We start from the raw sequence: 144,179 nt of genomic DNA, 5'->3' as shown, positions 1-144,179 counted from the left end.
CTCATCCTCATCCTCATCCTCATCGAGACAACTCCTACAGAAGTCTTTGGCACATTGTCCGGTTATGACCCCTGTCAAAGTACTCATCGGCCTATTATCGAACGCCAGCAATTCCCTTGTGGGGGTCATAACCGGAGCCTTTGGCACAGTGTCCGGTTATGACCCCTGTCACAGTACTCATCGACCTCTTATCGAACGCCAGCAATTCCCTTGTGCTCCTCCTCCTCCGGTCGATGGCAGGCCGTAGCACCCTCGCAGTCCGGCAACCATCTACCTTGTCCCACCTCGCTACCGACACCGCCCCGACCATCCCCTCTACTGTGTTCAGTAGCTCGACAAATGGCACGTAGGCAAGAGCGATGACTGGTCCGCCCGGCGCAGACGAACCCCTTCTGGCGCACTCGTCCGCCCTCTGGAATTCCTGGAATCCCCACATGCCCAGGAACCCATGTCAGAGTCACATCGTGGGCCCGGAGCCTATTCAGGAATTCCAAACAATCCGCTAGACATCTCGACCTCACCATCCTCGACCCTAAGACCTTGAGCGCCGCCATACTGTCCACATAAATTCTGAGTTTCAAGGGCGTTAAGCCCCTTACCAGAATTTCTCTTGCGTTCATTGCAATGGCACAGACCTCTGTCTGAAAGATCGTACCCTCGTCCGGCAGTCTCAGAGACATATTGAGAGATATTGAGGGCATCAGAGTAGACCCTCAGTCCAGTCCCTAACTTTATCTTGGAGCCATCTGTGTAGATCGAGGTCTTATCCTTCTCAAGTACACCATCCGCCCTCCATTTGTCCCTTGGAAACGAATCGCAAGTGTCCTCACCCCAATCGGCACAGGTGCCAGGTAGTTGCAGAACCTCTGCAACCATCCTCCTTTGCCATGCCGAGCACTCTCAGCCTAAGCGCAACCCTGGCGGCGCAGTTCCAAATATAGGCCCTAATGGGCTGCATAGCCAGCATCGCCTCTAAGCCTGCCTGCGGTGCGGATCTTAGCGCCCTTGTGATGATGACGCAGACCAGTCTCTAGACCTTCTCGAACTCCTTCGCACACGTCCTCTTCCCTACGGCGTCCCACCATACCAGTGCTCTGGACCTTCTCGAGCTCCTTCGCACGCATGCTCTTCCCAACGGCGTCCCACCATACCAGTGCTCCCTAGGCCAGTACTGGTCTCACGATGGTCTCCGTATATATCCAAAAAATCATCTTGGGTGTCACCGCCACTTCCTACCGAACATCCTCCTGCAGGAGTAAAAATCGCTCCGTGCCTTATGGCTTCTTTCCTTGGTGTTCCTCTTCCAGGACAGTTTTGAATCGAGTACAATGCCTAGGTACTTCGCCTCCTTTGACAGCCGCCGGGTGACCCCGTCCAAGGACGGGAGTCTAAACTCCGGCATCTTATATCTAGGCGTAAGAGCACCAGGGTATATTTCTGTGTCCTGGTTGTCACTACAGAACTCACGGTTCGTAACTTCCCTATTGAATCATTTTATGGTAAGGCTGTGAAGGCTACCTTAGCGCAGAGGTTAGAAGGTCCATCAATGAAGCCGAACACCCGGGTTTGAATCCTGGCAAGAACATCAGAAAATATTTTTTTAACGGTGGTTATCCCCTCCCAATGCTGGCGAAATTTGTGAGGTACTTTGCCATGTAAAAATCTCTCCCCAAAGAGCTGTTGCTCTGTGGCACGCCGTTCGGACTAGGCCATTAAAAAAGAGGCCCCTTATCATTGAGCTTGAATCTGAATCGGACAGCACTCATTGCCTCTGTCCCTTAATGGGCAAATTCGCATTTCTACGTCTGTATGCTCCCTTCTATGGCAATGCCGAAAATATTTTACCTTAGCCTGATGATCTGAACGGCTTTTTATTGCTTCTCCCAACCCTATACACGTGATGACAAAACTTTTGATAAGCCACATCTTTTTCCGGTATCTCTAATACTTTCCAATTTGGCTAGACGATTTAATTCTCTTCATACCCACCAACAATGATTTGTAAAATTCAATAAAAAAGTGTATTTTTAGTTTCAAAATCACTCCCCCCCCAAAAAGCTATGCAACGACATTACAGATATCAAACGTTAAAGCCGCAAAAAAAAAGACACACAAAAAATTAAGAAGAAGAAGAAATGATTAAGAAAAAATAAATACCTACCTTTTTTTCCTATACTTTTACACTCAGAGCAGATTCACCAAACCTATGATGCGGCTGATGATGATGATGGTGATAAAGATGATGATTTCGAGATAAACAACATCATGCGGAGACAGACAGCAAGCGGCAGCTGTTTTATTGGTAGTAGACAATTGGAGGCGAACAAACAGACGAAATTTATAAACAAACAAATGAATGAAATCCAATTAAATTTTATGGTGGGCCGGTCGGGGTACCCCCCCCTAAAAATTCGATAAAGTAAAACACAAACACACACGAAAGGCAAACAAAACAACGAAATTTGTTGTTAATGTTGATGTACTCGTAGTATTACTAGTTGTTGTTGGTGTTGTTGTTGTTGTTATTGCTGTTGCTGCTTATATTGTTCTTGTTGTAGCCGAATATGTATGGCAAACAACAGCTAAGGCGTTTGCGCAGAACCAGCCTCCTCCTTTTATAGATGTGGCACCACTACCACCACCTAAACCTCCAGCTGACAGCTGCCTGCTTTGATGAATGAAACTTGAACTTCGGTATCGTGAGTACTGGCGCAACTTTAAAAGTTCCTCGGAGCAAAGAAGAACCCCAAAGAAAATCGATGCAATTCAACCAGAAGAGCGAGAAGCGATGCCAACTCACAGATGTTAAAGTTGCTTTTCTTAGATATGCCACGAATTGTTGTTGTTTTATATTTGAAATTTTAAAATTTTCTCACGACTTCACACACACTACTGCAAAGCACCTCATCAGCCCAGCACAGCACACACTGAGCTGAAGAAGACACTTTCTGTTTTGGAAATTATTTTTTTTTTTCGTTAATCTAGCTTTAAGCTTAACAAACTTCTTCGAGAAGTTTTTTTTTATATTTTGTTGACTTGTTTTACTAAACAAATTTTTTTTTTATTCACTTTAATTTTTCGTATTTTATTTGCACAATTGCTCTCCGTTTTGCTTGTGGTTTGATTCAATGCTATGTCTCGCAATTATCTGAAAGAAAAATGAGATAATAAAACAAAAAATTAGATAATCATTGAAATGTTTGTTGCCTTTAGTATTTTAGGAGGGGTGGTTCAATAAATGGGGAAAGGCGATAAAGATGACTTCTCCAATATATTGGCTTGCCCAAAAAGTAATTGCGGATTTTTTATATAGTCGGCGTTGACAAATTTTTTCACAGTTTGTGACTCTGTAATTGCATTCTTTCTTCTGTCAGTTATCAGCTGTTACTTTTAGCTTGCTTTAGAAAAAAAGTGTAAAAAAAGTATATTTGATTAAAGTTCATTCTAAGTTTTATTAAAAATGCATTTGCTTTCTTTTAAAAAATCCGCAATTACTTTTTGGGCAAGCCAATACAAGAAAAAAAAACAATCGAAAATTATTTCAAATTTGGAAATTTTCCAAATTTTATATTTGATCAAAAATTTCGACATTTTTATAAGACACTAGCTGGACAGGGCCCACTCCGCTGTGCTTTTTTCACTCTCTTAATTTATCTGAGCCCTATACGGTCACGTCAGGAAAAAGTCCTGTTTGGGGTGCTGGTACGGTCCCCCCGAAACTTAAGAACGAAATTTGTATACCAAATTCGTACTCTACTCTTAAATAACTCTCATTTAATACCCATATTGTCCCAATCGATGCACATGTCCGTTCGCGTGGGTTTTGGGATAGGGCGTCCCCCCAGATTATTTGACCCAAAAATTTTTTACTAATTTCGTGTTTTTAGGGTACCGTAAGTGTAATACAAATTGTTGCTTAAATCGGTGCACGCAGATCTGTCGTTTTTGAAAATTGGGGTATGGGGAAAGGTCCGCCCCCCCCCCCCCCCTTCGGATATCAAAAAATTTAGTACCCTATTTTCACCGGGGACCCAAACTCAATTATCTATGAAAATTTCATGAAAATCGGTTCAGCCGTTTTTGAGTCTATACGGAACAGACAAACAAACAAAGCGCAACTGAGAAGGCTCATAGATGTTGGGCACTATGTAGATGGGCCGTGGGCTCGAAATGGGGCCTGAATCCTAGGATAGGTCACTGGCTCTACAGGAGCGTGTTTAGACCAATACTTATTTACGCCTCAGTAGTTTGGTGGACTGCTATGGAGAAAAAAAGTGCAACATAAGGACCATACAACAGGTTTAAAGAACATGTTGTCTTGGCATAGGCGAAGCGATGAGGACCAAGCCCACCAGGGGCACTGGAGACTATTCTAGATATCCGACCCATTGACATACAGATGAAGTGTGAGGCAACCACTGCGGCTATGAGACTTTAGGCGATGGGAGCAGCTAATACCATCGCGGTATCATCGAGGCGACGATAGGAAACCTGGAAGGAAGGGAAGAGGTTTCAGATAGGATACCTAAGATGAACCTTGAATCGGCACAGTCTTGGATTGATGGAACCCTAGCATTGCCATCTGGAGGATCATGTTACACGGATGGATCAAAGCTAGAGGACAGAGCGGGCCTAGGATCGTACATTGAAAACCCAGGGACTGAAATCTGTTTTAGACTGCCTGACCATAATAAGGTCCTGCAAGCGTAGATCCGGGCGATCAAGGAATGCGTGAAATGGTGTAAACACATTTGATGTGGTGTGGCGACGTCGAGTGTGAGGACCACAGTAAAATGGTCATTAGGGCAATAACAACCAGGACGGTAAGAGCACGAACAATCTTGTAGTGTTGTAAGGAGATTAACGGCTTCTCTGTGTAGTAAGGAGCTTAACGCCTTCTCTGGGGATGGCAACATCCCCATCGTTTGGGTGCCGGGCCATAACAGAGTAAGGGGGAATGAAAGGGCAGACGATTTGGAGGTGATGGCTAGAGGACTGCCATCAATAAACTTGGTTAACCCGAAAACTTTCGGGTCCACGCTGTGGGTCAAACGGTCGGTTGGACGGCGAAAATCCTATCGGGGGGATCTAGATCGTGAGAAGACGAGGCTTTTACGGAAAGAAAGTAAGAAGGAGGTCAATATAGCTCACTTATGTAAAATCGGTGCGGCTAGTGACAGTGTGTGTAGGGCATGCAGGGAAGATAATAAGACGTTGGAGCATTTCTTTTGTTATTGCCCGGCTTTCGCGTCTTACAGATACCGGCACTTAGGTAGGGACTCTATACCAGACATGAACCAACTTAGGCGAGTGGCATGGAAAACAATTAGCGATTTTGTAAGTAAAACTGAGTATTCTGTTAAATTTTGTGGGCGAAATGCTGTCAAACTCCATACAAAAACCAGTAAGGAATGCCAAACGTTGGCTATATTATACCCTACACCACCGATAATACGTACCACTTTCAATACATGGAACCCATATTGACAGACAGACGGACAAAGCTTAATCGAATCATGATTCTAAGCCGATCGTTATACTTATCGATGGGTCCAGCTCTTCTCCTTCTTAGCGTTGCAAATAAATGCACAGAGCTTTAATACCCTGTAGCACAGTGGAGGTGTAGGGTATAAAAACGTTGGCGAAACGCTGGAGGACAAAAAGCGAAAAAGTGGTTCTCTGTTTATAGTGAGGAAAATGGCAAGAAGAAATTTTGCCATTATATAACACTTTTGAGTTTTAAAAAAATATGTTAGATTGAGTAGGCATTGGCTTGTCATTTTCTTTTCTTTTCATTGTACAGAAAAATTTGATTGATTCCTGACACGTCACTGTCAGGAAGCAAAAATAAAAATATTCATAAATTTGTTAATTGTTTGCGTTTTATATCGTTTTGCACCTTAACCACGTCAATTGGTGACCCCGACTACACGTTAAAGTACATAAGACAATGTTTCATTCGCCAACCGGAAACGCCAGCAGAGCCCTAGATAATCATTTTGAAGAAATCATTCCTGGAATGAATTCACCATTGGCTCATGGTAATATTTCGTCAAACTCTATAATGGATGACCCGCTATCAACAGGCCCAGTGGAGGTTTCAAGAGTTTCAGTGAAAATTCCACCATTCTGGCGCAACAATCCAGCATTATGGTTCAAACAGGTCGAAAGCCAATTTATAACATCTGGCATAACATCCGATTCAACCAAATTCCATACAATTGTTGGATCCATAGACGCAAGCGTTCTTTCGGAGGTAAGCGACCTTATTCTCAATCCACCAGAAACAAATATGTATGAAACGCTAAAGAAGAGTCTTCAAGAGCGTTTCATGGATTCGGAAGAGAAGCGGTTGAAGCGTTTCAACAATACTCCGTGAGATGATCTGTTTAGCCTCTGGTGAGGTTTCGGATGAACTTTTAAAATCTCTCTGGATGCAACGACTTCCGAAGCAAACTCAAGCAATTTTATCCGTAAGCAGTGAATCTTTAAGCAATTTGGCGGCTATGGCCGATAAGATTTCTGATACCGTGGAATCATGGGATGTTAGTGCTATATCCTCAAGAAACCCGACAGAGTCGACACAAATTCGGCATTTAACAGCCAAAATTGAAGTAATAAACAAGAAGATCGAGGCACTCGCAAATCAATCAAGAAGCCGTTCAAAATCAAGAGGCAGGTCACAGAGTAAGTCACGTGATAAACCTTTTTGTTGGTATCATTATAAGTTTGGTGATCGTGCTACCAAATGTGTGCAGCCCTGCTAATTTGTGCCAAATTGTTCTCCGGAAAACTAAAAGGCTCCTCATCATCGGTGACGGATGAGGACTGCCAACAGATATGTCGTCTTTTTGTTGGTGATACAAACCTAAAATATGAATTTCTCATCGATACTGGTGCTGATGTATCTGTGTTCCCGGCTACCTCAACTGAAAAACGCTAAACCCATCAAGTCTTGAATTAATAGCAGCTAATGAGTCCCCTATTAAAACATTTGGTATAAAAACTCTTACCTTAAGCCTTGGCCTCAACCGAAAGTTTACCTGGAATTTTATCGTTGCCAGTGTTAACAGACCAATAATTAGCGCTGATTTTCTTAGCCATTTTGGGTTAATGGTTGATGTTAAGAACAATCGTCTGATAGATAATAGGTTCAGGTCAGAAAGTAAAGCAACGTTATTTTCTGGATCTTTAAATTCTGTAAAATCAATTTCAAAAAACTCGAAGTTTTTTATAAGCTTTTTCTACAATTTCCTGAACTGACGCAAAGTGACAATCGTATTTCACCAGTAAAGCATTCTGTGAAGCATGTTATCCACACAGAAGGTCCACCGGTTCATGCAAAAGCACGAAGATTGTCCCCTGAGAAGCTCAACATTGTAAAGCGTGAGTTTGATTTGATGTCGTCCTTCGAAAAGTTCATGGGCAAGTCCGTTGCATTTAGTCCCAAAGTCAAATGGAGAGTGGCGTCCATGTGGCGACTACCGTCGTTTAAATGCTGTTACCACTCCCGACCGCTATCCTGTTCCTCACACACGATTTTCGACACATCTTGAGCGGTAAGCAAATATTTAGTAAAGCGGACCATGTTAAAGCATATCATCAAATACCAGTTGAAGAATCTGACATTCCTAAGACTGCAAATATAACTCCATTTGGGTTATTTGAGTTTCCTCGAATAAGCTTTGGACTTTGTAATGCAGCTCAGTCTTTTCAGCGTTTCATACACGAGGTCATACAAGGTTTGGATTTCTGTTACACCTATATAGATGATATCCTCATTGCGTCAAACAACAAAGAGGAGCACTTGGAACATCTCAGGAAATTATTTTCAAGATTTCGAGAGTTTGGTGTTACTATTAATTATTCCAATTCGGTGCTCGGATTTGCAGAAGTCGAATTTTTAGGATATGTAATCAATTCAGATGGTATCAAACCTCTGCCATCCCGTGTAGAAGCAATTAAAGGCTACAAGTTGCCAGAAACTGAAAAAGAGCTGCGAAGGTTTTTAGGAATGATAAATTTTTATAGACGATTTATTCCTAATGCAGCACATCAACAGTCAAAACTTCATGCAATCTGTTCTGGAAATAAAAAGGGAACGAACGCAAAGATCTTATGGAAGCTTTCAAGGAATGCAAGAACTCATTAGCTGATGCAACTCTACTTGTTCATCCAAAACTCAAGGCTCCGACATCTTTGTGGATTGATGCATCGGATACAGGAATGGGTGGAGTTTTACAACAATTTATTAGTGGTGAGTGGAAACCCATAGCATCTTTCTCCAAGAAATTGAGCTTGTCTCAAATGAAATATAGTGCATATGACAGAGAACTTCTCGCAGCATACTCAGCACTCAATTGATCTCAAGAAGTCAAGATCCAAGATCGGTTTATATGACAGCTATACCAGATTATAAACCAATTTGAATCATACCTAACAAAGGTGTTGGAAGTGATACCCAAACACCACTTGCAAAATTTCAAAGATTTGCGACCTATAGAAGCTCAAGAAGTCAAGGCCCAAGATCGGTTTATATGGCAGCTATAACAAAAAACGAACCGATTTGAACCATACTTATTGTTCTTATCCGGATTTATGTTGTAGAAGTAGCTCGATAACTTGGTGACCGATGTCTTACGAAAACTTTTTTCTACAAAAACTTGTACCAGTTTCAAAAGGTGGTATACGTTATGATAGATCCCTTTCTTCTGTAGTGATTTGGAGTAATAACTTGTTCTCCGGAATCAATCTGCACAATATTCAATTCTTTCCTCCAACAAAAACCTGGTTAAAATTCGTTGCACCGCTTTGGGTTTACAGTACCTACAACATTTTAAACTCTAACCAATCTTATCTCGCGGCTACTGTTGTTGTAAAACAATGTCGATTCAATGGAAATCACATAAAAACATCGTTTTGCGTGGTATTTCACCTAAACAATGTGGCATGGTTGTTGCTTTTGTTATTGTATTTTCGATTCTTACACGCACGCGACATTAAAACGTGAATCCTGTTCGTTGTAGGTTTGTGCGTGTATGTAAACGCCATGACGCGAGAGAGTTGTCAATAATAAATGAGAGATAAACAGGGTTGCCATTAGAAAACTAAACCGAAACTGGTTCGCAAGCCAAAAAGGAATATAAAGCAAGACTAAAAAACATAACACAGGTAAAAGCATTTAAAGTTGTGTTGGTGATCAAACATTTTAATGATACAACAGAGAAAAAAGCCCATTATAAACTCTTTTAAACCCCATGCTCTCTCTATACCTATTTGTCAGAAAATTTTGGAGGTCCCAATATAACTGCTGGTGGCCACACTGCTCACAGCGTTCATTGTAAACACATTTGATCATACACACAAATTATTTATCAGAACATGATTCCAAAATAGCTCTTCTCAAAAAACATTGTGCCGACTGAGAAGACAATAACAAAATCCACATGATTACCCCCCCGTCACTATGAACAACGTAATATTCGGTTTTATTTTTTTTTTATAAAAAGCGAAAAAACACAAACGCCGCATAAATCATCACTCACACAAGCATTCATACCAATCTGTCTAAACATTGACTATTCACTTGTTTTATACCCTCGAATCCGTGCAGCATACAAAGAAACTTATCAAGACCGTCATATCCTTCAAATCCATCCATCGCCAGTCATCCATCTCGCCCTGCATCCGTACTCATCACCACATCTTTGCCATGAAATGGTCGTAACCGTCGAACAACCGTACAACCAGTACCATGCAATTTCAAACCATACATACAACAACAAGAATGTGTTCCTTTTTGTTTTAGTTCTTGGCCGTTGCTGTTCTTCGACAACAAAAACAATGTCAAGTGATGTAGGATAACCGTCATCTCTTTCAGGGTTTGTTGTTGTTGCTAGGGGGGCGCTGAGAGGTGTAAAGAGAGCCAAAAGGCAAAATAAATCTGGGAATATGGTAGACTTCGATTGCTACACGAGTACTCGGCACTTATAGGGGGGTTCAACTGGGCGAGAGGACGGGGAGGCAAGAAGGGAGAGCAACTGAACACAATGTATAACACAGTTGCAGGCACTAAAGAGCTAAAGAGCGTATTGAAGAAAGAAAAGGGCGCGACACAATGAAGTGATGATACAAGTGCAGGAAATGATACTCCTCTTATATATATTCTCCTCTGTGTATGTGTGTGAAGTGGAATTGAAATCAAACTTAAAGCAAACGAATGAGAATGGCAACAAACAGAAAGCAACAACAATTTGAATTAATGAAGGCTAAATAACCGCAAAATAATCTTGAAGAAGGAATTGCATGAAACCAGCGAGGAGTGAGTAACATTCTATGGGTTTGAGCATAACATAAAATTAGAAGAAGGGAATTTTGTGCCATTTATGTATCCATTGGTAAATATTTTAAATTGTTTAATTTATTACGCCAGCAGGCGTACAAATTTAATCAATTTTGAAAACAGAAGCAATGATGTCTAACTAAGGCATGTGAATATTAACTTCTGTTTTTATACCCACCACCATAGGATGAGGGTATACTTATCTAGTCATTCCGGGTGTAAAACCTTGAAATATTCGTCTAAGACCCCATAAGGTATATATATATTCTTGATCGTCTCGACATTCTGAGTCGATCTGGCCATGTCCGTCCGTCCTTCTGTCGAAATCCCGATAGCGTTCGAACGCGTAAAGCTAGCCACTTGAAAGTTTTCACAGATACTTGCTATTGATGTAGGTCGTTTGGGATTGCAAATGGGCCATATAGGTTCAGATTTAGATATTGCTCCCATATAAACCGATCTCCCGATTTGACTTCTTGAGCCCCTACAAGCCGCAATTTTTGTCCGATTTGGCTGAAATTTTGCATGCGGTGTTCTTTTGGGCCTAAGGCCCAAAATCGGAGGATTGGTCTATATGGCATCTATAACCAAATCTAGACCGATCTGCGCCAAATTAACGAAGGACGTCGAAGGGCCTCAAACAACACTTTTTGCCAAATCGGATGATAAATGTGGCTTTTATGAGCCTAAAACACTAAATCGGCAGATCGGTCTATATGGCAGCTATATCCAAATCTGGACCGATCTGAGCCAAATTGACGAAGCATGTCGAAGGGCCTAACACAACCCACTGACCCAAATTTCAGCAAAATCGGATAATAAATGTGGCTTTTATGGGACTAAGACCCTAAATCGGCGGATCGGTCTATATGGGGGCTATATCAAGATATGGTCCGATATAGCCCATCTTCGAACTTAACCTGCTTATGGACAAAAAAAGAATCTGTGCAAAATTTCAGCTCAATATCTCTATTTTTAAGGACTATAGCGTGATTTCAACAGACAGACGGACAGACGGATGGACATGTCTAGATCGTCTTAGATTTTTACGCTGATCAAGAATATATATACTTTATAGAGTCGGAAATGGATATTTCGATGTGTTGCAAACGGAATGACAAAATGAATATACCCCCATCCTTCGGTGGTGGGTATAAAAATCAATTTGTGTTTGTTTGTTTGTGTGTTCCCTATAGACTCAAAAACGGCTAAACCGATTTTCTTGAAATTTTCACAGATGGTGCACCCGTGGTGAAAATAGGGTACTAAATTTTTTGATATCTGAAGGGGGGGCGGACCCTCCCCCTTACCCTAATTTTCAAAAACGCCAGATCTCGGAGATGGGTGGTGCGATTTAGGCGAAATTTTGTGTGCTCTCATATAGTAACCTATAAAAAAATTTGGTATCCAAATTTCGGATGGGCTATCTAGGGGGGCCGCCCCACCCTAAAACTTACCAAACATATATTTAGACCAATCACCACAATATGGGACTCAAATGAAAGGTATTTAGGATAAGAAAACGTATCTGATATCCAATTATCGGACCAAGTGTTAGGGGGACCACCGCAACCCCCAAAACACCCCAAAATCGGACATTTTTACCGACCATGGCAATATGGGACTCAAATGAAAGGTATTAGCAAGTAGAGGGAATATGGGGCTTAAATAAAAGGTATTTGAGTGTAGAATTAGAATCTGATATCCAAATATGAGACCAAGTGTTTGGGGGGCCACCTCTCCCCAAAAACCTCCCCCAAAGGGGACAAATTTACGACCATAGCAACATGGGGCTCAAATGAAAGGTCTTTGGGAGTAAAACACAAATCTGATATCAATATTCGGGAAAAGTGTCTATGGGGCCACCCCAACCCCAAAACACCACCCCACCCCCAAAACACCACCCAACCCCCAAAACACCCCTAAATCGGACATATTTACCGTTCATAGCAATATGGGACTCAAATGAAAGGTATTTGCGAGTAGAATACGAATCTGATATCCAAATGTGGGACCACGTTTCTGTGGGGGTGGACCCCTTTCCCAAAACACCCCCCATAAAGGACATATTTAATGACCATGGGAATATGGGGCTAAAATGAAAGGTATTTGAGTGTAGAATTAGAATCTGATATCCAAATATGGGACCAAGTGTTTGGGGGGCCGTCTCTCCCCAAAAACATCCCCCAAAAGGGACAAATTTACGACCATAGCCATATGGGACTCAAATGAAAGGTCTTTGGGAGTAAAGCACGAATCTGATATCAATTTTCGGGAAAAGTGTCTATGGGGCCACCCCACTCCCACAACACCTAAATCTGACATATTTACCGATCATGGCAATATGAGACTCAAATGAAAGGTATTTGCGAGTAGAATACGAATCTGATATCCAAATGTGGGACCACGTTTCGGGGGGGTGGACCCCTTCCCCAAAACACCCCATGGGAATATGGGACTTAAATATAAGGTATTTAAGTGTAGAATTAGAATCTGATATCCAAGTATAGGACCAAGTGTTTGGGGGCCGCCTCTCCCCAAAAACATCCCCCAAAGGGGACAAATTTACGACCAATGCGATATGGGGCTCAAATGAAAGGTCTTTGGGAGTAAAGCACGAATCTGATATCAATATTTGGGAAAAGTGTCTATGGGGCCACCCCAAATAGTAAGTATTGGGGTGGCCACCCAAATAGTAAGTATTTGCTGACTATTGCAATATGAGGCTCAAATAAGAGGGTTTTTAGAGTAGAACACGAATCCGATATATATATTTTCAAGGCCATCTCACTGAGGGGCCGCCCATCTCCCAAAACACCTCCCAAGCCAGTCATGTTTGCCGACTATGGAAATATGGGGCTCAAATTAAAGGTATTCGGGAGTAGACCACGTATCTGATATCAACATTAGGGACTAACTGACTAGGGGACGTACCACCACCATAACAACCCCCAAATAGGACGTATTGCTCACCATGACAATTTGGGTCTTAAAGAGAGTGGAGCTAAATATTCATAGCTTTAGGGCCAATATATCGCAAACCGGACATATTTGCTGATTTTTGCAATAAGGAGTTTAAATGAGATTTGAAAACGATACCCAATTTTGAGGCCAATAGCAATATGGGGTTCAAATAAATGATATAGAGATATAAAGGGTGATTTTTTTGAGGTTAGGATTTTCATGCATTAGTATTTGACAGATCACGTGGGATTTCAGACATGGTGTCAAAGAGAAAGATGCTCAGTATGCTTTGACATTTCATCATGAATAGACTTACTAACGAGCAACGCTTGCAAATCATTGAATTTTATTACCAAAATCAGTGTTCGGTTCGAAATTTTGACAAATTTTGTTCAGCGATGAGGCTCATTTCTGGTTGAATGGCTACGTAAATAAGCAAAATTGCCGCATTTGGAGTGAAGAGCAACCAGAAGCCGTTCAAGAACTGCCCATGCATCCCGAAAAATGCACTGTTTGGTGTGGTTTGTACGCTGGTGGAATCATTGGACCGTATTTTTTCAAAGATGCTGTTGGACGCAACGTTACGGTGAATGAACACATTTCGAACCGAACACTGATTTTGGTAATAAAATTCAATGATTTGCAAGCGATGCTCGTTAGTAAGTCTATTCATGATGAAATGTCAAAGCATACTGAGCATCTTTCTCTTTGACACCATGTCTGAAATCCCACGTGATCTGTCAAATACTAATGCATGAAAATCCTAACCTCAAAAAAATCACCCTTTATGAGAATAGAGCACGTTGCTAATACATTTTCCGGGCTTAGTATTTGGGCGACCACCCTAATCCCCAAAACACCCCTAAATCGGCCATAAATACCGACCATGTCAATGTGGAGCTTCAATGAAAGATATTTGGGGATAGAGCAGGAATTGATACCCACTTTCGGGACCAATTTTCTGGGGGTCTACTCCTTTTCCAAAATACCCCACAAACAGCAATTTTTTAGCGACCATCGCAATATGGGGCTAAAATAAAGGAATTTGGGAATAGCTTACGAATTTAATATCCAAATGTAGGACCATGTATTAAGGGCATCACCCCTTTCCCAAAACACCCCCAAAGGTAAAAATGTTTTGATCATGCCATTTTGGGGCCATGTGTTTGGGGGACGCCTCATCCTGTAAACTCTTCTTTAGCCAATGGCAATATGGGGTTTAAATAAATGGCATTTGAGATAAGAGCACGATGCTGATATTTTTTCAGGGCCAAGTATCTGGGGGACCACCTCTCCCCCGAAAACACCACTCAATCAGAAATCATGAGAATATCGGGCTGAAATTAAGTATTTTAAGAATGGAGTACACCTTACATACAAACTTGAATTCGTAGACCAATAAAGATCATATGGGATTCAGATAGAGGCACTTGTATTGTTAAACTTTTAGACAAATTCACTGGTATTTCACTAAGAGATCTTTAATTGTCGAAAATAAATATTCCAAGGAAACTTTTGTTCCACATAAAGTAAAAGAAGGCGCAGCGGAGCGGGCCCGCGTCAACTAGTTTACCAGAAAATACACTTTATTATTGTCGTTAACCCTCTGTGGCCTTCAAACCTGGGCTTCATGATGGTTATTATGAAATTGACTTCCCTTACTACTACCTTGGCTACTACAAACAGAGTATCGAAGCTATTGAAATCGCTGGAAAAAGTTTACCGAGCTAATAGGGCATTATGTTAAGATATATAGAAAATGTTGCCGAAGTTTGTTATGGTTTTAGGTCGGTTCCTTTTGGCATCGTCCTTGAGGAGGTTGATAATGGCAATGAGAAGGTATGAAAGAAGTGTCCGTTTAAGCTTTTTCAATCTTAGGCAGGGTGGTCATCAGAAAATGTGAAGGGGGCCTATTCGTTTCTTTCGCCAGTTAATTCCTATTTTTTAAATATTTTTATAAATTCGGAGTCGTGGACGACCCAAGGTCTATTATAGACTTCCAATCATTCATTTCTTTCATAGATTTTAATTCAGAACTTATGAATAATAAACTGTCACATTATCATTATTTATATCACAAGTTATAATCGTAGATTTTTCTTTGTAACATTTTATGGCTGCGGTAACAAACAATAAAATATTATTTATGACAATATTATAAGGTTATTATCAGCATACGACTTATGCATACTTCTATGCTATTTTTAGAAAAGTTTGATAGCAATAGTAAATATGTATATGCCGAGAAATGTGTATTTGCAAGCTGCACCATACATTTAAACAATATTTCCAAATTGTCAAAGTGTCTGCTTTTTATACAAAAATTTCAAAAAAAAAATTTTCCAAAATTTATGTATTACTAATAAAAAAAAAAATATGTTTGACGTCAGTAATAAGTTTCCACGGCCGTAAAAATTGTGAAAATGTCATATATAATAATGTTGGTATATTAAGAGTGGAACCAAATTGTTAATAAACGTAAAAGAAAAAAATCTGAATTAATAGTAGCCATTGATGGCCATGTCGAATTGGATTGTTCTATATATCACTGGACGGTGGAAATGTGAAAAAGTCTTTGAAAATAAAGGCGAACATAAATAATCACTGGAAAGAACTGTTAAAGCACAAAAAAATCGGTTCAGATTTGGATAAAGCTCCCATATAAATATATATATATTGATTGCCCAAAAAGTAATTGCGGATTTTTTAAAAGAAAGTAAATGCATTTTTAATAAAACTTACAATGAACTTTAATCAAATATATAATTGCCATTTTGTTCGATAACCTTTTGCCATCTTCCTGGCAAATTTAGTATTCCACGCTCATAGAACTTCTGGCCTTTATCTGCAAAAAATTGAACCAAGTGCGATTTTATAGCCTCATCATTGCCGAAAGTTTTACCATTTAAGGAGTTCTGCAAAGATCGAAATAAATGGTAGCCTGATGGTGCAAGGTCAGGGCTATATGGTGGATGCATCAAAAGTTCCCAGGCAAACTCACTCAGTTTTTTGGCGAGTGACCAAAGATGTGTGCGGTCTAGCGTTATCCTGGTGGAATATGACACCTTTACGATTGCCCAATTCTGGTCGCTTCTCCTTGATGGCTGTATTCAATTTGTCCAATTGTTGACAGTAAACATCCGAATTAATCGTTTGGTTCCTTCGAAGCAGCTCAAATTATACCACACCCTTCCAATCCCACCAAGCAGACAGCATAACCTTCTTTTGGTGGATATCAGCCTTTGAAGTGGTTTGAGCTGGTTCACCATGCTTGGACCATGATCGTTTTCGACTAACGTTGTTGTAAGCAATCCATTTTTCATCTCCAGTTATGATTCGTTTTAAAAACGGATCGAATTCATTGCGTTTAAGGTGCATATCACAAGCGTTGATTCGGTTTGTTAAATGAATTTCTTTCAATACGTGTGGTACCCAAATATCAAGCTCTTTCACCATCCAAGACTTTTTATGTGATAATGAACGGTTGATTTTGGTATATTTAACTTCTCTCCTATCTCACGCTCAGTTACATGACGATCCAATTTGATTAATGCTTTGATTTGGTCATCATCAACTTCATTTGGCCGACCTGAACGTGGCTCATCTTTAAGTGAAAAATCTCCAGAACGGAATTTGCGAAACCAATTTGGACACTGTCTTCCTTTTAAGGCTTTATCACCACACACATCTCGTAACTTTTTAGCAACCTGCTCCGCGTTTTTTCCTTTACGGAAATAATAAAGTAAAATATGACGAAAATGCTCCTTTGTGGGCTTCATATTAAAATTGACGCCAAACAAACAAATGTAAACAAAATTTCGCGCACTTTTTTTCTAAAGCAAACTAAAAGTAACAGCTGATAACTGACAGAAGAAAGAATGCAATTACAGAGTCACAAGCCGTTGAAAAAATTTGTCAACGCCGACTATATGAAAAATCCGCAATTACTTTTTGGGCAACCCTATATTCGTCCGATTTGCAGTAATAATGCAAGAAAATGGTCATTTGCTAGCGGATTCTCTTGAAATTTAGTAGGAAGGATTTTCTTATGACTCTTCACATTACTGGTGAATTTCATAGAAATCGGTTCAGATTTAGATATAGCAGCCATATATATATATCGCCCGATTTTCACTCAAACCAATATTGCCAAAACTTTGTACAATGCTCTCCTCGGTGCCTACCATAATATCTGAGAAGTTTACTCGAAATCGGTTCAGATTTGGATATAGCTCCCGTATATATATTCGTCCGATTTTGAGAAATATTGCAATAAATTCCTCAATTGTTAACCGATTCTCTAGTAATTTGGCTGGAGGTATTATCTTATGCCTCTCCACATTACTGGTGAATTTCATAGAAATCGGTTCAGATTTAGATATAGCTGCCATATATGTATATCGCCCGATTTTTACTTCTAAAGTCACTGCAAGCGTATTTATTGACCAATCTTGCCAAAACTTTGTACAATGCTTTCCTCGGTGCCTACCACAATATCTGAGAAGTTTACTCGAAATCGGTTCAGATTTGGATATAGCTACCGTATATATATTCTTCCGATTTTGAGAAATATTGCAATAAATTCCTCATTTGTTAACCGATTCTCTAGTAATTTGGCTGGAGGTATTATCTTATGACTCTCCACATTAGTGGTGAATTTCATAGATATCGGTTCAGATTTAGATATAGCTGCCATATATATATATCGCCCGATTTTCACTCCAAGAGCCACTGGAAGCGCATTTATAGACCAATATTGCCAAAACTTTGTGCAATGCTTTCCTCGATGCCTACCAGAATATCTGGGAAGTTTGCTCCAAATCGGTTCAGATTTGGATATAGCTCCCATATATAAATTCGTCCGATTTTGAGAAATATTGCAATAAATTCCTCATTTGTTAACCGATTCTCTAGTAATTTGGCTGGAGGTATTATCTTATGACTCTCCACATTAGTGGTGAATTTCATAGATATCGGTTCAGATTTAGATATAGCTGCCATATATGTATATCGCCCGATTTGCACTTCAAGAGCCACTGCAAGCGTATTTATTGACCAATCTTGCCAAAACTTTGTACAATGCTATCCTCGACGACTAACATAGTATCTGAGAAATTTGCTCGAAATCGGATCAGATTTGGATATAGCTCCCGTATATATGTTCGTCCGATTTTTGAGAAATATTGCAATAAAACTCTCATTTGTTTTCCGATTCTCTAGTAATTTAGCTGGAGGTATTATCTTATGACTCTCCACATTACTGGTGAATTTCATAGAAATCGGTTCAGATTTAGATATATCTGGCATATATGTATATCGCCCGATTTTCACTTCTAAAGTCACTGCAAGCGTATTTATTGACCAATCTTGCCAAAACTTTGAACAACGCTTTCCTCGACGACTAACATAGTATCTGAGAAATTTGCTCGAAATCGGATCAGATTTGGATATAGCTCCCGTATATATGTTCGTCCGATTTTGAGAAATATTGCAATAAATTCCTCAATTGCTAACCAATTCTCTAGTAATTTCGACTCTACACATTACTGGTGAATTTCATAGAAATCGGTTCAGATATAGATATAGCTGTCATGTATGTATATCGCCCGATTTTCACTGCAAGAGCCACTGCAAGCGCATTTATTGACCAATCTTGGCAAAACTTTGAACAACGCTTTCCTCGATGCCTACCAAAATATCTGAGAAGTTTGCTCGAAATCGGTTCAGATTTGGATATATCTCCCACATATATGTTCGTCATATTTAGGGTAATTTGCAATAATGTTGTCATATGTCAACGGTATTTATTACAGTTTGAACATATTTGCTCGAAATTTGATAGAGATTGTTTAAAACCCATCTGAAAACATCTGCCGTAGTATATCACCATTGGTTCAGAATTGGATATAGCTCCCACATTGTACTTATAGGGTAGGTGTAGGGTATTGTACAGTCGGCACGGCCCCACTATTGCCTATTCCTACTAGTTTTCAACTATAGTTATTCATAGACACAAAAATTCGCTTTCATTTATGCCTAAATCGTTTAACTGAAAGTTAATTTCATTTATCCGAACTACGCTTAACCGAAAACTACGGATAAGTGAAACCAAATTTATGAATTTTTAGTCTTTCACTTATCGGGTTTCGACTGTAGATCATTTTTTTATCTCTACACTAACAAATCTAAATTCAAAGTAAGAAATATTGCCCTGGTTAGGTCATTAAATGAATTCATTTGTATTCGGGAGTTCTGTAATGTCAATCCAATTGTTAATTAGGTGTGAATAAATATAATATTACGTCACTTAATTTGACTATGCACTTTAAAGCAATTAACCAAGATCATAACTCATTGTCACAATAAAAGTGATTCATTGAGATAACATCTTGCCAAAAATTCAGTAAATTACATTTTTATAGCATGGGTTAATACTGAACAAATGTTAAACGAGCAATTGCAATTCAAAAATGTCCAAATTTCCAAGAAAAGAGGAGAGATTCCTGTCCTTTTTCAAAGTGCTAACGATTAAAGTTTTTCGCTCTGCTATATTAACCCACGAAGACTGTCGCTTGTTAATATGGCTTAATATCAGCAAGAATAGGTCCCAACTGTTAATCTGGCTGAATACCTTACAAATTTGACCTGCATTAGAGAGAGGTTAGATTAAAGTGGCAGGCTGCCATCAGACTCACTTAAACTTTTTCGTCCTTTGTGATACCACAGGAACAGAAGAAGGAAGATGCCTTCTAGTTCCTACCGTTGAACTATGCAGATCGTTTTTAATAGCCCAATAACTTGCGAATGTTCACATCCGCTAACTCAGACAAGTTCTCAAAGAAATGAGAACCTAAAGGGGAACTCCTTCTGACTGCCAGTATGGGACACACGTACAGCAGATGCTCCATAGTCTCTTCTTCCTCGTCCTTCTCAAAGCTTCTGCAAAAGTCGTATTATACGCAACCTTCAGTCTGTCAGGTAGTTTTTCTATCAGACAGTGACCTGCCATGACGGACACTATGAGTAAGAAGTCTGTTCCAGTCAAGCGACAGCAAAGCGGTAGACCTCTTCAAGTCTAGTTTAAGTTAGGTTAGGTTTAAGTGGCAGTGTGCCATAAGACCCACTCAGACGTTTTCATCTATTGTGATGCCACAGGAACAGAAGAAGGAAGATGCCATCCAGATCGCTTTAAAAAGCCCAAAACCCTTGCGAATGTTCACATCCACTATATCAGACATGTTCTCAAAGAAATGAGAAAATAAAATGGAACCCTTCAAACGGTCAGTGCGGGACACACACACCTACAGCTTCTGCAAAAGTGGTTGCTGGCAATCTTCATTTCATCAGCATGTTTTTCGTTCAGACAGTGACCTGTCATAACGGACACAATGCCTGAGACGTCTGTTTTAGCCAATGGCAGCAAAGCAGTAGACCTCTTCAGTAGTTTTGGAATGCTCACAGCCTCCCCTTTGTGACCATATATCATTCGTTGTCTTTCAGGCCTGGTCCTGAAAACTTAGATTACATGTCGCTAGAGGCATACTCACAGATTCCAGTACCCTGGAATGTGTAAGGCAATTCCTAGTCTCTCAAGCTCATCCGCTTTACAATTCCCTGGGATATCTCTGTGGCCCGGCACCCAGACTAGGTGATTTTTGAACTGTTCAACCATCTCGTTGAGAGATCTGCGACAGTCGAGGGCGGTTTTTGTGTTCATAACTACGTTCTCCAGGGATTTAATGGCTGCCTCGCTATCTGAGAAGATATTTATGCCAAACGTCGTTATGACATTATATCTTAGCCATTCCAGTACTTCCTTAATTGCAAGGATCTCTGCTTGATACACACTGCAGTGGTTGATTAACCTTTTCGATATGACCAGTTCTAGATTTTTAGAGTCGAGCCCACCTGGTCGTTTAGTTTGGAACCATCCGTATAGAAGTATATAAAACTTCTGTTACCAGGGATATCGTAGTTCCAGTCGGTTCTATCAGGAATAGTGGTACAGTAATTTTTATCAAAAAGCGGCTCAGGTAGGGTGTATAGAAATCTATGTAACTTCTATTACCAGGGATATCGTAGTTCCAATCGGTTCTATCAGGAATAGTGTACAGTACTTTTTGTCAAAAAGCGGCTCAAACAACGGAAAGCCCTCGAACAACGGATATTATATCAACGGTTCAAACAGTGGCCTTCTATTACCAGGGATATCGTAGTTCTAATCGGTTCTATCAGGAATAGTGGTACAGTACTTTTTGACAAAAAGCGGCTCAGGTACTATGTAATCCACACTGCCTCGAACATTGGATATTATACCAACGGTTCAAACAGTGTTCGTAGCCGCCACATGACCAATGAGAAAGCTCCCTTAACCTCACGCTAGTGGTCGCTGCAATTTAGGTAGCCACAATGTCCAGAGGTATTAGATGTAAATTTCATTCATTCAGTGCATCAGGTGGTGTCGTCCTCAGTGCGGCTGTGATGCACAAACAAGCCATCCTTTGAATCCGGTTAAGTATTGAGCAGTTGGTGGACTTTTGAATCGCCGTCCACCAGACCACAACACTATATAGCATCAATCCCATTGCAGCCGGTTGTACGCACCGGATTGACCCGATGGAGTTCTTCATCGGCAAGGGCTGTCACCTCAGTGTATAACACACTGCTACAACAACAACAAAAACAACAACCATATAGCATTATAGATCTGCCAACTGCAGTCTATACCCAATGCATGACACGCGGTCTAAACCCCCAACTTTTGCCAATGGCTCTCTTGCAGGTGTATAGGGCAAGAGTTGACTTTCTTACCCATTCCAAAATGTTGAATTTGAAGTTCAATTTCCTGTCCAGCAAAACACCCAGGTATTTTGCGCTTTCTGTAAATGGAACATTCTCTCCATCCAAGGAGGCAGGTTCCATTGTAGGCAACTTGTATCTCCTGCTGAAAAGAACTATTGGGTTGCCCAAAAAGTAATTGCGGATTTTTTAAAAGAAAGTAAATGCATTTTTAATAAAACTTAGAACGAACTTCAATCAAATATACTTTTTTTAAACTTTTTTTCTAAAGCAAGCTAAAAGTAACAGCTGATAACTGACAGAAGAAAGAATGCAATTACAGAGTCACAAGCTGTGAAAAAATTTGTTAACGCCGACTATATGAAAAATCCGTAATTACTTTTTGGGCAACCCAATATTTCTGTCTTGCACGGATTTACACCCAGACCACTTTCGGTAGCCCACTTTGCTGTTGCACGTAGAGCTTCCTGAAGATATATCTCTTAGAGTGCTGGAAACTTCCCCCTAACCGCAATTGCCACGTCATCAGCATACGCGACCACTTTTACATATTTTTCTTCCAGAGACAATAATGTATTGTTAATGGCTATATTCCAAGGTAGAGGAGACACTACACCTCCTTGAGGTGTTCCTCTGCTGACCCATCTTTTTAGATCCACAGATCCCAAGCCTGCCGTAATGCATTTATTAGTAAGTAAGTGATAAATAAACTTTCTTATGATAGAGTTGATGCCTAGAAACTCCAACTCCTTCATGATTGACGTCGGTTTTACGTTATTGAAAGTACCTTCAATGTCAAGAAGGTGCTACCATTATATATTCCTTGACAGCGAGAGCGCCCTCTATGTAGCCGACTAGGTCGTGAAGGGCTGTTTCAGTGGATTTGCCTTTACTATTGGGTTGCCCAAAAAGTAATTGCGGATTTTTCATATAGTCGGCGTTGACAAATTTTTTCACAGCTTGTGACTCTGTAATTGCATTCTTTCTTCTGTCAGTTATCAGCTGTTACTTTTAGCTTGCTTTAGAAAAAAAGTTTAAAAAAAGTATATTTGATTGAAGTTCGTTCTAAGTTTTATTAAAAATGCATTTACTTTCTTTTAAAAAATCCGCAATTACTTTTTGGGCATCCCAATATATGCATGCTGCTGCCGCGACAGGCGATCTCCCGCGATCTTTGCACTAAGATATGTTTCTGTCAACCTCTCAAGTGTCTTCAGCATAAAGGATGACAGACTAATAGGATGAAAATCGTTCGCCTTCATGTGGTAAGGTTTTCCTGCTCTCGAACTGAAAATTACCTTCGTGTCCCTCTATCCCACAGGTATATATGATATTTTGATATAAGCAGAGACACAGCTAGTAATTCAGCCGGTGATACATCATCAGGGCCTGGCGACTTAAAGGAGTCAACACTTCTTATCGCCCAAAGGATTTTCGGCTCAGGCGCATTTTCCCTATTGACCTCCGACGAATGCATACCAGTGACAACCTCTTCTGGCGCCACGTTTTCCCTTGGAGAATTTCCCGGAAAATGTGTATCAATGAATAGTTCTAGTGTTTCCTCACTAGACATGGTCCCTACACTCTCTGACTTCTGAATATACCCCACCGTAATAGGACTCGAGCACAGAATCTTCCTTAGCCTAGAGGCCTCAGATGTATCCTCCACGGAGCTGCAGAATTCTACCCAGCATTTGTTCTGAGCCTTTCTCAGCTAGCCCTTATATTTTCTTAGCCCTTATATTCTCTAGCCTTATAGATGTCCCAATTTTATGTTGCTCTTGTGGCTATTGCTCTGTTGAAGGGTTTTCTGCAGTCATACCAACCAGTTCTGACAATTTTTTCTAACTAGGCACCTATGAGGGCAGAAAACCAGGCTCAAAATAATGCAAACAATTCGAAGACGTTTGCTTTAAATTATCTCAGTAATGCTAACATTTTCTGCCAATACAAATAACCATTTAGAATTATAAAAGCAAAAAAAAGGTTCGTTTTCTAATCATGTCTGATTGTAGACAAGAGGAAATTTCTGTTTCACTACTTCCTTATCATAAATGCTTTCGAATAAGAAGAAGAAGAAGGAAGCACCAGATGTTGCAAACACAGACGTCATTTGCTAAACAAATGTACAAATGTATGTAGGTACCCAAGCAAATCAACGAAAGACTTTGAGAGGGAAGCAAAAGGAATCCAACAACAATTTCGTTGTGCTTTTTTGCCAAAAAAAAAAAAACAAAAACAAAAAAAAACATACGAGAACAACATGAATTCACAAAGTAAATGAGGAAACAGCAAAACAAGGGATTAGAAGAAAACTGCCAAAAAGGGAGCTGAAAAATCATATGAAAACAGAGAACAAACACAGCCAAGGAAACAGACAGGCAGAGAAACAACACACACACACATAAACACAACAGCAGAACAGACATTTTTAGTTTCAGGAGAACACAAAAAAACACAACTCCCGAAAAAACTCGTCTTCGGTAGACAGAACAATGTTCTACTCGTAGTGGGTTAAGGCTTTCAAAACAAATTCCCCATAACTAATTTTTGCAAACAGTACAGAAAGAGTTTCGAGTTTCGCCAAAAATTCAACCATGTCACGTTTTTGTAGAATATCCATAAAACATTTTTACATAACACTAGGCGGGCAGTGTACAAACATAAAAGGTTGCTTGGGTGGTAGGTAGGTGGTATTCACTCATTCATTCCATGGGGCGGCTATTTTAAGAGGTGCCAAGACGCAAAAACACAAACTTTAGTTGAGACAATGAAATGAAAGGGCGAAAATAAAGCGCAAGGAAGCAAAAAAAAAAACACACACAGACACACAGACAATCACAATTTTCTATAGCGGCACTAAGCGAATGATTATCTAATAGTGGCTTTTAAATTGTTTCATTGTTGTTGGTTTTCATTATCCTACAATTCCACAAAAATTCTTATTAAACTTCTCAAAAACAAGTCGCTTTCATTACAAAATTAACCATAAACCATTTTTGGAGAGACTAGAAGAGAGAAGAGCCTGGACTCTCTGGCCAGCTAGTAGATGACAGTTGTCATTGTAAGGACTTGTCAATGGTTTAACTGCCATACACACTGTGTTTCACTGTTATTTTGCCATTAAAATTTTAAGGCCTTTGTTGCATTGACACTTATTCGCGGTTTGTTTTGTGTTCTCCCCTTTGTTGTTGTAGATTTGTTACGCAAATATTGATTTTAAGCCATTCAAACACAAGAACATTTGTTTTCTTTTTTTTTTTTTTTTTTGCTTTGCCACTATCTTTGTGGTCTTCCTTGTTTTAATTCACACACTGTCATCATCATCATCTTTGAATTCTTTTCTTCTTTGGCACTTGGCACTTCGTTGTCGTGCTTGCTTGCTTTTATTTACGATGGCCGTTTTGTTGCTAGTGCTGCTAATGGTGGGTAATTTGTTTCACATTTCCACAAATTGTTGCACTCACACTCTGTTTTTTCCAATTGTCTTTAACACACTATGCATTTATACACACACACACACACACACACGCGTTATGGCTAACACTTGCAGCCTTAGACAGGGGCAAAATTATTTCTTTTTTTCCTATTTTTTTACTTCTAACTTTTCAGCCCATCATCAACTAATTAAAACACTCTTAACCATCTTAAACACAACTCCATAAGAGTAGGCGTAGCTAAAACATGACTTAAACATTAAACATGGCCATAGAAATTTTCACCAACTATTCTAGATTTTCATTTCGTTAAATGTAAGTCGTAGACCGTTTTACTTTTTTCATTACCATTTGTTATAATATTTGTTGTTGTTGTTGCTGCTGATGTTAGTTTTATGTAAATGTTTGTTGTATTTGTTGTGAAAACAGTAGTAAGTAATTTTCAATAGTTTTTTGTTTTTTCTTCCCAACCGTTCGCTTTGAATTCTCATCGAGGACTGGAATACCATTCGCTCAATCCCATCGTTTAGTCTAATAAGACACTCGCTCTTCTTCTTCTTCTTCGTTGCCGTCGCTCGTTGTGGCTTGGTTTTGCTTCGTGGTCTTGTTGGTTGCTCTTTGCATTGCCGTACTAAAAGTATCTCAAACACTTGTACATATGACCACATACAATGTATGTGCGTTTGAGTGAGTGTGTGTCTGTCTGGCATAGTGTTGTGTTTTCGTGCTCATGCTCATTTTGTCAACATTAAACGCAACAATTCAATTAATACTGCATTTTCTGGCTCAGCTCTCTGATGCTCTCACTCTCACTTTTCTACAAAAAGGTTTTGTTTACATTCATTTCTCTCCATAAGAACAGAGTTTGATTTAACTAAAGAAACTTAGAATTGAAAGAGGTGTAGGCGACTTTTGGGATTATTACCGAAATCAACAAGTAAAGGCGGGTACTGTATTTCGCGATGTTTTTCGCCTTTTATTTTTATTAGATAATGGATTTTAAAGCAAATAAACTTGCTGTTTTCATTCAGAAGAACATTCCCTCATTACTTAAGGTAAAATTTTAATAATTTTTTTTTGTAATATTTATTTGTGTAGTGTTTCGTGAAAAAATGGGTGAAAACGGTGAAAAACGAACATGGTACCAGACATAAGGAAAAAGTCGAACGGTGCCGTCTGTATAATACCAGACACCAACCCTATAAGTGAAAATAGGGATCCATATCTAATTCTCATGCTAATTTTATGGACTTCAGTGGAGGCTTTCAGATGGGTTTCGATATGGTTGCCTTTTAGATTTCGGGAACAAATATTTATCAACGAAAATCGCTTTATTGTTTTCAAAAATTTCCCCATTAATATATATACAATGTTTGATGGGTTCGAATCAATTGTCGAAGCACTTTTGTCACTCTGATTGAGGTATCTCCAAAACATGCATTCTGACATTCCAATGTCGACGAAATTTGGTATAGTGAGTTAAGTTAAGCCCCTTGATATATTTCTGCAATTTGGCCTAGAGCGATCAAGATTTGGATATAGCTGCCATATAGACCGATCTCTCGATTTATGGTTTTGGACCCATAAAAAGCGTATTTATTGTCCGATGTAGCCGAAATTTGGGACAGTGAGTTGTGTTAGGCCTTTTAACATCAGACTTCAATTCGAACCAATGTCGACGAAATTTGGTATAGTGAGTTAAGTTAACCCCCTTGATATATTTCTGCAATTTGGCCTAGAGCGATCAAGATTTGGATATAGCTGCCTTTTATGGACCCAAAACCATAAATCGAGTGATCGGTCTATATCGCAGCTATATGCAAATCTTGATCGATCTAGACCAAATTGCAGAAATATGTCAAGGAGCTTAACTTAACTCACTGTCCCAAATTTCGTCGACATCGGACAATAAATGCGTCTTTTATGGTCCCAAAACCTTAAAGCTATATCCAAATCTAGACCGATCTGGCCCAAATTTCAGAAAGATGTCGAGTGGTTTAACACAAGTCACTGTCCCAAATTTCATCAAAATCGGATAATAAATATGGCTTTTATGGGCCTAATATCCTAAATCGGCGGATCGGTCTATATGGCGGCTATATGAAGATATAGTCCCGACTTCGGTTGAATTCACCATACCATCCATAAACATTGGTCCTTGTCGAAAGTTGTAAAAAATAATAGCAAGAAAATGTTCACGATTTAATTCCATTTTTTGAGCGAGATGAATCTTTTAAGTTACTGTAAACAACACAAATAGCGCTCGTATGTCAAAACGTTCTGAGTACGTATAACCTCAAAAATGGCAAGCTAAACGATAGAGCTGTCAGTTGGCAGATTGGCAAAAAGACAAACTTAAGATCTTTGCTATGCTATTCTTTCAATAGAAAGCATTTAGTATGAGCTAGAATATGTTCGACAAATCTTGAAAAGTAAATTTGTATATATTTATCAAAGTCGACGACACATCATCCTTTTATAAGTCTCTTTGGCTTGCAATGCATTTGCTATTCAAACAAGCAGTTTATGAGCATTTATATCTAAAAGATACGCAACACATTATAATAGAGAATTAGAGAGAGAGAGCAGTAAGCATGTATTAGAGACCAAAAACAAAACTCACAACAAACTCTCCAAAAAAAGAGACAACCTGGAATTCTCCCTTTACCTTAACTCATTTTAGTACATTTGTGCTAGGTTTGTGTCTATGATAAGCATGAATTATTTATTAGTTATATACCAAGCTACTAAAGCCACAAATAGAATACGACGAGAGCATAAAATACAAATACGAATGAATGAAATAAAATGTTCAAGCCAACATACATACATATGAGAAGAGTGACGAAGCTTAGATATACCCCGCCCCACCAACAATGCGTTGATGGTGTTAACAGAAAAGTATGTGTATAACAAGCAATCATATTATTTGGAAATTAAAGTCGCTATTACACGGCATGTAGTTGTCTAATGACATGCCACTTTTTGTATTCACATGTAATTTAAAATGTTTGTCAAGGAAAGGACAGCAAATCTGATTTATTTATAAGTAAAAATTATTAAAGTTATGAGAAAGGAGGCTAAATCATAAATTTGTGAAAACAGTTTAATTTTTGATTGTTTTCATTCGACTGACAACAGAAACAGCTGATGTCTTGATGTTTTTGTCAGAAGGAATAGAGCACTCTCTAAACCAAAAAAATTACATGTGCTATTTTGAAAAGTGATTTTCATTTGTATGAAACGACATGCACAACTCTATATGTACTAAATTTGACATGTCATAAGACATCTACATACCGTGTAATAGAACCTTAAAAAAATAGCTACAACGTTTTAAAAAAAAAATCTCTTTATTGATAATTTTCAATATATACTCACCACTATACGATAAGGGTTATACTAATCTAGTCAATCCGTTTGCAACAACTCGATATATTCGTCTGCTACCCGTTTGAGGGCGTTGGCGTTTTTGAGGGCTGGCGTGACCCCCTATACTTCGATCTGATTTTGTATGCCATATTCGACATCTACTCCTGAATACCTTTCATTTGAGGCCCATATTGAAATGAATTCCCGATGGATCACATTTTAATACCATATTCGTGTTCTACTCTCCAATACCTTTCATTTGATACCTATATTGTCCCGATCGCTCCACTTTCATTTTGGGTTGTGTTTTTGGCATAAGGGAGAGGGTCCGTCCCACTTCCGATACCGAAAAATTATTTAGCCTATGTTTCTTTCCAGACCAACCAACACAATAAGCGAAAATTTCGAGAAAATCGGTTCTGCCGTTTTACAGTCTATACTGAACAAACAAACCGAGGCCCATATAACCATGATTGGCTAATGTACCCCTTTTGGGAGTTTTTGTGGGGGTGGGGTGACCACCTATACTTCGACATTAATTTGTACGCCAGATTCTTTTAGAGACTCCTGGTCGCAGAATAGCTTCCATTGGGCATACCGGACATACTAATACTAAATTTCCGGTGAACATCCCACTAAGGAATAGGGGATACTTCTCTCATATCAATGAGTGCAATCCGAAAGTTTAAGCTCAATGATAATGGGCCTCCATTTTTATGCCAAACCCAAACGGCGTGCGGCATAGCGACACTACTTAGTAGACAAGTTTTAAGTTTTATTTGCAAATAACTTTTTTTCATGTGGCATGGACCTACCAAAACATACAATTTCATTACTAAATGTAAGAAAAAATTCTCCTATGCCTATTATGTCACCCTGTTAGGCAAGGAAAATTTCATTTGAGCTGCGTACCTGAAAGGAAATTTGCGGTAACGGTATCGGTAACAAAAATTTCGCTTAGAATGTCTATGCATTTCCTATGGTAACGAACATTTCGCCAGAGATGCATATTGCCCTTTACCATGAAAACTCATAAAGACTAGTCCCTCTTTTCACCCCCCGACTCATGATTTTCCATTCACCAACGTTATGCATTGCATGTATATCCAATGAGTGTTGGTTATCTATTAAAAAAAGTCCATTAGTTTACCAATTGAATGCAACGGAATTTCACACAACGAAAACAGTCTCAAAATGAGTACAGTCTCTTCATTATACAGTACACTTTGTACTGTATCAATAAGTTTCTTATTTGGATGTCTCTAAAGCCTATTAAATGTCTGCAGATACAACACAGTTGTATTCAACAGATACATTAATAGCTGTATAAAAGCAAAGCGCCAATGGCAAAAACAACAAAACATGATAAATGTCGTGAGCACAACAAAATAAACAATAGCCACTGCCACCACCTGTCTAAACAGGCACTTGAAACTGTCAAACGTAACAAAATTTAGAAAAACAGAGAGCCAAACCAAGAGAGAGAGAGAGAGAGAACCCCCAAAGTGAGCACATGAAACTGAACATTGGCAAATCAACAAAGCTCCAACGCCAAGCAAAGGCAGACAATGAAAACAGTCTATCGGAAACTGAATTTGGGATTGGGGGATGATTTTGCGAAACTTTGGTAGGCATCTACAAAAAAAAAACGACAACAACGGTCGTCATACTCTGCAGACGTCAAATAAACAGCAAACTCGAATGACACCAGAACGCGGTGGTGTTAAACACGGGCGAATGGGGCTATTGAAGTAACTGTAAATAAACCCCAATAGCAGTAAGCAGCAACAACAAAAATAACTCAAAGTTACCAACCATACCAAAGCAGAGAGATACCACAACGCCAATCACAACAACAAAAGTTTTGTTCTGTTTTGAAGAGGTTTGCTTTGGGGGGTCGGTTAGGCGGAAAATACAAAACACACATTTATTTGCCAGCCAGCCAGGGTGGGGACGACGGACAGCAGCTGACTGCTGGCAAGCGGCGACTTACGAAGATAAAATTTAACCAACAACAAATACACACCAATATGCAGAGCTAACTCGGGAGTATGAAAGAGCCGACCAACCAACAGAGAAAATTTTCAATTCGAAAATAACTGCTGCAAGTTACAACAATTATCAACAGCAGCAGCGGCAGAGGAAATTTTCCTCCATCACTACCGCCTTCGAAGTAGAGAAAATAGAACGCATGAATGTGCATGTAACGAACGACACGACCACGATACGGATGGTCAAACGGAATACGGAAAACGCATTGGGGAAAATTGTTATGAAATTTTCATTAAACAAAATTGCAAAAGAGAGTCAATAAGAAAAAAGTTTTCCAATAAGTGAAGTGTTGCCTGGCAAAAGAAATCAATTAAAAAAAGTTGTGAATAAAGCAGATAATTGCTTCAAGGAAAATTAATTAAAGAAAAATCTATGGAAACAGTGAAATGTGGTGATTAAAAAAAGTTTCCATAAAATAAAAATATTTTTTTAAATTATTTGTACCAACCCACAACTCATTTTCATTACTGCTGCACACAACCAACCAATCATGTCAACCGAAAGCAATAACACGCCAGTGGATCCACGCGTTCAAGTAAGTGACAACACCTTTGGCCCTTTTTCTGATTTTTTTTTTCGGGGTTTTTTGTCTCTATGGTTCTGCTCAATTCGTTTCCCTGAATTTTCACATTCGCAAAAAACAAGAAATTATGTCAAAGAAAAACAAAAAATCAGTGCCAAGCCCACACGTATTTATCACAAGATTTAAGGAAAAATCATTAATATCTCAAATGTGTGTATATTTAGTATACATTTGTATATGTATGCACATAGATACCATTGTTTATTAGGTTGTAACGGCAAAAATAGCAATGTTTTGGGGTGAATATATGGTCGGACACCGGAAGTAGTAATTGCAGCCTTAATAGAATCCAAAGAGAGTTAGTGAAAATGGGTCTGGCAGTAAATTGAGATAAAACGAAATGGATAGTATCAACTCCCAAAACGCCCTGTACAATGGGTCAATAAAGAAAATGGAGAAAGTTTGGAACCACAACTTTGAGATAGTCAGCAACTTCATGTACCTCGGCACCGCCGTAACCGAAACGAATAACACCGTGTTGTTACATGGTTCTGAGGCATGCGTACTTGTGAAAGCAGACGAAGCAGTGCTTGGAGTGTTTGGGAGAAAGAAAGTATTGGGAGACATCTCGAAACTTAGTGTCAGAGATTATAAAATGAGCGCAGAAGATCGAGGCGCTAGGAACGCTTTCCTACGTTCGGCTAGTGGCACAAATGTTCAATCATAGCCAAATTGCAAATTTTGCCCTTGAACATTCCACTAGGGAACAGGGGCAAACTTCTCACATATCAATGAGTGCAGTCCGATTGAAGTTTAAGCTCAATGATAAGGGGCCTCCTTTTTATAGCCGAGTCCGAACGGCGTGCCGCAGTGCGACACCTCTTTGGAGAGAAGTTTTACATGGCATAGCACCTCACAAATGTTGCCAGCATTAGGAGGGGAAAACCACCGCTAAAAATTTTTTCTGATGGTCTTGCCAGGATTCGAACCCAGGCGTTCAGCGTCATAGGCGGACATGCTAACCTCTGCGCTACGGTAGCCTCCAATCAATCATAGCCAATTAATGTAATATGGGAGACATTGTGGTAAAATCAAAATTTTTAATAAAACTAAAAAAATATATAACAAGTAAAAGGGTGTTAAGTTCAGCCGGGCCGAATCTTGAGAACCCACCACCAATTTTTTTTTACATACCAAACTTCTGTCAAAGCAGCAAAAATTATAGCTTCTAGGAACGGAACAAGGATAATCGAGATACTGGTTTATATGGCTGCTATATCAGATTATAGACCGATTTGGACCGTACTAGGCAAGTTATTGGAAGTCATAACAGAACACTAGATGCCAAATTTTAGCCATATAGGGCAAAAATTGCGATTTGTAAGGACTCAAGTAGTTAATTCGGGAGATCGGTTTATATGGGAGCTATATCAGATTATAGACCGATTTGCACCGTACTAGGCACAGTTGTTGGCAGTCACAACATAACACTACATGTAAAATTTCAGCCAAATGGGACAAAAATTGCGACTTCCAGGGGCTCAAGAAATCAAATCAAGAGATCGGTTCATATGGGAGCTATATCAGGTTATAGACCGATTCGGGTCAAACTTGGCACAGTTGTTGCAAATCCAGCCAAATCGGACAAAAATGGCTGCTTGTAAGGGCTCAAGAAATCAAATCGGGAGATCGGTTTATATGGGAGCTATATCAGGTTATAGATCGATTTGGACCGTACGAAGCACAGTTGTTGGCAGTCACAATATAACACTACATGCAAAATTTCAACCAAATCGGATAAAAATTGCGGCTTCCAGGGGCTTAAGAAGTCAAATCGGGAGATCGATTTATATGGGAGCTATATCAGATTATAGACCGATTTGCACCGTACTAGGCACAGTTGTTGAAAGTCAAAACATAACACTACATGCAAAATTTCAGCCAAATCGGACAAAAATTGCGGCTTCCAGGGGCTTAAGAAGTCAAATCGGGAGATCGGTTTATATGGGTCTTTAGCTTTACTTAAATCTTTACCTGACCACTGCAGTGGGTATCAAGCGGAGATTGTTGCAATTAAGGAAGCTAAGATATAATGTCGTTTCGACGATTGGCATAATTATCTTCTCAGACAGGAGAACGTATTTCTGTAAACAAAAACCGCCCTCCACTGTCGCAGATCTCTCAACGAGATGGCTGAACTGTTCAAAATTCACCTGTTCTGGGTGCCGGGCCACAGAGATATCCCAGGGTACTGTAAAGCGGACGAGCTTGCGAGACTAGGAACTACCCTACACATTCCAGGGATACTGGAATCTGAGGGTATGCCTCTAGCAACATGTAAGCCAAGTTTTCAGGATGATAGATGGTCACAAAGAGAGGGCTGTGAGTATTCCAAAACTAGGTGGCCTAATTTAGACTTGAAGAGGTCTACTGCTATTCTGTCATTGGCTAGAACAGACGTCTCATTCATTGTATCCTTCATGACAGGTCACTGTCTAATCGGAAAACATGCTGACTAACTGTAGATTGCCGACATCGAAGAAGAAGAGACTATAAAACACCTTCTGTGTGTGTGTCCCGCACTAGCAGTCAGAAGGAGTTCCATTTTAGGTTCTCATTTCTTTGTGAATATTTCTGATTTAGCGGATATGAACATTCGCAAGTTATTGGGCTTTTTAAAGCAATCTGGCTGGTTCAACGGCAGGAACTGGAAGGCATCTTCCTTCTTCTGTTCCTGTGGTATCACAATGGACGAAAACGGCTAAGTGAGTATGATGGCAGACTGCCACTTAAACCTAACTTAACCTTTATCTAAATCTGAACCGATATAAACCAATCTGAACCGATATATAGTCTGATGGCAGACTGCCTCTTAAACTTAACCTTTATCTAAATCTGAATCGATATAACCCAAATCCCCAATGACCTACATTTATTTTAAGTATCTGTGCAAAAATCAAGCGGATAGCTTTATGCGTTCGACCGCTATCGTGATTTCGACAGACGGACGGACATAGCTAGATCGACTCAGAATGTCGAGACCATAAAGAATACATATACTTATGGGGTCTTAGACGAATATTTCGAGGTGTTACAAACGGAATGACTAGATTAACATACCCCCATCCTATGGTGGTGAGTATAAAAACCGTAAAATATGCCTGGGCATAATTTCGGCTGGGATGAGGATAAAAATAGAATTCGACTGTTGTTAGCCTCTCGCTATGGACATTTTCATTCCAAAAACAAGTAAAAGAGTGCTAACTTTGGCCAGGCAGAATCTTATATATCCCCAACCATGAATCGCATTTGTAAAATTGTTTGAATGACTTTTTCAAATACACCTATATGAGCTATATAAAGTTATCGATAGATATAGACCATAGTTTTCATGTCATAGAAAAATTCTACTTCCAAAATTTCAGACAAAATGAGTAATAATTGAGCCCTTCAGAGGATCAGAAGGTGAAATTGGAAGATGGGTTTATATGAGAGCTATATCAGGTTATTAACCGATTTAGACCGTACATGGCACAGTTGTTGGAAGTCATACCAAAATTATATACGCAGAATTTTAGTCAAATTTGATAAGAATTCCGCCCTCTAGACGCTCAAGAAGTCAAATCGGGAGATCGGTTTATATGGCAGCTATATCAGGTTATGAATCTATTTGAATCATACTTAATGCAAATCTCGGAAGTCATACCGAATTTGAAAACATTGCTCACTCTATAAGCTCAAGAAGTCTAATCAGGAGATCGGTTTATAGGGCAGCTATATCTAAACATGGACCATTATTGTCCATTTACAATCCCAACCGACCGACACTTATAGGAAGCATTTATGCAAATTTCAAGCTCCAAGTCTTACTCCTTCGAAAGTCAGCGTGCTTTCGACAAATAGACGGACGGAGGGACAAGATCGACTTAACAAGGCTATATCGACTTAAAATGTCATGATGATCAAGAATCGTGCAAATTTTCAACCAAATCGAATAAGAATTACGCTTTTCAACGGCTTAATAAGTATAATCTGGAGATCACCTTAAATGGGACCGCTTTGACCCATTTACACTCCCAACCGATCTATACTAATCCTTTGAAAGTTAGAGTGCTTTTGACAGACGGACGAACATGGCTAGATCGATTTAAAATTTCATGACGATCAGGAATAGAAGTACACACAAAAAAATAATTCTTTTGCCATAAACGAACTTTTCAACAAGTAAACTTTTTTTACGAAAAACGTTGGGACTTTGTTTAAGATAAAATTGCATGAGTTTGTCTGTGAAGAATACAAAGGATGTGGATGTTTATTTGTTATGTTGTTAAATTGGCTATGGCAGAACATTTGTCCCATTAGCCGAATGTAGAATAGGTAGTATCAGTGTCTGGTACAGTGTAATTTTCGTCTGTCGAGAGGTGGCTTTGCTCCTCAGCTACTTACTCAAACCAAAGTAGCATCTGTTTGTCTGCATTATTCTTCGCTTTATCTCAAAACTGGTATCATTGGTTTCCGTTACGGCGGTGCCGAGGTAGATATAGTTACTGACTATCTCAAAGTTGTGGTTCCCAACTGAAACCAACCATTTCGTCTTAGTCCGATCCATTTTCACTGACTCTCTTTCAATTCTTTCCAAGGTTATTACTTCCGGTAACCGACCTATGATGTCGATTTCGATGGCATGGGCGAGTAGCATGTGTTCTCTTGTGATTAGTGTGCCATTTCTAATCACATCTGCATCTCGTATAATCTTCTCCAGCAGGATATTAAAGAGATTACACGATCCGTCCGTCTGTCCTTCCTTCCGTCTGTCCTTCCTTCCGTCTGTCTGTCGAAAGCACGCTAACTTTCGAAGGAGTAAAGCTAGCCGCTTGAAATTTTGCATAAGTACTTCTTATTAGTGTAGGTCGGTTGGGATTGTAAATGGGCCAAATCGGTTCATGTTTTGATATAGCTGCCATATAAACCGATCTTGGGTCTTGACTTTTTGAGCCTCTAGATGGCGCAATTCTCATCCGATTTGACTGAAATTTTGCAGGTGGTGTTTTGGTATCACTTCCAATAACTCCATGGTGGAGGGTATATAAGATTCGGCCCGGCCGAACTTAGCACGCTCTTACTTGTTACTATTATTTTGTTTCTCATAGTAGTTCTCATAGTCCCAAAGCCCCAACTGCATGGGTTTTGTGGGATTGCACATGTATCCCTCGTTGTGGCGAGCCGCTTGCTGCAAGATCCGTCGCTTGCCTCCAGCCGCCCCTAACCTGGGAGCAGACGCTGATGTTGGCCATTGGTTATTTGAAGGCGCCAGTAACTCGCCTTGTCATCTCGAGTATCATTGGCACCCAGTGTTTAATTAAGAGCCAGTGCCACCTGACTCCTCACTGAGACTCTTCTCTTGAAAATTGCTGACTGCCCACTGCTGCATTTGCAGCTACTCAGCATAAAAACAGAGCTTTCCATCTTCCGCATCCTGTGGACGCGCCCGGTAGCTTTCAGCTAAGCTTCCCGTGGTAACGATGGACACCCCACAAGTCCGAGCTAAGTTCTAGCCTGTGTGGTGCTATAGTCCCGTGTCTGCGGGGATCTTATCTAAGACACTCTTCTCGAAAATCGCTGACTGCCCGCTGCTGCATTTGCAGCTATTCCGCATAAAAACGGAGCTTTCCACCTTCCGCATCCTGTGGGCGCGCCCGGTAGCTATCAGCTAAGCTTCTTGTGGCCGGAGCTCTAAGTTTCAGCCTGTGTGGTGCTCATAGTTATCCCGTGTCTGCTGGGATCTCATCAAATATACATTATTTTCTCTTACGTGATTTTTTCGGGTTGTTAGGGTCAATATGTTTCAAAATGCAAATAAAACAAGTTTATTTCATACTTTTCTCGACGCTTCGTCGGCTTTTTTCCGACTTTTTCAAGAGTTTATTTAGTGAAATCTATTAACAAGAGATGCATTTCAAATATTTTGTTCTGTTTTTATGGTTTTCACTATACATTATTTGATTTTTCGTTACACCCTAATATCTCACTATAGCGGATATCAAAAATCTGAACATTTGTACAGTTCTCTTGTAGCATCATTTATCAAAATGATTCGTTTCACTTGTTTTTAGTCAACAATGACTCTTGTTGTGTCAACTATTCCCTCTGATATGCGATGGGATGAGCATGGAAAGAAAGTATATTCCCGTTACAATCAATGAATTAATCGCAAAATCGGATCTGTACGATCGTCAGCGACGTCATAGTAAGACAAACAATTCCCACCATGGCTACACTGGCAACGAATGTGTTATGAAGAGTGATGGTGGCGCCCATGCTGAATGATGATTGGTATGCCTTCGTTCAAGGCTATTCTATTTCCATGGAATAACAAACACAATTTTCAATGATAAAGAAAAACTAAATGTAATAAAAAAAATAAGCTTTGCTTTTTAATATCGCCTTGGCCTTTTATCTGTGCAGAGAAACATAATTAAAAATGAAATAAATAGGCAATGCCATAAATTTCAATTTAAGAATTCAAACGAAAAGCTTATAAAATTTTAATTTACAAATAATGGATAACTAGATTATTTTAAATTAGAATGAAAGTTTTATAGACTAGAGGTTTCACAGAGTCAAATCTGAATCTGCAGTTTGATTTAATGGAGTTGTGTAGTGAAAATGCTTTAGAGAACACAAAAGTTGCGCTGCGAAAAGTCGAAAGCACTTTACTCTCAATACTGCATTTATACAGGGTGACTGGCAAAGTTTGAAAGAAAAGAAAACACCATTTTCAAAATTTCAGCCAAACCGAATGACAACTGAGGCTTTCAGGGGCTCAAGAAGTCAAATCAGGAGATCGGTTTATATGGGAGCTATATCAGGTTCTTGGCCTATGTAGCCCGTACTTAGCAGAATTGGTGAAAGTAGTAACAGAACACTATGTGCAAAATTTCAGCCAAATCGGACAAAAGTTTTGGTTTCCAAGGGCTCAAGAAGTCAAATCGGGAGATAGGTTTATATGGGAGCTATATCCAAATCTGAACCGGTATGGCCCATTTCCATTCTTCAATGACCAACATCATTATAAAGTATCCCTGCGAAATTTCATGCAGTTAGCCTTACGCGTTCGACCGCTAACGTAATTTCGACGGACGGACATTGCCAGATCGACCGACTGTCGAGATGGTCAAGAATATATATACTTTATGGGACCCTCAATCAATATTTTGAGATGTTACAAACGGAATGACTAGGTTAGTATACCCCATCCTATAGTGGTGGGTATAATAATTTAGAATTTAAAAAAGTTTGAAGCTTCGAAAAAACTGTTCTTATTTAGACAGTAATTTCAACCACTGTCCCTCGAATTCATGTTATATGTCCGTGAAGATAAAGTTAACTTTAACTAAACCAAAATATTGGTATTTTGGTAGCTATATCTAAATATAGACCGATCTGAACCATAAACGACACGAATGTCGAAAAGACTAACATAAGTCAATGTGTCAAATTTCAGCGCCTTCTATGGAGCCAACACTTTAAATCGAGAAATCGGTCTATCTGACAGCTATATCCAAATCTGAATCGATCTAGGCCAAATCGAAGAGGAATGTCGAACGGCTTAACGTAACTCACTGTCCCAAATTTTGGAAAAATCGGATAATAAATGCGCTTTTTATGCGCCCAAAACCTTAAATCGATAGATCGGTCTATATGGCGTATATATAAAAATCTGGACCGATCTGAGCCAAATTGAAGAAGAATGTCGAAGGCCCTAACGCAACTTACTGTCCCAAATTTCGGCGAAATCGGACAATAAATGCGCCTTTTTTGGGCCCAAGACCTTAAATCGAGAGATCAGTCTATACGGCAGCTATATCCAAATCTGAACCGATCTGGGCCAAATTGAAAAAGGATGTCGAAGGCCCTAACGCAACTCACTATCCCAAATTTCGACGAAATCGTACAATAAATGCGCCTTTTATGCGCCCAAAACCTTAAATCAATAGATCGGTCTATATGGTGTATATATTAAAATCTGGACCGATCTGAGCCAACTTGAAGAAGGATGTCGAAGGCCCTAATGCAACTCACTGTACCAAATTTTGGCAAAATCAGACAATAAATGCGCCTTTTATGGGCCCAAAATTTTAAATCTAGAGATCGGTCTATCTGACAGCTATATCCAAATCAGAACCAATCTGTGCCAAATTGAAGAAGGATATCGAAGGCCCTAACGCAACTCATTGTCCCAAATTTTTGCGAAATCGGACAATAAATGCGCCTTTTATGGGCCCAAAACCTTAAATCTAGAGATCGGTTAATATGGCGTATATATTAAAATCTGGACCGATCTGAGCCAAATTGAAGACGGATGTCGAAGGCCCTAATGCAACTCACTGTACCAAATTTTGGGGAAATCGGACAACAAATGCGCCATTTATGGGCCCAAAACTTTAAATCTAGAGATCGGTATATCTGACAGCTATATCCAAATCTGAACCGATCTGGGCCAAATTGAAGAAGGATATCGAAGGCCTTAACGCAACTCATTGTCCCAAATTTTGGCGAAATCGGACAATAAATGAGCCTTTTATGGACCCAAAACCTTAAATCGAGGGATCGGTCTATCTGACAGCTATATCCAAATCTGAACCGATCTGGGCCAAATTGAAGAAGGATATTGACTGGCCCAACACAACTCACTGTCCCAGATTTCGACGAAATCGTACAATAAATGCGCCTTTTATGGGTCCAAAACCTTAAATCGAGAGATCGGTCTATCTGACAGCTATATCCAAATCTGAACCGATCGGGTTCAAATTAAAGAAGGATATTGACTGGCCCAACGCAACTCCCTGTCCCAAATTTCGGCGAAATCGGACAATAAATGCGCCTTTTATGGGTCCAAAACCTTAAATCGAGAGATCGGTCTATATGGCAGCTTTATCCAAATCTGGACCGATCTGAGCCAAATTGCAGAAAGATGTCGAATGGCTTTACGCAACTCACTGTCCCAAATTTCAGCAAAATCGGTAATAAATGTGGTTTTATGCGCCTAAGACCCCAAATCGGCGGTTCGGTCTATATGGAGGCTATATCAAGATATTGTCCGATATAGCCCATCTTCGAACTAATCCTGCTTATGGGCAAAAAAGAATCTGTGCAAAGTTTCAGCTCAATATCTCTATTTTAAAAGACTGTACCGTGATTTCAACAGACAGACGGACGGACATGGCTAGATCGTCTTAGATTTTTACGCTGATCAAGAATATCGGTGGTGGGTGTAACAAGCAAATCGGTGGTGGGTATAACAAGTAAAAGTTCGGACTGCTGAATCTTATATACCCTCTACCATGGATCGAATGAGTCAATTTTTTTGCACGATACCTCATTATAGGTAAACAAAGCATAATGGATAAGAATTGCAATGCTGTTGGAGCGATATTAGGTTATGAACCGATTCTGTGCATACTTGGTTTGAATGGTGGAGACCACAGGAAATGCTATTGTCCAAAATTTCAGCCAAATCGCCCCCCTGCAGGTTCAAGAAAGTAAAATAGGCAGATCGGTTTATATGGAAGCTATATCGAGTTATGGACAGATTAAGACCATATTTGCCACGTATGTTGAAGGTCCTAGTAGAAGTTGTTGTGCAAAACTTCATCCAAATCAGGCAAGAACTGCGCCCTCTAGGGGCTCAATAAGTGATTTCGTGAGATCGACTTAAATGGCAACTATATCGGGTTTTGGTCAGATTCAGAGCATTCTTAGCATGTATGTTGAAGGTCAATGAAAAACTTGTTGTGAAAACTTTCAGAAAAATCGGATAAAAATTGCACCCTCTAGAGGCTCAAGAAGTATAATCGGGAGGTCGGTTCATATGGGAGCTGTATCAGGTTTTGGTCTGATTCGGATCATACTTAGCACATTTGTTAAAGACCATAGAGGACAACCTATTAAAAAATTTCAGACAAACCGGATAACAATTACGTCCTCTTGAGCCTCAAGAAGTATAATCGGTAAACCGGTTTATATGGGAGCTATATCCGATGTTAGGCCGATTCTGACCATACTTAGCACGTAGGTTGGAGGTCGTAGAAGAAGTCATTGCGCAAAGTTTCAGCCAAGTTAGGGAAGAATTGAAATCCCTTGAGAATCAAGAAGTCTAATCGGGAGATCGGTTTATATGGCAGCTATATGTTGTTGGGAGTCATAACAAAACACTATCTGAACAAATTTCAGCTAAATCGAATTAGATCTGCGCCCTCTAGAGCCTAAAGAAGCCAAGATCCGAAATCGGTTTATATGGCAAAACATGGTCCGATTTAGCCCATTTAGCGTGCTTTCAGCAGACAGATAGATGGACGGACATGGCTAAATCGCCTTAGAAACTCAATTTGACTTTTTATTCTACAGAAGTGGAAACGATTTTGAAAGAGTCAGTTGAGAGTACATTGAAATATGGTCCAGAGACCAACGAACCTTTAATATAGCCAGATTACAACCCTGCTTAAGATTTATGAGCTCTTATCATGATGATGAAAATAAAAAGATTCTGATCTACCGTACTTAACACACTTTTGAGATAATTTACTTAAAAATAATCTTGGGAAGCCACCACCATGAATTCTGCTAAAATATGGGAGCTATATCTGGTTATAGACCGATTTGGACCGTACCTGCCACAGTTGTTAAGACGCATAATATAACATTTCAGTCAAATCGGATAAAAATCGCGGCTTGTAGGGCTCAAGAAGTCAAATCAGGAGATCGGTTTATATGGAAGCTATATCAGGTTCTTGACCGATTTGAACGGTACTTGGCACAGCTGTTGGAAGTCATAACGGAACACTATATGAAAAATTACAGCTAAATCGGATGAAAAATGAGGCTTCCAGGTACTCAAGAAACAAATCGGGAGATCGGTGTATATGGGAGCTATATCAGGTGCTTGACCGATTTAAACGGTACTTGGCACAGTTCTTGGGAGTCATTACAAAACACAATGTGTAAAACTTTAGCTAATTTGGATGAAAATTGAGGCTTTCAGGAGCTAAAGAAGTCAAATCGGGAGATCGGTTTATATGGGAGCTATATCAGGTTATACACCGATTCTGACCATACTTAGCACAGTGGTTAGGAGTCATAACAGAACACTTTGTGCAAAATTTCAGCCAAATCATATGAAAAATGAGGCTTCCAAGAGCTAAAGAAATCAAATCGAGAGATCGGTTTATATGGGAGCTATATCAGGTTATAGACCGATTCGAACCGTACTTATCACAGTTGTTGGGAGTCATAACAGAACACTATGTGTAAAATGTCAACCAATTCGAATGAATATTGAGGCTTCCAGGAGCTAAAGAAGTCAAATCTAAAGATCGGTTTATATGGGAGCTATATCAGGCTATACATCGATTTAGACTTCACTTATCACAGTTGTTGGGAGTAATACTAGATCACTTTGTGCAAAATTTCAGCGAAATCGTATGAAAAATGAGGCTTCCAGGAGCTAAAGAAGTCAAATCGGGAGATCGGTATATATGGGAGCTATATCCAAATCTGAACAGATATGATCCATTTACAATCCCCATCGACCAACAACGATATTAAGTATCTGTGCAAAATTTCAAGCGGCTAGCTTAACGCCTTCGACTGCTATCTTGATTTCGACAGACGGACGGACGTGGCTAGTTCGACTCAGAATGTCGAGACCATCAAGAATTTATATACTTTATGGGGTCCTAGATGAATATTTCGATGAGTTATACACGGAATGACCAGATTAGTATACCCCCATCCTATGGTGGTGGGTATAAAAAACTTTCTTTCCAAGTGCCTAAAGTTTAACAGATTGCTTTAAAGCCTTTGGTACAAAGTGACTTTAAAACTTTGAAGCAGTTGCTGGGTATTATTGGGTTGCCCAAAAAGTAATTGCGGATTTTTCATATAGTCGGCGTTGACAAATTTTTTCACAGCTTGTGACTCTGTAATTGCATTCTTTCTTCTGTCAGTTATCAGCTGTTACTTTTAGCTTGCTTTAGAAAAAAGTGTAAAAAAGTATATTTGATTAAAGTTCATTCTAAGTTTTATTAAAAATGCATTTATTTTCTTTTAAAAAATCCGCAATTACTTTTTGGGCAACCCAATACATACACAAATGGTTTTATCCCCATGATTCTCTCCACTGCAATGTAACGACAATATTTGTCCAATTCAGTTGTAATGTTTGCCATTTGCAAAAAAAAAACAAGATTCCAATTAAACAGCTGTTGACGAACATTTATTTATCCTTTCGAGATTGGACCTTAGCTGTTGGCTTTTCTCACCAAATGCCTGCATACACACATTTACATATGGCTGTAGGGGCAACCTACGCAGAAAGCAAAGAAAACATTATTGAATATTTAACAACATCGCATCGCATCGCATCGCATTGATATAATAATGCCAATATTTTGGCTTAACCATGACATAAGCACTATTAATACAACACCACTATGACTATGACTACTCCAACTACAGCAACAAGAAAGACAAGTAATATTTAGTATAACTTGGCCAAAACAAACAAAAAAAAAACACACACACACACCAAGCAAGAATATTGTCGTCCATCGCTGTTGCTTTTGTTATTACAACAATAGCTTTCTATGCTGCCGTCCGACTACTCTGCCTACCCAGCAGAAGATGGTGATAGTGATGTTGATGATGCCTTTTTTTTTGTTTTGTACCTTGGCCAAAACCCAAATTCAAGTGTGCGTTGCCCTAATTTGGCAGAATGGCCAAATAATTTAATGTGTTGGCCAACCAAGAAAAAACCGTAAAGCAGAGGAGAAACACTTGTCTCTGTATTTCAAACTTTCGTTTTCTTTTTTAGTTCTCGTTATTTGTTTCTTCTTCGAAATTCTTGGTAATGATTGTTTTTGCTTTGCGTCGTTAATATTGCCCCAAATGACTAGATTAGTTAAGTAAAGTACGATAATGGGACGGAACCAAACTCAGCATATAGTAATAATTGGACTAATTTTGAATAAATATTTCGTCATTTTGATTTGGCCAAACAGTGACCCAATTAGCAGACATTGCAATACAGGTTTTGGTATTATAATTGGATTGTTGTATCATTTTAAGCTTAACCCATTATGGAACAACGATGTACTCATATGCATATTGAGATTTTTGGGTTTTAGCCAAAATTTATTGGGTTGCCCAAAAAGTAATTGCGGATTTTTTAAAAGAAAGTAAAAACATTTTTAATAAAACTTAGAATGAACTTTAATCAAATATACTTTTTTTTTACACTTTCTTTCTAAAGCAAGCTAAAAGTAACAGCTGATAACTGACAGAAGAAAGAATGCAATTACAGAGTCACAAGCTGTGAAAAAATTTGTCAACGCCGACTATATGAAAAATCCGCAATTACTTTTTGGGCAACCCAATATTAACGGAAAATTGCATAATTGAAGTGTCAAGCCAAATGATTCCACTTAATTCAACAACGTTGGGCCCATAGGTTTGTAGAAGAAGACACCATCAACTCCCAATTAAAAACAAGTAAGAGCGTGCGTCCTCCACCATGGATCGCACTAGTCGAGTTCTATACGCGGTATCTCTTTTTAGGCAAACAAAGAATATTAAATAAGAACTGTTATGCTATTGGAGATATATCAAATTATAGTCCGATTCGGACCATCAATGAATGCTGAACATTGTAGAAGTCATTGTGTAATATTTCAGTTCATTCGGATAAGAAATGCGCCTTGTAGGGGCTCAAGAAGCAAAATCGGGAGATCGGTTTATATGGGAGCCGAATCAAGTTATTGATCGATTCAGATCATATTAGACACGTGTGTTGAAGGTCATGAGAGAAGCCGTTGTTCAAAATTTCTTCCAAATCGGATGAGAATTGCGCCCTCTAGAGGCTCAAGAAATCGAGATCCCAGATCGGTTTATATGGCAGCGATATCAGGTTATTTACCGATTTGCGCCATACTTATCACAGTTATTGAAAGTCATAAGAAAACACCTAATGCAAAATTTCAGCCAAATCGGATGAGAATTGCACGTTCTATTGGGTCAAGAAGTCAAGATCCAAAATCGGTTTATATGACAGCTATACCAGATTATGAGCCGATTTGAATTGTGATACCAAAACACTACGGGCAAAATTTCAGTCAAATCGGAGGAGAATTGCGTCCTCTAGAATCTCAAGAAGTCAAGATCCAATATCGGTTTATATGGCAGCTATGTCAAAACATGGACCGATTTGGCACATTTACAATCCCAAATGACCTACACTAGAAAAAAATATGTTTGCAAAATTTCAAGCGCCTAGCTTTACTCGTTCGAATGTTAACGCGCTTTCGACGGACCGACGGATGGACAGACGGACATGGCTAGATCGACTTAATATATCTTTACGATCAAGAATATATACTTTTTGAGGTCTTAGACGAATATTTCGAGGTGTTACAAACAAAATATTGAAATTAGTATACCCCCACCCTTTGATGGAGGGTATAAAAATAAAGACATACCTCTAAACATACTGAAGTATGGAAAATAATAATTTTTGCTATATATTTTTCTTATCATTGGATTTCTATGGAGATGTTGTCTTTGTTTTGTCTGCCAGTATGCATATAGAATTCACTAGTTTAGTTTATCATCTATATATTGGGTTGCCCAAAAAGTAATTGCGGATTTTTCATATAGTCGGCGTTGACAAATTTTTTCACAGCTTGTGACTCTGTAATTGCATTCTTTCTTCTGTCAGTTATCAGCTGTTACTTTTAGCTTGCTTTAGAAAAAAAGTGTAAAAAAAGTATATTTGATTAAAGTTCATTCTAAGTTTTATTAAAAATGAATTTATTTTCTTTTAAAAAATCCGCAATTACTTTTTGGGCAACCCAATACTTGGAATACCTTAAGGTCAAGCACATATTGAGACAAATTGTTATACCTTACACCACTACTGGGGAACAGAATATTATAACTTAGTGCATTTGTTTGTAACACCCGAAAGGAAGAGAGATAGATAGCTATGTCCTTCTCTCTGTCCGTTTGTCCATGTTGATTTGTGTACAAAGTACAGGTCGCAGTTTTCATCCGATCGTCTTAAAATTTGATACATCATCATGTTTTTCGGCCTAGAGACGAAGCCTATTGAAATTGGAAAAAAATCGGTTCCGATTTGGATATAGCTCCCATATATATGTTCGTCCAATTTGAAGTAATAATGCAATGAAATTTGGCGGGAAGGATTTTCTTATGACTCTCGACATTATTTCATAGAAATGGGTTCAGTTTAAGATATAAATAGCTCTCATATTTATATATCACCGGATGCTAACTTCTGGAGTCACAGCAAGCGCATTTATTGACCAATAATGGCAAAATTTTGCACAACGCTTTCCTCGACGACTGCCACAATATTGCAAATTGTTCAGATTTAGGTATTTCTCAAAATCGGACGAACATATATATAAAGAGCTATATATATATGTTCGTCCGATTTTGAGAAATATTGCAATAAAGCACTCATTTGTTAACCGATTCTCTCGAAATTTTGCAAAAAAGATTTTCTTATGATTCTCTGAATTTCATAGAAATCGGTCCAGATTTAGATATAGCTGTCATATAACCCGATTTTCACTTCTAGGATCACTTCAAGCGTATTATTGACCAATATTGCCAAAATTGTGCACAACTCTTTCCTCAATGCCTACCACAATATCTAAGAAGTTTGGTCAAAATCAGTTCAGAAAAAGATATAGCTCCCATATTTTTGGTTGTCAGATTTTGGCTAATTTGCTATAACAATGTTGTCACTTATCATCCGTATTTATACAGCTTAAACATATTTGATCGAAATTTGATACGGATTGTTTAATAACCCATCTGAAAACATCCGGCGGGGTCCATCAAAATTGGTTCAGAATTAGATATAGCTCGCTATAGCGTAGGTTCCTTTGCCTTTCCTTACTGGTTTTTACATAAATTCAAAGAAAACCAAGTAGAAAGGCGTTAAGTTCGGCCGGCCCGAACTTTGGATACCCACCACCTCGGGTATATATGTAAACCCCATTTCATCTAAATCCTGTGAAAAAAGGCATAATTAATGCCCCCATAGCAGCTATATCGAAATATGGTCCGATTTGGACCCAATTCCGCACCGACTTTGAATAAGTACAAGTCATTCTTTAATTTTGTAGAACAAAATATTGTTCTTTTTGGTAGCCATATCCAAATATAGACCGATCTGAACTATATACGTCACGAATGTCGAAAAGCCCAACGGATTATAAATGTTAAAAGGCACAGGCACAGGGGCCAAGGCTTTAAATCGAACGATCGGTCTATATGGCAGCTATATCCAAATCTGAACCGATCTTGGTCAAATTGAAGTCTGATGTCGAATGGCCTTACATAACTCACTATTCGGCAAAATCGGACAATAAATGGGTCTTTTATGGGCCCAAAACCTTAAATTGAGAGATCGGTTTATATGACAGCTATATCCAAATCTTTGCCTATCTAAACCAAATTGCAGAAATATGTCGAGAGGCCTAACACAACTCACTGTCCCAAACTTCAGCGAAATCGGACAATAAATGTGCCTTTTATGGGCCCAAAACCATAAATCGAGAGTTTGGTCTATATGGCAGCCATATCCAAATCTGAACCGATCGAGGCTAAATTATAGAAGGATGTTAAGGGGCCTAACACAACTCACGGACCCGATTTGGACCGAACAGAGCACCACATGCAAGTCATACTAGAACACCATGTGCAAAATTTCAGCCAAATCGGAATAAAATTGCACCTTTTAAGGGCTCAAGAAGTCAAATCGGGAGATAGGTTTATATGGGAGCTATATCAGGCTATAGACCGATTTGAACCGTACTTGGCACAGTTATTGGATGTCATTAAAGAACACTACGTGTAAAATTGTGTCTTTCAATGGCTTAAGAAGTCAAATCGGGAGATCGGTTTATATGGGAACTATTCAAGGTTATAGACCGACTTAGACCGTACCTGCCAAGTTTGTTAGAAGTCATAACAGAACATTACATGTAAAATTTCAGCCGAATCGGACACAAATTGCGTCTTCCAGGAGCTCAAGAAATCAAATCGGAAGATCGGTTTATATCAGAGCTATATCCAAATCTGAACCGATATGGCCCATTTGCAATCCCCATCGTGATTTCGACAGACATACGGACGGACATGGCTATATCGAATCAGAATGTCGAGACGATCCAGAATATACACACTTTATGGGATCTCAGATCTCTATTTCGGTGTTACAAACGGAGTGACTATTTTAGTATACCCCTATCCTATGATGGAACGGAATGACTAGATAAGTATAATATTGCCCATGAATGTTCATGGGCACTAAGGAACGGAGAGAAACTTCTCACATATCAATGAGTGCAGTCCGATTCAAGTTTAAGCTCAATGTTAAGGGGCCACCTTTTTATAGCAGAGTCCGAACGGCGTGCCGCAAACTTCTCTCTTTGGAGAGAAGTTTTACATGGCATAGTACCTCGCAAATGTCGCCAGCATAAGGTGGGGAAAACCACCGCTGAAAATTTTTATACCCTCCACCATAAGATGGGGGGTATACTAATTTCGTCATTCTGATTGTAACTACTCGAAATATTCGTCTGAGACCCCATAAAGTATATATATTCTTGATCGTCGTGAAATTTTATGTCGATCTAGCCATGTCCGTCCGTCTGTCCGTCCGTCCGTCTGTCTGTCGAAAGCACGCTAACTTCCGAAGGAGTTAAGCTAGCCGCTTGAAATTTTGCACAAATACTTCTTATTAGTGTAGGTCGGTTGGTATTGTAAATGGGCCATATCGGTCCATGTTTTGATATAGCTGGCATATAAACCGATCTTGGGTCTTGACTTCTTGAGCCTCTAGAGTGCGCAATTCTTATCCGATTGGAATGAAATTTTGTACGACGTTTCTTTTTATAATATCCAACAACTGTGCGAAGTATGGTTCAAATCGGTCCATAACCTGATATAGCTGCCATATAAACCGATCTTGGGTCTTGACTTCTTGAGCCTCTAGAGGGCGCAATTCTTATCCGATTGGAATGAAATTTTGTACGACGTTTTTTTTATAATATCCAACAACTGTGCGAAGTATGGTTCAAATCGGTCCATAACCTGATATAGCTGCCATATACACCGATCTGGGGTTTTGACTTCTTGAGCCTCTAGAGTGCGCAATTCTTATCCGATTGGAATGAATTTTGGCACGTAGTATTTTGTTATGATATCCAACAACTGTGCCAAATATGGTTTAAATCGGTTCATAACCTGATATAGCTGCCATATAAACAGATCTGGGATCTTGACTTCTTGAGCCTCTAGAGGTCGCAATTATTATCCGATTTGCCTGAAATTTTGTACGACGGATTCTCTCATGACCATTAACATACGTGTTTATTATGGTCTAAATCGGTCTATAGCCTGATACAGCTCAAGTATAAATCGATCTCTCTATTTTACTTCTAGAGCTCCCAAAGTTCGCAATTCTTATTCGAATTGGCTGACATTTTACACAGGTCTCCAACATATAATTTAATTGTGGTCCAAACCGGACCATATCTTGATATCGCTCTAATAGCAGAGGAAATCTTTTCTCATATCCTTTTTTTGCCTAAGAAGAGATGCCGGGAAAAGAACTCGACAAATGCGATCCATGGTGGAGGGTATATAAGATTCGGCCCGGCCGAACTTAGCACGCTTTTACTTGTTTTCTGATGGTCTCACCAGGATTCGAACTCAGGCGTTCAGCGTCATAGGTGGACACGCTAACCTCTGCGCTAAAGTGGCCTCATATGGTGGTGTGTATAAAAATGTTCAGCCTGATAAAATAAAGACACATATATTCGTATTTATTTGTAGGGAAAACTCGCTTAAACCATATTCGTATCTCATGGCATTCAAGAAGCGAAATTATTAAATCAAAATGCAATTTTCTATTAAAAAAACTCTTGTCTATTTTCAATGTCTTCCTCATTTTGTTCACATTTTCTTGTCTTTTCATCTGCTGACATTTAGATTGAACTGGAGAAACTCAATACTGCAACGGACAATATCAACAAGTACGAAGTGGAACTTGATGTAAGTACAACAGACATCCGGCGATGGCAATACTGTGTCTATGCCACATAGAAATTCAATTTAAAAGCTTCAAGAAAAAAGAGCGTTAAAAAAAAATGGAAGCAGAAAAAAACGACAAAAATGATGATAATGAAATTACATTTCTTTGCATGACTTTCTCGACAAATGCAGGAAGCAAAATGTGAATTTAAACGAATTTTGGCTGAAAGTGTGGTGAGGATAAAACAGTCTGCGCACAAATTGGGTAATTCCATAGAAGCGGCAAAGCCTTACTATGAGTCTCGCATATATGCCGCACAGGTGAGTGATGAGTAGGAGGCATGGTGGAGATGGAGGTTTTTTAAGGTATATACACTCAGCAACAGCTCGAAATACAGTGAGGGTAAAAAAAAAGTTTATATAATTTAACATCATGTATTGATGTTTATAGGAAAATTATTCTTAAATTTATTTAAAAAATCAATGCCAAATGTTTTTTCATAGATTTTCTATTTTTCCCATAATTTTCTAATTATATTGGGTTGCCCAAAAAGTAATTGCGGATTTTTCAGCTTGTGACTCTGTAATTGCATTCTTTCTTCTGTCAGTTATCAGCTGCTACTTTTAGCTTGCTTTAGAAAAAAAGTGTAAAAAAAGTATATTTGAGTGAAGTTCATTCTAAGTTCTATTAAAAATGCATTTACTTTCTTTTTAAAAATCCGCAATTAATTTTTGGGCAACCCAATGTTTACTTTTTTTTTTGACACTCACTGTATATACTCTACACTCCCACTCAATACCTCGGTATAATAGAGTTTACCACCTCCACCAGCTGTGCTAATTTTAAATTGTGGCTTTCCATTAAAAAAAACAACATCAACTTTTTCTCCTCTTTCCCGCTCCCCACCCCTCCCCCCCACTCAACCGTTGGTGCGACAATTATTCATACTCCTGTGGCTTTACAGCTAGCCAAAGAAACCCAAACGGCAGCCTCAAATTACGAAAAGGCCAAATCCATACATGCTGCGGCCAAAGAGATGGTCTACCTTGCAGAGCAGGGTCTAGGCGAGAAGTCAACATTGGATACAGCCTGCCAGGAGATGTTAAGTCATGCTGCCAGTGAGTATATTTTTTTATCATCATCACCAGCAACAATATGCTGCCCACATTTATTGATGATGGTAAATTTTCTCATGTCCCACTGCCTGCCCTGCTCCCCGTACGTGTACGTGCGTCTCCATGTCACTTTAAATTGTGTGCTGCCACATTATGACATTCCTTGGGATATAGGCAAAGTTAATCAATCGCAACTGGAGGTTACCGATGCTCGTAATTCATTGAAAATGTGTCAATTGAAGCTGGAAGTGGCTAATAATCGTGTTGGTAAATTACAAGGACAATTACGACAGGCCATAAAGGCATCCAGGTGAGTGTTAACGAGCTACTGCAATTCTAATAATCATAAAAAATAATCATAGGAATTCAATAAGCATTGCCTCAATTAGTCGAGTCGAGTGATTGATCTACTTCGCAGCAGAAGAAGGACAAGTAATTTTAATACCCACCACCATAGTATGGGGGTATACTAATCTAGTCATTCCGTTTGTAACATCTCGAAAAATTCGTCGAAGACCCCATAATATACCCCATATATATATGCTTGATCGGCTCGTCATTTTGAATGAATCTAGCCATGTCGGTCCGTCCGTCTGTTGATAACGGTCGAATGCGTATAGCTAGCCACTGGAAAATTTTCACAGATACTTAATAATGGTGAAGGTCGTTGGCGATTGCAAATGGGCCATATCAATTCAGATTTGGATATAGGTCCCATATAAACCGATCTCCCTTGAGCCCATGGAAGTCACAATTTTTGTCCGATTCGGCTAAAATTTTGCACGCAGTGTTCTGTTATAACTTCTAACAACCGCGCCAAGTACAGTCTAAATAGGTCTATCACCCATATGAACCGATTCCCGATTTGAATTCTTGAGCCCCTGGAAGCTCCGATTTAAGTGAAATTTATATGTGGTGTTCCGTTATGACTTCCAACAACTGTACCAAGTACGGTCCAAATCGGTGTTTAACCTGATATAGCTCCCACATAAATCGATCTCCCGATTTGACTTCTTGAGATCCTGGAAACCTCAAATTTCATCAGATTTGGCTGAAATTTTGCATATAGTGTTCTGTTATGGCTCTTAACAACTGTGTCAAGTACGGTCCGAATCGGTTTATAACCTGATATAGCTCCCATACAAACCGATCTCCCCATTTGACTTCTTGAGTCCCTGGAAGCCTCAACTTTCATCCGAATTGGCTGAAATTTTGCACAAGGTGTTCTGCTATGGCTTACACCGACTGTGTTAAATACGGTCCAAATCGATCTATAAGCTAATATAGCTCCCATATAAACCGATCTCTAGATTTGACTTCTTGAGTCCCTGGAACCCTCACCTTTTATCCGATTTGGCTAAAATTTTGCACATGGTGTTCTGCTATCATTTCCAACAACTGTACCATGTACCTTCCAAATCGGTCAAGAACCTGATTTAGCTCCCATGTAAACCGATCTCCTAAATTGACTTTTTGAGCTCCTGGAAGCCGCAATTATCATCCTTTATGGCTGAAATTTTCTATAACCAGATCTTCACTACATTATGTTTAGAATAGCACAGTCTGCGCCGAATCCGATAAGCTTCCGGAGTAAGTTGCAACCAAATGGACAAAATTCGGAAGACTATTCAGAAGAAGACTTGGGCAAGATAATTTAGATTGTCCAAGCATAGAAGACATTGAAGAAAATGTCAACAGAATTACGACTGCACTGGTGGGGTTTTTCGAAGATAGTTGTCCTCTTCGAGAAAGGAAATCAGCCTAAGAAAAACTCTGGATGACCGGGAAGATTCGCAATATTGGGAAAGAGATCCGCAGACATTTTAACAGAGCGCGTCGTAAAAAAGCGGAAGTTAATGGGATGTATATTTCACACGGCTCAAGGAATACAATAAGATTACCAGAGCGGTAAAACGTGCCTTCTGGAAGCTTTTCTGCGAACAAGTCGAGAGCGTTAAAAACGCCGCCATGATAAAAAATGTTCTCTTAAAAACCCATGTCCAAACTGAAACATTAGTAGACGACATGGGAGTGAGAGCAAAAACATCATAGGTCATATTGAGGCATTAGAAGAAAACCCATTTTCCACAGAATGCCATGGGACACAAGGAGAAACCGGAATCTTGGAATAATGATGTTGATCGAAGGTTTATAATTACGGAATTTATGGTAAAGGAATCCTTGAGAAACTTCAAAGTTTTGTAAGTCAGCTATAAAGTTTTAAGTCACCCGGGCCTGATGGAATATTTCCGGCGTTACCACAAAAGGAGGCAGTCTATGTGGATCCCCAACTGGTCAATATTTTCATAGCGTGCCTATGACTTGCATAGGCACGTAGTCCCCGTAGCGCAGAGGTTAGCATGTTCGCCTATGACGCTGAATGCCTGGATTCGAGAGTTTTCCCCTCCTAATTCTGGCAACATTTGTGAGGTACTATGCCATGTAAAACTTCTCCCCAAAGAGGTGTCGCACTGCGGCACGCCGCTTGGACTCGGCTATAAAAAGGAGGCCCCTAATCATTGAGCTAAAACTTGAATCGGACTGCACTCGTTTAAACACTGGCGGTATGCATTGACCTTGAGGGGACTATTAACAAACCCACTGATCCAATCCTTAGACCAGTATCGGGTGGACCCAGTCCTTAGAGACTGTATAAATCATATGCCAAGAAACAGGTGGATTAATTGCTGGCCCCATGACATAAATATAAAGGAAAAAGTGGCACAAGGCACGCCACAGGGGGGCATTTTATCGCCACTCCTATGGATGACCACCTTAAGTGACCTATTTCGGATGCTGACTGAGGAGGGATTTGAACCTTTACAGACGATGTTATAATACTTCCTAGAGGTACGGATCCGAACCAGCTATGCAGGGAGGCCGAGGGTTTTGCATATGGCATATAACTGGGCCAGACTCTGAAGTCTCAATGTTAACCCAGAAATGACCGAAATATGCCTGGTCACGAGGAAGACGAAGATGGGTCAATTTAACGCACCACGTTTCCTCAACGAAACAATTTCGATATCTGACAAGGTTAAATACTTAGGTGTGATCTTGGACAGGAAACTGAATTGGAAGTGTCACATTCACACAGATGTCGGGCACTATGTAGACATGCCGTTGGCTTGAAATGGGGCCTGAATCTGAGAATAAACCACTGGCTCTACAGGAGCGTGATTAGACCAATACTTACTTACGCCTCAGTAGTTTGGTGGACTGCTATGGAGAAAAAGTGCAACATAGGGAGCATACAAAAGGTTTAGAGAACATGTTGTCTTGGCATAGAAGGAGGGATGAGGACCAATCCCACTAGGGTACTGGAGACTATTCTAGATATCCGACCTATTGACATACAGATTAAGTGTGAGGCAGCCACTACGGCTATCAGGCTTAAGGCGATGGGAGAATGGATTGAGGATGAGAGCAGCTCATACCATCACGGTATAATCGAGGCGACGATAGGAAACCTGGAAGGAAGAGAAAAGGTTTCATGAGATTAACCTTGAGGTGCGAGGCACTGCTGCCATCGGCTCAGTCTTGGATTGACGGAACCCTAGTATTGCCATCTGGAAGATCATGTTACATGAATGGATCAAAGCTGGGGGAAAGAGTGGGCCTGAGGGTCCACATTGAGAACCCAGGAAGTGAGATCTGTTTTAGACTGCCTGACCATAATATGGTCCTGCATGCGGAGATCCGGGCAATCATGGAAGAAAGCTCATACCATCGGGGTATAATCGAGGCGACTATAGGAAACCTGGATGAAAGGGAAGAGGTTTCCAATCGGATACCTGAGATGAATCTTGAGATCGAGTGCGAGGCACTGCTGCCAGCAGTTATACGGATGGATCAAAGCTAGAAAACGGAATGGGCCATGGAGTCTACATTGAGAACCCAGGGACTGAGATCTGTTTTAGACTGCCTGACCATAATACCGTCCTGCAGGCGGGGATCCGGGTGATCAAGGAATGCTTGAAGTGGTGTGATGCTAAAGTGTGGACATCGAGTGTGAACATCTTTACGGACAGTAAAATTGCCCTTAGGACTATAACAACCAGGACGGTAATGTCATGAACAGTCTCGCAGTGTAAGAAGGAGATTATCGCCTTCTCTATGGATGGCAAAATCCGCATCGTTTGGTTACCGGGCCATAACGTCCCTGGGTTCTCAATGTAGACTCCCTGGCCCATTCCGTCCTCTAGCTTTGATCCATCCGTGTAACATGATCTTCCAGATGGCACTACTAGGGTTCCTTCAATCCAAGACTGTGCCGGTGGCAGCAGTACCGCGCACTTTCATGGTCTTAAGACCCTAAATCGGCAGATCGAAATATGGTCCGATCTGGACTATGTTCAGTTGGGATATTGGGTGACCTAGTGCAGGTTAGATTAGATTAGGTTGAGTGCCTCGCTCCTTCTAGGTTTCCTATCGCTGCGTCGATTATACCGCGAAGCCCTTACGAACCGAAATTTTTTCCGATTTGGCGGAAATTTTGCACATAGTGTTCTATTATTTTGGGTTGCCCAAAAAGTAATTGCGGGGTTTTTTAAAAGAAAGTAAATGCATTTTTAATAAAACTTAGAATGAACTTTAATCAAATATACTTTTTTTATACTTTTTTTCTAAAGCAAGCTAAAAGTAACAGCTGATAACTGACAGAAGAAAGAATGCAATTACAGAGTCACAAGCTGTGAAAAAATTTGTCAACGCCGACTGTATGAAAAATCCGCAATTACTTTTTGGGCAACCCAATAACTTTCACTGTGCCAAGTACGGTCCAAATCGGTCAAGAAACTTATATAGCTGCCATATAAACCGATCTCCCGATTTGACTTCTTAAGCCCATACCAGCCGCGTTTTTTAACCGATTTGGCTGAAATTTTGCACATAGTGTTCTGTTATGACTTTCAACAACTATGCCTAGTACGGTCCAAATCGGTCTATAACCAGATAAAGCTTCCATATTTAAGCAGAGTCCATGGTGGTGGGTTCCCCAGATTCGGCCCGGCCGAATTTACCATGAATTTATTTGTGCCAATTTAATATTTTTATTAAATAAATTTTGTGTTCTCATATTTATATTAACATTCTCTTATTTTTTTTGTGTTATACTATTGAATTTGTTTAATTTTTTTTTGTTTTTCCTATTTTAGTTTTAATATTAGAAGAAATTTACTTTTAATTAATTTATTGGCTTGCCAACATGATTTCAATAATTTGTAAGTAAAACAATTATTGTGCCACTTTTCATGTATTTTTATTTAGGAAAAATCCTTAAAATTAACATTCTAAACTGTTTTTCCCCCACAGACCCTACTACGAAACCCGAGCCAACTACAATGGTATACTCAAGGCGCAAAAGGAGAAAATCAACAGTTTGGAAAATAAAGTATCCGAGGCGAAAATGACCTACAATGAGGCACTGAAGAATCTGGAACAAATATCCGAGGAAATACATCGTCAGCGGCAACAGCAGCAACAGAATTTGCTGAACTACGAGTCAATGATCAAGCAGGTGGAAGATACTGCCTCCAATTATACATCGTCCTCGGGCGATATGGGCACTTTCCAGCATTTCTCTTGTGACATCGACACCAACGATGAATACCTGGAGATGCCCGATAAGCTGAGCACCAACTCCAGTCCCATACGCCAAAGACATCAGGATGAACATGAATGCCCGCATCTGCTGCAAGACTTTGAGTCTGTTCTAACGTTTCCCCAGAAAATTGCCGGTGGCATGCACAAATCTGCGAGTACGAGTAACACCAGCGATAACCTTTTTGCCCAAGCTCAATTGCATGGTCCGTACGAGGTGAAATATTGCTCCTCCATTGGCAGTGGACAGAATCTGAATACGGACAACAGCTCCAGCACGGGCAGAGGAGGTGGTGGCAGCAGTAGTGGTGGGGGCGGAGGTGTTGGCGGTCATGGCCTGTCAGCTGAGAATGATGACAATGACATTGAACAATGGACAGAGATACGTCTGTCGCATTCCGAGAGCACAAGTTCCAGTTATTCCAATCAAAGTCTGCTACATGATCATGCAGATGGCGCTGCCGATGATGCTCAATCCCACCACTCATCATCCTCCTCATCGGATGAGCCCAAGCGCAAGGTTACCTGCACTACCATATTCCAGGAGGAGCAGCTAAATCGCAAGCAATCCCTCACCCAATGGCTATCACGTTCCAATAGCCTAAAAGTGGGAGGGCGTCGCCAATCATTGGATCTTCTCATCGATGCCAGCGACAAGGTGAAGGATGTTTTCTCCTTTGGCTTTCAAAGGGTGGGTCGTTCGCTGGAGCGGCGCAACAGTGAGTCTGAGATGAACAGCGAAAGTGGGCCCAATGGCAGCAACAGCACAGCCAGTGGTGGCGGCGGCGGCGGCGGCGGCCCCTCCTTGGGTGGGGGAAGCCATACATCCTCCACATCCAATACCACCACCTCGGCCGGTGACTTCTTTCTCTTCTCCAGGTCAGTAGAAGAAGACCCATCAGCAACCGAGCATGATTTAAGTCGTAACTGCACTCTCACAAATACTAGCATTGGTTCCACAACCACTACTACAACTACTACTACTACTACTAATACAAATAATCATACTAATAACAATTGCAATTATCAAAAACTCAGTAACCATAGAGCTTTGCACAAAAAGACTGGACTATTTGGCGCTTTACAAAATCACTTCACCCGACTCAAATAGTCATACAAAAATTTTTAATTAACAATGAAAACCGAACAGCCAGCACCACTTCTTTTGCCATGCCTTACAAAATTATCCTACTTTTTCTCTCTATTTATTATATACAATATATACAAGAAAATATGACAACAACCAAAAAGAACATCATACAACAACAATTCGAACACTCTCAGATCAACAACTCGATTTCATACCACCACTTTTAGAAATTTTAAACTTTTTTCCAAACAAAAATTTTCAATTCCCAACAGTCAGACAGATTCAAATTCGATTCAAATAATTTTTTCCCGCTCTGAATGTACTTCTTATTTTTTCCAGAGGCAAGTACTACTGATTGGCTTTTTTGTAGATGTAGTTGTTTTGTTTTCTCTCTTTCTCTCTCTCTCTCTCTCTATCTTTTCTCCCCCTTCTCTTTTAACCCATTTCGGGATCCATTTTAGTTTTCTTTTTCAAAATTTCTTAATACCTAAAATTTTTACCATCCATTAAGGAAAAATTATTATTAATTATATTAAGGCTATATAACAAACTTTGTAATTATGTTCTTTGTATACTCAGCATGTTTAACAACAACATTAGTATTTGTTTGTTCCAACAAAAATTTTAATTGATAAATTTTTTTTTATAATTCTTATGTTAACTGCTAACGTCTTTTGCATGAACGCCGTCATATGGCGGGTTTTTATAGGTAAAAATATATATTAGTATATGGGAAAGGTTTCATTTTAAATATGATTTAAAATGATATCAGCAAACTCATTTTTTCTGGGTGTGTAAAGAAAAAGTACATACAAGCGTGCTAAGTTCGGCCGGGCCGAATCTTATATACCCTCAACACCATGGATCGCATTTGTCGAGTTCTTTTCCCGGCATCTCTTCTTAGGCAAAAAAAAAGGATAAAAGAAAAGATTTGCTCCGCTATAAGAGCGATATCAAGATATGGTCCGGTTCGGACCACAATTAAATTATATGCTGGAGACCTGTGTAAAATGTCAGCCAATTCGAATAAGAATTGCGACCTTTGGGAGCTCAAGAAGTAAAATAGAAAGATCGATTTATACTGGAGCTGTATCAGGCTATAGACCGATTCAGACCATAATAAACACGTATGTTGATGGTCATGAGAAGATTTGTCGTACAAAATTTCAGACAAATCGGATAATAATTTCGACCTCTAGAGGCTCAAGAAGTCAAGATCCCAAGATCGGTTTATATGGCAGCTATATCAGGTTATATACCGATTTGAACCATACTTGGCACAGTTGTTGAATATCATAACAAAACACGTCGTGCAAAATTTCTTTCCAATCGGATTAGAATTGCGCCCTCTAGAGGCTCAAGAAGTCTAGACCCAAGATCGGTTTATATGGCAGCTATATCAGGTTATGGACCGATTTAAACCGTACTTGGCACAGTTGGTGGATATCATAACAAAACACGTCGTGCAAAATTTTATTCTAATCGGATAAGAATTGCGCCCTCTAGAGGCTCAAGAAGTCAAGACCCAAGATCGGTTTATATGGTAGCCATATCAGGTTATGGACCGATTTGAACCTAACTTATCACAGTTGTTGGATATCATAACAAAACACGTTGTGCAAAATTTCATTCCAATCGGATAAGAATTGCGCCCTCTAGAGGCTCTAGAAGTCAAAATCTCAGGATCGGTTTATATGGCAGCTATATCAGGTAATGGACCATACCACGCACAGCTGTTCGATATCATAACAAAACATGTTGTGTAAAATTTCTTTCCAATCGGATTAGAATTGCGCCCTCTAGAGGCTCAAGAAGTCTAGACCCAAGATCGGTTTATATGGCAGCTATATCAGGTTATGGACCGATTTAAACCGTACTTGGCACAGTTGGTGGATATCATAACAAAACACGTCGTGCAAAATTTCATTCCAATCGGATAAGAATTGCGCCCTCTAAGGGCTCAAGAAGTCAACACCCAAGATCAGTTTATATGGCAGCTATATCAGGTTATGGGCCGATTTGAACCATACTTAGCACAGTTGTTGGATATCATAACAAAACACGTTGTGCAAAATTTCATTCCAATCGGATAAGAATTGCGCCCTCTAGAGGCTCTAGAAGTCAAAATCTCAGGATCGGTTTATATGGCAGCTATATCAGGTAATGGACCATACCACGCACAGTTGTTCGATATCATAACAAAACATGTTGTGTAAAATTTCATTCAAATCGGATAAGAATTGCGCTGTTGTTGGATATCATAACAAATCACGTTGTGCAAAATTTCATTCGAATCGGATAAGAATTGCGCCCTCTAGAAGCTCAAGAAGTCTGACCCAAGATCGGTTTATATGACAGCTATATCAGGCTATGGACCGATTTAAACCATACTTCGCACAGTTTCGATATCATTACAAAACATATACAAAAAAATTAATTAGTGTGGATCTGAACGAGACCTGTATATCTTGATCGTCACTTTCGAAGGCCACCGTAGCGCAGAGGTTAGCATGTCCGCCTATGACGCTGAAAGCCAGGATTCGAATCCTGGCGTGACCATAAAAAAAAAAAAATTTTCAGCTGTGGTTTTCCCCTCCTAATGCTGGCAACATTTGCGAGGTGCTATGCCATGTAAAACTTCTCTCCAAAGAGGTGACGCACTGCGGAACGCCGTTCGGACTCGGCAATAAAAAGGAGGCCCCTTATCATTGAGCTTAAACTTGAATCGGACTGCACTCATTGATATGTGAGAAGTTTGCCCCTGTTCCTTAGTGGAATGTTCATGGGCAAAATTTGCAAATTTGCAATGGAGTTGTGTTAGGCCCTTCGACATCCTTTGCTAATTTGGCTCAGATCGGTTCAGATTTGGATATAGCTGCCATATAGACCGATCCTCCGATTTAGGGTCTTAGGCCCATAAAAGACACATTTATTATCCGATTTTGATGAAATTCGGGACAGTGAGTTGTCTTAGGCCGTTCGAAGTCTTTGATTTGGCCTTCATCGGATCAGATTTGGATATAGCTACCATATAGACCGATCCCTCGATTTAAGATTTTGGGCCAAAAAAGACACATTTATTGTCCGATGTCGTCGAAATTTGGGACAGTGAGTTAAGTTAAGTCCCTTAACATACTTCTGCATTATGGCACGGATCGGTTCAGATTTGGATATAGCTGCCATATAAACCGATCTCTCGGTTATTGGTTTTGGGACCATAAAAAGCGCATTTATTGTCCGACGTCTCCTCAATTTGGGACAGTGAGTTGTGTTAGACCGTTCGACATCCTTCTTCAATTTCACTCAGATCGGTCCAGATTTGGATATAGCTGCCATATAGACCGATCTCTCAATTTAATGTTTTGGGCCCATAAAAGGCCCATTTATTGTCCGATGTTGCCGAAATTTGGGACAGAGAGTTAAGTTAAGCTCCTCCACATATTTCTACAATTTGGTCTAGATCGATCAAGATTTGCATATAGCTGCCATACAGACCGATATCTCTTGGCCCCAAAAAAGGCGCATTTATAATCCAATTGAACAATGACTTGTACTGATTAGTATTTGGTCAAATCGGATCATATTTCGATATAACTGCTATGGGACATAAGGTATGCAACTTTCACCTGATTTTGATGAAAGGTGGTTTACATATATACCCGAGGTGGTGGGTATCTAAAGTTCGGCCCGGCCGAACTTAAAGCCTTTTTACTTGTTTTTAATTAATTTTTTTTCGGTAAGATGGGAGAGGGCGTCTACCCTCTGACACATCCTTTCATTTCTATACAATATGTTCTCGGTGGCCCTACATGCCAGCTTGGTGTTGTTTATATTGGGAGGAGCGGGTCGGTCCAAAATACTATATATGCGAGTCCTTTAATGTCGAGATCTACATGTACGGCAGGACGTGACCCAGATATTTGAATCCTTATATCAGCATAAGTTTCGAATTCTACTGTCATAGACCTTTCGTTTAATTCCTATACTGTCCCCATCGAACTACACATCTTATTGAAGCGCATTATATGTTTGGGCAGGTCCCAAACTCTGTCCCACATGTGTATATCAGATTCATAGTCAACCCTCAGAGACCTTTCAGTTTACACCCATTTTGTTTATTTGTTTGTCTGATCCGTATAGACTCAAAAACGGCTGATCTGATTTTTATGAAATTTTCAAAGACGGTAGAGTTTGAGCACCCGGTGAAAATACTTGGGGGCGACGCCCCTTCCCAAAACCCACCCGAACGGAAGTGTTTACCGATTGCAATAATATGGGTGTCAAATGAAAGGTATTTAAGAGTAGAGATCGAACAGCATTAAAATGACACCCTAAGTCTCGGGGGATACACCAACCCCAAAAACACCTCCCAACTGGACACTTTTACCCCTTTGGCCAATATGGGCAATGAAAGTAATTTAAAAGTAGAGTTTCAGTTGGTGTCTGAAATACAAAGCCCCCAGCAGGACATATTTACCAATTGGGATAGTATGGGACTCAAATTACAGGTATTTCGAAGTTAAATACGAATATGGTATTGAAGATTGGGTCCCAGTACCTAGGAGGCCGAATCAGGCCCAAAACCGCCCAAACAATATGGGACTCAAATTAAAGGTTTTTAAGAGAGTATGAATATGATATTTAAAATTGGGACCAAGTACGTAGGCAGCCGTCCCAAGCCCAAAACCGCGCCAAAAGTAGTTGCCAAAATCAAAAGTTGACCGATCGGTACAATATGGGAATCAAATGAAAAGTATTTGAGAGTAGAGTGTGAATATGGATCTTTTAAATGGGGTTCAAGTACTTAAGGAGTCGTACCAAACACAAAAATACTGCCAAAAAATAAAGTTGACCAAGACAATAAGGGACTTCAATGAAAGGTTTTCCGGAATAGAACATGAATATGGTGTCAAAAATTGGATCCAAGTGTCAGAGGCGTCGCCCTAAGAATACCGCCCAAAATAAAAAGTGGACCGATCGGGACAATATAGTACTGCAATGACAGCTATTCGGGAGTAGAGTATGAATATGATATTAAAAATCCCAAGCCCAAAACGCCCCAAAAATACCGCCCAAAATAAAAAGTGGACCGATCGGAACAATATAGTACTCCAATGTCAGGTATTCGGAAGTAGAGTATGAATATGATATAAAAATTTGGATCCAAGTATCTAGGGAGCCGTCCCAAACCCAAAACCGTCCCAAAAGTACCGCCCAAAATCAAAGTGGGCAAATCGGGACAATATGGGACTCCAATGAAAGTCATTTGAGAGTAGAGTACGACTATGATTATCGAATATTACAAATTGGATACAAGTTGCCTTCAGTGGCAACTGTCTCCTTGGGAGAAGAAAATGTTCCATTTGCAGAAAGTGCAAAATACCTGGGTGTTTTCCTGAGCAGGAAATTCAACTTCGAATCCAACATTTTGGAAAGGGCGAGAAAGTCAACTCTTGCCCTATACAACTGCAAGAGAGCCATTGCCAAAAGTTGGGGTTAGGCTGCGTGTCATGCATTGGGTATATACTGCAGTTGTCAGACCTATAATGCTTTATGGTGTTGTGGTCTGGTGGACGGCGCTTCAAAGGTCCACCTACTATTCAATAATCAACCAGATCCAAAGGATGGTTTTGTTGTGCATCACAGCCACACTGAGGACGACACCATTTGATGCCCTGAATTTAATGCTATATTGTGGCTAGACAAATTGCTGCGACCACTGCCATGAGGCTAAGGGAGTTTTCATTTTGGAAAGGGCGAGAAAGTCAACTCTTGCCCTATACATCTGCAAGAGAGCCATTGCCAAAAGTTGGGGTTAGACCGCGTGTCATGCATTGGGTATATACTGCAGTTGTCAGACCTATAATGCTTTATGGTGTTGTGGTCTGGTGGACGGCGCTTCAAAGGTCCACCTACTATTCAATAATCAACCGGATGCAAAGGATGGCTTTTTTGTGTATCACAGCCGCACTGAGGACGACACCATTTGATGCCCTGAATTTAATGCTACATCTAAAGCCTCTGGACATTGTGGCTAGACAAATTGCCGCGACCACTGCCATGAGGCTAAGGGAGTTTTCTCTTTGGTCAAATGGCGGCTACGGACACTGTGTTTTTCTTGATATAATGTCCGATGCATCAGGCAGTGTGGATGACACCTTGTCTGAGCCGCTTTCTGATAAAAAGTACTGTACCACTATTCCTGATAGAACCGATTGGAACTCCGATATCCCAGGTAATAGAATTTACATAGACTTCTATACGGATGGTTCCAAACTAAACGACCAGGTGGGCTTTTGGGGTTTACTCTAAAGACCTAGAACTGGTCATATCGAAAAGGTTACCCGACCAATGCAGTGTGTATCAAGCGGAATCCCTGCCAATTAAGGAAGTGGTGAAATGGCCAAGATATAATGTCATTACGACGATTGGCATAAATATCTTCTCAGAGTGCCAGGCAGCCATTAAATCTCTGGAGAACGTATTTCCGCCCTCGACTGTTGCATATCTCTCAACGAGGTGGCTGAACACTTCAAAATTCACCTATTCTGGTTGCCGGGCACCAAAGATAGGGAATTGTAAAGCGGATGGGCTTGTGAGACTAGGAGCTTCCTTAAACTTTCCAGGGAAACTGGAACCTGTGGCTATGCATCTAGCGATATGTTGCCGAAGGGCAACGAATGATAAATGGTCACAAAGAGAGGGCTGTGAGCATTCTAAGATTATGTGGCCTAATCTAGACTTGAAGAGGTCTACCGCTTTGCTGTTACTGGCTAGAACAGACGTCTCAGTCATTGTGTCTATCATGACAGGTCACTGTCTAATTGGAAAACATGCTGACAGCTGTGAGGAAATCGAAGAAGAAGAGAGTATAGAACATCTTCTGCGTAAGTTCCGCTCCGGCAATCAAAAGGATTCTCATTACTTTAAAAACCTGTCTGATTTAGCGGATGTGAACGTTCGCAAGTTGTTGGGCTTTTTAAAGCGTTCTGGATGGTTCAACGGTAGGAACTAGAAGGCATCTTCCTTCTTCTGTTCCTGTGGTATCACAATGGACGATATCGTCGAAGTGAGTCTGATAGAAGACTGCCACTTTAACCTAACCTAATCTATCAATGGGTCTATCTCTCTTTTTTATACCCACCACTGAAGGGAGGGGATATATTCATTTTGTCATTCCGTTTGCAACACATCGAAATATTCATTTCCAACCCTATAAAGTATATATATTCTTGATCGCCGTAAAAATCTAAGACGATCTAGACATGTCCGTCCGTCGGTCTGTTGAAATCATGCTACAGTCTTTAAAAATAGAAAGATTAAGCTGAAACTATGCAAAGATTCTTTTTTTGTCCATAAGCAGGTTAAGTTCGAAGATGGGCTATATCGGACTATATCTTGATATAGCCTCCATATAGACCGATCCGCCGATTTAAGGTCTTTGTCCCATAAAAACCATATTTATTATCAAATTTTGCTGAAATTGGGAACAGCGAGTTGTGTTAAGCCACTCGACATTCTTTTTCAACTTGGCGCCCTCTGGCGATCTCTCGATTTGATGCTTTGGTCCCATAAAAGACGCATTTATTGTCCGATGTCGCCGAAATTTGGGACAGTGAGTTGTTTTAGGCCCTGCGACATCTTTCTGCAAATTTGGCCCAGATCGGTCCAGATTTGGATATAGCTGTCATATAGATAGTGGGCCCATAAAAGGGGCATTTACTGTCCGATGTCGCCGAAATTTGGGACAGTGAGTTACGTTAGGCCCTTCGACATCTTAATGCAAATTTTCCCCAAATGGGTTCAGATTTGGATATAGTTGCCATATAGATCGATCTCTCGATTTATGGTCGTGGGCCCATAAAAGACGCATTTATTGTCCGATTTCGCCGAAATTTAAGATAGTGAGTTATGTTAGGCCCTTTGATATCCTTCTTCAATTTGGCTCAGATCGGTCAAGATTTTAATATAGCTGCCATATAGACCGATCTCTCGATTTGATGCTTTGGTCTCATAAAAGACGCATTTATTGTCCGATTTCGCCGAAATTTGGGGCAGTGAGTTGTTTTAGGCCCTGCGACATCTTTCAGCAAATTTGGCCCAGATGGGTCCAGATTTGGATACAGCTGCCACATAGACCGATCTCTCGATTTAAGGTTTTGGCACCATAAAAGACGCATTTATTGTCCAAAGTCGACGAAATTTAGGGCAGTGAGTTAAGTTAAGCTCCTTGACATATTTCTGCAATTTGGTCTAGATCGATCAAGGTTTGCATATAGCTGCTATATAGACCGATCTCTCGATTTAAGGTTTTGGGCTCATAAAAGGCGTATTTATTGTCCGATGTCGTCGAAATTTGGGACAGTGAGTTACGTTAGGCCCTTCGACATCTTAATGCAAATTTTCCCCAAATGGGTTCAGATTTGGATATAGTTGCCATATAGATCGATCTCTCGATTTATGGTCGTGGGCCCATAAAAGACGCATTTATTGTCCGATTTCGCCGAAATTTAAGATAGTGAGTTATGTTAGGCCCTTTGATATCCTTCTTCAATTTGGCTCAGATCGGTCAAGATTTTAATATAGCTGCCATATAGACCGATCTCTCGATTTGATGCTTTGGTCTCATAAAAGACGCATTTATTGTCCGATTTCGCCGAAATTTGGGACAGTAAGTTGTGTAAGGCCCTTCGATATCCTTCTTCAATTTGGCTCAGATCGGTCAAGATTTTAATATAGCTGCCATATAGACCGATCTCTCGATTTAAACTTTAGTCCCATAAAAGACACATTTATTGTCCGATTTCGCCGAAATTTGAGATAGTAAGTTGTGTAAAGCTCTTAGACATTTGAAATTTGACAACTTGACTCAGATCGGTTCAGATTTGGATATAGCTGCCACATAGACCGATCTCTCGATTTAAGGTCTTGGGCCCATAAAAGGGGCATTTATTGTCCGATGTCGCCGAAATTTGAGATAGTGAGTTGTGTAAGGCTCTAAGACATCCTTCTGCAATTTGGCTCAGATCGGTTCAGATTTGGATATAGCTGACATATAGATGAATTTATTAAAGGTGAATTTATTGTACGATTTCGCCTAAATTTGGGACAGAGATATGTGTTAGGCCCTTCGATATCATTCTTTAATTTCCGCCAAATCGGTCCAGATTTGGATATAGCTGCCATATAGACCAATCTCTCTATTAAAGGTCTTGGGCCCATAAAAGGCGCATTTATTGTACGATTTCGTCGAAATTTGGGACAGTGAGTTGTGTTAGGCCCTTCGACATCCTTCTTCAATTTGGCTCAGATCGATTCAGATATGGATATAGTTGACATATATATCTATCTCTCGATTCAAAGTCTTGGCCCCATAAAAGGCACATTTAAAATGCGATTTCGCTGATATTTGACACCGTGACTTATGTTAGGCTCTTTGTCACTCGTGTCGTATATGCTTCGGATAAGTCTAGCTACCATAAAGACCAATATTTTGTTCTACAAAATTTAACCATGACTTGTACTTATTTGACAACTCAATGTCCGTATCGAATTTGGACGGACCATATTTCGATATCGATGGAGGCCACCCTAGCGCAGAGGTTAGCATGTCCGCCTATGACGCTGAACGCCTGGGTTCGAATCCTGGTGAGACCATCAGAAAAAATTTTCAGCTGTGGTTTTCCCACCCCCCTAATGCTGGCAACACCGTAGCGCAGAGGTTAGCATGTCCGCCTATAACGCTGAACGCCTGGGTTCGAATCCTGGCGAGACGATCAGAAAAAATTTTCAGCGGTGGTTTTCCCTCTATAGGGGAAAGACTATAGAAAGGAGGCCCCAAATCATTGAGCTTAAAACTTGAATCGGACTGCACTCATTGATATGTGAGAAGTTTCCCCCTGTTCCTTAGTGGTGGAATGTACATGAGGAAAATTTGCAATGCTCGCAACATTTGTGAGGTACTATGCCTGGTAAAACTTCTCTCTAAAAAGGTGTCGCACTGCGGCACGCCGTTGGGAGTCGCCTTTATAAAGGAAGCCCCCTTATCATTGGGCTTTAAACTTGAATCGGACTGTACTGATTGATATGTGAGAAGTTTTCCCCTGTTCCTTAGTGGTGGAATGTACATGAGGAAAATTTGCAATGCTCGCAAAATTTGTGAGGTACTATGCCATGTAAAACTTCTCTCCAAAGAGGTGTCGCACTGCGGCACGCCGTTGGGAGTCGCCTTTATAAAGGAAGCCCCCTTATCATTGAGCTTTAAACTTGAATCGGACTGTACTGATTGATATGTGAGAAGTTTTCCCCTGTTCCTTAGTGGAATGTTCAGGGGCGAAATTTGCAATTTCGATATAGCGTGATTATATAGCGGATTATGACGAAAACTGGTTTACATATATAAACAAACATGCACTGAGTAATACAAGCATAACTACAAAGTTTGAACAGTTTAGTTGGGAAACAATCACATCACACATAAAATAGTAATTCTATATATCTTTACTTGGTTGCTTTTCTCTATTCGCAGATCTGAACCCAAAGAATTGCTATCGGATGAGCAAGTGGAGAACCTTTTACTTAGCCATTCCGTGGATGAGAATGGAACGATAATCGTAGAAGAACTTAAATCACCACTGCAACAGCCAGCGGGCAATAAATATGGCATACCATCACTATTGGTTTAAAACTTCTAGCTTGCCAAAGGAATCTCATAGGAATTTGTATATTTTAGTTAAGTTTTCTTTTCAATAATTTATATATTATTTGGGCTTTTTATTGTAGTACAACAAAAAACAATATATTTAAGAAAACATATCAGATTATCTTACAACTACACACATACACGCAAACAACTGGAAAATATCATCAAAACTTTATGTTGTATACGATAAGAGATTTCGTAAAGAAAGAATGAATGAAATACAATAATTGTTGCATGTATGCTATTTGAGAATTTCTCGATTTTTTGAGGGATTTATTTATTTCTTTGTTTAAAACATTTAAAGTTTTTCGGCCCAACAAATGTCACCCAAGTATTGGACTGGATTATAAAAAAAATAAAAAAAAAACAAAGAGGAAAGAGAAGATTTTCACAAAATTTCCGTGTGAAACCTGAGTTCGTGAAACCTGATTTCTTGTGATATTCCATAGATTGAAATGAATTTGTTACTTAAATACTTTTCAGAAAACAAAACAAAACATTTTTTGTACTTCTCAGTAGCATTGTTATATATATATTTTTTTTCAATTGTTTTTTTTTAATAATTTTTTTGTTAAGGAAATAAAGGCTAATTCAATAAAGACAAAATGAAAATAAAAAGAAAAAATGTTTTATAAAAATGCTAAATAAAAACAGAAAAACAGCATATATATCTAGACATACACATCTATTAATAATTGTGACTTAGAATTTTATTAAAACCAAAAAGTAAATAAAACTGATAACAACAACAACAACAACCATTGATATTACCAGACATTTAATTGAAAGAGTTTGTTAGTGACAATTGAAATAATTTATTGTGAACAATTTGAATTCTAAAGAGCAACTGAGATGATAGGTTCGAAGAATACATTTCTTCATAGTTATGTACGTTATAATAATTAATAAAAATAATAATAATTATGAATAATTACTAGCATATACAGATAATAAACAACAAGAAACTGAAGAATTAAATTATACTATTCAATTATGTATTATTAAAAGAAAACCAAAAAAAAAAAAGAAAAACACAACAAAATATTTAAAACATTATACAGAAATAAATGAAATAACAAAATTGATATTTGTTTCCCTCCTGAGGCTAGAAAACATGATAAAACAAAGAAGTCCCAAACACAATAAACAGTCGAAAGAAATCTGCAACCGAAGGTGGAAACAGTACAAAGTACAACTAAGAGCGTGCTAAGTTCGGCCGGGCCGAATCTTATATACCCTCCACCATGGATCGCATTTGTCGAGTTCTATGCGCGGTATCTCTCTTTAGGCCAACAAAGAATATTGAATAAGATCAGCTCTATCAAGTTATAGTCCGATTCGGAACATAAATAAATGCTGAACATTGTAGAAGTCATTGTGTAATATTTCAGTTCATTCGGATAAGAATTGCGTCTTGAAGGGGCTCAAGAAGCAAAATCGGGAGATCGGTTTATATGGGAGATGTATCAAGTTATTAATCGATTCAGACCATATTTCACACGTTTGCTGAAGGTCATGAGAAAAGCCGTTCGGATGAGAATTGCGCCCTCTAGTGGCTCAAGAAGTCAAGCTCCCTGATCGGTTTATATGACAGCTATATGAAAAAATTAACCGATTTAAACCATACTTGGCGCAGATGGTGGAAGTGATATCAAAACACCACGTGCAAAATTTCAATCAAATCGGACATTAATTGCGCCCTCTAGAGGCTCAAGAAGTCAAGATCCAAGATCGGTTTATATGGCAGCTATATCAAAAAATGAACCAATTTGAACCATTCTTAGCGCAGTTGGTGGAAGTGATATCAAAACACCACGTGCAAAATTTCAATCAAATCGGACGTGAATTGCGCCCTCTAGAGGCTCAAGAAGTCAAGATTCAAGATCGGTTTATATGGCAGCTATATCAAAAAATGAACCGATTTGAACCATACTTAGCGCAGTTGGTGGAAGTGATATCAAAACACCACGTGCAAAATTTCAATCAAGTCGGATGAGAATTGCGCCCTCTAGAGGCTCAAGAAGTCAAGATCCAAGATCGGTTTATATGGCAGCTATATCAAAAAATGAACCAATTTGAACCATACATAGCGTAGTTGGTGGAAGTGATATTAAAACACCACGTGCAAAATTTCAATCAAATCGGATGAGAATTGCGCCCTCTAGAGGCTCAAGAAATCAAGACCCCAGATCGGTTTATATGGCAGCTATATCAAGAAATTAACCGATTTGAACCATACTTGGCGCAATTGGTGGAAGTGATATCAAAACACCACGTGCAAAATTTCAATCAAATCGGATGAGAATTGCGCCCTCTAGAGGCTCAAGAAATCAAGACCCCAGATCGGTTTATATGGCAGCTAAAGAGTGATTTGTTAAGAGCTTGATAACTTTTTTTTTAAAAAAAAAACGCATAAAATTTGCAAAATCTCATCGGTTCTTTATTTGAAACGTTAGATTGGTCCATGACATTTACTTTTTGAAGATAATTTCATTTAAATGTTGACCGCGGCTGCGTCTTAGGTGGTCCATTCGGAAAGTCCAATTTTGGGCAACTTTTTCGAGCATTTCGGCCGGAATAGCCCGAATTTCTTCGGAAATGTTGTCTTCCAAAGCTGGAATAGTTGCTGGCTTATTTCTGTAGACTTTAGACTTGACGTAGCCCCACAAAAAATAGTCTAAAGGCGTCAAATCGCATGATCTTGGTGGCCAACTTACCGGTCCATTTCTTGAGATGAATTGTTCTCCGAAGTTTTCCCTCAAAATGTCCATAGAATCGCGAGCTGTGTGGCATGTAGCGCCATCTTGTTGAAACCACATGTCAACCAAGTTCAGTTCTTCCATTTTTGGCAACAAAAAGTTTGTTAGCATCGAACGATAGCGATCGCCATTCACCGTAACGTTGCGTCCAACAGCATCTTTGAAAAAATACGGTCCAATGATTCCACCAGCGTACAAACCACACCAAACAGTGCATTTTTCGGGATGCATGGGCAGTTCTTGAACGGCTTCTGGTTGCTCTTCACTCCAAATGCGGCAATTTTGCTTATTTACGTAGCCATTCAACCAGAAATGAGCCTCATCGCTGAACAAAATTTGTCGATAAAAAAGCGGATTTTCTGCCAACTTTTCTAGGGCCCATTCACTGAAAATTCGACGTTGTGGCAGATCGTTCGGCTTCAGTTCTTGCACGAGCTGTATTTTATACGGTTTTACACCAAGAACTTTGCGTAAAATCTTCCATGTGGTCGAATAACACAAACCCAATTGCTGCGAACGGCGACGAATCGACATTTCACGGTCTTCAGCAACACTCTCAGAAACAGACGCAATATTCTCTTCTGTACGCACTGTACGCATTCGTGTGGTTGGTTTAATGTCCAATAAAGTAAACTGAGTGCGAAACTTGGTCACAATCGCATTAATTGTTTGCTCACTTGGTCGATTATGTAGACCATAAATCGGACGTAAAGCGCGAAACACATTTCGAACCGAACACTGATTTTGGTAATAAAATTCAATGATTTGCAAGCGTTGCTCGTTAGTAAGTCTATTCATGATGAAATGTCAAAGCATACTGAGCATCTTTCTCTTTGACACCATGTCTGAAATCCCACGTGATCTGTCAAATACTAATGCATGAAAATCCTAACCTCAAAAAAATCACCCTTTATATCAAAAAATGAACCGATTTGGCCCGTTTACATTCCCAACCGACCTACACTAATAAGAAGTATATGTGAAAAATTTCAAGCGGCTAGCTTTACTCCTTCAAAAGTTAGCGTGCTGTCGACAGACAGATAGACGGACGGGCGGATAGGGCTAGATCGACTTAAAATGACATGACGATCAAGCATATATATACATTATGGGGCCTCAGACGCATATTTCGAGGTGTTGCAAACAGAATGATGAAATAAATATACCCCCATCCTATGATGGAGGGTATAAAAATCTCTAAACTTTTGCTTGCGGTATCAGCAGCAAAAAAATTATTTCTTACCAAAATTTAAGAAAAATCCTACCAAACCCGACTAAAACCTACCAAATATTCTGCAAGCCGAAAATGCGGTATGCAAATGCAAATTTGCCCATGAATATTATTCCACTAAGGCACTGGGTCAAATTTCTCATATATCACTAAGTGCTGTCCGAATCAAATTTTAATCCTACGGGGCCTACTGTTTACAGCCGAGTCCGAACGGCGTGCGCAGTGTAACACCTCTTTGGGAGAAGCATGGCACGGTACCTCGCAGTTATCGCCAGCATTAGGAGGGGATAACCACCGCTGGAAATTTATTCTGATGTTCTCGGCAAGTCATGTTCTAATCCAGTCATTCCGTGTGTAACACCTCGAAATATTGATCTAGGACCCCATAAAATATATACACTAGCCATATCCGTCCGTCCGCGGTCGAACGCATAAAGCTAGCCGCTTTAAATTTTGCGCAGATACTTAATATTGATTTAGGTCGTTAGGGCCATTGCAAATGGGCCATATCAGTTGAGATTTGGATATAGCTCCCATATAAACCGATCTCCCGATATGACTTCGTGAGTCCCTAGAAGCCGCAATTTTCATTCGATTTGGTTATAATTTTTAACATAGTGCAACAACAACTGTGCTAAGTAAGGTCCGAATCCGAATCTATAACCTAATAAAGCTCACATATAAACCGGTTTCACGATTTGACTTCTTGAGCCCATGGATTCCTCAATTTTCATCCGATTTGAGTGAAATCTGTGTGTCACCTGATATAGCTCCCACATAAACCGATCTCCCGATTTGACTTCTTGAGCGCCTGGAAACCGCCATTTTTATCCGATTTGTCTGCAATTTTGCTCATAGTTATATGGCAGCTATATCCAAATCTGAACCGATTTGGGCCAAGTTTCAGAAAAATGACGAAGAGCCTGACACAACTCACTGTCTCAAATTTCAGCAAAATCGGATGATAAATGTGGCTTTTATGGGCGTAAGACCCTAAATCGGCGGATCGGTCTATATGGCAGCTATATCCGAATCTGAACCGATCTGAGCCAAATTGAAGAAACATGTCGAAGGGTCTAACACTACTCACTGTCTCAAATTTCAGCAAAATCGTATAGTAAATGTGGCTTTTATGGGCCTAAGACCCTAAATCGGCGGATCTGTCTATATGGCATCTATAACTGGACCGATCTGAGCCCAATTGAAGAAGAAGGTCGAAAGAGTTAACACAATTCACTGTCTCAAATTTCAGCAAAATCGGATGATAAATGTGGCTTTTATGGGCCTAAGACCCTAAATCGGCGGATCGGTCTATATATAGCCAATCTTCGAACTTAACCTGCTTGTTTGAACCGTTGAGTGGAGCGGACGTATTGTTATTTCACTCCGCAAGAATTTTCCTGTAACTCGTAATTGGTCATTATTTTTGGAAGAAAAATTTAAGTTACTCAAGGATAGCTGCGATAGAGGTATCCATTAGGCGGTTGATGATCTGCGTTTGTTTCCAGAGGAGCGGCAGGTCTAGAGTCCGGGAGTAGGCTTAGAATGGACTCCAAAGACCCAACAGCTGTGGTGATGGTATCAGGTCGTAGCATGTTGTCTGCTACTGAAACCTCGACTGGTGGAGCGGCTGCTCCAGGCTCCACTAGCCAACAGACGAATGGTCTGCAGGGGCTTTTGACGAAGGCACCTGGTTCGAGTCTATAGGACAAGGCCGAACCTATTCCTTCTTCGCATGCCTATAATTTGCCTAGGCCATCGGCCTTCCCCGGCAGACCAACACGCTCTTTAAGAGGTTGGAAGACGCATCGCTCTCAGGTTTATTAAGAGGCTTGGTGCGAATGATGCTAAGTCTCTCACTAACAGGCAGAGAGACTGCCTAAATTGGGCTCGGGAATTTGCTGCACAGGCTACCCCAAAGATTACACGTCTAGATTCAGAAACTGCACCGTAGTCAGCCAAAAGGCTGCGGTCACCTGGAGGGCATCCCATGCATAAAAGAACTAGGGCGAACAATAGTAAGATGGGTCCAGGAACCTTTGCGAATGTCGCTATGAACAGTTTGATTATGACAGTTATCGACAAGGGAGAATAACAGGGCTGCATACCTAGGAATGGACTGTCGTCAGTATACTCCGATGTCCTTGTGGAACTTCCTGGGTCTCCTCCAGTTTATGACGATGCAGGCTGGTATCGGGGCCGATACAGACTAATTGCCTTCGGGGATCAACACTCAATTGAAATGAATCGTTGTGCGCTAAAAAATATTCGTGAGATCTAGCCAGGTGCTGCACTAGATTTAGTCAAGAAGGAAGATACTCCTTCTCGACCAATGGCGCATGCTTGGATACCAAGGTTTCCCTCAGATTCTGAATCGATACTTGGAAAACTAAGGGAATTTACTCCCAATCTATCTACAACCGACTGGAAGATTGGATGAGTCTGATAGAGACCCGAGCGATGCAGCATTCGTACGACTCAGCAGTTGTTGCTGAACACTTGCCTGAGAAACTATCGACCACATCGCTAAAGTCTGGCGGATTGCATAAGACTGAAAATCCCCCTGCCACAATCGAGACAGGAGGAGATGGCATCGAAACGGGACCCGACAAGCCCTGTGTGGGTGGCTCATCCGTTTGGACTGGGCTCAAGGTGTGCGCCGGCGGGGAAGCACGGAACTCAAAAAGCTAGGAAGCATGCCTGCAGGACCGATTTATGGTCTGGTAGCCTAAAACAAATCTCAAACCCTGTGTTCTCAATTTAGACCCCAGGCTTAGTCTGTCGCCCAGTCCCTGGATTCTCAATGTAAACCCCCAGTCCCACTCTGTCCTCTAGCTTTGATCCATCCGTGTAACATGATCTTCCAGATGGCAACACTAGGGTTTCGTCAATCCAAGACTGTGCCGATGGCAGCAGTGCTTCACACTCGACTTCAAGGTTCATCTCAGGAATCCGATCGGAAACATCTTTCCTTCCTTCCAGGTTTCCTATCGTCGCCTCGATTATACCGCGATGGTATGAGCTGCTCCCATCCTTAATCCATTCTGCCATCGCCTTAAGTACCATAGCTGCAGTGGCTGCCTCACACTTAATCTGTATGTCAATGGGTCGGATATCTAGAATAGTCTCCAGTGCCCTAGTGGACGTGGTCCTCATCGCTCCGCCTATGCCAAGACAACATGTTCTCTGAACCTGTTGTATGGTCCGTATGTTGCACTTTTTCTCCATAGCAGTCCACTAAACTACCACCGCCCCCAAAAACACCACCCAAAAGGACACATTTACTTTACTTTGGGCAATATGGGTATCAAATAAAGGTATTTAAAAGTAGAATACAAATCTGACATACAAATTTATTCCTTGGTGTCTGAGGGGCATCCCCACCCCTCAAAACCACCCCACAGAAGATATTTACCGATAGGAACAATATGGATATCAAATGAAAGGTATTTAAAAGTATAGTAAAAGGCTGATATAAAAAAATTATTCCTTGGTATCTGAGGCGCCCCCAACCCCCAAAAACCCCTCAACAGGACATATTTACCGATTGGGACAAAATGGGTATCAAATGGAAGGTGTTTGGAGGTTGAGTATACATCTTTGATAAGAATATGGTCCAAGGTGTCTACGGGGGCCTCTCCAACCCACAAAGCAGGAATTTTTTTTTCAACATCACAAAATGGGTATAAAATTAAAGGTCTTTGAGAGAGATATACATATGTGGACAGAGTCTGGGACCTTCCGTGTCATGTAGGACGACCGAGTATATATTGTAGTCCTGAATATCTTGGTAGCTAACTTTAAAATGCTTGGCATTATGGGGCTCAAACAAAAACGCTCTATCGCCATGCTAATATTATTTCAAGGTCCACGGTTTTTGGGAGTAGAGTATGAATCTGATACCCACTTTCGGGACAAAGGGTTTGGCTACTCCAATCCACCACCAAAAGGAGGAAATGAAATAGATATAACATCTAAACTTTAATGGGCGGACCCTCCCCCTATAATATTTTCAAAAACCCCCGATCTCGGAAATGGATAAGGTGATATACGCAAAATTTCTTACATTTATAATAACTCAATAACTGAAATTTGATATACTTATTGAGGATGGGGGAAGGCGGCCGCCACACCTCCAAAACTCGCCAAATAGAAATTGAAACCAATAATGAAAATCGTAGGCTCAAATGAAAGGCATTTGAGACTAGAGCACGAATCTGATACATGAGGTACCACCTCACCCCCAAAAACACACCCATACCGGACATATTTACTGATCATAGCAATAGAAGGCTCAAATAAAAGGAATTTTGGAGTAGAGCACCAATATGATGTTCACATTGGGTCGAAATATTTGAAAGGCCGTACCAGTACCCCCAAACAGGACTTTCATCCTGACCGTGCCAGTATAGAGCTCAGATAAAAAAAGAGAGTGAAAGAAGGCACAGCGGAGCCAGCCCTGTCTAGCTAGTAAATAAATAAAAAATATATGCACCCTCTTTTCAACCTAGCCTAACCTTTGTCGGCTGATAGCTTGGCTTAACCTTATTCAGTGAATCCTGTGACGCATAATTGTTTGACAGAAGTAACCAAAATTTTGCCCAAATATATATATATACATATATATTAATTGAAATAAAAATACCTTATTGTACTTTTGCAAAAATCTATTCAAACGAGCATGTACCTTGTTTTTGGAAATTCACTTTTAATTTAGGGCAAAATATTGAAAATTTAATCTGGCAACACTAAAGATTTCGGACCTGTCGGACATTCACTGGAATTGATTAAATGCTATCAATTTCTGTGAATAGATGGAATCTAAAACCCAAAACAGAAACAGAAAATTTTCTTCGGTCCGATCGAGTTGTAAGTTTGGTAGTGCTGAGAAAATATTTAAATTACAAGTTAAAGGTTTAAAAAACTTACGCGAAAAAATGTTAAGACAAAATTTAACACATTTCTAAAGCTGCTGCATTGTACGAAGTAAAGAAATTGCACAGAGAAAGCTAGAAAATTGGACCATTACTTAAGAGCTGCACTTATAAGAGGGCTTTATGAAAAATGGGTGCTGAACATTCCCAGCAACGAGCGGAAGCTGATGGCCGTGAATTCTTCGAAGGCGATACAAGAAACCAAGTCAACCAATATGCGGCGACAGGGAGGCCGGCTCCATTTGTTCAAGGCACAGCAGGAGGTGCAATAAAAAAGAGGTCTATGTTACGACAGGGAAGTGCGAGTAGTAATTCTACTGCCACCAGTAAATTGAAGCAATCAAATGACCCCATGCCATCTCCTACAACCTCGGAAATGAGTCGGCCTTCATCTCCACCTTTGAGTGTATGCTCCGATTTGCCTTATGTCTCCTATACCACAGACAGACCGATCGGTGACTCACCAAAAATTCGAGGAAAATCCAGTAGCAGCCCGGCGGCTAACCGCAACTCATTAGTATTAAGACGTCCCAATACAGGAGCCAAACCAAAGAGACCCCAATCCACCGTGGGCAGTCATAGCATAGTCATTGTTAAGCCTGGTGTCAAAGACCCGCATGAGGAAATCGAAACCGAACTGCAACAATTGCAAAACATTCCACAATTTTTACCCGTGCTGAGGGATACCATCAATTCCTCGACCATTACCAAAGATGCAGAACTACTCGAGAGACTGGAAATACAACCACACATGCTTAACATCTGTTGTCGCATGCAGACGCATTTGAATATGTGTGCCAACTTGGTGGCCCAGGAGCAGTCACATCTGGTGGAGCGCACCAAAGTTGTTAGCAATTCTATCACAACATTATTTGCCTCTTTTGTGGATATGCAAAAAACCTATGCCGCCTATGCAGAACAATTTGCCAAGGTACGCTTGATCTCAGAGCAGTTGAGTCGCTGCAATTCAATGCTAAATGCGAACTTGGAAAGTCTGGAGACCATTAACAATTTCCTGGATGTTGAGGATCGTCTAGATCCCTTTGTGTGGCGTACCGATGACAACAAATTGAGAGGAGAAGCCGAGGGTGCAGCAATGCGCCTCAAAAAAGTATAGTTCTGGGAATGACAATATCAATGACATCCACCCCTTTTGTTTGTTTGAAAACTGTTTGTAAATTATTGTATAATTTTAGCTAACATAAAGTTAAGTACACTTAAATAGTTATTTAAAGAACGTTGGTGATACTATAGGCTACAAGTTGAGCCATTTTAATTTTTTACGATTTTATTTTACGTTAAGTGTCGTTTATCGTATAATCAATCCACTATGTTTGGTCTCTCTTTGTATGTTTCGTGTTAATTTTGATGCTATTTAAGTACATTTATTATAATAATATCTACAAAAACTAGATTTTTTTCTTTGACTTCAAATATAAATTAAATTATACGTCTAAAGTAATGTTTTGTTTATCTTTTTTGTGGCTACAACTAAAAAAGTGCTTGTAGACGCTTTTTGTCTTCCAGGTCTCGTTCATGCTGGGTCTTATCTATGGCTTTTAGTTCCTTGTTAACTGTGACCTGTAGCGTGGGATCCAATTCAAGAGCCTTCTCAAAGTCTTGGCGGGCCTCCTCAGGATTCCAGGCACCAAAATGTGCTTTGGCTCTACGAAACAGAGCCTTAACATTTTGTGGATCTAATTGTAAAACTTCTGTGCAGTGCTCAATGACAGCATAATAATCTTGAGCCAGTAGTCGGCATTGTGCGTAATTCAAAAGAACTGGGACTTTGTGGGTAGCCAATTCAAGCCATTCCACATCGTGGGGTTTTTCTCTGTAATTAACAAAACAAAAAAGTTTTCCAATGTTATTGTTATCTGTATTAAGTTTTTTACTTTACTTTGTCATGAGTTGCTCTATCAGACCCACGGCTTGACGATAGCACTCTTCAGCTTTAACAAATTCCTTTTCTTTGTACAGCTGATTTCCCTCATCGCGTAGCTTTAGGGCAGTCTTTAGTCGTTCCTCATCGGACAATTGCCAATTGTCTTTTTTATAATCATCTGGCATTTCGATGGATAGCAGATCAATGGTAAAGATCAGATCGCTAGGTTTGGTAAGTAAGTCATCTAAATCTTTGTAGCCTAAACCCTCATTTTGTAGTGTCATGCCACAACAATGGCGACGTTCTTCAACTTTTTTGCCTACATCTCGCAATGTCTTGGATATGAAGGGGTATTGAGCCACCAGCTTAAATATGCCAAATTGTTAAAATTGAAAGCTATTAACATTGACCTTTAGGTCGCTTGCCCTTTAACTGACCTTTTTGTTTACCGTAAACTGCGCCACTTCATGTAAAGCCATTTTCTGTACTATTACCTCCCATACTTCTAATTTGAATTTTTTGCCCAATACCAGCTCCATGGGATTGCCCATTTGTCGGCTATCATCCAAAAGAGTTCCATCAACTTTTTTGGTTTGAAAGTGAAACTTAACCTGTAGAAAAAAAACATATGAAGTTTTCATTTGGAGATTTCTACTATTGCTTACCCTTGTTCCTGGTTTTAGAGGGATAAATTGTTTGCCAGGTGATATGGTCTTCTTCTCTATCAATGGATTTTCTATATTGGCATCCATTATGTAGAGAAAATTAATGGAAAAACTACAAAAAACTTAAATTGTTTGATATTCAGTTAGTTTTCTTTCTAAAATCAGCTGTTGATTTACTAGTTTCAATGGGGTTGGTTGGGGGTGGTAGTTATCCCCATCTTATGAAGTTGGCTGAAGTTCAGCAGTATGTGTTAAGTTGCCAGATTGTTTAAAGACAAAAAATTTGTTCAATAAAGGATTTTGAGTTTAAACTAAAGCCAATCAATCGAAACGGTTGAGAATAAAAAGTATTTGGAGTTCGGTTGATAAATTTTACGAAAGTTTAAATTTTCAGTGGTTGAGAATAAAAAGTATTTGGAGTTCGGTTGATAAATTTTACGAAAGTTTAAATTTTCAGTGGCAGACCAACTTCTGTATGGGCACAGTGACTATTGGTGTTGTTGTAGCCACTTTCGCTGTAAGTACACAAATTTCTTTTTTAAATCCCACAGGACCTTACTGGTACAACATTTTTTTAAATGTGGGAATGTGGTTCGTACTCTACCAAGGCGGATCTATCAGGTTCTATACCGATTTACGCCATATTAAGCATAGTTATTGGAAGCCATAGTAAAACACCTCATGCGAAATGTCAGCCAAATCGGATGAGAATTGCGCGTTCTATTGGCTCAAGAAGTCAAGATCCAAGATCGGTTTATATGACAGCTATACAAGATAATGAACCGATTTGAGTCATACTTAGAATAAAAAGTATTTGGAGTTCGGTTGATAAATTTCACGAAAGTTTAAATTTTCAGTGGTTGAGAATAAAAAGTATTTGGAGTTCGGTTGATAAATTTTACGAAAGTTTAAATTTTCAGTGGCAGACCAACTTCTGTATGGGCACAGTGACTATTGGTGTTGTTGTAGCCACTCTCGCTGTAAGTACACAAATTTCTTTTTTAAATCCCACAGGACCTTACTGGTACAACATTTTTTTAAATGTGGGAATGTGGTTCGTACTCTACCAAGGCGGATCTATCAGGTTCTATACCGATTTACGCCATATTTAGCATAGTTATTGGAAGCCATAGTAAAACACCTCATGCGAAATGTCAGCCAAATCGGATGAGAATTGCGCGTTCTATTGGCTCAAGAAGTCAAGATCCAAGATCGGTTTATATGACAGCTATACAAGATAATGAACCGATTTGAGTCATACTTAGAATAAAAAGTATTTGGAGTTCGGTTGATAAATTTCACGAAAGTTTAAATTTTCAGTGGTTGAGAATAAAAAGTATTTGGAGTTCGGTTGATAAATTTTACGAAAGTTTAAATTTTCAGTGGCAGACCAACTTCTGTATGGGCACAGTGACTATTGGTGTTGTTGTAGCCACTTTCGCTGTAAGTACACAAATTTCTTTTTTAAATCCCACAGGACCTTACTGGTACAACATTTTTTTAAATGTGGGAATGTGGTTCGTACTCTACCAAGGCAGATCTATCAGGTTCTATACCGATTTACGCCATATTTAGCATAGTTATTGGAAGCCATAGTAAAACACCTCATGCGAAATGTCAGCCAAATCGGATGGGAATTGCGCGTTCGATTGGCTCAAGAAGTCAAGATCCAAGATCGGTTTATATGACAGCTATACAAGATAATGAACCGATTTGAGTCATACTTAGAATTAAAAGTATTTGGAGTTCGGTTGATAAATTTCACGAAAGTTTAAATTTTCAGTGGTTGAGAATAAAAAGTATTTGGAGTTCGGTTGATAAATTTTACGAAAGTTTAAATTTTCAGTGGCAGACCAACTTCTGTATGGGCACAGTGACTATTGGTGTTGTTGTAGCCACTTTCGCTGTAAGTACACAAATTTCTTTTTTAAATCCCACAGGACCTTACTGGTACAACATTTTTTTAAATGTGGGAATGTGGTTCGTACTCTACCAAGGCGGATCTATCAGGTTCTATACCGATTTACGCCATATTTAGCATAGTTATTGGAAGCCATAGTAAAACACCTCATGCGAAATGTCAGCCAAATCGGATGAGAATTGCGCGTTCTATTGGCTCAAGAAGTCAAGATCCAAGATCGGTTTATATGACAGCTATACAAGATAATGAACCGATTTGAGTCATACTTAGCACAGTTGTTGGAAGTGATACCAAAACACTACGTGCAAACTTTCAGCCAAATCGGATGAGAATTGCGCCCTCTAGAGGCTCAAGAAGTCAAGACCCAAGATCGGTTTAATTGACAGCTATACAAGATAATAAACCGATTTGAATCATACTTAGCACAGTTGTTGGAAGTGATACCAAAACACCACGTGCAAAATTTCATTCAAATCGGACGAGAATTGCGTCCTCTAGAGGCTCAAGAAGTCAAGATCCAAGATCGGTTTTCATTTCATTTCATTTATTAACCAAATATGTAATATAAAGCCAATAAGGCCCATAAAATAATTACATACAAACATTTCAGTAACCTGAGTATAACAGATAATTAATTTTATGGCAGCTATATCAAAACATGGACTGATTTGACCCATTTACAATACCAACCGACCTACACTGCAAAATTTTAAGCGTCTAGCTTTACTCCTTCGAAAGTTAGCGTGCTTTCGACTGACTGACGGACGGACATGGCTAGATCGACTTAAAATGACATGACGATCAAGTATATATATATACTTTATGGGGTCTCAGACGCATATTTTGAGGTGTTAGAAACAGGATGACGTAATTAGTATATCCCCATCCTATGATGAAGGGTGCAAAAAATTGTACTCAGCTGTTCGCATGACCTCACTTTATAAGTACATGCTGAATTGTACCAAGCATTTGACGTTTTAGTGGAATTTGCATGCCTTTGGAATTAAAACATTTCATCAGCTGGGCTAATGACAAGATATATTCATTCACAGGTAGTGGCAATTGCCCAACAACAAAATATTGAGTGCACTCTCTGTCAAAATCAGTGATTAATGCAACTCTGATTTTGTGTATGTTACAAGTTCGTGCCATTTTTCGTTGTTTGTGTGTGTCATGGTTCTTAACTATAATACAACCAAAACTCGTTGACAGATAGTGTACTTCGCGAGAAAAATTTGTATTCAGCTGTTTATGGTACATTACCTGGTAATTATGCCATGGCTAATGACTTTAACTTGCATAAATGACATAGCGTGTAATCGTCCCCTATATTATCCAGTTGTCACATTTTCCAATGTCAAATACTGGAATACTCCAAAAATCAACGAGTTTTAATATTTCCCGCCGTTTTTAGCATAAAGAAAACGATCAAGCGAAATTTCCAGCTTAAATTTAAAATTAAACTCAAAGTATAATGACAGATATTGCGAATATAAAATTGTCTCAAAACGAATCAAAAGCCAATGGGGTGGTTTCTTCAAATGGGATAAATAATGGTTCGGAAATAAATGATAATGAGGAGGAGAATGAAAATTATGACGAACAGCAGTACCTTGATTTGATAGCCAAGATTTTAGTAAAAGGTTGTTAGCCAAAAGAAGAAAATACTCATCTTAAGCTCTTGAATAAAAAAAATTGTTTGCTTCAAGGTGTTGAAAAGGGAGATCGCACTGGAGTGGGTACCCTCTCATCATTTGGAGCTCAAATGCGTTTCGATATGCGAGAATCCTTTCCTTTGCTCACCACTAAGCGGGTCTTCTGGAGGGCTGTTGCAGAAGAGCTTATTTGGTTCATACATGGCTGCACCAATGCAAAGATTCTGCAGGACAAGAATATTCACATATGGGATGGCAACAGCACACGCGACTTTTTGGATAAGCTCGGTTTCACGGATCGAGAGGAAGGTGATTTGGGTCCTGTATATGGTTTTCAGTGGCGTCATTTTGGAGCTAAGTACCGAACTTGCCACGATAACTATGACAACGAGGGTGTGGACCAACTAAAACAGGTTATTCATACAATACGCACTAATCCCGATGACAGACGTATCATGATGTCCGCTTGGAATCCCATGGACATGCCGCAGATGGCTTTGCCTCCCTGTCATTGCTTGGCCCAGTTTTATGTTGCCAATGGTGAGCTATCTTGTCAATTATATCAACGCAGTGCCGACATGGGCTTAGGAGTACCATTCAACATTGCCTCGTATGCCTTATTGACCTATATGATTGCCCACATAACTGGCCTAAAGCCTGGTGATTTTGTACACACATTGGGCGATGCCCATGTATATAAGAACCACGTTGAACCATTGAGGGAGCAATTAAAACGTAAACCCAGACCTTTTCCCAAATTGGTAATCAAACGTAAAGTAGAAGATATTGAGGACTTTAAATTTGAAGATTTCGAAATTGTCGATTACAAACCATATCCAAAAATTCAAATGGAAATGGCTGTTTAAAGCTCTGCACTTGCTAATTCTACTAAGAAAAATATCTCTCCAATATTTCCAAAAGAATCTAAATTGTTTAAGTATTATTTTAAGAGCGTTTTTGTAAATGTTTAAATGTTTTTGTACTATATGAAAGAACCCTCCAGCAAATTGGAATTGGAATTTTTTATAAACGATACCTATCATTGTTATATTTTATGTACCAAGTAAAAGTTTTCGTTTGGTTTTTTATAGCAAACCTGTTTTTTATTGGACCATATACATAATGCTCTGATTCGAAAGTTACTGACAGGGGTCTCCTTTGGTAGTCCTTGGTCCAAAGGGCTTGAAAGCAAACATTCTTTATAACTTTGTTGATTTTCCGTCTAAAGTCGGTCGTTCGGCACAAAGGCGACAATATACGCAACATTGCCAGGCCCGAAATGGGAGCGTATCTTTATTGGAATTGAATTGCAATAGTCTGCGAGGCAAGATCGATAAGATAGTGGATTTTACGATATGAGTCCGAAGAACATATTGGTTGCAGCGATCCAAGATACAAAGCTGACCAGCGCCTGCGGCCTGCACAGCTGCCACAGATACAATGGGCTACGTATAGTTCGCTGACCTTGGTAGTTGTTGTTGTAACCTCATTTGCATGTGGAGGTGGCGATCCTCGTCATGCTCCTGTACATGAGTAAGCTCGTTCCGGTCCAAAGGACCGATCGCCGCTGGAACAGGGTGGCCATTGGTTATTTAAAGGCGCCAATATCCTTGTCATATCGAGCATCATAGACACTGAGTATTTGTGCAAGAGCAGGTGCCGCCCGGCCTCCCACTAAGACTCTCCGCTCGATACCGCTGAGTGTCCGCGACTGCTGTTGCAGCTACTTCGTATGGAGCATTCCACAGAAGTCAAGACCCAAGATTGGGTTGGGTCTCACCCAATCTTGGGTCTTGACTTCTTGAGCCTCTAGAGGGCACAATTCTCGTGACTGAAATTTTGCCCGTAGTGTTGTGGTATCAACTGTGTTGAGTATGGTCCAAATCGGTTCATAATCTGGTATAACTGTCATATAAACCTTGGATCTTGATTTCTTGAGCCAATAAAACGCGCAATTCTCATCCGATTTGTCTGAAATTTTGCATGAGGTGTTTTGTTATGACTTCCAATAAATGTGCTTAGTATGGCATAAATCGGTATAGAACCTTATATAGCTGCCATATAAACCGATATGGGATCTTGAGTTCTTGAGCCTCTAGACGACGCAATTGTCATGCTATTTGGCTGAAATTTTTTACAACTGCTTTTCGCATGACCTTCAACATACGTGTCCAATATGTTTTGAATCGATAAATAGATTGACACAGCTCCAATAAGAGCTAGACCCATTGATAAGTTTACCGATCGACTCAGAATCACTTTGTGAATCGATTTAGCCATGTCCGTCAGTGAGTCCATGTATTCTTGTAATCAAACTGCAGGTCGTATTTGTTGTCCAATCATAGTGAAATTTCACACATATCACTTTTTTTGGCCCAAGGACGGACGCTATTGATTTTGGTAAAAATCGGTTCAGATTTAGATATAGCTCCCATATATATGTGTCGCCCGATTTGCACTTAAATGGCCGTAGTTACTACAATTTTCAATCGATCTGCACAAAATTTGGCACGAATTGTTTTGTAACTGATCTTAACAGATCTGTACATTTTTATCAAAATCGGTTCAGATTTAGATATAGCTCCAATATATATGCAAAGCCCGATTTGAACTTAAATGGCCGTAGTTACTACAATTTTCAATCGATTTGCGCAAAATTTGGCCCGAATTGTTTTGTTACTGATCTTAACTTATCTGCGAGATTTCATCAAAATCGGTTCAGATTTGGATGTAGCACCCATACATATTTATCACCGGATTAGCAATTATATGGCCGTAGTAACAACAATTTTCAAATGATCTATTTTAAACTCGGTTCAGATTTAGATAGGTGTAGGGTATTGTAGGGTGTATATAGTCGGCTCCGCCCGACTTTTGCCTTTTCTTACTGGTTAAAATATATAATTTTCCATATACGGCGTGAGAAGTTTAAGAATTATAGACCCATCCAGGGAACTGTTGACGTTTTTATTTTCATGCTGGCTTTGCAGACTCTACAGTCTCTTCCATTTATTTACGCCTAATTGGCAGTCAATCATTCGAATATTTTGAGGTGTTATAATCGGAATGGTGATATCCATTCACCATGCTAGGAAGTGAATGGGAAAACTTCAACCTCCTAAATTTGAAATTACTGTCAACATCTTCAAACTCATAGAAAAATGTTTTGAAAATAACGTCATGCACCATAGTCGATATTCGAAACATCATTGAAACCAACAACGCAACATATTTTTAAATTATTTTATTGCAAATTGCTCCAAATTCTCAAGCCGGATGATGCGTTTTAATACGCCAAGAGTTGAGAGTGCAACGGAAGCATGTTTTTCCAGCCGCAGCACGAGTTCATTGCCATCTGGCGATGGTACTCATAGCGGAAAATCTAGCCGAAGTTGTGACCCCAGTGCAAGGTTAATAAAGTTGCCCAAAACCAAACGATTTTGAGTTAAATGTTTTAAAAAATAATTTTTAGAAGTGTTAAGGAGGTACCACACTTTCTTGAGAAGAGATGCAAATCATACAATTCCATAAATAGTGCAAAAACATCTGAAACTTGTAGCGATATTGTGCCCCCATTGGATTTGCAGTCGGAGGAAAACTACCCCAATGGTGGCTATACCTACTCCTGTCGCAAGCATTGTGAAACTACTAAGCTGGATCGAAACCCGGATTTGGCATATGATACATGGCTTTCGGCCAAAAGGTAAATCCGTTTTAGTTTTAAATAAGTAAGCATTTCAGCATATTGATGGGACTATAAAACTATGTGCACTCCACAAGATTCCTGGTATAGATTTTTTCGGGGTAACCTATCATAAGTCTGCGCCGGGGAATTTCTCATTTGGGGCGGGTAAAATTTGAACAATCTGGTCAACCTAAGAATAACTCTCTACGCTCAATTCTGACACGATTTGTTTAAAACTTTTTCCTTATCCCGCACAGCATAACGATTCATTTTTTCCTGGCTTTGAGTTTAATTTCTTCTAGCCTATTTCAGTTTTTATACCCACCACCGAAGGATGGGTGTATATTCATTTTGTCATTCCGTTTGAAACTCATCGAAATACCCTTTTAAGACCGTATAAAGTGTATATATTCTTGATCAGCGTAAAAATCTAAGACGATCTAGCCATGTCCGTCCGTCTGTCTGTTGAAATCACGCCACAATCTTTAAATATAGCGATATTGAGCTGAAACTTTGCCCAGATTCTTTTTTTTGCCTATAAGCAGGTTAAGTTCGAAGATGGGTTATATCGGACAACATCTTGATATAGCCCCCATATAGACCGATCTGCCAATTTAGGGTCTTAAGCCCATAAAAACCACATTTATCATCTGATTTTGCTGAAATTGAGGTCAGTGGGTTATGTTAGGCCACTCGACATCTCTTTTCAATTTGGTCCAGATCAATCCAGATTTGGAATTAGCTGTCATATAGACCGATCCGCCGATTTTGGGGTCTTAGGCCCATGAAAGCCACATTTATTATCCGATTTTGCTGAAATTTGGGACAGTGAGTTGTGTTAGGCCACTCGACATCCTTCTTCAATTTGGCCCAGATTTGACTATAGCTGCAATGTAGACCGATCCGCCGATTAAGGGTCTTAAGCCCATAAAAGCCATATTTATCATCCGATTTTGCTGAAAATTGGGACAGTGAGTTGTGTTAGGCCCTTCGACATCCTTCTTCAATTTGGTCCAGATCAATCCAGATTTGGAATTAGCTGTCATATAGACCCATCCGCCGATTTAGGGTCTTAGGCCCATAAAAGCCATATTTATCATCCGATTGTGCTGAAATTTGGGACAGCGAGTTGTGTTAAGCCACTCGACATTCTTCGTCAATTTGGCCCAGATCGGTCCAGATTTGGATATAGCTGCCATATAGACCAATCTCTCGGTTTAAGGATTTGAACCCATAAAAGGCGCATTTATTGTCCCATGTCGCCGAAATTTGGGACAGTGAGTTGTGCTAGAACCTTCGACATCCTTCTTCAATTTGTCCCAGATCGGTCCAGATTTTCATATAGCTGCTTTAAAGACCGATCTGTCGATTTAAGTTTATGGGGCCATAAAAGGCGCATTTATTGTCCGATGTTGCCGAAATTTGAGACAGTGAGTTGTGTTGGGCCCTTCAACATTCTTCTTCAATTTGGCTCAGATCGGTCCAGATTTGTATATAGCTGCCATATAGACCAATCTCTCGGTTTAAGGTTTTGAGCCGAAAAAAGGCACATTTATTGTCCCATGTCGCCGAAATTTGGGACAGTGAGTTGTGTTAGGCTCTTCAACATCTTTCTTTAATTTGGCCCAGATCGGTCCAGATTTGGATATAGCTGCCATATAGACCGATCTCTCGCTTTAAGGTTTTGAGCCGAAAAAAGGCACATTTATTGTCCGATGTCGCCGAAATTTGGGACAGTGAGTTGTGTTAGACCCTTCGACATCCTTCTTTAATTTGGCCTAGATTGATCCAGATTTGGATATAGCTGCCATATAGACCGATCTCTCGGTTTAAGGTTTTGAGCCGAAAAAAGGCACATTTATTGTCCGATGTCGCCGAAATTTTGGGACAGTGAGGTGTGTTAGGCTCTTCGACATTTTTTTTGCAACTTGGTCCAAATTGGTCCAAATTTGGATATAGCTGCCATATAGACCGATATCTCGATTTAAAGCCTTGGCCCCATAAAAGGCGCATTAATAATCCTATTTCACTGAAATTTGACTTATGTTAAGTTTTTTGACATCCCAGTCGTATGTGGTTCAGATCGGTTATTTTTAGATATAGCTTCTAAAAAGATCAAAATTTTGTTATACACAATTGAACAATGACTTGTACTTATTAGTATTTGGTCCAAATCGGAACATATTTCGATATTGCTGTTATGGGGCATAAGGTATGAATTGTTCACCGGATTTTGACGAAAGCTGGTTTACGTATATACCCGAGGTGGTGGGTATCCAAAGTTCGGCCCGTCCAAACTTAACGCCTTTTTACTTGTTTCGGAACAATTTTACAACACTATCATTAGGGTTATACAAGGCGCCACATATAATCCACATTTGCTAGACCTTCCATCTGATCGAAATAAAATAATAGCCTTTATTTTAAAGGAAGATTTTGTCGGACCAAGCAGCTCGGCGCCGTGAAATCGAAGAGAAAAAACGCCATGAATTCGAAGAACGCAAACGTATATCCAAAGAAATCTACGAGAAATGGTTGGAAAACAAAGCAAAAAGGCAGGAAACACAGTTTAACAATCTCAACAATAAAGCGTCCCAGCAGAATTTAAAGTCACAAAATATAATTTCGGTGAAAGACATGCGTTGTCATTTGAGTGAGACAGAGGTTAAAGCCCATTTGGATGAATGGCAGCGAACAAAACGTTTGCAGCAGGAACGTCGTCGCATGATAAAACAACAAGAGGAGCAAATGCGCCGTGAATTAGAGGAAGAACGCCGTCGGTGTGCTGTCGAAGCCTGGGAAAAGTGGTTGGCTGAAGCTGCCAAGAAGCCAAAGCCAGTGCCTTTGAATCGCGGTTTATCCACTTTACGTGGAACCGTGTCGGACATTTTTGTTAACCCCAATGAATGGAAGTCAGTATTGCCTAATGTGTCAGATGACAAGGCCATGGGCGATGGCAGAAATGTTAAATGAAAAAATTCAATAAATGAAAAGAATAATCCACAATCAACTTTGGTTTCAATATAAACTTATGATATAGAAATCCACTCTTTAAATGACCTGTGTAGTGGACAGAACCTGGGATACAGGCGGATTCTAATATAAAAATGAGGTTGATTATCAAAATTTTAATCGGGTACAGCATTCAATGATATGAAAAAAAGTGAACGTTTTCGTCATGACGGAGGCACATACTGGATTGCCTTCTCCACACATTGGGTGCGTGCCGGGTTTGAAGAGAATCCGGGACCCTGGTTCTGTTCGGTTGGCCAGAACCGCCTCCATCATCGGTCGGTGATGGTGAGGTGTTGTTGTTGTAGCCACATTTTCATGTGGAGGTGGTGATCCTCGTCAAGCTCCTGAAGGTGAGCAAACTCGTTCCGGCCCAAAGGATCGCCGCGGGAACATGGTGGCTATTGGTTAACTCGGCTTGTTATACCGAGCATCATAGGCATTCAGTATTTGTGCAAGAGCCGGTGCCGCCCGGCCTTTCACTGAGACTCTCCGTATGGAGCATTCCACTATTCGCAACCTGTGGACGCACCCGGTAGCCCCCAGCTAAGCTTTTCGTGACAGCAATGAACACCACACAGATTGGACCTCAATGTTTCAGCCTTTGTGGTGCTCACAACTATCCCGTTGTAGCAGTGTGTTGTGTTCCATCTTTCGTCTGCTTGGTTCTGTTGAATATCCAGATATACGAACTCTGCGATTAAGGTGGGGTGTGTCCAGAGGGATTGGCTGATGCAAGTGGGCCTGGCTGGGCAATTAAATAGGTGACGCGTCGTATGGCCTCAGTTCACAATCGGGACACACATCCTGCAAGTTGACATCAATCCTTGCTCTGCAGGAATTGAGACATCTGACTGATCACAATTGAGAACTACTCTGGGACCACACTCACCCAGTAGCTATTGACCGCATCTGCTGTGCAAGTTGACATCAATCCTTGCTCTGCAGGAATTGAGGCATTTGCCTGATTGAGAACTACTCTGGGACCACATTCGCCTAGTAGCTATTCACCGCATCTGCTATCGTGTTTGCATGTATGTCGTCTAGAACCGTTCGATCAAGATGTTCTCTCTCGTAGCGCTGAACCATACGCTCTAGACCACTGGACGGGTAATTACTATGGACAAGATGATGTTTTCAAAAATCCATGCTAATGCTCAGCGAATGAAAATACTTCAACGAAGCTCGGGAGAAGTAGTTCCTCAAGCGTTTTGTCTACTGGTGAGAGAAGGAGATGGGTCTGTACTACTCTCCCTTACTCGGGTCTTTTCAGGCTACAGAGGCAGGATAACTCTGCTTATCTTCCAGGCTGATTCTTTAACGTCAGTGTAGAGATTCCGCCGGGGCCCAACGCCTTGGCGGTAGGAATGACATTCGTTATTTCATCCATGTCATCTTTGCACGCACCCCTCTTAGCAGCAGAGTTCCTGGATGTGGATATTTAGCTAAATCAAGCAGACGAAAATTAAAAAAATGACACAACAATCGCATGGCAGCCGGTTGTACGTACCGGATTGACCCGATGGAATCTTCATCGGCAAGGGCTGCCGCGGCAGTGTACAACACACTGCTAACCCAACAAAACAAAAAATGTTTAATAAATTAGTTTTGTAACATGCATAATCATAGCACATCTAAGGACATATACAGGATACCAGGTTTAACAAAAACCATCAAAGTTGTAAGGTTTACATCATGAACACATTTCGAACCGAACACTGAATTTGGTAATAAAATTCAATGATTTGCAAGCGTTGCTCGTTAGTAAGTCTATTCATGATGAAATGTCAAAGCATACTGAGCATCTTTCTCTTTGACACCATGTCTGAAATCCCACGTGATCTGTCAAATACTAATGCATGAAAATCCTAACCTCAAAAAAATCACCCTTTATAATAACTTACGCTTACCTTTTGATTCAAATTTCATTTAAAAAGTTCACAGTTCCGCCAAAATGTAATGTATAACCCATAAGGTATATGGTACATGATTTATTTACTCCAGATGAAACCTTTTATCTTTGAAATGGATGCACTTGCATTGCTGACTTAATGTTCGTCTTAATAGCCGAAGGAGCTTTGCCCAATTGATTCACTCCTCCTGGGCTAACAGAGCTCATGGGGGCAGGTGGACGTATTGCTGGTGGTACCATCATGCTGGCCGGCCCACCACCTGGCACTTGTAGAGGCATTCCTATTTTCAACCCCTTACCCATGCCAACAGCCGCCACCAAGGCATGTGTATCGGCCATACTGCTGGTCTGTTGTATGCCTGCCCTGGATGAAGATTCAATATCCCATTCTTCACGCTTTTTACTCACCATATCCAGGATATGAGATACGACTTTATTGTGTTGTGTTACTTGCTTTGAAGCCGCCTCGGTTGACAAATTCGCTGCTTTTTGTTCATTTTGAAGCATTTTTTGTTCTGCAACTGGATCGGGTTTGGTGCGCAAGTAGTCTGGAACAATGTCGTGAGAAAAAACCGGAACTCGTCCCTGTGTTATGTTAAGCAGAAGTTCATCACGCTCAGGTGAGAGCATTAAAGGTAGGACGGTGCGGTTTCGTAAGGGCGGGCATATTTCTTTCGATAAGATTTTAGAAAGGCCAGTAAGCTTTTAAGAAGAATGTAGAAAAGATCAAAGACAACTCTTGATGAAAGGATACAAAAAACTCTATTTACATGACTTGAAATCAGAGCAAAATTATCCAGAAAGGTGGGCCAATTTATGTATTCATATTCTGTCTCTAATTTATGTACCATGGCACCAATTGATATTTTCAAATCATTAAGCCGATTCTGCACAGCATCCAAGGTCATATCCAATTGTTTTTCCTCCCGAGACATGGTGAATTCTCTTCAGATAGCTTTCCTTTTAACTAGATTCAATAATAAACAAATTCTACAGGGATGTCGCATTTGGTACCATATGTTTGTTACTTTTTTAAGCAACTGTTAAGAGGCAATGACATATATGAAAGCTGAATGCTATGTGTTGAATATATACAGAGTACACCCAAAGAATGTTTCCTTTGGCATTGCAATAGAAAAGTAAATGCGAAAAGTGTTGGTTTTCGTTTCAAACAGCGAACATTTGGGGTTTCCAACAAGACATGTTATTTTGATTAACGAGGTATATCGGCTATCACTTTTGAAGGTTCGATTATTTGACATTTGTCAGGTAGAAACTACGCCATTATTAAAAATAGAACGATACATGCTTCAATAACGCATTACAATTATTAAAATGTCTTACAAAAATGGTGAAAAACTTGCACTACTAGTTCGCAAAAACTCATCGTGACTGATGAGAACCATTTCCATCAAGGTGACTACTTAAACAAGCTAAATTGGCGCATCTGGGAATGGGAAAGTCCTGGGATCCCGTGTTGCATGTACGGCAGATATGGGAGATAATATCGTCTAGCCTTGAGAGATATGAGTTTAGTTTGCTGCAACATCCGGATCTTAAATGGGCCGGCCAGAGTAGCTCTGGTTTTCCTAGGTATTTCCTTCTCATCATCTTCTAATGAAGGTGGGCGTCTTCCCAATACTACATTCGGCTGATACAATTGGTTACAGTATCCTGGTGAATGTTCTGCAAGCCCGTTCTGTATAAGGAGGTTGTGAGGAGATCGTTGTTATGTTGTCGAATCTCGTCCCTTAACATCCAGATACTTATCCTAACATGTCTCGGAGGAGGTTCCAACTCAGTCAGTTGGAAATTTAGATGGCGGAGAGTGGGATGCTTTGCATACGGAATAGCTGCAACTGCAGTCGCGGACCATCAGCTGCATCGATTGGAGAGTCTCAGTGAGAGGCCGGGTGGCACAGGCTCTTTCTTCAACATGACAAGGTGAGTTTTTTTTTGGCGCTTTTAAATAACGAATAACCATCACGTTCCCGCAGCGGAACGAGCTTTCTCATCTTTAGAAGTTTGACGAGGTTCGCTTTCTCCACATGCAATGTGGCTACAACAATCCAGCTCTTAGTCGCTGTGCATCTTCCTGAATTCATGCTGTTGGGCTGCTGGAAGTAAAGAATATGTTCTCGGTGTAGTCCCTGAAGGCCATCCAGTCCGCTTTGTTCTGTTTGACGTACGTTGGGCGTTCGGAGGCAATGATCTCATTCATTGCAGCTCTATGTTTATAGGAAAGTAGTATGAGGCAAGGGTGGCAATCGTACTGTGATGGGTCTATTATGGATAGCAACCATGATATATGTATTCATTTACAGGTAGTGGCAATTGCCCAGCAACAAAATATTGAGTGCAGTATCTGTCAAAATCGGTGATAAGTGCAACTCGCGCCATTTTGTGCGTTATGGTTCTCAACTAAAATACACACACAACCAAAACTCGTTGGCAGATAGTTCACTTCGCGAGAAAAATTCCACTCACCTGTTTACGGTACACTACCTGGTAAATATGCCATGACAGCAACCCAACTTCCGTTGCGTTGCCAACGGCCAAAGTTGCCATTGCTTGATTACAGCAAATAGGCAGGAGGGCATAAAAGTTGACATCGTCTTAGATTTTTTGCAACGATTTTATACGTGTAGCTATGTATATAACAATTTAGTAAGGTTTAGTAGCATGTATTTGGTTTATATAAATTTTATAAATGTAAATGTAATTTATTCACTGATGAGACTGATTCACTCGATGTATTTCAAACGAAATATCCTTCGCATTGCGGTACTTTAATGATATCCCCTCGTAATATTGCAAATCCTTGAACTGAACATTGGTAGTGAATTCATAACATGAAATCAATCTGATCAGAAATATTTTGGACAGGTAAATACTATATCGTTGGCCTGAAAAAAATAAATGATATTAAATATGTATATGGTACTACTAAATATAAGAGGATGAAAGGTAGAAATTAAAAAATTGTCTTCTATCTGTCGTATTTAAATTTGTAAAGAACATGGGGGGCAGCAGTGGCGCATACGCCATACGCCTGGGTTCGAATCATGACAAGAAAATATGAAATATATTCTGAGGCGGTTATCCCCTCCTTATGCTGGCGACATTTGTGTAGTACTGCGTCATTTGAAAACATGGCATGTCGCCCCCGAGACATTCCATTTGGACTCGGCTATAAAAAGGAGGTCTCTTACCATTGAGCTTAAACTTGAATCGAACAGCTCATTTCAGCCAAATATAGAGTTAGTTGCTTCTTAGGGGCTGAAGAAGAGATCAGTTGATAAGGGAGCGATATAGCGATATATAGGGCTATAAAACGATTCGACATGTATATCGAAGGTCATGGGAGAAGCCGTTGTACAAAACTTCAGCCAAATCGGATAACAATATAACATAAAGTCATAACAAAACACCTCATGCAAAATTTAAGCTGGATCGGATAATAATTGCGCCCTCTAGTGTCTCAAGAACTCAAGGCCCCAGATCGGTTTATATAGCAACTATATCAGGTTATGGACCGATTTCCACCATACTAAGCACAGTTGTTGGAAGTCACAACAAAACACACCATGCAAAATTTCAGCCAAATCGGATATAAATTGCGCCCTTTAGTGGCTCGAGAAGTCAAGATCCCAGATGGGCTTATACGGCAGCTATATCAGGTTATGAACCGATTTCCACCATACTTAGCACAGTTGTTGGAAGTCACAACAAAACACACCATGCAAAATTTCAGCCAAATCGGATATAAATTGCGCCCTCTAGTGGCTCAAGAAATCAAGATCCCAGATGGGCTTACACGGCAGCTATATCAGGTTATGGACCGATTTCCACCACACTTAGCACAGTGGTTGGAAGTCATAAAAAAAACACGCCATGCTAAATTTCAGCCAAATCGGATATAAATTGCGCCCTCTAGTGGCTCGAGAAGTCAAGATCCCAGATGGGCTTACACGGCAGCTATATCAGGTTATGGACCGATTTCTACCATACTTAGCACAGTTGTTGGAAGTCACAACAAAACACCCCATGCAAAATTTCAGCCAAATCGGATAAAAATTGCGCCCTCTAGTGGCTCAAGGAATCAAGACCCCAGATCGGTTTATACGGCAGCTACATCAGGTTATGGGCCGATTTCAACCACACTTAGCAAAGTTGTTGAAAGTCATAACATAACACGTTATGCAAAATTTCAGCCACACCGGATGAGAATTGTGCCCTTTAGTGGCTCAAGAAGTCAAGTTCCAAGATCGAGTTTTATGGTAGCTATATCAAAATATGGACTGATATGACCCATTAAAAATCCCAACCGACCTACACCTTTAAGAAGTATTTTTGCAATATTTCAAGCGGCTAGCTTAACTCCTTCAAAAGTTAACGTGCTTTCGGCAGACAGACGTACGGACGGACGGACTGACGGGCGGAGGGACGGACAGACGGACGGGCGGACATGGCTAGATCGACATAAAATGTCACGGCGATCAAGAATATATGTACTTTATGGGGTCTCAGACGACTATTTGGAGGAGTTACAAAAAGAATGACGAAATTAGTATAAGTCCATCCTATGGTGGCGGGTATAAAAAGGAACAAAATGTGAACAAATTTTAATATCCAAACCAACCATTTGACGTTCTAGTGGAATTTGGATACAAGTTTGGAGTTGGATAATTCCATTAGCTGGGCAAGTGAGCCACACTTCTTAATTCAACCATGAGTAGTACTCTGCTTATAGTGAGGTGATAGAATGTGTACGCCATGCGGGGAAGGTGATGAGACGTTAGAGCATTTTCTATGTCATTGCCCGGCTTTCGCGTCTAACATATACCGGCACTTAGGTGGGGACAAAATACCAGACAAGAACCAACTTAGGGGAGTGGCATGGAAAACAATGAAGGATTTTGTAAGTAGCAAGGGATTCCTTACTTAGATTTTCTTTTTCGAGGTTACTTTTTAGTTTTTAGAGCGCACAACAATCTGATGTTGAGACAGTGAGTTTATATCCAAGTATAGTCCGATCTAGGTGATATTCAAAAAAAAGGTGTAGAGGTCTATCAAAATGCACTGTTTCAAATTTCATCGAAATCGGATGAAAAATGCTCCTTTTATAGGCTCCATATACTACATCGGGGGATTGGTGTATATGGCAGCTATATCCAAATATGGTAACATCTGGTCGGTATTCAACGCGAAGTTGTAGAGGGGTACTAAAACGCACGGCAAATCGGATGAAAAATACTACTTTTATGGGCTCAATACACTATGTCTGGAGATCGGTCTATATGGCAGCTATATCCTAATATGGCCCGATCTCGACAACATTTAACAGGAATGGGTAAGGGTCTATCAGAACTCACAATGCCAATCATCATCGAAATCGGTTAATAAATGGATATTTTATGGCCTTAATACCCTATATCATGAGATCGGGTTGACGGTCTATAGGGCAGTTATATCTACATATGGTCCGATCTGGACCACACATCACAGAAATGGGGATGAGTCTACCAGAACTCACTGTGTCCTCAATTTCATCGAAATCGGATGAAAAATGGCCAATTTATTGCCTCAAGACTTCAAGTCTGGAGATCGGTCTATATAGCGGCTATATATAACTAAATACCGATTTTATGAGATTCGAAGGTCAGGTTTATATACAAAGAATAAGAAATCATCAATAATTGTTTGAAAAATTAATACGCAAGATATCTGCAAAATTATAAATACCCGGGTATTAACCCAATTTACCGGGTAAATACCGAAAAGGTATTACCCATCTTTATATGAGTTATATGAGTTCCTTATCCTAACATGACCCGGTTTGGCCCATACACAATCGCAACTCAACTTTATATAAGTAAAATGTAAATTGCCATTTTGCCCATCAACATTCCATTCAGGAACAGACGCAAACACCTCACATATCAATGAGTGCCGTCCGGTTCAAGTTCAAGCCGCGTACCACAGTGCAACACCTCTTTGGGAGAAGTTTTTACATGTCATAGTACCTCACAAATGTCGCCAGCATTAGGAGGGCATAAAAACCGCTGAAATCCACCTCCACCTCCACCATAGGATGGGGGTTTACTAATTTCGTCATACCTCGAAATATGCGTCTAAGACCCCATAAAGTATATATATTCTTGATCGTCATGTCATTTTAAGTCGATCTAGCCATGCCCGTCCGTCTGTCCGTCCGTCCGTCTGTCTGTCGAAAGCACGCTAACTTTTGAAGGAGTAAAGCTAACCGCTTGAAATTTTGCACAAATACTTTCTATTAGTGTAGGTCGGTATTATAAATGGGCCAAATCGGTCCATGTTTTGATATAGCTGCCATATAAACCGATCTTGGGTCTTGACTTCTTGAGCCTCTAGAGGGCGCAATTCTTATCCGATTTTATTGAAATTTTGCACGTAGTGTTTTGGTAGCACTTCCATCAGCTGCGCTTAGTATGGTTTACATCGGTCCATGTTTTGATATAGCTGCCATATAAACCGATCTTGGGTCTTGACTTCTTGAGCCTCTAGAGGGCGTAATTCTCATCCGATTTTATTGAAATTTTGCACGTAGTGTTTTGGTATCACTTCCAACAACTGTGTTAAGTATGTTTGAAATCAGATCATAATCTGGTATAGCTGCCATATAAACCGATCTTGGGTCTTGACTTCTTGAGCCAATAGAGAGCGCAATTCTGATCCGATTTGGCTGAAAATTTTCATGAGGTGTTTTGTTATGACTTGCAATAACTGTGTCTAGTTTGGCGTAAATCGGTATAGAACCTGATATAGCTGCCATATAAACCGATCTGAGATCTTGACTTCTTCAACCTCTAGAGGGCGCAATTCTCATGCGATTTGGCTGAAATTTTTTACTACGGATTTTCTCATGACCTTCAACATACGCGTTTAATATTGTCTGAATCGATCAATAGCTTCCATATAAACCTATCTTCCGAGTTTGCTTCTTGAGCCCCTACAAGGCGCAATTCTTATCCGAATGAACTGAAATACTACACAATGACTTCTACAATGTTCAGCGTTCATTTATGGTCCGAATCGGACTATAACTTGATATGGCTCCAATAGCATAACAGTTCTTATTGAATATTCTATATTCTAAAAAGAGATACCGCACATAGAATTTCTTTTTTGCCGTTCTCGCCATTATTCGAAACCAGGGGTTGAGCGCCATAGGGGGACATGCTAACCTCTGCGCTACGGTGGCCTCCACAACAGTAAAAAGTATAGCATAAAACCGTACAATTATTGGGTTGCCCAAAAAGTAATTGCGGATTTTTTTTAAAGAAAGTAAATGCATTTTTAATAAAACTTAGAATGAACTTTAATCAAATATACTTTTTTTACACTTTTTTCTAAAGCAAGCTAAAAATAACAGCTGATAACTGACAGTTGAAAAAATTTGTCAACGCCGACTATATGAAAAATCCGCAATTACTTTTTGGGCAACCCAATACTTCAAATTACCTACCTATACATGTACGTAGTCCTTTTGAGAATGGTATATAAGCATACGAGTGCCATCTGCCGGTATGGTTTGTGATATCTTGCACACCTTCCTTCGAGAAACGTTCGGGACAAAATTCTAAAGCATTTGGACCCCAGTAATCCGCATTACGTTGCATATTAAAGGTGTCTACAGCTATAATGGTCCCTTTGGGCACCGTTACAATTTTGTTGTGACATGCAGTTTTTCTTTCATGAATTCTCGCTACATGTTGCGCTTTGGGGTCAAGCATTTTTAGTTTAAACTGTGAGCTCACGTCGCGCATATTCATTGGTACCGTTGTAACCAAACGTAACGACTCATTTAGAACCATATCAAGGTAAGGCATATTAAGTAAATGATTAGTGCCTACATGAAGATCCATAGTTTTGTGATCGCTTTTGGGGATATTAGAATTTTCAGTGGCAAAAACTTCATGAATTTCCAGACGCAATTTTTCTAGACAATCCTGATTCAATGCCAGACATAGCAAGGCGTTCATAATACATGTGGATACAGTTTCAAAGGACTATTCAAAGTCAGTGGACGTTATTTGAAGAAAAAAAAAACTTACTAATATGAACAACTTTTTTTATGGTTTTTACTAACAAATTTCTCTGGGTGTATACATACCACAACTACCATTGATTGTGATTCATTCATTATATCCTCTAAAGACAATTTACTCTGTTCAGCCAAATAAAAAAGTTGCTCGATAAAAATACGATTTTCCACTTTACGTTTGTCATCATTTTCGGTTTGGCCAGAAGGAGCGGCAAGAACATTTTGGGATTTTTCTTGCATCTGAAAGTCCTTGTATTTCTGAAGCACAATATAGTTTACAGAAAAACAATTTAAATTATTTTACGAGTATTAAGCTAAGTACAAATTTGTCTCAACTTCTTTAAATTGTTCATACATTTTCCACAAATCCATGCACCAATGCTTTAGCTTTTTGTGTAATATCGAATTTTTTCTTGTCCAAAAAACGAAATACGGCTTTGATTTGATACCATGGCTTCAAAATCCTCAGAGCAGTAAGTTCCATTAAACTTTGAATAAAACGGAGCAAAGCATACTTTTAATCAAAATAAATTTTAAACCGTTTATTAACTAATTTATACAAAATCTATGTGATTTGAACTTTGAACGAAAAAAAAAAATATTTATTTAATTGATATTAACTAAAGAAGAAAGAGCAATAGCAACTAAGGTCTTCAGCTCAATGTGTGTACCAATTATATTTACAACTAGCCGAACAGGGCAAGCTCCGCTGCGCCTTCTTAAACTCGGTAATATCTTTGAATGTGAATACCGCATTCGTGCCGCTGTAGCCTATGTCCGCCTATGATGCTGAACGCCTGCGTTGGAATCCTGACGAGAACATCGGACAAAATTGAATGAGGTACTCCCCGAAGAGGTGTCGCACTGCGGCAGGCCGTTCGGACTCGGCTATAAAAAAGGTCCCTTATCATTGCTAAACTCAACTTGAATCGGACAGCACTCATTGATGTGTGAGAAGTTTGCCCGTGCTCGGTTCCTGGTCAAATTTTTACTCTATTGCCAAATGCCGTTCTTTTGAGTCCCATTTTACCGAATTGGTAAATATTTTCCGCTTTAGGGGGTATTTCGAGGGTGGTCATTAATGTAAATATAAGATTCGTGGTATACTTTCCAAAAAACATTTCATATGAGCCCCATAATGACATGATCGGTAAATAAGTTGCGTTGTTGTGTTTGAAGGTGGGGTGGACCCCAAGGTCTTTGTCCAATTTGCACACCAAATAGCTTTTATATAATATATCCTATATATCCATTTGGCGGGTTTTGGGTGGCTCCCGACCCCAGCAATAGACACCATTTTTTGTTTTTGGTGAATCACATTCGAATGAATCACATTATCAATCTCCGAGATCTGGTGCTTTTGAAAATTAGGGTAATGGGAAGCGCTTTTTAGGGGAGACATTTGGACTCAAATATGGATATCAAATTCGTGCTCCACTCTTAAATCTCTTTAATTTGAGCCCCATATTGGCATGGTCGGTAAATATGAACCGTTTTGGATGGTGTTTTGGGGCTGGGCGGCCACCGGCACTTTGAACTGATAGATATCAAATTCGTTCTTTACACCATACTGCTATAATCGGAAATGAAGTTCAGTTTAGGGGGTGATTTAGTGCTTACCCCCAAACACTTGGCTTCAGAATTGGATATAAAATTAGTTTTGTACTTTCAAATACCTTTCATTTGAATCCCGTATTGCCATAATGGGTCAATTAATATATCCGAAGTATTTTTAGAAGGAAAGGAGCCACCTAGACTTGAAGGCAAATATTAATTCCGTATTCGTAATCTACTCCCAAATATCTTTCATTTGAACCCATATAGCCATGGTCGGCTGATATGCCCATTTGGGGGTAGATATCGGATGGTGGCGTACCAAAGGGGGCTGATAGGCACAATATGGGTATCAAATGAAAGGTGTTAGATGCTAGAAAATGAATATCTCATATAATCATGATGCGACATATGCCCATTTGGGGCGTTTTTGGGGGGTGGGATGACCCCTACACTTCGATCTGAATTTGTATGCCAGATTCGTAATCTGCTCCCGAATACCTTTCATTTGAGCCCCATATTGATATGAACGTTAAATTTGTCTGTTTGGAGGAGTTTTGGGGTTAGGGCAACTTCCTGGGTACTTGGACAAAATTTTTTATGCCATATTCGCATTCTACTCTTCACTACCTTTTATTTGAAAATCATGTTGTCCTTAGAGTTTGGGTCCACTTTAGAGTTTGGGTGGTGTTAATGGGGTAACGGGGGAGGATCCGCCCCCTACCGATATCAACAAACAATAAAGTCTGTTCCTCCTTCCCGCCCATATTCGCAATTTACTCTCGAATACCTTTAATTTGAGTCCCATATTGTCATGATCGTTCAATAAACCTATATAAGAAGATGGGGTCGTAGATCACTATTTCGAGGAATGACTAGATTAGTATACCCCCATCCTATGGTGGTGGGTATAAAAAGGTTATGAATGTTAGATATCAATGTATTATCTCCCTTATTGATTAAGATATTCGATGATTTGGTGTATTTCAGAAGATGAAAGTGAGTTCAGGTAGGTAAAAGGATTATTCGGTCCAAAAATGCGATCTAAGGTGTCAAAATTTCGAACATCCCCCCCCCAGTAGGGACTCGAACCTTGCTCTGATTTCTCGTTTCAGCGATGAAGACCTAACAGTAGTGGCCTTGGAGAGACATCGCAAAACCATTACTGGGCCTGGTCTTCATGTACCTACCTTACGATGTGGACAAACCCTCTACAGACAAAGTTCGGGCCCCGGTCGTTTGGTTCAAGGAAAAGGGGCGTGACCTTGTGCTAGGCGGTGATATCAATGCACACCACAGTCTATGGGGAAGCACGGCTACCAACGGCAGAGGTGAGTCACTGTTTGATTACATTTTGTCCATGGACCTTAGGGGCCCCTACTTTCTACAACCGGATCAGGAAACAGTTTATATATATAACGCTTGTGACGAATAGTGACTTGGTAAAGGTTTTGGACTAGAACGTTCCCACCCAGTTATCATTTTCGTATCACTATAGGATATGTTTTCAGGTCGAGCATGAGTGGGGGAGGAGGATACCATACAGAAACCCGATGAGGACCGATTGGGAGAAGATCAGGGAACAGATGCAGAAAATGGGGCCCCTAGGGGGCCCTCTGGAGGACGCAAGGGAACTGGAGGCTGCAGTCGATCTTGTCACGGGATGCCTGAGCGAGGCTCTTTTTGAAGGCATGTCCCGAAAGATTACCGCTACGTAAAACCAACCAATCATGGTGGTCACCGGAGCTGAAGGTGCACAGGAGGAAGAGCAGAAGCCTTTTATGCCCTTCACCACTACTGTGGTACCGGGTATAGTAGCTTAGTGAATTTGTTTGTAACATCCGGAAGGAAGAGAGATAGACCCATTGATAAGTATGCCGATCGACTCATAATAACTTTCTGGTACGATTCACCTATGCCCGTCTGTCTGTCTATCCGTAATTCCATATTAATTTTTGTACAAAGTACAGGTCGCAGTTTTCATCCGATCGTCTTCAAATTTGGTACAGTCATCTTTATCGGCCAAGAGACGAAACTTATTGAAATTGGAAATGGAATCGGTTCAGATTTGGATATAGCTTCCATTTATATGTATGTGCTTATAGGGTAAGTGTAGGGTAATATACAGTCGGCACTGCCCGACTTTTGCCCTTCCTTACTGGTTAATTTTTTAATAAGGCCAAGAAAGAGAACACGGCGGAGGGTTGGGACGAGTATCGCAACGCCCAAGTTCAAGAAAGTGACGAGGAAGGCGAAGAGGAGTTCCTGGGCGAAATTCTGAGGGGAATTGCAAAGCCGCAGTGGGGCATCTTGGTTGCGGAAAGTGCTCTTTAAAGATCCCATCATGCATAGCTTCCTGAGGAGGGAGGATGGGACTTACACTGAGAGTGGGCAGGAGACGGTGGAACTTTTGATAGAGGCTCACTTTCCAGGTGGCAGGAAGAGATCGGCGATCAAGATATCGCAATTCCTGCATATGTGGCCCTAACGGATGACCTCAACAGGGATATCGTTGACGAGGAGAATATAGCGTGGACAGTCCGCACTTTCCGGCCATTTATTTCGGCCGGACCTAATGGAATTATCCCGGCATTGCTGTAGGAGTTCCTTGGACTCACCCCGCCCTGGCTTGAGCGGTTCTTCCGAGCGAGCCTGGCATGGTCCTATATACCGAGGGCATGGAGGGTGGTCAAGATGGTCTTTATCCCCAAGGCGGGAAAAATAAACCTCAGTACGATGAAGGATTATAGGCCTTTTAATCTGTCATCGGTTTTTGCTGAACGCATTGGAAAGACTGATTGACCTGAAGGTGAGAGGGGTAACTGACGCCAGAAAACTTCAGTGGAGCACAACACGCATACCTCAAAGGCAGGTCGGTGGCGAAGGCCCTTTACGAGGTCGAGACGTCTCTCTGAAAGAAGGAGTATACTTTGGCGGCCTTCTTGGATATTGAGGGGGCCTTCAATAATGTGGATATAGGATCGATAGTCGTCGCACTGGACCGGACGGGGATTCATCCCCTTATCTTCCAGTGGACCAACAATATGTTCTATGGCGGGATTATTAAAGCAAACCTGGGAGATAGTGTGGTCAGAATGCGGGTGACCAGAGGAACGCCCTAAGAAGGGGTTTTCTCACCAATTCTATGGAACTTCGTGATTTTTGAAATCCTGATGGATCTCAGTGGGGATGCCAAGACGATTATCGCTTATGCAGACGAAGTCGTGCAGCTGGTTTCTGGCGACGATCAGCGAGATCATGGAAGGGTCACTGAGGAGATTGTCACGATGGGCTACCAGAAATGGATTGAGGACCAACCCAGGGAAGACGGAGCTGGTTCTCTTCACGCGTAGATATAAGATACCGAAGTTCAGACTCCCGTCCTTGGACGGGGTCACCCTGCGGCTCTCGAAGGAGGCGAAGTATCTAGACATAGTTCTCGATTCGAAACTGTCCTAGAAGAGGAACACCGAGGAAAGAAGCCGTAAGGCACTGTGCACTTTTTACTCCTGCAGAAGGATGTTCGGTAGGAAGTGGGAATAACACCCAAGATGATTTATTGGAAGTATACGGCCGTCGTGAGACCAGTACTAACCTATGGAACACTGGTATGGTGGAATGCCGTAGAGAAGAGGACGCGTGCGAGGGGTTTCGAGAAGGTCCAGAGACCTGTGTCGGGATCACAGGGGAACTGAAATCCGCACCGCAGGCAGGCTTGGAGGCGATGCTGGACATGCAGCCCATTGAGACCTATATTCGGAACTGTGCCGCTAGGGTCGCGCTTAGGATGAGGGAGCTCGGCCTGCTGAAGGAGGTTGGTTGCGGCTACAGTTCGATTCTCGGTGTTATGGATGCGGAGGGTAGAATGAGGAGGATCTCAGAGTACTTGGCACCAGTGCAGACTGGAGTGAGGGCATTCGCGAATCTATTTCCTGGGAGGGACGAATGGAGGTCGAGTGTTGTACTTGAGGAGGATGAGACCTCGATCTACAATGATAGCTCCAAGATGGACTCAAGGACTGGATTGGGGGTCTACTATGATGAACTCAAAATCAGTATGTCTCTGTGGCTGCCGGACGAGTATACGATCTTTCAGGCAGAGGTCTGTGCCATTGCAATGGCTGCAAAGTAATTTCGAGTAAGGGATTTACCGCCCTTGAAACTCAGAATTTATGCGGACAATATGGCGGTATTTAAGGCCTTAGGTGTGAGGATGGTGAGGTCGTACTGCGTGGCGGATTGTTTGGAGTCCCTGTATAGGCGCCGGGCCCACAATGTGACGCTGACATGGGTTCCTGGGCATGAGGGGATTCCAGGGAATGAGGGAGCGGACAAGTGCGCCAGGAAGGTTCGTCTGCGCCGGGCGGAACGGTCGTAGGTCTTGCCTACATGCCATTTGTCGAGCTACTGAATACAGTAGATGGGAAAGCCAGGGCGGCGTCGATGGCGAGGTGGGACATGGTAGATGGTTGCCGGACTGCAAAGGCGGCGGTCTCCGACCGGAGGTGGACGAGATAGTTGCTGGCGTTCTATTAGAGGTCGATGAATACAGGGGTCATAAACGAACATTTGCTGTAGGCCGCATGTCGGCGCGCATGGGAATACCGCACAATGACTTCTGTATGAGTTGCCTTGATGGGGATGAAGAGAAGGCTATTGAGCACTTGCTGTGTTCACGTCCGGGTCTGCAGCGATGTAGGCTTTTCTCTCTGGGGAGCCGTTTCTTCTGTGATCTGGGTGAATTTGCGAATGTACCTCTGGCAGGTCTCCTGAGATTTGTTGAAGGGGAAAAGGATGGTTCCGATGGGGGATGCCATATGCTCCGGCGTAGGTACATCTGTGCTAGCGTGGGAATGAGCGTTTCTTCATCCCCCGCTTGGGTTTTCCATTCCTACTGTTTTTCTTTTATTCGTTTATAACCTCTAGTCTATGGTCTCACATCTTCTTTCTCTTCCCTTTCTTTCTCGGGTACCACAATGGGCCAGACTGGTCTCCGAGTGAATTCACCTTTGGTGGGCAACCCACTCAACCTCATCTAAGCTAAGATTCAGGTTATTGTTCAAATCGCAGTTGCAAATTCTGTTTGTCGGTATTTTCAGAAGATGTCCTTGTGTAATTTTCATATGCCCGAGCCTTAACCGTATTACCTTAACGATGTCCTTTCCATTCATTGAAAGAGAAAAAAACTGCAATATATGTGGACAGAAGAATCTTTTGTATACTCCTAACATTATTCGAAGCGTAAATTAAGTTGCTGCGCAAAGTTTGAATGATCGACTAAGAATTTTAAAATGAATATAACTAGATTAGTATAAACTCAGGTTGGGGAGGGCATAAAAACTAATAGAACAAAACTTACTATCTGTAAGCCAATGCAATGCCTCTATTATCCTCCTGAGTGAAGTTGGTTGATACGCCCATTGTAGTTACTATAAAGCAAATGTTTGAAATATATTTGTGGTAATTGATAATTTTAAAAATAATAACTTAAAGTAAGAGCATGCTAAGTTCGGCCGGGCCGACTCTTATATACCCTCCACCATGGAACGCATTTGTCGAGTTCTTTGCCCGGTATCTCTTTTTAGGCAAACAAAGGATAATGGATAAGAATTGCGATGCTGATGGAGCTCAATCAAGTTATAATCCAATTCTGACCATAAATGATTTGAATGTAAAAGACCATAGTTGCCCAAAAAGTAATTGCGGATTTTTCATATAGTCGGCGTTGACAAATTTTTTCACAGCTTGTGACTTTATAATTGCATTCTTTCTTCTGTCAGTTATCAGCTGTTACTTTTAGCTTGCTTTAGAAAAAAGTGTAAAAAAAGTATATTTGATTAGAGTTCATTCTAAGTTTTATTAAAAATGCATTTACTTTCTTTTAAAAAATCCGCAATTACTTTTTGGGCAACCCAATAGAAGTCATTGTGTAAAAATTCAGTCAATTCGTATAGGAGAAGCGCCCTTTAAGGGGCTCAAGACGAAAAATCGGGAGATCGGTTTATATGGGAGATGTATCAGGCTATAGACCGTTTCAGGCCATATTTGACACGCATGTTGAAGGTCATAGGAGAAGCCGTTGTGCAAAATTTCCGCCAAATCGGATAAGAATAGGGCCCTCTAAAGGGTTAAGAAGTATAATCGGGCGGTCGGTTTATATGACAGTTATATCAGGTTATAGACTGATTGGAAGTCACAACAAAACAACTCATGCAAAATTTCAACCCAGTCGTATGTGAACTGCGCCCTCTAGTGGCTCAAGAAGTCAAGATCCAAGATCGGTTTATATGGCAGCTATATCAGGTTATGTACAGATTTGCGCCACACTTAGCACAGTTGTTGGAAGTCATAACGATACACGTCATGCAAAATTTCAGCCAAATCGTATGAAAATTGCGCCCTCTAGTGGCTCAAGAAGTCAAGACCCATGATAGGTTTATACGGCAGCTATATCAGGTTATGTACAGATTTGCGCCAAACTTAGCACAGTTGTTGGAAGTCATAACGATACACGTCATGCAAAATGTCAACCAAATCGTATGAGAATTGCGCCCTCTAGTGGCTCAAGAAGTCAAGACCAGGTTATGTACAGATTTGCGCCACACTTAGCACAGTTGTTGGAAGTCATAACGATACACGTCATGCAAAATTTCAACCAAATCGTACGAGAATTGCGCCCTCTAATGGCTCAAGAAGTCAAGACCCAAGATCGCTTTATATGGCAGCTATATGAGGTTATAGAACGATTTCAACCATACTTAGCACGGTCGTATAAGAATTGCGCCCTCTAGTGGCTCAAAAAGTCAAGATCCATGATCGCTTTATATGACAGCTATATCAGGTTATTAACCGATTTCAACCACACTTAGCACTGTTGTTGGAAGTCATAACAAAATACTTCATGCTAAATTTCAGCCAAATCGTAGGAAAATTGCGCCCTCTAGTGGCTCAAGAAGTCAAGACCCAAGATAGGTTTATATGGCAGCTATATCAGGTTATCGGTCGGTCGGTCGAAGAAGTCAGGTTATAGACCGATTTAGATCGTACTTGGGACAGTAGTTGGTACTCATAACAGAACGGTATATATGGGAGCTATAGCTAAATCTGAACCGATATGGGCCATTTGCGATCCCCAACGACATACATCAATACTAAGTATCTGTGTCAAATTTCAAGCGGCTAGCTTTACGCGTTCGACCACCATCTAGATTTCGACAGACGGTCGGACGGGCAGACATGGCTAGATCGAATCAGAATGTCGAGGCGATCAAGAATATATTCGAGGTGCTACAAACGGAGTGGTGACTAGATTAGTATACACCCATCTTATGGTGGTGGGTATATAGGGTTGCCCAAAAAGTAATTGCGGATTTTTTAAAAGAAAGTAAATGCATTTTTAATAAAAGTTAGAATGAACTTTAATCAAATATACTTTTTTTACACTATTTTTCTAAAGCAAGCTAAAAGTAACAGCTGATAACTGACAGAAGAAAGAATGCAATTACAGAGTCACAAGCTGTGAAAAAATTTTTCAACGCCGACTATATGAAAAATCCGCAATTACTTTTTGGGCAACCCAATAAAGACATCATCACTTACAACATGATACCTCCAACACGGCTCTATTCACCAATTCTTCCAAATGTATAAATGAAATTTGGTTGCTCTGCAATTCACTTTGCAGCTGATCTTTCAAAATTGTTGCCACTCGATTGAAATCATTAAGAAGACTGATGAGTGTATTGTGGCTGAAGGCTGGATTTAGTTGTTTACGGCGTATTTTCCAGTCATCACCTAAATTGTAGAAAAAAAAAATGGGGAAATTCGAGATTAGAACAAAGATGACATTCAGTAGTTAGTCGTCCTTATGAATCTTTACCCTTTGCATGCAGCAAACCCTTATTGGCAAAGAAACCATTCTGCAAAAATGTTTTATTTAAACATTCTGGTGATGTCAGTACACCTTCCAAGGTAACAGGATCATCGACATACAGGAGGACACGATCGAATAGTAATATAGCCAAGGGAAATTGAAAATATTTGCCAAAATTGTGAATACTTGTCATAATACCTATAACCATAAAAGGAAATTATAAAACAAAATATGATTTGAAAACAAGTAAGAAAGCTCCTCTGAATCCGCTAAATCTGAATCCACCCCATGTCACTATCGACATACAACTAAGCCAGTAATCGGTTTGTTACTAATTACAAAATCCATAATTGTTTTCCATACCAATCCCCTAAGTTGGTTCATGTCTGGTGTCGTGTCTCCACCTAAGTACCGGTGTCTGCTAGCCGCGAAAGCCAGGCAATGACATAAGCTATGCTCCAACGTCTCATCATCTTCCCCACATGCCCTACACATGCTATCACTTGCCGCATCGAGCATAAGTGAGCTCGTAGTTCTATGTGTCCCGTTATGACATCAGAAGCTATACTAACCTTCTTCTTACTTCCATTCAGTAATAGCCTCCTTCTCTCACGATTCTGATCACCCCATAGGATTTTCGCCGTCCTACTGAATGTTTCGCTGTTCCACAGTGTTACATGCGGTTTTGTCGCCCACGCCCTTAAATCAGACTGCGTCGACCCGAAAGGTTTCGGGTTAACCAAGATTATTGACGGTAGTTCTCTGGCCTTCACTGCCAAATCGTCTGCCCTTTCATTCCCCCCTTACTCCGTTATGGTAGGGCACCAATTCTCAGAGAAAGCGTTAATCTCCTTCTTACACTGCCAGACTGATCGTGACCTTACCCTCCTGATTGTTATTGCCCTTATGGTCTATTTAATGTCCGTAAAGATGTTCACACTCGACGTCTTTGCGTTAGTACCACACCACCTTACACATTCCGTGATCGCCCGGATCTCCGCCTGCAGAACCGTATTATGGCAAGGCAATCTAAAACAGATCTCAGTCCCTGGGTTCTCAATGTAGACCCCCAGGCCCACTCTGTCTTCCAGCTTTGATGCATCTATGTAACATGATCTTCCAGATGGCAATACTAGGGTTCCGTCAATCCAAGACTGTGCCGTTGGCAGCAGTCCCTCGCACTCGACTTCAAGATTCATCTCAGGTATCCGATCGGAAACCACTTCCCATTCTTCCAGGTTTCCTATCGTCGCCTCGATTATACCGCGTTGATATGAGCTGCTCCCATCCTCAATCCATTCGCCCTTCGCCTTAAGTCTCATAGTCGCAGTGGCTGCCTCACACTTAATCTGCATGCCAATGGATCGAATATCTAGAATAGTCTCCAGTGCCCTAGTGGGCGTGGTCCTCATCGCTCCACCTATGCCAAAACAACATGTTCTCTGAACCTGTTGTATGGTCCTAATGTTGAACTTTTTCTCCATAGCAGTCCACCAACGTACTGAGGAGTTAGGCGTATTGGTCTAATCACGCTCCTGTAGAGCCAGTGAACTATCCTCGGATGGAAATCCATTTCAAGCCTACAGCCCGTCTTCCTAGTGCCAACTAACTATGAGCCTACTCAGTATGCTCCTGAATATGACACTTCCAATTAAGTTTCCTGTCCCAGAACACTCCTAAGTATTTGACCTTATCAGATATCGAAATCGTTCTACTGAGGAAACATGGTGCGTCAGATTTTCCCATCTTCGTCTTTCTTGTGAACAGGCAGGTTTCAGTCTTCTCTGGGTTAACACTGAGACCCCTGGGTCTAGCTTAGTCGTATGCCATATGCAAGACCTTTTCGGCCCTTCTGCATAGCTGGTTCGGATGCTTACCCCTAAGAAGTATTATTATATCGTCTGCATAGCAGACGGGTTCAAATCCCTCCTAAATCAGCATCCGTAATATGCCATTTATGGTGGTCACCCAAAGGAGTGGCGATAAAATGCCCTCCCATGGTGTGTCTTGTGTCACTCTCTCCCTTATATTTATGTCATGGGACACGCAATTTATCCATCTGTTCCTTAGCATATGGTTTATCCAGTCTCTAAGAACCTGGTCCACCTGGTACTGGTCTAAGGATTGGATCAATGTGTCGTTCCGCACATTATTAAATGCCCCCTCAATGTCAATGCAAACCGCCAATGTGTACGTCTTGACATCGAAGGATTCTTTTATTTTATGCACAACCTCGTGTAGGGTAGTCTCCACCAACCTTCCCTTGACATAGGCATGATGTTTTTATTTGAGCAGTTCACTGGATGTCCTACTCTTTATCATGGTGTTCACAATGCGATCCATCGTTTTGTGTAGAAAGGATGTAAGGCTAATAGGCCTGTAGGCATTTGGTGTCGCATATTTTGCCTTGCCAGGCTTGGGTATACTCACCACCCTTGCTTGCTGCCAGGCTTTCGGAGTATATACAAGACCTAGGCAGGATGTATAAATAATGACCAGATGAGGCGCCAGGTAGTCGGCCTCCTTTTGTAGTAACGCCGGGAATATTCCATCAATTCCAAGTGACTTAATGGGTTTAAAGCTCCTCAAGCCTACCTTGACCATAAATGATAAACCTTCGATCAACCTCATTATTCCGAAATTCCGGTGTCTCCGTGAGTCCAGTGGTATCCTGTGGAAAATGGGTTTTCATCAAAGCCTCAGGTCCTCTTTTGTTTCTGCTCTCACTCCCTTGTTGTCTATTAATGTTTCAATTTGAATATGGGCTTTTGAGAGAAATTTTTTCATCTTGGCGGCACGTTTTGCGGCTCTGGTTATTTTATTGTATTCCTTGAGCCGTGTGTAATACACATCTCAATATACTTCCGCCTTTTTACGACGTGCTCTGTTAAAAAGTCTGCAAACCTCTTTCCCAATATTGCGACTCTTCCCTATCAGCTAGGGTTTTTCTTGGGCTGATTTCCTTTCCCGAAGAGGACAACTATCTTCGAAGGACCCCACCAGTGCAGTCATAATCCTGTTGACATTTTCGTCAATGTCTTCTTTGCTTGGAAAATCTTAATTATAGTTCCCAAGTCTTCTTCTGAGTAGTCTTCCGAATTTTGGACATTAAAATTTTTATGATAAATAACGCAGGTCCTCGGCCTCAATCATTGGTCCTCCATTAGATGGGCTTCTTGGGAGTGGGTGATGGTCTCATCATCTGTTCCCTGTTCGTTAGGCTGCATTGCGTTTCCCGTCGCTGCGCTGCCGGATGTTTTAATGATAGGATCTTTGCACATCCTAGTCTTCCGAATCTTGAGAAAGATGGTAATGTTTCCATCTACGGGTCCCTGTTCGTTAGGCTGTATTGAGTATACCGTCCCTGCACTGCCTGATGTTCAAATATAAGGATCTTTGCCTATACTAGTCTTCCAAATCTTGAGTTAATCGGTTTTAGAGTTATGGTCGTATCGTGTGGTCCCTGTGCGTTAGAAGGCATTGAGTCATCTATCGCTGCACTGCGTTATGATTCGGTATACGGATCTCTATCCATCCTAGTCTTCCTAATCTCGAGAAAGTCGTGTTAGCCTCTACTGCCTGATTGTTTAGTACATAGATCTTTGCTTATCTTAGTCTTCCCAATGGGAGAGTCGTTGATTGTCTCGTCGTCGGCCCCCTGTCTGTTAGGCCTTATTGAGTGTCACACTAATGCACCGCCTGATGGCTCAATATGAGGATATTTGCCTGTCCTTGTCTTCTTAATCTTGAAAAAGACGGTCATGGCCCCGTAGCACGTCATGCCTATTGTCTTAGCCAAACTAGTCACGGGGACTTGATCAATGCCCACCACATGGAGAGTTCCTTCCTCCTTCTCCTCCCTGTGGAAAACCTCCCATTTCTCCACGGCCAACTCTTGTTTTGCTTGTTTAAGACTTCTGTCTATCCGTTCCGACCGTCGCCTTTGTGAGCTGTGGGATGTCCATCTTTCTCACAAGATCGTGCTTTGCGCCCCAGGGAGTGTGGATACTCATATCTCGATTCAGCTGTGATGACTGTTTCATTGACACTATCGCTGTCTGAATCCGAGTCGGAAACGCGATCTTTTCTTAAAGGCTAGGGACGAACTGTGCATCGCTTTCATTAATTAGTTTGACGACTAGTTGTTAGACTAAAATTAAAACAAGTAAAAGCGTGCTAAGTTCGGCAGGGCCGAATCTTGGGGACCCACCACCATGGATTCTGTTAAAATATGGAAGATATTGTATATCTGGTTATACATCGAATAGGACGAATTGAAAAATTTCAGTCAAATCGGACGAAAATTGCGGCTTCCAGGGGCTTAAGAAGGTAAATCGGGAGCTATGTCAGGTTATTCACCGATTCAAACCGTACTTGACACAGTTGTTGGGAGTCATAGCAGAACACGATGTGGATAATTTCAGCCAAATCCGATAGAAATTGAGGTTTCCAGGGGGTCAAAAAATCAAATCCGGAGATCGGTTTATATGGGAGCTATATGGTTATGAACCGATTTAGCACAGTTGTTGGAAGTCATAACAGAACACCTCAAGCAAAATTTCAGCCAAATCGGACCAAAATTGTGGCTTCCAGGGGTTCAAGAAGTCTACTCGGTTTATATGGGAGCTATATCAGGTTCTCGACCGATTGAGACCGTACTTATTGGAAGTCATAACAGAACACTGTGTGTAAAATTTCTGGCAAATCGGATGAAAATTGCGGCTCCAGGGGCTCAAAAAGTCAAATGGGGAGATCGTGCTGTATGGGATCTATATCAGGTTCTCGACCAATTTAGACCATACTAAATACAGTTGTTGAAAGTCATAACAGAACAACGCATGCAAAATTTCAGCCAAATCGGACAAAAACTATGGCTTGTAAGGGATTAAGAAGTCAAATCGGGAGATCGGTTTATATGGGAGCTATATCAGGTTATAGACCGATCGATATTAAGTATCTGTGCAAAATTTCAATCGTCTAGCTTTTCGCGTTCGACCTCTATCGTGATTTCGACAGACAGATGGACGGACGTAGCTAGATCGATTCAGAACGACGAGACGATCAAGAATATATTGGGTTGCCCAAAAAGTAATTGCGGATTTTTTTAAAGAAAGTAAATGCATTTTTAATAAAACTTAGAATGAACTTTAATCAAATATACTTTTTTTACACTTTTTTTCTAAAGCAAACTAAAAGTAACAGCTTATAACTGACAGAAGAAAGAATACAATTACAGAGTCACAAGCTGTGAAAAAATTTGTCAACGCCGACTATATGAAAAATCCGCAATTACTTTTTGGGCAACCCAATATATAAATATACTTAATGGGGTCTTAGAAGAATATTGCGAGGTGTTACAAACGGAATGATTAGGTTAGAATATCCCCATCCTATGGTGGTGGGTATAAAAATTTTTGAAGTAGAAGCATATGCAATTGGACCACTTCCTTGTAAAAATAACTAACCAAGCACATCACCCACCACCACAATACCCCTCCGCAATACTGATCTCTATCTTTCACACATTAAACTTTTATTGCGCATTTCAATAGGCCAAAATTTTTTTATCGATGAGGATTATTCGTAAAAAATTTCAAATGGATAGTTCTCTTGTTTTCGAAGATTCTTGTGGTAGATGCTCATGCCTAGTTTTGCTACAATGTCTAGACGAACAAGAAGTTATGTAAAAATATTTTTTTTTGAGAGTTACAGACCTCTTTTTAGATGAGTTTCAAAAAGAATGAAAATATGAAAATACCCCCTATATAATAGTTAAGGGTTATACTACATTATTATGTCCACCACCGAATAACGTCCACAATTGCAGCTCATCCAAACTAACCGATTCCAAAATATGACATCGTGAGACCCAAGAACCTCACTTTTTACTACATATTCAACTGAAATGTGGTATGTGAAGTACGCTTATGGTACGGAACAACAGTTTCGTACCACGAAAGCTCAGATTGATCCATAAGTAGATATACCCCCTTCCCCCCATGTTAACCAATTCCTTCTTGAGCCATTAGAAGCCATTCATTCGCTTATCTACTTTCTATAACATAATCCTCATTAAAACTGAGTAAAAAAATTTTAAAATTTTTATCACTTTCCTTACTTTCTTTACTTAAAGTATATGTCATTAAAACAATTCATAGCCAACTCAACTCTTTGGGTCCACAGAACACATCAATAAAATCCACAATGCTGGTTGTTGGATTACACCACGCCACCCATTAACTTGCCATATAAAATACCAACATTTTCGTTGTTTGTAAGCCACCATCGTTAATAGCACTAAAAGTCCATAAAAAATTGATTGCAAAGCCATTGCTAGTTTTGCAATATGAAAAAAGTATTTCTCGGCACACTACTAGCCCACTACGATAAGTGATTTTAATTTTTAATAGGTAATTTGTATGTACTATTACACTAAACTTATATAACACGTCTTCGAGATTATTATTCAATATTTTGTTGACAAATTTTATTTTTTTGTATTTTTATTTGTACACTTCTATTGTTACATGGATGTGAATACTTTGATAGACGATTGAGAAATGTTTGAAGAATTGAAAAAACAAATGCTTTATATGCTAAAAGAGGGAAATGTAATTGACATTTTTTATTGAATAGACAAAAACTGGTGAAACCGAGCTATGGGTTGCCCAAAAAGTAATTGCGGATTTTTCATATAGTCGGCGTTGACAAATTTTTTCAACGGCTTGTGACTCTGTAATTGCATTCTTTCTTCTGTCAGTTATCAGCTGTTACTTTTAGCTTGCTTTAGAAAAAAAGTGCGCGAAATTTTGTTTACATTTGTTTGTTTGGCGTCAATTTTAATATGGAGCCCACAAAGGAGCATTTTCGTCATATTTTACTTTATTATTTCCGTAAAGGAAAAAACGCGGAGCAGGTTGCTAAAAAGTTACGAGATGTATATGGTGGTAAGCCTTAAAAGCAAGCCAGTGTCAAAATTGGTTTCGCAAATTCCGTTCTGGAGATTTTTCATTTAAAGATGAGCCACGTTCAGGTCGGCCAAATGAAGTTGATGATGACCAAATCAAAGCATTAATCGAATTGGATCGTCATGTAACTGAGCGTGAGATAGGAGAGAAGTTAAATATACCAAAATCAACCATTCATTATCACATAAAAAGTCTCGGACTGGTGAAAAAGCTTGATATTTGGGTACCACATGTATTGAAAGAAATTCATTTAACAAACCGAAGAATCAACGCTTGTGATATGCACCTTAAACGCAATGAATTCGATCCGTTTTTAATACGAATCATAACTGGAGATGAAAAATGGATTGTTTACAACAACGTTAGTCGAAAACGATCATGGTCCAAGCATGGTGAACCAGCTCAAACCACTTCAAAGGCTGATATCCACCAAAAGAAGGTTATGCTGTCTGTTTGGTGGGATTGGAAGGGTGTGGTATATTTTGAGCTGCTTCCAAAGAACCAAGCTATTAATTCGGATGTTTACTGTCAACAATTGGACAAATTGAATACAGCCATCAAGGAGAAGCGACCAGAATTGGTCAACCGTAAAGGTGTCATATTCCACCAGGACAACGCTAGACCGCACACATCTTTGGTCACTCGCCAAAAACTGAGTGAGCTTGACTGGGAACTTTTGATGCATCCACCATATAGCCCTGACCTTGCACCATCAGACTACCATTTATTTCGATCTTTGCAGAACTCCTTAAATGGTAAAACTTTCGGCAATGATGAGGCTATAAAATCGCACTTGGTTCAGTTTTTTGCAGATAAAGGCCAGAAGTTCTATGAGCGTGGAATACTAAATTTGCCAGGACGATGGCAAAAGGTTATCGAACAAAATAGCAATTGTATATTTGATTAAAGTTCATTCCAAGTTTTATTAAAAATGCATTTATTGTACTTTCTTTTAAAAAATCCGCAATTACTTTTTGGGCAACCAAATTAGTCCGGGATAAAACTGTGATTCTGCTAAAAATGTACAAAAGAGTAATCATACAAAATTAAAAACAAGTAAAATTGTGCTAAGTTCGGCTGGGCCGAATCTTGGGTATGAAAAAGATTCTGTTAAAGTTTCAGCTCAATATCTCTATTTTTAAAGACTGTAGCGTGATTTCAACAGACAGACGGACAGACATGGCGAGATCGTCTTTGATTTTTACGACGATCAAGAATATATATACTTCATATAGTCGGAAATGGATGTTTCGATGTGTTGCAAACGGCATGACACCACCGTTTGCAATACCACCTTCTCTGGTGGGAATAAAAAGGACCATGATTTGCGGATCTGCGTGCGCCTAGAGAGATAATATGACCGCTGCCTCGCCCATGATATTAAAATCGTTCTGGGAGATTAGCCTCCACAAGATAACGTCCGGTAATGGGTTGAGGCTGATAGAATTCATCGCGGCAAAAAACATGATAGTTAGTAGTACCTGCAATCTGTTGTGTTGCAGCATAACGGCATAATCCACACGGCAGACCCCACTGCTTGATGAAAGCACTCCTTGTTCCGATGATATAATGGCCCATTAGCAATTCATTACCCACTCCATGGAAAATGCACCGAAAGCCGGACTTGGCTATCAGAAGCCATCCCCATGAAACCCATGGTACGACCAAGAGTGTTGAGATGCTACTGAAGCCAAGAATGCGGCATATAGAGCAACCCCGCAATCAGTAGCAACGCGCAGGAGAGGTATCGGGATAAAAGGAGAGAGGAGAAACGTCTTTTCCTCAGAAAGAAAAAGGAAATGAAAGGACGTGTGTGTGAGCGAATTGAGATGTACAGGAGTCAGAATGAAGTCTGGAAATTCTGCCAAAGAATAAAACATCAAACCAATGGCTTTCCTCCTTCTGAGACAAAGAAGGAAATCTGGAAACTGACACAGACAGCATGTTGAGGATATGGATAGAACATTTTACCCAACTGCTAGTGTCCAATGTTGGCGGCGAAGAGGATACCGCAGAACCAATCCCGGATGATGGTATAGAATGATTACCTCATAGTTAGAATGAGGTCCGAGTAGCAGTGACCGAATTGAAGAACAACAAGGCAGCAGGAGCCGACAGGTTACCCGCTGAACTATTTAAGGCCAGAGGCGACACGCTGATATGCATCAGATTGTGTGCGCAATCTGGCTAGAAGAACGCATACTCGATGATTTGAACCTCAGCATACTGTGTCCATTACAAAAGAAAGAAGATAAGACGGAATGTGACAACTATAGAGGAATAAGTCTCTTCCCCATCTCATGCAAGATACTCGAGTGTCCTGTTTGAAAGACTATAACCCAAATTCAATGAGATAATTGGACCCTTTCAATGCGGCTTTATACCTGGTTAATCCACCCCAGACCAGATATTCACATTGCGCCAAATCCTGGAAAGGAGGCCACCGTAGCTCAGAGGTTAGCATGTTCGCCTATGACGCTGAACGCCTGGGTTCGAATCCTGGCGAAACCATCAGAAAAAATTTTCAACGGTGGTTTTCCCCTCCTAATGCTGGCAACATTTGTGAGGTACTATGCCATGTAAAACTTCTCTCCAAAGAGGTGTCGCACTGCGGCACGCCGTTCGGACTCGGCTAGAAAAAAGGAGGCCCCTTAACATTGAGCTTAAAACTTAAATCGGACTGCACTCGTTGATATGTAAGAAGTTTGCCCCTGTTCCTTAGTGGAATGGTCATGGGCAAAATTTGCAATTTTGCAAATCTTGGAAAAGACCAGAGAAGGACAAATCAACACCTACCATCTCTTTGTTGACTACAAAGCCGCTTTCGATACCCCTATACGTTTAAAGGTATTTCAAGCCATGTCTGAGTTTGGTATCCACGCAAAATTTATAATACTCTGTAGGATGATACTTGCTGATAGGCGTTCCTCAGTAAGAATAGGAAAGAATCTCTCCGAACCATTTAATACCAAACGACGTTTTAGCCTATCATGTGATCCCTTTAATATCCTGCTGGTGAAGATTATACGAGATGCAGATGTGAATAGATATGGCACACTAATCACAAGAGGGGGTTTGACTCCCAAAACGCCTTGTACCACCGAGCAGATAAAGAAAATCGAGAAAGTTGGGAACCACAATTTTGAGATAGTCAGCAACTTTATCTACCTCGGCACCGCCGTAACCGAAATGAATGACATCAGTTTTGAGATAAAGCGAAGAATAATACTGGCAAAAAGATGCTTCTTTGGACTAAGTAAGTAATTAAGAAACAGGGCCACTTCTCGACAGACGAAGATTACACTATACAAGACACTGATACTACCAGTGTTGTTATATGGTTTTGAGGCATGGATACTTGTGAAAGCAGGTGAGGCAGTGCTTGGAGTATTTGAGAGTAAAATTCTTCGTAAAGTATATGGACCAGTTTGCGTTAATAGAAAATATAGGCGTGACGATGATAGCATAGTTATACGCATCTACATACAACGGCTGCGTTGGCTGGGTCATGTTGTCAGAATTGATGAAGAAGCTCCAGCAAAAAAGTTTTTTGAAGGCAAACATGGTGGTACACGCAAATCGGGACGACTAAAAGTCCGATGGAAGGATCAAGTGGTGGGAGACACCTCGTAACTCCCCCTTACCCACATTTTCAGAGACGCCAGATCTCGAAGATGTGTGCGATTTAAGCGAATTTTTATGTGCACTTTTATATTGGGTTGCCCAAAAAGTAATTGCGGATTTTTTAAAAGAAAGTAAATGCATTTTTAATAAAACTTAGAATGAACTTTAATCAAATATACTTTTTTTACACTTTTTTTTCTAAAGCAAGCTAAAAGTAACAGCTGATAACTGACAGAAGAAAGAATGCAATTACAGAGTCACAAGCTGTGAAAAAATTTGTCAACGCCGACTATATGAAAAATCCGCAATTACTTTTTGGGTAACCCAATAGTAATCTAAAAACCAAAATTTGGTATCCAAATTTCGGATGGGGAGCCCCACCTCTAAAACCTACCAAATAGGGTACTCGAACGACAATATGGGACTCAAGTGAAAAGTATTTAAGAGTATAAAACGTATCCGCTACCCAATTTTGGGATCAAGTATTTGGGGGACCACCCTAGCCCCAAAAAAACCCCAAATCCCACATATTTATCAATCATGGCAATATGGGGCTCAAATAACAGGTATTTGAGGGTAGAAAACGAATCTGATATCCGAATCTGATATATATTTACAGGGCTAAGTAACCGCATCATCCCCAAAAACACTCTCCCAATCCGGACATGTTTGCCGACTATGAAAATAATGGACCAATGAATATTTTGGAGTAGAGCACGAATCTGATATCAACATTCGGGACCAATTGCCTAGGGAACGTCCCACCATTATAATAACCACCAAATAGGACGAATTTGCTCACAGTGATAATTTGGCACTCAAGGAGAGTGAAGCATGATGTTGATAGTTTTTAAGCCCATATCCCAAATCGGACACATTTGCTGACTATTGCAATAAGATGTTCAAATGAAAGGTATATTAGATAAGAAAACGAATTTAATATCCAATTTTAGGGCCAAGTTTTTGGGGGATGCATCATCTCATAAACTCTCCTTAAACCAATGGCAATATGGTGTTTAAATGAATTTTATTTTATATGGGGGACTATACCACACTCCAAGACACCCCTAAACCGGATATACATATTTATCGACCATGACATTATGGGGCTCAAAAGGGAGGTATTTGGGAGTAGAGCACAAAATGTATACCCGCTTTCGGGACCACGTTTCTGGGAGTCCATATCACCCCCTAAAACCAACAACCATCACCCTGGGGCCCTTCCGCTCCCAAAATCCTCATCAGAATATCGGGTTCTAATAAAGTCCTTTAAGCATGGAGTACTTTTAAAATTCAAGCTTAAATGACACCAAACCCTCCGAGCGAATTCATAGACCAAACAAGTAAAAGCGTGCTAAGTTCGGCCGGGCCGAATCTTATATACCCTCCACCATGGATCGCATTTGTCGAGTTCTTTTCCCGGCATCTCTTCTTAGGCAAAACAGGATATAAGAAAAGATTTGCTCTGCTATTAGAGCGATATCGAGATTTGCTCCGGTTTGGACCACAATTAAATTATATGTTGGAGACCTGTGTAAAATGTCAGCCAATTCGAGTAAGAATTGCGCTCTTTGTGAGCTCAAAAAGCAAAATAGAGAGATCGATTTATATGGGAGCTGTATCGGACTATGGACCGATTCAGACCATAATAAACACGTATGTTGATGGTCATGAGAGAATCCGTCGTACAAAATTTCAGGCAAATCGGATAATAATTGCGACCTCTAGAAGTCAAGATCCCAGATCGGTTTATATGACAGCTATATCAGGTTATGAACCGATTTGAACCATACTTGGCACAGTTGTTGGATATCATAACAAAACACGTCGTGCCAAAATTCATTCAAATCAGATAAGAATTGCGCCCTCTAGAGGCCCAAGAAGTCAAGACCAAGGATCGGTTTATATGACAGCTGTATCAGGTTATAGACCGATTTAAATCGGATAATAATTGCGCCCTCTAGAGGCTCAAGAAGTCAAGATCCCAGATCGGTTTATATGGCAGCTATATCAGGTTATGAACCGACTTGTATTTTATTTGACATAGTGGTTGAAAGTACCAATAAAAAACGTCTTGCGAAATTTCAGCCAAATCGGATAGGAATTGCGCCCTCTAGAAGCTCAAGAAGTCAAGTCCCCAGATCTGTTTATATGACAGCTATATCAGGTTATGAACCGATTTGAACCATACTTGGCACAGTTGTTGGATATCATAACAAAACACGTCGTGCAAAATTTCATTCCAATCGGATAAGAAATGCACACTCTAGAGGCTCAAGAAGTCAAGACCCAAGATCGGTTTATATGGCAGCTATATCAGGTTATGAACCGATTTGAACCATACTTGACACAGTTGTTGGATATCATAACAAAACACGTCGTGCAAAATTTCATTCCAATCGGATAAGAATTGCGCACTCTAGAGGCTCAAGAAGTCAAGACCCAAGATCGGTTTATATGGCAGCTATATCAGGTTATGAACCGATTTGAACCATACTTGACACAGTTGTTGGATATCATAACAAAACACGTCGTGCAAAATTTCATTCCAATCGGATAAGAATTGCGCCCTCTAGAGGGTCAAGAAGTCAAGACCCAAGATCGGTTTATATGGCAGCTATATCAAAACATGGACCGATATGGCCCATTTACAATACCAACCGACCTACACTAATAAGAAGTATTTGTGCAAAATTTCAAGCGGCTAGCTTTACTCCTTCGGAAGTTAGCGTGCTTTCGACAGACAGACGGACGGACGGACGGACGGACGGACGGACGGACGGACGGACGGACGGACAGACGGACGGACATGACTAGATCGACATAAAATGTCGCGACGACCAAGAATATATATACTTTATGGGGTCTCAGACGAATATTTCGAGTAGTTACAAACAGAATGACGAAATTAGTATACCCCCCATCTTATGGTGGAGGGTATAAAAATACTCTAAGTCAAGCGAAATACATGTACCAGTTCCGTAGCATGGTATTTCACTCAAAGCTCTTTAATCGTCGAAAATAAATATTCAAAGGATAATTTTGTTCTATATATTGTAAAAGAAGGCGAAGAGGAGCGGGCTCGGGTCAGCTAGTATGTGTTTATGTGGGAGCTCTATAACGTCCGTTCATCGATATAATAAAATGTGCACAAATTCGTTTCAATCGATTACGAGTACACCTGGACAAAGAGACAGTCGGATATGGCCACTTAAGAGTTGTTCTATCTTTTCTCCTTTTTAATGTGGCAAACAATGCACCATGACTATACAATAGGTTAACTCTCTGCAACATGTAATGCAATACATCCTATTTTATCAATAACCCACATTGCTTACAACGAAAGGAAAATGCCATTTAGGCAAAGTTCAATTATTTCTGACATTTTCTATATGTGCTACAAGGCAGTGAATCTATGCAGGAAATTGATACTTGCATGCGACAGACTGACGCATGTGTTTATAGTCGGTTGTAGTTCTTAAGCAATTTCTACTTGCCATCTTGGAACTTTCAAATTGTTCTGTGACATTTACAGGTTATGAGTGGCTATGCATTCAAATCAAACATCAACTTTGCCAACAGGGAACAGTGGGGATTCGGCAAGAGGTACGAAAACGATTGATGATGGAATTTATTTCATCTCATGAAACTCCATGTTTTCGCGATTGCTATTTCGAGACTTTACACAAATATAAATGCCATATCCTAATATAGACCGATCTGAACCATATACGACACGAATGTCAAAAAGCCTAACATAAGTCACTGTGTCAAATTTGAGCGAATTCGGTCTATATCGCGAGAGTTCGGTCTATATCGCAGCTATATCCAAATCTGAACCGATCTGAGCCAAATTAAAGAAGAATGTCGAAGGGCCTAACACAACTCACTGTCCCAAATTTTGGCGATATCGGACAATAAATGCGCCTTGTATGGGCTTAAAGCCTTTAATCGAGAGATAGGTCTATATGGCAGCTATATGCAAATTTTGATCGATCTAGACCAAATTGCAGATATATGTCGAGGGGCTTAACTTAACTCACTGTCCCAAATTTCGGCAAAATCGGATAATAAATGTGGCTTTTATGGGCCTAAGACCCCAAATCGGAGGATCGGTCTATATGGCAGCTATAACCAAATCTGATCCGATCTGGGCCAAATTGAAGAAGAGTGTTAAAGGGCCCCACACAACTCACTGTTCCAAATTTCGGCGACATCGGACAATAAATGCGCCTTGTATGGGCCCAAAACCTTAAATTGGCGGATCGGTCTATATAGCGGCTTTATCCAAATCTGAACCGATCTGAGCCAAATTGAAAAATAATGTTGAAGGGCCTAACACAACTCACTGTTCAGAATTTCGGCGACATCGGACAATAAATGCGTCTTGTATGGGCCCAAAACCTTAAATCGAGAGATCGGTCTATATGGCAGCTACATGCAAATCTTGATCGATCTAGACCAAATTGCAGATATATATCGAGGGGCTTAACTTAACTCACAGTCCCAAATTTCGGCGACATCGGACAATAAATTCGCCTTTTATGGGCACAAAATCTTAAATTGGCGGATCGGTCTATATGGCAACTATATGGCAACTATATGCCACTGTCCCAAATTTCGGCGACATCGGACAATAAATGCGCCTTTTATGGGCACAAAATCTTAAATTGGCGGATCGGTCTATATGGCAACTATATCCAAATCTAGACCGATCTGGGCCAGATTGAAGAAAGATGTCGAGGGGCTTAACTTAACTCACTGTTCCAAATTTCGGCGATATCGGACAATAAATGCGCCTTTCATGGGCGCGAGACCTTTAATCGAGAGATCGGTCTACATGGCAGCTATATCCAAATCTGCACCGATCCGGCCCAAATTAACGAAAGATGTCGAAGAGCCTAACACAACTCACTGTCCCAAATTTCAGCAAAATCGAGTAATAAATGTAGCTTTTATTGGCCTAAGACCCTAAATCGGCGGATCGGTCTATATAGGGGCTATATCAAGATATAATCCGATATAGCCCATCTTCGAACTTAACCTGCTTATGGACAAAAACAGAATCTGTGCAAAGTTTCAGCTCAATATCTCTATGTTAAAAGACTGTAACGTGATTTCAACAGACAGACAGACGGACAGACGCTGATCAAGAATAGGGTCGGAAATGATAATTTCGATGTGTGGAATGACAAAATGACAAAATGTGTGGAATGACAAAATGAATATACTCCCATCCTTCGGTGGTGGGTATAAAAAGTAATCCGCGATAAACTTCGCGAATAGCGAACATAGTACCAGCCACTATAGACAAAAGGCTTGACGAAAAATCGAATATGCTATGAACATAAAGTTCGAGTAGACTGAAGTCTTTTATGCCATATGCATATGCTCAGATGATTTGTAATGAAATTCACATTAAAAAATTCAGTGCAAGTTCTCATATTTTGGGCTTGTTATAACCGGTTTATAACATCATAAACAAGCAATTTCTAATAATAATTTCATAAATAATTTCAACTCTTACTGTGTGGAGACGGCATGTGTGTACATACATACATACATATATTGCAAGGAGTCATTACGATGATAAATCAGTACTTGCGTATCTTACAAATGGTGTCATCAATAACTACTTGGGAGTCTAGAGACCATGACATCAATTCACATGAAATAGCATATTAGCCAACATTTTGCAAAGAATAGTGCAGATGTGATTGCACAGTAAATATCATAAATGAGGCATGTACACTAGCTCATTATATTTGCCTGATTGAGTATTGTGAAGAAAATACAAAATAGGGTTAGTAAGAAAGTATTTTTCTATAATTCATCCGAATACAACTTGACGCATATCTTGTTCTGCGGTATACGAGTGTCCTTTGGGATAGGCACAAATATAGGGGAAAGCAGCACTCGTTGGTATGAAATGAACTTCTTTTGTTCCTTAATGTTCGCTAGATATATACTTAACAATAATGATCATTGAGCTCGTCTCGAAAGAGGAACAAACAAAAATTGTGAAATTAAATGATCTCTGGCCTAACAGGCCAAAAACTTGAAAGCTAACAATGTCTACTGCTTGTGATTTGCATGCTCTGGGGGAATTTATTATGTCCCCTTTCGGAATCAGTCCGTATCGCGGAAATATTTGATGGTACCCCTATATTTTTTATGCAATATCTCCTAGAGCAGAGAAGAACCATTCCGCGAGTTGAAGAAGAATGGGCTTCTGCTATACTGCTGACCAAAATATAACCAAGGGCAAGTGTTCGAACTTTTCATACTTGTCAAAGAAAGCTTGAACACCATCGGAGCTGCACCCACTACCATTAGAGTACTCAGTGATACCTTTCTTAAGACCGAAAGTTTATTGGTCCTTGTCTAGCCGATGTGTGGCCAAATAGTTCAGGTGATTGAAGAATATTATATATGAATTTGAAGTTTGTTTTGTATAGACTCAAAAACGGCTGAACCGATTACCTTGAAATTTTCACAGATTGTGTAGGATGGTCGGGAAGGAAACATAGGCTATATAATTTTTTGATATCGGGAGGGGGACGGACCCTCCCCCTTACCCCAAAAGTACTACTAAAAAATTAAAGTTGACCGATCAATACAATATGGGATTCAAATAAAAGGTATTCAAGAGAAGAAGTAGGGTCCAAGTACCTAGGGCTGCCCCAGCCCCAAAACCCCTTAAAATAGTTTTATTTGACGATCATTAAAGGTATTTGGGAGTAGATTACGAATATGGTCAAAAAGTAGTAACAGGCTTTATAATTTATTGATAACGGAAGGGGCGGACCCTCCCAAAAACACCACCCAAATTCAAAAGTTAACCGATAAGGACAATATGGGTATCAAATGAAAAGTATGCGGAAATAGATTACGAATCCTGCATAAAAATTCATGTCGCAGTATAGGGGGTCACCTCACCCCCACAAAAACGCCCAAAATGGGCACATTAGCCAATCACGGATATATGGGACTCAGTTTCTTTGTTCCGTATAGACTGAAAAACGGTAGAACCGATTTTCTCGAAATTTTCGCATATTGTGTAGATTGGTCTGGAAGGAAACATACGCTATATAATTTTTTCGTATCGGAAGGGGGACGAATCCTCCCCCTTAGGCAAAAAAAAAAAAAACAACCCAAAATCAAAAGTGGGATATGGGACTCGGTTTGTTTGTTCCGTATAGACTGAAAAACGGTAGAACCGATTTTCTCGAAATTTTCGCATATGGTGTAGATAGGTTTGGAAGGAAACATAGGCTATATCATTTTTCGGTATCGGTAGGGGGACCCTCCCCCTTAGCAAAAAAAAAAAACAAAAGTGCACCCATCGGGACAATATAGGTATCAAATGAAAGGTATTGGAAAGTAGAATACGAATATGGTATTCAAATTTGAGTCCAAGTACCCATCGGGCCGCCCCAACCCCAAAACTCCCCCAAACAGACATATTGGACATTCATTTCAATATGGGGCTCAAATGGAAGGTATTCGGGAGTAGATTTCGAATCTGGCATACAAAATCAGATCGAAGTATAGGGAGTCAAGCCACTCCTCAAAAACGCCATTAGACCCATTATGACTATATGATACTTGGCTGAATCGATTTTCTTAAAATTTTCATAGATTGTGTATGTTTGTCTGGAAGGAAACATAGGCTATATAATTTCTAGATACCCTAAGGAAGAACATTACCACCAGGAATCGAGAAGGGCCAAATTCTCACACATCAATGAGGGTTTTCTGATTCAAATTTAAACGCAATGATAAGGGACCTTTTTTTATAGCCGAGTCCGAAAGGCGTCCCGCAGTGCATGGCATTGCACCTCGCAAATGTCGCCAACATTAAGAGGGGATAAACACTGCTTTGTTCGTTGTTCTTGCCAGGATTCGAACGCGTTCAGCGTCATAGTCTACAATGGCACGAATTCGTTATCCGCATTCAGGGCGAAGTGTCCCCACCCTAAAAAGATATTAGAGAGTTAAAGAAGGCGTAGTGGAGCAGGACCGCTTCGGCTAGCTAAGTATAGATTTTTATTTTGACCATGTTTCCACACTGGCATTACGCCTAAAAGGTCAATAGTGTGCCAAATGGCGTCAATCGATTATATAACAAGTAAAAGCGTGCTTAATTCGGCCGGGCCAAATTTTGGGAACCCACCATGGATTTTCTAAACATTTATACATAATAAGTTAAGTTGTAGGGAATAATTTTATTCTACATACCAAACTTCTAGTAACCGAACAAGGATGATTGAGAGACCGATTTAAATTATATAAACAATTATAAACCGATTCGGATCGTACTTGCCACAGTTGTTGGAAGTCGTAAAAGAACACTACATGCAAAATTTCAGTCAATCGGACAACAACTGCGGCTTCCAGGGGCTCAATAAGTCAAATCGGGAGATCGATTTATATGGGAGTTATATCTAAATCCGAACCAATATGGCCCATTTGCAATCCCCATCGACCTACATGGATATTAAGTATCTCTGTAAAATTTCAAGCATAACTTTTCGCGTTTGACCTCTATAGTGATTTTGACAGACGGACGTACGGCTACATGGCTAAATCGATTCAGAACGACAAGACGATCTAGAATATAAATACTTTATGGGGTCTTAGACGAAAATGTCGAGGTGTTACAAACTGAATGACTGGATTAGTATACACCCATCCTATGGTGGTGGGCATAAAAATGAAATTGTTGCGCTTTGTTTGTTTGTTTATTTGTTTGTTTGATAGTTTGTTTGTCTGTTCTGTGAAGACTTAAAAACGGCTGAACCGAATTTCATGAAATTTTCACAGATGGTAGAGTTTGAAGCTCCGGTGAAAATATATTACTACATTTCTTGATATCCGAAGGTGGGCGGACCCTAAGGGAGTAACCCTTACCTCAATTTTCAAAAACGCCAGATCTGGGAGATGCGTGCACCAATTTAAGCAAAACTTTGTATGCCACCTCATAGTTCCCCAAAAATACGAAATTGCTATATAATATTGGGTCACCTAACCTGGGGGGACGCCCCATCTCGAAACCCACCTGATCGGACATGTTTTCCGGCTGGGACAATATGGGTATCAAATAAAAGGTTTTGAAGAGTAGAGTATGAACTATGTATAAAAAATTTCTCTCTAAGTGTTCGGGGGGGTTCCCCACCCCCAAAAACACCACCTAACAGGACACTTTTACCTCTTTGGGTAATATGGGTATCAAATGAAAGGTATTTAAATGTAGAAAACAAATCTTATGTATATAAAAATCAATTATTTGTATGTTTGTGTGTTCCTTATAGACTCAGAAACGGCTGAACCGATTTTCTTGAAATTTTCACAGATGGTGCATAATGATCCCGTGGTGAAAATAGGGTACTACATTTTTTGATAATTGAAGGGGGGGCGGACCCTCCCCCTTACCCTAATTTTCTGAAACGCCAGATCTCGGAGATGGGTGGAGCGATTTAAGCGAAATTTTGTGTGCTCTCATATAGTACCCTAAAAATAAAAATTTGGTATCCAAATTGCGGATGGGGTTCCTAGGGGGGCCGCCCCACCCTAAAACCTACCAAACATATATTTACACCAATCACGGCAATATGGGACTCAAATGAAAGGTATTTAGGATAAGAAAATGAATCTGATATCCATTTGTCGAACCAAGTGCTAGGGGGACCACCCCAACCCCTAAATCGGACATATTTACCGACCATGGCAATATGGGAGTCAAATGAAAGGTATTTGCGAGTAGAATACGAATCTGATATCCAAATGTGGGACCACGTTTCTGAGTGTCCACCCCTTCCTCAAAACACCCCCCAAACAGGACTTATTTACTGACCATGGGAATATGGGGCTTAAATAAAAGGTATTTGAGTGTAAAATTAGAATCTGATATCCAAATATGAGACCAAGTGTTTGGGGGGCCGCCTCTCCCCAAAAACCTGCCCTAAAGGGGACACATTTACGACCATAGCCACATGGGGCTGAAATAAAAGGTCTTTTGGAGTTAAGCACAAATCTGATCCCAATATTCGGGAAAAGTGTTTATGGGGCCACCCCACCCCCACAACACCACCCAACCCCCAAAACACCCCTAAATCGGACATATTTACCGATCATGGCAATATGGGACTCACATGAAAGGTATTTGCGAGTAGAATACGAATCTGATATCCAGTCTGGGTCAGCTAGTCTGACATAAAAATGTATTCGTTGGTATCTGAGAGGCCTTCCCTACCCCCAAAACCCCCCAGCAGGACATAGTTACCGATTAGGACAATATGGATATGAAAGAAAGGTATTTGAAAGTATAGTAAAAAGCTGATATAAAAATTTATACCTTGATATCTGAGGCGATCCCAACCCCCAAAAATCCCTCAACAGTACATATTTACCGATTGGGACAATATTCTTATCAATTGCAAGATGTTTGGAAGTTGAGTACACGTTTACTCTATCCATGACGTCTGTCTGTCTGACTGCACCACTACTGTGGTACAGGGTATTATAACTTAGTGCATTTGTTTGTAACACCCAGAAGAAGGAGAGATGGACACATTGATAAGTATTCCGATCGACTCAGAATCACTTGGCATCCTTCTGTCTGTCCATATTAATTTGGGTACATCCGATCCGATTGTTTTAAAATTTACAGGCATGTCTTTCGGCCAAGAGAAGAAGCCTATTGAAATTGGAAAAAATCGGTTCAGATTTGGATATAGCTGCCATATATATGTTCGTCCGATTTGCAGTAATAATGCAATAAAATGGTCATTTGTTAATCGATTCTCTCGAAATTGACATTACTTTTGAATTTCATGGAAATCGGTTGAGATTTAGATAAAATCGGGCGATATATATATCGCGCGGTTTTAACTTCCAAAATTTTGCACAACGCTTTCTCAAACGACTATTGCAATATTTGAGAAGTTTGTTCGAAATCGGTTCAGATTTAGATATTGCTCCCATATATATGTTCGTCCGATTTTGAGAAATATTGCAATAAAGTGCTAATTTGTTAACCGAGTCTCTTGAAATTTGGCAGGAGGGATTTTCTTATAACTTTCGAGGGATTTTCTTATAACTAACTGGTAAATTTCATAGAAATCGGTTTAGGTTTAGATATAGCTGTCACATATATATATCGCCCGATTTTCACTCCAAGAACCACTGCAAGCGCATTCATTTACCAATCTTGCCAATATTTTGCTCAACGCTTTCCTCAACGACTACCACATTATCTAAGAAGTTTGCTGGAAACCGCTTCAGATTTAAATAAAGCTCCCATAAATAAGTTGGTCAGATTTTGGGTAAATGGCAAATTAATTAAGAAATTAAGAAATTAAATTGGCAAATTAAGAAAGGATGTTGAAAGCCCTAACACAGCTCACTGTCTCAAATTTCAGCGAAATTGGGCCCAAAACCTTAAATCGAGAGATCGGTCTATATTGCAGCTATATCCAAATATGGAACGACCAAATTGAAGAAGGATGTCAAAGGACCTAACACAGCTCACTGTCTCATTTTAGGGCGAAATATGACAATAAATGCGCCTGTAATGGGCCCAAACCTTAAATCGAGTGATCGGTCTATGTTGCAGCTATGCCCATATCTGGGCCGATCGGGGCCAAATTGAAGATGGATGTCAAAGGACCTAACACAACTCACTGTCCTAAATTTCGGCGAAATCGGACAATAAATGCGTTTGTTATGGAACCAAAACCTTAAATGGAGAGATCGGTCTATATGGCAGCTACATCCAAATCTGGACCGATCGAGCCCAAGATAAAGAAGGGTATTGAGTGGCCTAACACAACTCACTGTCCCAAATTTCAGCAAAATCGGATAATAAATGTGGCTTTTATGGGCCTAAGACCCTAAATCAAAGGATCGATCTATATGGGGGCTATATCAAGATATAGTCCGATATAGCCCAACTTAGAACTTAATCAGCTTATGGACAAAAAAAGAGTCTGTGCAAAGTTTCAGCTCAATATCTCTATTTTGAAAGACTAAAGCGTGATTCCAACAGACAGACGGACGGACCCATGTCATAAATATATATACTTTATAGGGCGGGAAACGGATATTTCGATGTGTTGCAAACGGAATGACAAAATGAATATACCCTCATCCTTCGGTGGTGGGTATACAAAGTTTTAGCGGTGGTAATCCCATCCTAATGCTAGGCACATTTGTAAGGTACTATGCCATGGTAAAACTTCTGCCCAAAGAGGTGTCGCATTGTGGCACGCCGTTCGGACTCGGGTATAAAAAGGTGCCCCTTATCATTGAGCTTAAAGTTTGAATCGGACAGCACTAAGTGATGTGTTAGAAGTTTGCCCCCGTTGCTTGTTGGAATGTTCATGGGCAATTTTGCAATTTGCAAAAATGTCATACGTTTCCTAACCGGTATTCCATGGCAAAGGAACGTAAAGTTTCTAGGAGTTATCTTAAATACAAAATTTACATTTCTATTGGGTTGCCCAAAAGTAATTGCGGATTTTTTTAAAAGAAAGTAAATGCATTTTTAATAAAACTTAGAATGAACTTGAATCAAATATACTTTTTTTACACTTTTATTCTAAAGCAAGCTAAAAGTAACAGCTGATAACTGACAGAAGAAAGAATGCAATTACAGAGTCACAAGCTGTGAAAAAATTTGTCAACGCCGACAGCTATGCGCTTTGCCTTTCAATCTTTACAAAGACAATGAAGCCCAATAATTAAGCCCATCATTGTAGTCTGCCTGGTTAAGTATTGGCGATAAGTGGTGCTTTTGTCCTGAAGGATGTGGCCTTTCAATTCTACGTAAGGCATATTCGGCTTATTTACAGAGGCAAAGAAAAAACATTTTTCTTCGTCATTCTTTTAAGGACCCATATACGTCGCCTTATCTTGCTGCCCCATTCCGATAACTTTTCATGAAAGCATATTCTGGGTCAAACCAAGTGTATGAAATGGCATTTTGTCAATAGGGCACTAGAAATTAGTTTGCGAGTTATGCTTGGCCCACAAGTGTTGACCATGATGGCAATGATGGCTGTTTGCGATGGAGCCTAAAACAGCATAGAATGCACACACAAAACGCCGATGATTAAATTACGTTCATGGTTCTCCATTCTGTGTGCATGGATCCACAAAGAGCCAACAAAGAACTGCCCTTCAGCAGTGTATTGTGCGGAGAAGTCGAGTGTTGATTGAGGTGCTAAGTGCAGCTCTTAAAATGAATTCATTTACAGCAACAAAAGACATGTTGGTAGGAGGTGCATTAAGAATAGCCAACTACACTGCGTTTCCTACAAATGGCCCAATGCTAGAAGGCCTTAAGGAGAATGTGACAAAACCATTGAATTGGCTTTTGTTACATTGAACAACTAGGAATATCAATTTGAATGTGAAATGCATTTTCTATGTTAATGCCTTCGAAATTTAAGTGGGTTCCCAAAAACTTATCTTAGAACGATTTAGGATTGTGGCAAAAACGTTAACCATTTAAAAGTTTTGGCTCCATTATAAGGCGTTGATTCGAAAGTAAAGTAAAATTAGTTCTGTGTTCAATGTTTTGTAGAGTTCCCAGAATTTGCCGAAACTCGAACAAACCCCATTCTAGTTCAAGTTATTGTCTCTGCACCCAAAAACAAACGCCATCAAATGTATGGAGTAAATGTACGAATTTCTTATTCTCCAATTTTTCATTGCTTAAACATTTACAAGGCAGAGTATGGTAGAGCGATTCTATGCAGTGTTCCTCATAGGCGTTTTCATAGCTGTTCAGTACTTCAATGCATTCACACAAGGATGCTTGAATACTGGGAAAAGAACCAATTGCAGAAACATTAGAGGTTTTGTCTATTGTGTTTTTGATAGGTCGGTGCTGTGATGTTTGGTGTGTCGTGTATGGCATTGCATGCAACATCATCAAAATGCCTTTCACTCGAATGTTGGCTTATTGTGAGTAATGACTACTGCTTTTATGGTCAATGGTTTGATTTAAATGGCAGCATTTCAATTCAATGAATTCTGCATAGCATCTCGAAGGATGAAAATAGGGCATGGATAATTAATGATGACATTGCCATGTTTCAGATATGCAACAAATTATTTGACAGCATTGCATACAGGAGTAATGCCATACCTTTACCGTAGAGAGGAATTTTAGATTTAGTTAAACATTGACCAAAATGGTTTTGTTTCAAAATATAGGTCAACAATTTGTTGAGCTTTTGTTTCCGTTGGTACAATGGGAGTCATTGAGCCTCTGCAATGAAATTCAGTCTGACTGCAGGTTAGGGTGGGTTGGGAAAATATGATCTGTGTCTAGCTTCCGCATAGGTCATTGTATGGCCCATTGTGATTTCTAATATCTTCTTCTCCTTTAGCAGCAATACAAGTCTGTACAAGTAAAAGCGTCTTAAGTTTGGCTGGGTTAAATCTTACATACCCTTCGCCCTGGATTTATGCATTTGTCAAGTTTTTTGGACGGTTTCCTTTGATAAAGCAGAAACTAAAAAAGAATAATGGGAGGTCATAACAAGAAATCCCTATTGATTTTTTTTTATGCTTCGACAAGAATTGTGACCTAAAGAGTTTCAAGAAGAATATTCGGGAGATCTGTTTATATAGGAGCTATATCGGGTTATGAATGCGCATCACATTTCATGGCATTCTCCCCCAGGTAACGACCAGTGTGGCATAGCTTTGGCGGAGCAGATTGAAGGCTCCACGTTTTGTACGGTGAATGAGGATGGCCCCACTAGGATTACGAAAAGGTCCATTGCGTCCTTTGATCTCCTGAGTGACGTATCCTGGCAAGCCGTCATCTCTTTGGGTTCAGACCAGCTCCCCATAATTCCCACCATTGACCGACCACCCGACTTCATAACCTCTGAGCGCCGGACGTTTATCAATCAGCAGAAGGCCTATTGGGCTGACTTTAGAGAGTACTAGTCGAACCGGGACCGCTCCGCTGCGCCATCTTTAACTCTCTTGTATCTTTTAAGGGTGGGGACACTGCGCCCTGAATGCGATGTCGAGTTTATGCCATTGTAGCCTATGACGCTGAACGCGTTCGAATCTTGGCGAGAACATCGGAAAAAGCGGTGGTTGGCGACATTTGCGAGGTACAATGCCATGCATGGTCATTTAAAACATTTTCCCCAAAGAGGTGTGGCACTGCTGGACGCCGTTCGGACTCGGCTATAAAAAAAGTCCCTTATCATTGAAACTTGAATCGGAAAGCACTCATTGATGTGTGAGACCTGCTCGGTTTCTGGTGTTTTTAAAAAGTAGGGTAATCAGAGTGCTTTTTAGGGGATGGATGGCACCTCAGACATTTCGACTCAAATATGGATATCAAATTCATGCTGCACTTCCAGATTCCTTCAATTTGAGCTCCATATTGCCATGGCCGTTTGGAGGGTGTTTTGGGGCTGGGGAAGGCCTCCGTCACTTTGCACTGAAAATAGATATCAAATTTGCTCTTTATTCCCAACGGAAATGAAGTTCAGTTTAGGGGGTGCTTTAGGGCGTTCCCTAAAACACTTGGCTCCAAAAATGAATACCAAATTTGTTTTTTACTCTCAAGTACCTTTCATTTGAGTTCTATGTTGACATAATGGGTCAAATAACCCATTTGACGTATCATTAGGAGGAAATGCGCCACCTAGACTTGAACGCAAATTTTAATGTCATATTCGTAATCTACTCCCAAATACCTTTTATTTGAGTCCCATATAGCCATGGTCGGCTAATATGCCCATTTGGGGGTGAGCGACCTTCCGTTACTTAGACCTAATGTTGTATGCCATATTTGTAATCTACTGCCTTATACTTTTCATTTGAGTCTCATATTGACACGAACTTCGAATATATCCGTTTAGAGGAGTTTTAACTCAAATTTTAATATCATATTCGTATTCTTCTCTCCAATACCTTTCATTTGATACCTCTATTGTTTCGATCGGTCCACTTTGATTTTGGGTTGTGTTTTTGGCATAAGGTCCGTCCCCCGTCCGATATCGAAAAATTATATAGCCTATGTTTCCTTCCAGACCAACCTACACATTATGCGAAAATTGGTTCTGCCGTTTTTCAGACTATATGGAACAAACAAACCGAGTCCCATATATCCGCGATTGTCTAATGTGTCCATTTTGGCCGTTTTTGTGGGGGTGGGGTGACCCCCTATACTTCGACATGAATTTGTATGCCAGATTCGTTATCTACTCTCGCATACTTTTCATTTGATACCCATATTGTCCTTATCGGTCCACTTTTGATTTTGGGTGGTGTTTTTGAGGTAAAGGGGGAGGGTCCGCCCCCTTCCGTTATCAACAAATTATAACTGCTATTATTCCTACTGCGTGACCATAGTCGTAATCTGCTCCTAAATACCTTTCATATGAGTCCCATATTGTCATGATCGTCAAATAAACTTATTTTAAGGAGTTTTGGGGCTGGCGCGGCCCCCAGGTACTTGGACCAACTTTTATTATGAAATTCGTACTCTACTCTTGAATACCTTTCATTTGAATCCCATATTGTCCTGATCGGCCCACTTTTATTTCTGGGTAGTACTTTTAGGGTAAGGGGGGGAGGGGTCCGCCCCCCTCCCGATATCAAAAAATTATATAGCCTATGTTTACTTCCAGACCAACCTACACAATCTGTGAAAATTTCAAGGTAATCGGTTTAGGCGTTTTTGAGTCTACACTATACAAACAAAAACAAATTAAATTTTAAATATAAAATAACAATCGCCGCTTCAGTGAACTACCACCCCCCTCGGATATGCTAGTTGCCGAGAGGAAATGCCGAGCTGATTCGGGAAATAAACAAGGTAGTCAACGAACACAAGCGGAATTTGTGGCTGGAACACTTGGAGTAATGTAACTTAGACAACGGTTTAGGCAAGTTGTGGTCTATAGTTAAGTCAGTCTCGAACCGCGGTAGACGGGATGACAGGACCTCAGTCACTTTGGCGAAGTAACTGTGACTGATCCGAAGAGATGCGCCAGATTGTTCAACTGTCAATTTATTGTGCATCCCAAGAGTGACAGGGCAAGGAGGAGAGCCATTCGCCTTATTCGTGGTCTCCGAGCCAATGGACGGCCATCATAATTTACCGTAGACGAAGGTAGGAAAGTCCGATGTGCTCCGATGGAATCTTTACATTGATGCTGAAGAATCTGAATTTACCTGTAGTCGAGTACCTTACTACTGTCATCAAACTGTCTTTCAACACTCTTATAGTTTCCGATGTCTGGAAAATGGGCAGAGTGATCTAGCTACTGGAGCCTGGCAAGGACCCGAGTTCGGGGGAGTCGTACAGACCGATCTCCTTTCTCTCGCCAGTAGCAAAGACGCTTGAGGCATTACTCCCCCCGAGCCTCGTAGGAGAATTTCCATTCGCCAATCATCAACATGGATTTCGAAGACTGCATAGCCCAACAACAGCTTTGCATGCCATCACCGCACACATTTGCCGTGACTTCAATCAGCCCAAGCCATGTGATAGGACGGTCCTCGTGGCACTGGGCCTATCGAAGGCATCCGATACGGTCAGCCATGCCAAACTATTTGAGGACATCGTCAACACGTCCCTCCAGCCAGGCCTGAAACGTTGGGTAGCGACTTATCTGTGTGGTCGTCAGTCATTTAGACATTTGTGGAATTTAGGGATAAGAATTCGAGGCACCGTAGAGTGAAACAGGGAGTTCCCCAAGATGGGGTGATAACGCTGGCACGGTTTAATCTCTACCTATCCCACTTTCCACCCCCTTTAGACGGGATAGAGATCGTATCATATGCGGACGATTGTACGATCATGGCATCAGGCCTCCCACCCATTGTTGACTTCTACTATAGATTGAACGTCTACCTCAACGAGCTTGCCTCATATTTCGCTGCATGAAATCTGAAGATATCCGCCACCAAATCTTCAGCCACACTGTTCACTACAAATACGCGTGAGGTGAATGTCGAACTGACTGTAATGGTCGATGAAGAAATGATTCCGACCATCAAGTGTCCCAGAACACTTGGCGTCACATTTGTCAGCTCTTACCCATTCTCCCCACATGCCGCAGATATTGGGATAAAGTAAAAAGTAGTCCTCAAGTCACTTGTTGGCTGCACTTGGGGTGGAGACAAAGAAACCTTGTTGACCACGTTCAAAGCAATTGGCCGGTCTGTGGTAAGTTATGCAGCGCCAGTGAGATATCGTCAGAATGCCGCCCACCATACTGCGACGGGCTGTCTCCTCAGTTCTCATGTGGACATCCTCCATCAGGAGACAAAAATCCTATCAGTGCGAAGCAATACCTTTTGGGCTGTTATCGCATAGACCATCCTTTCTACTCAAAACCATGGAACGTATTGTGGACACCATGATAAGGAGTAGGACTTCTAGCGAACTGCTCCAACACAAACAGCATGCTTATGTCAAGGGAAGGTCGGTGGAGACTGCTCTGTACGAGGTTGTGCATAAAATAGAAGATTCCTTCGATGCCACAACTTACACACTGGCGGTATGTATTGACATCGAGGGGACTTTTAACAATGTGCTGATGGTCACACTGATCCAATCCTTAGACCAGTACCGAGTGGATCCCGTCCTTAGAGACTGGATAAACCATATGCTAAGGAATAGGTGGATAAATTACGGGACCCATGAAGAAAAGATAGGGCGAAAGTGGCACAAGGCACATCACAGGGAGGCATTTTATCGCCACTCCTATGGTTAACCCAGAAAATACTGAAATATGCCTGTTCACGAGGAAGACGAAGGTGGGCCATTTCAGCGCACCAAGTTTCCTCAATAAGACGATTGGACAGCTAACTGAATTGGAAGTGTCACATTCAGGAGCGTACTGAGAAGTCTCACAGATGTTGGACACTATGTAGACGGGCCGTAGGCTCGAAATGGGGCCTGAATCGGAGGATAGTGCACTGGTTCTAAAGGAGCATGAGAAGATCAATACTTACTTACGCCTCAGTAGTTTGGTGGATTGCTATGAAGAAAAAGTGTAACGTTAGGACATAAAATACGTTCAGAGAACATGTTGTCTTGGCAAAGGTGGAACGATGAGAACCACGCCCACTAGGGCACTGGAGACTATTCTAGATATCCGACCCATTGACATACAGATTAAGTGTGAGGCAGTCACTGCGGGTATGAGACTTAAGGCGATGGGAGAATGGATTAAGGATAAGAGCAGCTCATACCATCGTGGTATAATCGAGGCTACGATAGGAAATCTGGAAGGAAGTGGAGAGGTTTCCGATAAGATACTTGAGATGAACTTTATGGTCGAGTGCGAGGCACTGCTGCCAGCGGCAGTTTTGGATTGACCTGTATTGTCATCTGGAAGATCATGTTTCAGGGATGGATCAAAGCTGGAGGACAGAGTGGGCCTGGGGGTCTACATTGAGAAACCAGAGACTGAGATCTATTTTAAATTGCCTCACCATAATACGGTCCTGCAGACGGAGATGCGGGCGAGCATGGAATGAGTGAGTGGCGTGGTACTAACGCGAGGACATCGAGTGTGAACATCTTTACGGACAGTAAACAAGCCATTATGGCAATAAAAACGAGGACGGTCATGAGTGGTCTTGGTGTGTAACAGGAGGATTAACGCCTTCCCTGAGGATGGCACAATCTGCATTGTTGGGGTGGCGGGCTATAGTGGATTAAGGGGGAATGAAACAACAGACGATTTGGCAGTGAAGGCTAGAGGATTGCCGTCAATAAGCTTGGTTAACCCGAGGTTTTCGGGGCGACGCAGTCCGAGCTTAGGAAGTTGGCGACGGACAGTGAAACCATCTTCTACTGAAAGGAAGGAGGCGTTTTACTGAAAGGAAGTCCGAAGGAGGTCAGTATAACTTTCGGTATCATAACGAGACACATGGAACTACGACCCCACTTATCCAAAATCGGTGCGGCAAGTGAAAGCATGTGTAGGGCATGGGGGAAGATAATGAGGCGTTGAAGCATTTCCTATGTCATTGCCCGGCTTTCGTGGTTAACATACTCTGGCACTTAGTTGGGGACACAATAGCAGACATGAACCGACTTAGGGGCGCGGTACGGAAAACAATAAGGATATTGTCAATAGCAAGGGATTCATAAAATAGATTCTCTTTTTATACCCTCCACCATAGGAAGAGGGCTTACTAATTTCGTCTTTCCTTTTATAACCCCCAAATTCTAGATCGTCATGACATTTTAAGTCGATCTAGCCATCTCCTTCCGTCGATCGAAAGCACACTAACAATCGAAGGAGAAAGCTAGGCGCTTGGAATTTTGCACAACTACTTCTTATTATTCATATTATCTTATGTAGGTCCGTTGGGATTGTAAATGGGTCATATCGCTCCATGTTTTGAGATAGCTGCCATATAAACCGATCTTGGGTTTTGAGTTCTGGGGCTTCTAGAGGGCGCAATTCTTATCCGATTTGGCTGAAATTTTCCATAAAACGTTTTGGTATGACTTCCAACTGTGCCAAGTCTAAATCGGTTCATAACCTGAAATAGCTTCCATATAAACCGATCTTCCAATTTGACTTTCTGAGCCTCTTGAAGGCGCAATTATTACTCGATTTGGAGGTGAAATTTTGGAGGTGATATTTTTATATGATACTAGCTGACCTGGGCCCACTACGCTGCGCCTTTTTTACTTTATATGAAACAAAATTTTCCTTCAAATATTTATTTTCGACAATTAAAGAGCTTTTAGTGAGATACCATGCTACGAAAATAGTATATCGCGTGACTAACAGTTTAACAATATAAATACCTTTATCTGAACGCCATATGATCTTCATTGGTCTACGAATTAAAGTTTGGATGTCAGGTGTACTCCATTTTTAAAATACTTTATTTCAGCCCGATATTCTCATGATATCTGATTTAGGGGTGTTTTCGGGCCCTGAATAATATCAGCATCGTGCTCTTCTTTCAAATACAATTTTTTTAAACCCCACATTGCCATTGGTTTAGGGGAGTTTACACGATGAGGCGTCCCCCAAACACCTGGCCCCAAAATAGGTTATTAAATTCGTTTTCTAATCTCAAATAACTTTCATTTGAGCCACATATTGGCATTGTCGAAACATTTTTACACTTTGGGGGTGTTTTGGGGAAGGGGTGATGCCCCAAATACATGGTCCTATATTTGAATATCAAACTCGCTTTCTACTCCCAAATACCTTTATTTGAGCCCCATATTGCGATGGTCAGTAAAAAATTGTTGTTTTTCTGGTATTTCGGGAAAGGGGTAGACCCCCAGAAAATTGGTTTAGAAAGTGGGGCGTAGAACTCTCGTTCTACCCCCCAATACCTCTCATTTAAGCTCCACATTGACATAGTCGGTAAATATGATCGGTTTAGGGGTGTTTTGGGAATTGGGTTGGTCCCCCAAACACTATGCCCGGAAAATATATCAGCAACGTGTTCTATTCTCATATATATCATTTATTTGAACTGCATTTTGCAATTGGTCGCAAAATTAGATATCAAATTCGTTTTCTAATCTCATTTAATCTCCTTATTGCAAAAGTCAGCAAATATGTTCGGTTTGGGGTATTGTCCCTAAAAACTATAAATATTTAGTTCCAGTCTCTTTAAGACCCAAATTGACTTGGTGAGCAAATTCGTCCTATTTGGGGGTTGTTATAGTGGTGGGACGTCCCCTAGACAGTTGGTCCCTAATGTTGATATCAGATACGTGGTCCACTCCCAAATTTCAATAGTCGTCAAACATGAGCGGCTTGGGAGGAGGGGTGTATTGGGGGATGGGCGGCCACTCAGTGAGTTGGCCTTGAAAATATATATCGGATTCGTGTTCTACTTAAAAAAACTCTTATTTGAGCCTTATATTGCAATAGTCAGCAAATACTTCCTTTTTGGGTGATGTTGTGGGGGTGGGGTGGCCCCATAGACACTTTTCCCGAATATTCATATCAGAATCGTACTTTACTCCCAAAGACCTTTCATTTAAGCCCCATATTGCTATGTTCGTAAAATTGTCCCCTTTGGGGGATCTTTTTAGGGAGAGGGGGCCCCCCAAAACACTGGGACCAAGAGGGATTTGGATATCAGATTCGATTTCTACACTCAAATACCTTTTATTTAAACCCCATATTCCCATGGTCAGTAAATAAGTCCTGTTTGGGGGGTGTTTTGGGGAAGGGGTGGACCCCCAGAATCGTGGTCCCACATTTGGATATTAGATTCGTATTCTACTCGCAAATACCTTTCATTTGAGTCCCATATTGCCATGGTCGGTAAATATGTCCGATTTAGGGGTGTTTTGGGGGTTTGGGTGGTCCCCCTAACACTTGATCCGATAATTGGATATCAGGTACGTTTTCTTATCCCAAATACCTTTCATTTGAGTCCCATATTGTCATGATTGATATATATTTGAAAAATTCATTCAAAGATCTTTACAAATGCCATCCATGGTGGAGGGTATATGAGATTCGGCCCGGCTGAACTTAGCACGCTTTTACTTGTTCTAGGTTACTTTTTAGTATTTAGAGCGCATGACAAGCCGATTATTGGCTAAGTGTACTGGTCCTTTTTTCAAACTAACCTAAGGGGAAATAGGATAAGAGATATCCTTATGAAATTTGAAATGACAATCGCTGAGGTGATGGCTAGATAACTTTCAAATTATTTGGACCCTAGAGAGCGTATTTTGTCGGCAATAATCAACAGTAGTCTGAATGAAAATCTAGCGAAAAATGCTTTAGGAAATCATTCACTATGTTGCGTATAGAGCTAAGCTTGAGAGACTACCAATAGGTCCCATGGCACTAGATCCTCGAAATTTTGCTGCCGACATTTGTGAGGTACTTTGCCATGAATAAATTTCTCGCCAAAGAGGTGTCGCTTAGCGGCATGCCGTTCGGACTCGGCTATGAAAAGGAGGTTTCTTATCATTGAGCTGCTTAAAATTGAATCGGACAGCACTCATTGATTTGGAGAAGTGTGCCCCAGTACCTTAATGGAATGTTCATGGGCAAAAATGCGTTTTCATCGGATGCTGTGCGGGCTCTACTTCTATTAGAAGAACCCGATTTTTCCTTTTCACACGTCCAAAGCAAAACCCCAACTATGTTTTATGAGAAGATTATACAAAATTTCGTTGTCTATATATCTCCATATCACTAAAACAAGTAAACTATAATGTAATTAATCCTAAAGGAAAACTACAACTAAGACAAAGTTGTATAGTTGCCATTTATCACTGGACACCCGGTGGTA

At 40.4% G+C, this 144,179-nt stretch overlaps 9 protein-coding genes across 13 annotated transcripts in view; 4 read left to right on the top strand and 5 right to left on the bottom strand.

Annotated features, from left to right (window-relative positions):
* Window positions 1-26,030, bottom strand: part of LOC106085694 (Ca(2+)/calmodulin-responsive adenylate cyclase) — a 374,401-nt gene extending 348,371 nt beyond the window's left edge. For all 4 annotated transcript variants that reach the window (XR_009398222.1, XM_059368290.1, XM_059368291.1 and 1 more), the window contains exons 1-2: window positions 25,891-26,030; window positions 2,162-3,148 (exon numbers count right to left, since the gene is read on the bottom strand). The gene's annotated coding sequence lies outside the window, so the exon portion shown is untranslated. The remainder of the gene's footprint in view (window positions 1-2,161; window positions 3,149-25,890) is intronic.
* A 4,473-nt stretch (window positions 26,031-30,503) lies between these two features.
* On the top strand, window positions 30,504-70,085 carry LOC106085697 (guanine nucleotide exchange factor rei-2). Of its 2 annotated transcripts, XM_013250058.2 has the most exons (8): window positions 30,504-31,501; window positions 50,570-50,632; window positions 50,804-50,932; window positions 51,577-51,730; window positions 51,902-52,037; window positions 56,884-56,949; window positions 57,041-58,207; window positions 68,947-70,085. In XM_013250058.2, exons 1-8 carry the CDS (start codon window positions 31,457-31,459, stop codon window positions 69,101-69,103), a joined length of 1,917 nt encoding a protein of 638 aa, XP_013105512.1. In that variant the 5' UTR covers window positions 30,504-31,456; the 3' UTR covers window positions 69,104-70,085. The 2 variants fall into 2 exon arrangements, with proteins under 2 accessions (XP_013105512.1, XP_013105513.1); XM_013250059.2 differs by lacking the exon at window positions 56,884-56,949.
* A 7,859-nt stretch (window positions 70,086-77,944) lies between these two features.
* On the top strand, window positions 77,945-79,327 carry LOC106085698 (uncharacterized). The gene has a single exon (XM_013250060.2). The coding sequence runs from the start codon at window positions 78,175-78,177 to the stop codon at window positions 79,159-79,161; it is 987 nt and encodes a 328-aa protein (XP_013105514.1). The 5' UTR covers window positions 77,945-78,174; the 3' UTR covers window positions 79,162-79,327.
* On the bottom strand, window positions 79,288-80,809 carry LOC106085699 (AH receptor-interacting protein). Its single transcript, XM_013250062.2, has 4 exons — window positions 80,595-80,809; window positions 80,367-80,540; window positions 79,945-80,294; window positions 79,288-79,878 (listed from the first exon to the last, which is right to left on the bottom strand). Exons 1-4 carry the CDS (start codon window positions 80,679-80,681, stop codon window positions 79,536-79,538), a joined length of 954 nt encoding a protein of 317 aa, XP_013105516.1. The 5' UTR covers window positions 80,682-80,809; the 3' UTR covers window positions 79,288-79,535.
* A 3,048-nt stretch (window positions 80,810-83,857) lies between these two features.
* Window positions 83,858-85,218, top strand: LOC106085686 (thymidylate synthase). The gene is made up of 2 exons (XM_013250035.2): window positions 83,858-84,158; window positions 84,225-85,218. Exons 1-2 carry the CDS (start codon window positions 83,990-83,992, stop codon window positions 85,034-85,036), a joined length of 981 nt encoding a protein of 326 aa, XP_013105489.2. The 5' UTR covers window positions 83,858-83,989; the 3' UTR covers window positions 85,037-85,218.
* Window positions 85,219-87,339: 2,121 nt separating this feature from the next.
* Window positions 87,340-90,861, top strand: LOC106085690 (trichohyalin-like). The gene is made up of 3 exons (XM_013250039.2): window positions 87,340-87,580; window positions 87,643-87,873; window positions 90,285-90,861. The coding sequence occupies exons 1-3, from the start codon at window positions 87,447-87,449 to the stop codon at window positions 90,826-90,828; spliced, it is 909 nt and encodes a 302-aa protein (XP_013105493.2). The 5' UTR covers window positions 87,340-87,446; the 3' UTR covers window positions 90,829-90,861.
* A 1,963-nt stretch (window positions 90,862-92,824) lies between these two features.
* On the bottom strand, window positions 92,825-94,019 carry LOC106085687 (mediator of RNA polymerase II transcription subunit 8). The gene is made up of 2 exons (XM_013250036.2): window positions 93,550-94,019; window positions 92,825-93,481 (listed from the first exon to the last, which is right to left on the bottom strand). Exons 1-2 carry the CDS (start codon window positions 93,712-93,714, stop codon window positions 92,882-92,884), a joined length of 765 nt encoding a protein of 254 aa, XP_013105490.1. The 5' UTR covers window positions 93,715-94,019; the 3' UTR covers window positions 92,825-92,881.
* A 1,376-nt stretch (window positions 94,020-95,395) lies between these two features.
* LOC131997142 (probable cytochrome P450 318a1) lies at window positions 95,396-101,131 on the bottom strand. The gene is made up of 3 exons (XM_059367545.1): window positions 100,935-101,131; window positions 100,287-100,830; window positions 95,396-95,685 (listed from the first exon to the last, which is right to left on the bottom strand). Exons 1-3 carry the CDS (start codon window positions 101,103-101,105, stop codon window positions 95,507-95,509), a joined length of 894 nt encoding a protein of 297 aa, XP_059223528.1. The 5' UTR covers window positions 101,106-101,131; the 3' UTR covers window positions 95,396-95,506.
* An 83-nt stretch (window positions 101,132-101,214) lies between these two features.
* Window positions 101,215-116,783, bottom strand: LOC106085683 (probable cytochrome P450 318a1). Its single transcript, XM_013250022.2, has 5 exons — window positions 116,461-116,783; window positions 110,299-110,490; window positions 110,019-110,213; window positions 107,779-107,848; window positions 101,215-101,353 (listed from the first exon to the last, which is right to left on the bottom strand). The coding sequence occupies exons 1-5, from the start codon at window positions 116,621-116,623 to the stop codon at window positions 101,215-101,217; spliced, it is 759 nt and encodes a 252-aa protein (XP_013105476.2). The 5' UTR covers window positions 116,624-116,783.
* Window positions 116,784-144,179: the final 27,396 nt, after the last annotated feature.

This window comes from Stomoxys calcitrans, chromosome 4, assembly GCF_963082655.1.
Source record: "Stomoxys calcitrans chromosome 4, idStoCalc2.1, whole genome shotgun sequence".
NCBI lineage: Eukaryota > Metazoa > Arthropoda > Insecta > Diptera > Muscidae > Stomoxys > Stomoxys calcitrans.
This window is presented reverse-complemented; position numbering and strand designations above follow the sequence as displayed.

What these genes read in the sequence shown, in the direction of transcription:
- LOC106085697 (XM_013250058.2), top strand. Translation starts at nt 31,457, where the DNA reads ATGTCAACCGAAAGCAATAACACGCCAGTGGATCCACGCGTTCAA. An exon ending in CTCGCATATATGCCGCACAG is followed by an intron (nt 50,933 to 51,576) that starts GTGAGTGATGAG and finishes GTGGCTTTACAG; the next exon opens with CTAGCCAAAGAAACCCAAAC. An exon ending in GATGTTAAGTCATGCTGCCA is followed by an intron (nt 51,731 to 51,901) that starts GTGAGTATATTT and finishes CTTGGGATATAG; the next exon opens with GCAAAGTTAATCAATCGCAA.
- LOC106085698 (XM_013250060.2), top strand. Translation starts at nt 78,175, where the DNA reads ATGGGTGCTGAACATTCCCAGCAACGAGCGGAAGCTGATGGCCGTGAA.
- LOC106085699 (XM_013250062.2), bottom strand. Translation starts at nt 80,681, where the DNA reads ATGGATGCCAATATAGAAAATCCATTGATAGAGAAGAAGACCATATCA. An exon ending in CTCTAAAACCAGGAACAAGG is followed by an intron (nt 80,541 to 80,594) that starts GTAAGCAATAGT and finishes TTTTTTCTACAG; the next exon opens with GTTAAGTTTCACTTTCAAAC. An exon ending in ATAGAGCAACTCATGACAAA is followed by an intron (nt 79,879 to 79,944) that starts GTAAAGTAAAAA and finishes TGTTAATTACAG; the next exon opens with AGAAAAACCCCACGATGTGG.
- LOC106085686 (XM_013250035.2), top strand. Translation starts at nt 83,990, where the DNA reads ATGACAGATATTGCGAATATAAAATTGTCTCAAAACGAATCAAAAGCC. An exon ending in AGCCAAGATTTTAGTAAAAG is followed by an intron (nt 84,159 to 84,224) that starts GTTGTTAGCCAA and finishes GTTTGCTTCAAG; the next exon opens with GTGTTGAAAAGGGAGATCGC.
- LOC106085690 (XM_013250039.2), top strand. Translation starts at nt 87,447, where the DNA reads ATGATGCGTTTTAATACGCCAAGAGTTGAGAGTGCAACGGAAGCATGT. An exon ending in AGTTGTGACCCCAGTGCAAG is followed by an intron (nt 87,581 to 87,642) that starts GTTAATAAAGTT and finishes AATAATTTTTAG; the next exon opens with AAGTGTTAAGGAGGTACCAC. An exon ending in ACATGGCTTTCGGCCAAAAG is followed by an intron (nt 87,874 to 90,284) that starts GTAAATCCGTTT and finishes TTTATTTTAAAG; the next exon opens with GAAGATTTTGTCGGACCAAG.
- LOC106085687 (XM_013250036.2), bottom strand. Translation starts at nt 93,714, where the DNA reads ATGTCTCGGGAGGAAAAACAATTGGATATGACCTTGGATGCTGTGCAG. An exon ending in TTGCTCTGATTTCAAGTCAT is followed by an intron (nt 93,482 to 93,549) that starts GTAAATAGAGTT and finishes TCTTCTTAAAAG; the next exon opens with CTTACTGGCCTTTCTAAAAT.
- LOC131997142 (XM_059367545.1), bottom strand. Translation starts at nt 101,105, where the DNA reads ATGCAAGAAAAATCCCAAAATGTTCTTGCCGCTCCTTCTGGCCAAACC. An exon ending in CACAATCAATGGTAGTTGTG is followed by an intron (nt 100,831 to 100,934) that starts GTATGTATACAC and finishes GACTTTGAATAG; the next exon opens with TCCTTTGAAACTGTATCCAC. An exon ending in AGGACTACGTACATGTATAG is followed by an intron (nt 95,686 to 100,286) that starts GTAGGTAATTTG and finishes TATTTTTTTCAG; the next exon opens with GCCAACGATATAGTATTTAC.
- LOC106085683 (XM_013250022.2), bottom strand. Translation starts at nt 116,623, where the DNA reads ATGGCTTTGCAATCAATTTTTTATGGACTTTTAGTGCTATTAACGATG. An exon ending in GGGTTTGCTGCATGCAAAGG is followed by an intron (nt 110,214 to 110,298) that starts GTAAAGATTCAT and finishes TCTACAATTTAG; the next exon opens with GTGATGACTGGAAAATACGC. An exon ending in ATTGCATTGGCTTACAGATA is followed by an intron (nt 101,354 to 107,778) that starts GTAAGTTTTGTT and finishes TTTTATTCAAAG; the next exon opens with TTTAATGGAACTTACTGCTC.